The following is a 144,179-nucleotide window of genomic DNA, read 5'->3' on the forward strand; positions in this document are numbered from 1 at the left end:
ATCTGCTCCAGTAATTTCCCTACCACTGATGTAAGGCTCACCGGCCTGTAATTACCTGGATTATTCTTGCTACCCTTCTTAAATAAAGGAACAACATTGACTATTCTCCAATCCTCTGGGACCTCCCCTATAGTAAGAAGTCTCACAACACCAGGTTTAAGTCCAACCAGTTTATTTGATAGTAATCCCACAAGCTTTCGGAAACGGTGTTCCTTCGTCAGGTGTGTGGAAGGTTCTGGTTGGAGAAAGGCTTATAAAGACACACACAGTTTACAGAATACTGATTAGAATGCAAGCCTTTGCAGCTAACCTGCTATTCAAGTCTTAAAGATGCAGACAATGTGAGTGGAGATAGCATCGGCACAAGTTAAAGAGATGTGCATTGTCTCCAGACAGGACAATAAGTGAGATTTTTACAACTGGGATCTGGGATTCATGTCGCACCATCTGTAACACCCATGACTTGTCTGGGCTTGTAAAATCTCACTTACTGTCCTGTCTGGAGACAATACACATCTCTTTAACCTGTGCCGATGCTATCTCCACTCACATTGTCTGCATCTTTAAGACTTGAATAGCAGGTTAGCTGCAAAGATTTGCATTCTAATCAGTATTCTGTAAACTGTGTGTGTCTTTATAAGCCTTTCTCCAACCAGAACCTTCCACACACCTGACGAAGGAACACTGTTTCCGAAAGCTTGTGGGATTACTATCAAATAAACTGGTTGGACTTAAACCTGGTGTTGTGAGACTTCTTACTGTGTTTACCCCAGTCCAACGCCGGCATCTCTACATCATGACCTCCCCTACAACCGGTGAGTATATAAAGATTTCTTTCAAGCCCCAGCAATTTCCTCCCTTGCCTCTCTCAGTATTTTGGGGTATATCCCATCAAGGTCTGGGGACTTGTCTACCTTAATGTTTCTTAAGTACCCCAATACCTCCTCCTTTTTGATCTCAATATGACTCAAACTATCTACACATCCTTTTCCAGACTCATCATCCCCCAAGTCCTTGTCTTTGGTGAATACTGATGCAAAGTATTCATTTAATAGCTTGCCCATTTCCTCTGGCTTTACGCATAGATTCCCTCCCTTGTCATTGAGTGGGCCAACCCTCTCCCTGGCTAACAACTTGCTCTTTATATATGTATAAAAAGTCTTGGAATTTTCCTTAATCTGCTGGCCAATGATTTTTCATGACCCCTTTTAACTCTCCTTACTTTCTACTTTCCTTGTATTCCACACTTGCTCCGTGTGTTCCCGGCCCTCTAGTTTTGACAAATGCTTCCTTTTTCTCTTTAAGAACATAAGAAATAGGAGCAGGAGTAGGCCATCTAGCCCTTCGAGCCTGCCCCGCCATTCAATAAGATCATGGCTGATCTGTCGTGGCTCAGTTCCACTTTCCCGCCCTCTCCCCATAACCCTTAATCCCCTCGCTTATCAAAAACCCATCAACCCGTGTCTTAAAAATATTTAGCGAGGTAGCCTCCACCACTTCAACGGGCAGAGAATTCCAGAGATTCACCACCCTTTGAGTGAAGAAGTTCCTCCTCAACTCTGTTCTAAACCGCCCCCCTTTTATCTTGAGGCTGTGCCCCCTAGTCCTACTGTCTTTTTTGAGTGGGAAGAGTCTCTCCACCTCTACCCTATCCATCCCATTCATCATCTTATACGTCTCAATGAGATCTCCCCTCATTCTTCTAAACTCTAACGAGTACAAGCCTAGTTTATTCAGCTTCTCCTCATAGCTCAACCCCCTCAACTCCGGAATCAGCCTAGTAAACCTCCTCTGCACTCCCTCCAAGGCCAAAATATCCTTGCGTAAGTGCGGCGACCAAAACTGCACACAGTACTCCAGCTGCGGCCTCACCAGTGCCCTATACAGCTGCAGCAAGACCTCCCTACTTTTATATTCAATCCCCCTCGCTATGAAGACCAGCATCCCATTCGTCTTCCTGACCACCTGCTGCACCTGCAAGCTGGGTTTTTGCGACTCATGCACAAGGACCCCGAGGTCCCTCTGCACCGTCGCATGCTGCAGTTTTTCGCCATGTAAGTAATAGTCCTTCCTACCATTATTCCTACCAAAGTGGACATCCTCACATTTGCCAACATTAAATTCCATTTGCCAGTTCCTGGCCCATTTGCCCAGCCTATCTAGATCCTTCTGCAGACTCTCCACACCCTCCGCACAATTTGCCGTTCCACCAATCTTGGTGTCATCAGCAAATTTCGACACCATACACTCGGTTCCCTCCTCCAGATCATCTATATAAATGGTAAATAGCTGAGGCCCCAGCACCGACCCCTGGGGCACTCCACTAGTCACCAACCGCCAATCCGAATAGCACCCATTGACCCCCACTCTCTGCCTCCTATTTGACAGCCAATCCTCTATCTACACTAACACCCTACCCCCAGCTCCATGCCCCCTGACCTTCTGTAATAACCTCTTGTGAGGCAACTTGTCAAACGCCTTCTGAAAATCAAGAAACACCACATCCACCGGCTCTCCTCTATCCACCGCCCTAGACACATCCTCATAGAACTCCAATAAATTCGTCAGACACGACTTCCCCTTAACGAAACCGTGCTGCGTCTGCTCTACCAAACAATTCTCCTCAAGATGCCTCGCTATTTTCTCCTTGATCACAGATTCTAACATTTTTCCTACAACAGACGTTAAACTAACCGGCCTATAATTCCCTGCCTTTTGCCTGCCACCCTTCTTAAACAACGGCGTAACATTAGCCGTTTTCCAATCTTCCAGCACTTCCCCGGAATCCAGTGACATTTGGAAAATAACCACCAAGGCATCCACTATCACCTCCGCCATTTCTTTCAGAACCCTTGGGTGCATTCCATCCAGTCCTGGGGACTTGTCCACAGTCAGTCCCTCCAGTCTGTCGAGCACTGCCTCTCTAGTAACAATAATGTCATTCAGGCCCTCCATTCCTACCATCTCTTCATCGCTAACACCCGGCAAATTATTCATGTCCTCCTCCGTGAAGACCAAAACAAAAAAGTTATTCAGGGCCTCAGCCATCTCCCCATCCCCTACCACTAAGTCCCCCATCTCATCCTCTAAGGGTCCAACGTTCACCCTAGCCAGCCTCTTCCTTTTTATGTATTTATAAAAACTCTTGCTATCCTTTTTTATATTAAGCGCTAGCCCAGCTTCATAGTTTCTCCTACCCTTCTTTATCAACTTCCTTGTCATTCTTTGTTGACATTTAAACCTCTCCCAATCCTCTTTTTGCCCATTACTCTTAGCTACTCTAAACGCCTCCACTTTTAATTTAACACTTTCCTTCACCTCCTTCGTTTGACTAAGCTCACAATATCTCTCGTTATCCAAGGTTCCCAAAACTTGCCATACTTATCCTTCATCCTTTCAGGAACGTGCTGGTCCTGAATCCCTATCAACTTAAACTTGAAAGCCTCCCACATGCCAGATGTTGATTTGCGAACATCTGCCCCTAACCTACATTCTTCAGTTCCTGCCTAATATTGTTGTAATTGGCCCTCCCCCAGTTTAGCACCTTAACTTGAGGACTACACTTTTCCTTATCCATCAGTACCTTAAAGCTTACTGAATCCATCAGTACCTTAAAGCTTAGTGAGGGACTCCCACAGTGTTTCAGGTGATTTTACTTGTGGGAAGTGTGTTAGATTGCAGTTTCTGGAGGAGCGTGTAAAGGAGCTGGAAGGGGAATTAGAGGAGCTCCGTATAATTCGGGAAGTGGAGGCGGACATAGAAAGGAGTTATAAGGAGATAGTCACTCCTAGGAATAAGTCTTGGGTCACTGCCAGGAAGAGGGGCAAAAAGCAGTTGGGGGGACAATCCCCTGGGGCTGTTCCCCTCCAAAATAGGTTCTCGGTCCTGGAGGCTACAGTTGAGGAGAAATCAACTGGGGATAGCCAAAGGGAGCAGGTCTCTGGGGGTGAGCCTATTGGCAAGCCTCAGGTGGTTAGGGGTAAGAGATTGGGCCTCGTGATTGGGGACTCCACAGTTATGGGGACGGATAGGAGAGTTGGAGGTAAGGGTAGGGACTCTGGGCTGGTGTGTTGCCTACCAGGGGCTGGGGTCCAGGATGTATCGGACAGAGTATTCAGGACTCTTAGGGGAGAGGGAGATCAACCCCAAGTTATAGTTCATGTGGGGACACATGACATAGGGAGATTAAGGGAAGGGGATATTAAGCAAAGATTTATGGAGTTGGGGTGGAAACTAAAGGCGAAGTCAGAAAGAGTAGTTATATCTGGACTCTTGCCTGTGCCACGGGATAGTTTAGAGAGGAATAGGGAGAGGGAAAGTTTGAACTCGTGGCTGAGGGGATGGTGCAGGAGGGAGGGGTTCAGGTACTTGAGCAATTGGGGCTCATTCTGGGGAAGGTGGGACCTCTATAAGAGGGATGGTCTACACCTGAACCAGAGGGGAATCAATATCCTGGGGGGTAAATTTGCAAAAGCGATGCAGGAAGGTTTAAACTGATTCGGAGGGGGGGAGGGATAGTGAGGAAAGGGGGTGAAAGTGAGGGGGGCATAGTTGGGGAATGCAAGGCACGGCATAGTGGGGGTGGGGCGGAGCAGGGTTTGAAATGCGTGTACTTTAATGCGAGGAGTATTCGCAATAAAGTGGATGAACTTGCAGCGTGGATCAGTACCTGGGACTTTGATGTTGTGGCCATTTCTGAGACATGGATAGAGCAGGGTCAGGAATGGATGTTGCAGGTTCCGGGGTACAAATGCTTTAGTCGGAGTAGAGAAGAAGGTAGAAGGGGGGGTGGGGTAGCATTGCTAGTCAAGGACTGTATCACAGTGTCGGAGAGAAAGTTTGATGAGGACTTGTCAGTTGAGGTAGTATGGGCGGAGATTAGAAATAGGAGAGGAGAGGTCACCCTGTTGGGAGTCTTTTATAGACCTCCTAAAAGTTCTAGAGAGGTTGAGGAAAGGATTGCGGAGACAATCCTGGTTAGGAGTGAAAGTAATAGGGTAATTGTTATGGGGGACTTTAACTTTACGAATATTGATTGGAGTTGCTATAGTTCTAGCTCGCTAGAGGGGTCAGTGTTTGTACAAAGCGTGCAGGAAGGTTTTTTGTCTCAGTATGTAGACAGGCCAACTAGAGGTGAGGCTATATTGGATTTGGTGCTGGGAAATGAGCCAGACCAGGTGCTAGACTTGGAAGTTGGTGTGCATTTTGGTGATAGTGACCACAATTCGGTTACGTTCACCTTAGTGATGGGAAGAGATAGGCATGAACCTCGGGTCAGCAATTTTAGCTGGGGTAAGGGCGATTATGAGGCTATCAGGAGTGAATTAGGAAGCATGGATTGGATTAGGGGATTACAGGGACTGGGAACGTCTGAAATGTGGAGTTTTTTCAAGGAGCAGCTACTGCGAGTCCTTGATAGGTATGTCCCTGTCAGGCATGGTGGATTTGGTAGATCTAGGGAACCGTGGTGCACTAAAAGAGTTGAGTCGATGGTTAAAAAGAAAAAGGAGGCTTATGTTCGGATGAGATTGGAGGGCTCAGATAGTGCACTAGAAAGCTTTAGATTGGCTAGGAGGGAGTTGAAGAGTGAGTTGAGAAGGGCTAAAAGAGGACATGAGAAGACTTTGGCTGATAGGATTAAGGAGAATCCTAAGGCGTTCTATAAGTATGTCAAGAACAGAAGGTTGGTCAGGGCAAGATTAGGGCCAGTTATAGACAGCAGGGGGAAGTTGTGTGTGGAACCGAAGGAGATTGGAGAAGTATTGAACCAATATTTCTCTTCGGTGTTCACGCAGGGGGACATGAATATAGCTGAGGAGGACATTGGGTTGCAGGGGTGTAAAATAGACAGTATTACGGTTGATAAAGAGGATGTGCTGGAAATTCTTGAGGGGCTGAAAATAGATAAGTCCCCTGGTCCGGATGGGATCTACCCTAGGATTCTCTGGGAGGCTAGAGAGGTGATTGCAGAGCCTCTGGCTCAGATCTTCAGGTCGTCATTGGTCTCTGGTGTAGTCCCGGAGGATTGGAGGATAGCGAATGTTGTCCCATTGTTTAAGAAGGGGAACAGAGACTTTGCCGGGAATTATAGACCGGTGAGTCTTACTTCTGTTGTGGGCAAGGTTTTAGAAAAAATTATTAGGGATAGGATTTATAGTTATTTGGAGTGTAATGAATTGATTAGAAATAGTCAGCATGGTTTTGTAGCAGGTAGGTCGTGCCTTACTAACCTTATTGAGTTTTTTGAGAAGGTGACCAAAGAGGTGGATGGGGGTAAGGCAGTTGACGTGGTATACATGGATTTTAGTAAGGCGTTCGATAAGGTTCACCATGGTAGGCTTCTGCAGAAAATGCAGATGTATGGGATTGTGGGTAATCTAGGAAGTTGGATCAGGAATTGGCTATCAGATAGGAGACAGAGGGTGGTGGTGGATGGTAAATATTCATCATGGAGTGCAGTTACGAGTGGTGTGCCTCAGGGATCTGTTTTGGGGCCACTGTTGTTTGTAATTTTTATTAATGATCTGGATGAGGGTATAGTTGGGTGGATTAGTAAATTTGCTGATGACACCAAAGTTGGAGGTGTGGTAGATTGTGAGGAAGGGTGTCATAGTCTGCAGGGAGACTTAGATAGGTTGCAGAGCTGGGCCGAGAGGTGGCGGATGGAATTTAATGCGGAGAAGTGTGAGGTAATTCACTTTGGTAGGAGCAACAGATGTGTCGAGTATAGGGCTAACGGGAGGACTTTGAATAGTGTGGATGAACAGAGGGATCTAGGTGTGTGTGTACATAGATCCCTGAAAGTTGGGAATCAAGTAGATAAGGTTGTCAAGAAGGCATACGGTGTCTTGGCGTTTATTGGTAGGGGGATTGAATTTAGGAGTCGCAGTGTAATGTTGCAACTGTACACTACTCTAGTGCGGCCGCACTTGGAGTACTGTGTGCAGTTCTGGTCCCCGCATTACAAGAAGGATGTGGAGGCGTTGGAGAGGGTGCAGAGGAGGTTTACTAGGATGTTGCCTGGTATGGTGGGGAGGTCCTATGAGGAGAGACTGAGGGATCTAGGGTTGTTTTCGTTGGAAAGAAGGCGGCTAAGAGGGGATCTTATTGAAACATATAAGATGATTAGAGGTTTAGATAGGGTGGATAGTGATAGCCTTTTTCCTCGGATGGAGAAAGCTAGCACGAGGGGGCATGGCTTTAAATTAAGGGGGGGTAGCTACAGGACGGATGTCAGGGGTAGGTTCTTTACCCAGCGGGTGGTGAGGGATTGGAATGCCCTGCCTGCTGCAGTTGTAAATGCGTCTAGTTTGGGGGCGTTTAAGAGATCTCTGGATAGGTTTATGGACGAAAAGGGATTGGTATAGGCTAGTGGGTCATTGTTTTTGTAACTGGTCGGCGCAACATCGTGGGCCGAAGGGCCTGTTCTGCGCTGTAATGTTCTATGTTCTATGTTCTATGTTCTATGAATTGTGGTCACCATTCCCGAGTTACTCCCCTACTGAAACATCGACCACCTGGCCACGCTCATTTCCCAATACCAGGTCCAGTACGGCCCTTTCCTTAATTGGACTATCTACATATTGTTTCAGGAAGCTCTCCTGGATGCTCCTTACAAACTCTGCCCCATCCACACCCCTGGCACTAAGTGAGTCCCAGTCAATACATCCCGATTTCTCTCCATATTCCTTGATCCCTTTAAGCACAAGGGCCACATCCAGCTCCCTCTTGAACATGGTAGAATCGGGTACAATTTTGTTTTAAAAACATTTAGACAGCTACATGGGTAAGATGGTATAGAGGAATATGGGCCAAATACGGACAATTGGGACTGACTCAGTGGTTAAAAAAAAGGTGGTATGGTCAAGTTGGGCCAAAGGGCCTGTTTCCATGCTGCAAACCACTATGGCTCTATGTAAAGTTTATTTATTAGTTACAAGTACCTTTACACCACAATGAAGTTACTGTGACAATCTCCTAGTCACCACACTACCCCCCGCCTGTTTGGGTACACTGAGGAAGAATTTAGCATGGCCAGTGCACGTAACCCACACGTAGAATCATAGAACCCTAGGACCCGACAGTACAGAAAGAGGCCCTTCGGCCCATCGAGTCTGCACCGAAGGCCTACCCCCCCCCCCCCCCCCATATCCCTACGCGTTACGCCCACTAATCCCTCCAACCTATGCATCCCTGGGCGGCACGAAGGGGCAGTTTCTTAGCACGGCCAATCAACCAAACCCCGCACATCTTTTGGACCGTGGGAGGAAACCGGAGCGCCCAGAGGAAAACCCACGTAGACGCGGGGAGGACGCACAGACGGCGACCCGAGCCGGGAAGCCAAACCCGGGTCCCCGGCAGCGGCTCTAACCCCCTGCGCCGCCCCGAGAGCTTTCCGCGGGTAGGTAGGGAATTCACGACGTGGATGCGCCGGGGTTGGGCTGGGGTAAACGCAGTAAAAAGTCTTGACCACCTGGTGTCACGATGTGGGTGTGCCGGCGTTGGACTGGGGTAAACACAGTAAAAAGACTGACAACACCAGGTTTTAGTCCAACCGATTTATTTGATAATAGACTCACAAGCTTTCGGGGTTAGCCCCGAAAGCCACCTGACGAAGGGGCTCACCCCGAAAGCTTGTGAGTCTATTATCAAATAAATAGGTTGGACTAAAACCTGGCGTTGTCAGACTTTTTACTGTGTCAACCTGGTGTTGCCAGACTTTTTACTGTGTCAACCTGGTGTTGCCAGACTTTTTACTGGTGGGGAAATTCCACGGGGTTGGCAGCTCTGAGTGAAGGAGTTCTTCCTCATCTCGGTCGGGAAGGAGAGAACAGAGGGCAAATATTTGATTCTAAAGGTCTGTTTCCTTTTTTTAAGAATAAAGCGTTTGCTCCACCCAGGTTTGCGCTGGGCGGATTGCAGGGATGGGTGAGCGGTCAGCCTTGTGAGTGGAGTGTGTATGGGGGTGTTGAAGCAGCGATTGCCCGCTTGGAGCGCAGTTGGAGCGGAGCGGGCGAGGCAGCGCTGAGCCGAGCAAGAGGCGCTTGGCTGTGGCCCGGGGACTCGCCGCACACTCACTCCCCTTCCCTTCCCCTCTGGTCCAGCGTAGTGGAGGGGTGGAGGGGGGGGGTCGGTGCGGCTCAGCAATGAGAGGCAGCGCGATGTTGCGGAACGGTGAGTTAATCAGTGTCTCGTGTGCGCTGGGGAAAGGTGTGGGGAGCTGCTGTTTACGAGAAGCCAGTATTGTCTGTCTGTTCTGTCTGTGTGTGAGTGATCTGTAGTTGTAAATCAGTAATCTCTAAACTGTCTGTGCTTTATATGCTCTGTCTGAGGCCAGAACTCTCCATTCACCTGACGAAGGGGCTAACCCCGAAAGCTTGTGAGTATATTATCAAATAAATAGGTTGGACTAAAACCTGGTGTTGTCAGGCTTTTTACTGTGTGTGTGTGTGAGTGACAGGCTCAGGGCACCAGTAAACCCAGCCCCGGCAGCACACGCAGGCAGGAGGCATGGCAGAGTGTGTGGGAGGATTCAGCCCTGTGCCCAATCACTGCCCCCTCTCCCAGCGGGGGCGGGCCCCCCCGCGTTTGCCATTGAAAAGGGAATCATTACGTTGAGAAGCAGAGAAGGTTTTACCCAGTGGGAGAGGGGGTGGTGTTGTTGCTGCTGCATCCATTTTGACCAAGACACAGCTACTACTGTCCATTGTGAAGTGCTTACCCAGGTGAGGATCTTTTTTTTTCTCTCTAACTTGGGTGGCACAGCGCCAGGGACCCGGGTTGGATCCCCGGCTCGGGTCACTGTCTGTGTGGAGACTGCACATTCTCCCCGTGTCTGCGTGGGTTTCCTCTGGGTGCTCCGATTTCCTCCCGCAGTCCAAAGATGTGCGGATTAGCTGCGTTTGGCCATGCTAAATTGTCCCCTAGTACCAGGGGGAATTAACAGGGTGGATACCTGGGGATAGGGCCTGGGTGGGATTGTGGTCAGTGCAGAATCAATGGGCTGAATGGCCTCCTTCTGCACTGTATGGATTCAGTGGGATGAATTTTCCAGTTCCGCCCACTGTGCTAAAGACTTCAGGCAGGATTTTCCGGTTTTGGGGCGAGCTGGAAAATCCCACCCTTTGATTCTGGTTAGCACTGCTGTCTCACAGCACCAGGGACCCAGGTTCAATTTCCCAACTTGGGTCACTGTGTGGAATTTGCATGTTCTCCCCATGTCTGTTTAGGTTTCCTCTGGGTGCTCTGTTTTTTTGTTCCCACAGTTCGAAAGACATGCTGCTAAGGGTGCATTGGCCATGCTAAATTCAGTGTCAGTGCACTTGTGATACTAGTAAATTAACTTTAAACAAATAGTTTGTCTGTTAGCAAGACATAGATGGGGTGCAATGCCTCATCTTGTCATTTTGGATCTTGTTCGTCTCCCTGGCAGGAACCATGAATTGGATTAGACTGGATTTTGAATTTGGTTTTTGGAGCAAGCAGGGAATGGATTCAGGATCACCTGGTCCACTCTGAGTATGGTAACTTTAAGGAAGCAGTAAAAGTTTTAAAACATTAAAAGGGAAAGTAAAGTTCCCACCGTGCCAGATGACCACAAGCCAACGGATGGTGATTTTGACCTGAGGATCACCACATCTCAGGCGAGGGGCAAAGTTGAGTTGCCTCAATGAATAAAAGGTAAAGTTGCCATAGTCCCAGATGACCATAGGTTGCTTTCCCTGTTGAGATGGGGTTTTTGGTTTATTCATTGAATGCTCCCCAGCATTTATTGCCCCTCCCTAGTTTACCTGAGGGCAGTTGAGAGTCAATTGATGTGGCTGTGGAGTCACATGTAGACCAGACCAGGTAAAAACAGCAGATTTCCTTCCCTAAAGGGCGTGAGTGAACCTAAGAGGTTGTTCTGACAATCAGCAATGGTCATCAGCAGATTCTTAATTCCATATTTTCTTTTTATTGAATTCAAATTCCACCATCTGCTGTGGTAGGATTTGAACCCAGGTCCCCAGAACATTAGCTGAGTTTCTGGCTTAATAAATCTAGCGATAATACCACTAGGCCATTGCCTCCCCTAAGGGTCATCATTTATTCATGAATGATCCTTAATGAAACAATAAATAAGCTCAGCTGGTACAGGGATTGAACCCATGTCGTTAACATCGTTCTACATCACAAGTCAGCCATCCAACCAACTGAGTTAACCAGCCCCGTTTTCAATGCCTCCTCATTACGTGTACAGAAGGTTCAAAGACCTGCTCCTGGTGCTTGTATATTTAGAGTCATAGAGGTCAACAGCATGGAAACAGGCCCTTTGGCCCAACTTGTCCATGCTGTCCTTTATTTTTTAATCACTAAACTAGTCCTGGTTGCCCAAAACAACTGCTGTACAGGGACCTTTGTCACGGCAGGAGATTCCCAAGAGGACAGCTGATCTGTTTTCGAGGCCTCCTCAAAGCATCCCTGAGGAGAAAGGAACATCCCTACCAACTTATCAGAGCCCCTAGCTTGTGACTGGCCACTTGAGAAGGCACCAAGCTCATTGAGAGACTTCATCACCAGAACTTTGGGGGTGTGGAGGCAATGGCCTAGTGGTATTATCACTAGTATTAATCCAGAAACTCACCTAATGTTCCGGGGACCTGGGTTCAAATCCCAGCACAGCATTTGGCCCATATCCCTCTATGCTTACCTGAGTCATGTAACTGTCCAAATGCTTTTTAAAAAGACAAAATTGTACCCACCTCTACTACTGCCTCTGGCAGCTCGTTCCAGACACTCGCCACCCTCTGTGTGAAAAGATTGCCCCTCTGGACCCTTTTGTATCTCTCACTTTAAACCTACGCCCTCTAGTTTTAGGCTCCCCTAGTATTGGGAAAAGTGGTTGACTGCCTAGCTGACCTGTGCCCGTCATTATTTGAATAATGGATTTCAATGTCGGTAATTTTGGAAGTTGTGCGTTTTGGTCGAACGTATGAAGAGGTGTACTCCTCAGAAAATGAGTGGTGGGAGGTGGTTTTGAGGGGTCACGGGGGTCGTCCTTCCTCCTCCTTAGACAGTCCTTCGATGATTTGCTTTCGGTCTGGCTTCTGATTTGGCTGAGATTAGTCCAGTGCGCAGACTGTACACGGTGTCACATGCAGGGCAGGTGATGTTTGAAGGGCTGTGGGCCCATCATGTCAGCGTCTGTACGTCTGCCTTTGAACAATTCCTTTTTTTTTTGTTCATTTTGCGGGACATGGGCGTCGCTGACTGGCCAACATTTATTGCCCGTGAGCTGAGGGGCTTGCCAGGCCATTTCACAGGGCAGTTAGGAGTCACTGTGCCACCTTGCTGCCCCACAACCCGATCTCGCAATGAAAGCTAACGTAACTCCACTATTCAATATTCATCTGCAATCTTTAGGCATTGATGTGGTAAGACACAAAGTGAAAGATAGTTTGAATTAGCACACGAGCTAAACTACTTTTCCTGGGTGGCACGGTGCCAGGGACCCGGATTCGAATCCCGCCCGTGTGCAGTTTGCACGTTCTCCCTGCATCAGGAAATGAGGGGTGGAGAGGTGGTTGTGGGCACTTATGGGGGTCCTTTCTCCTCCTTAGACAGTCAAAAGGGTGATTTGCTTCCAGTCTGGTTTAATGGTTTCTAAGATGGTTGAGAATAGTCCAGTGTGCAGACACTGCCATGTGCATGTGGCAAGTGGTGTTTGAAGGGCTGTGTAGATGGGTTTATATTGAGGTTTGTGCGTTCCCTTCAACTTCACTTTTGCACCTTTCCACTCACAGAATTGTTATGGTGCAGAAGGGGAGGCCATTTGGCCCATCATGCCTGTGTCTGCGTATCTGCCTCTTAGCAATTTTTTTTATATATGTATTCATTTGTGGGACATGGGTGTTGCTGGCTGGCTGGCATTTATTGCCCATCCCTTAATTGCCCTTGACCTGAGTGTCTTTCCAGGCCATTTCAGAGGGCAGTTGAAAACCAACCACGTTGCTGTGGTTCTGGAGTCACATGTAGGCCTGGGTAAATGTGTGGGGTTACTGGGATGGACCCTGGGTGCGATTGTTGTTGGTGTAGGCTTGATGGGCCGAATGGTCTCTTTCTGCACTGTAGGGGTTAAAGCGCCGAGAAAATAACAGCACAGGAACAGGCCCTTCGGCCCTCCAAGCCTGCAGTGACCATGCAGCCCAACTGAACTAAAACCCCCTCCCTTTCGGGGACCATATCGCTCTATTCCCATCCTATTTGGCACAGTGGTTAGCACTGCTGCCTCACAGTGCCAGAGGCCTGCGTTCGATTCCCAGCTTGGGTCACTGTCTGTGTGGAGCCTGCACGTTCTCCCCGTGTCTGCGTGGGTTTCTTCTGGGTGCTCTGGTTTCCTCCCACACTCTGGTTAGGTGCGTTGACCCAAACAGGTGCCAGAGTGTGACAACTAGGGGAATTTCACAATAACTTCATTGCAGTGTTAATGTAAGCCTCACTTGTGACTAATAAATAAACTTTACCTCAACTTTATTTGTCAAGACGCCTCTTAAAAGTCACTATCATAGTCACTATTGGGTTCTATGATTCTTTCAGATACCATTTCCTCAGAAAAAGCCACCTTTTTAGCTGAGATGAAGTGTCAGTTCAAGCCTGAGATGGGGTGCAATGCCTCATCTTATCAGCTTGGATCTTATTTGCCTCTCTTGTGGGGCCCATAAATTGGATTCAATTGGAATTTAGTCTTTTGGATGGAATAAATATCTGAAACAAAAAAATTTTTAAAAGGGAAGGAACTTGCATTTATATAGCACCTGACACACCCTTGGGACATCCCAATGTATTTTGCATCTGTTGAAACACGTCTGAGAGGTGAACTGGAGGGGGGGGGTGGTGGGATGGTGGGAAATATTGCCATAAACACGCTATGTGACAATGCATGAATGCTCAGTGACGAGCGAACCAGAGTTAATGTTTTAGATCAATGACCCATTGTCAGAAACAGTAACTAAAAGTCGTTAACCTGAGACAATTTAACTCTGCTTCTCTCCGCACTGACGCGCTGACTATCCCAGATTTTTCACTTTTTATTTCAGATTCCTGGCATCACATCGCTAATCTGTCTTTGTGAAGTTAAATGAGGTGTGACAACAAGCCAGCGCATTAGTGGAATGCACTACTTTTTAAAAGTAGTCATAGACTAGAATCACTACAGTGCAAAAGGAGGCCATTCGACCCATTGAATCTGACTACAATCCCACCCAAGCCCTACTCCCATAACCCCACACATTTACCCTGCTAATCCCCCTGGCACTAGGGTCAATTTAGCATGGCCAATGCACCTAACCTGCACATCTTTGGACTGTGGGAGGAAACCCATGCAGGGAAGAATGTGCAGACTCCACACAGATGGTGACCCAAGCCGGGAATCGAACCCTGGCACTGTGAGCCTAACCACTGTGCCCCAGTGGTGCAAAGGGACATTACCACACATAGATAGAGTTCAATGAATTATGATGGGAGGAATGGCCTGGACGTGTGAGGCTGAATGCCCTGCTTCAGGCGTGACTGAGGCTTATCATGTCATCTGAAAGATCGCACCTCCAGTAATGCAGCACTCCTTCAGTTTGATAATGAAATGCTAACCTAGATTCCTAGAGTGCCTCTAGTTGAACCAATTGTTCACCAATATTCTGCAACTCAGCCAAGGTTCAAATTGAAATACCAGCATTCAAATTACGTCAAAAGACTCGGAACATCTTATACAAACATGTCGGCAACTCGTGTGTTCATGAAATGCATAGAACCATAGAACACTACAGCACAGAAAAGGCCCTTTGGCCCTTCTTGGCTGTGCCGAACCATTCTTCTGCCTAGTCCCACTGACCTGCACCTGGACCATATCCCTCCACCCCCCTCCCATCCATGTACCTGTCCAAGTTTTTCTTAAATGTTAAAAGTGAGCCTGCATTTACCACTTCATCTGGCAGCTCGTTCCACACTCCCACCACTCTCTGTGTGAAGAAGCCCCTCCCCCCAGTATACCCTTTAAACTGCCCCTTCACCCTTAACCCATGTCCTCTAGTTTGTTTCTCCCCTAGCCTCAGTGGAAAAAGCCTGCTTGCATTCACTCTATCTATACCCATCATAATTTTTTTACACCTCTATCAAATCTCCCCTCATTCTTCTACGCTCCAGGGAATAAAGTCCTAACCTATTCAACCTTTCTCTGTAACTCAGTTTCTCAAGTCCCAGCAACGTCCTTGTAAATCTTCTCTGCACTCTTTCAACCTTATTGATATCCTTCCTGTAATTAGGTGACCAAAACTGCACACACTGCTCTAAACTTGGCCTCACCAATGTCTTATACAGCCTCACCATAACATTCCAACTCTTATACTCAATACTTTGATTTATAAAGGCCAGTGTTCCAAAAGTACTCTTTACGACCCTATCCACCTGTGATGCCACTTTTAGGGAATTATGTATCTGTATTCGCAGATCCCTCTGTTCTACTACACTCTTCAGTGTCCTACCATTTACCTTGTATGTTCTACCTTGGTTTGTCCTTCCAAAGTGCAATACCTCACATTTGTCTGCATTAAACCCCATCTGCCACTTTTCAGCCCATTTTTCTAGCTGGTCCAAATCCCTCTGCAAGCTTTGAAAACCTTCCTCACTGTCTACTACACGTCCAATCTTTGTATCATCAGCAAATTTGCTGATCCAATTTACCACATTACCATCCAGATCATTGATAAAGATGACAAACAACACTGAACCCTTTCGCGCATCACTAGTCCCGGCCTCCACTCAGAGAAGCAATCCTCCACTGCCACTCACTGGCTTCTTCCATTGAGCCAATGTCTAATCCAATTTACTACCTCTCCATGTATACCTAGCGACTGAACCTTCCTAACTAACCTCCCTTGCGGGACCTTGTCAAAGGCCTTACTAAAGTCCGTGTCGGCCACATCCACTGCCTTCCCTTCATTCGCTTTCCTGGTAACCTCCTCGAAAAACTCCGATGGTCAAATATGACCTACCACGCACAAAGCCATGTTGACTCTCCCTAATAAGTCCCTGTCCATCCAAGTATTTGTAGATCCTATCTCTTAGTACTCCTTCCAATAATTTACCTACTACTGACATCAAGATTACTGGCCTATAATTTCCCGGATTACTTTTTGAACCTTTTTTAAACAACGGAACAACATGAGCTACCCTCCAATCATCCAGCACCTCACCCGTGGGTACCAACATTTTAAATATATCTGCCAGGGCCCCTGCAATTTCAACACTAAGTCTCCTTCAGGGTCCGACGGCATACCCTGTCTGATCCTGGGGATTTAACTCCCCTGATTTGCCTCAAGACTGCAAGCACCTCCTCCCCTTTAATCTGTATAGGTTCCATGACCTCCTACTTGTTTGTCTTATTTCCGTAAACTCCATGCCAGTTTCCTTAGTAAATACGGATGCAAGAAACGCATTTAATATCTCCCCCATTTCTTTTGGGTCCATACAAAGCCGACCACTTTGATCTTCAAGAAGATCAATTTTATCCCTTGCGATCCTTTTGCTCTTAATATACTTGTAAAAGCTCTTCGGATTATCCTTCACCGTAACTGCCAAAGCAACCTCATAGTCTTCTTTTCGCCTTCCTGATTTCCTTCTTAAGTAGTTTCTTGCACTTTTTATAGAGGGGATTAAGGGTTATGGGGAGAGGGCGGGAATGTGGAACTGAGCCACGACAGATCAGCCATGATCTTATTGAATGGTGGGGCAGGCTCGAAGGGCTAGATGGCCTACTCCTGCTCCTATTTCTTATGTTCTTATGTTCTCAAGCATCTTATTTGTTCCTTGTTGCCGATACATGTCTTACATTTCTCTCTTATCAGATGTGCAATATCCCTCGAGAACCAAGGTTCCTTATTCTTATTCACTTTGCTATTAATCCTGACGGGAACATACAAACTCTGTACTCTCAAAATTTCTCTTTTGAAGACCTCCCACTTACCAATCACATCCTTGCCAGAGAACAGCCTGTCCCAATCCACACTTTTTAGATCCTTTCTCATTTCTTTAAATTTGGCCTTTTCCCAGTTTAGAACCTCAACCAGAGGACCAGATCTATCTTTATCCAAGATCAAGTTGAAACTATTGGCGTTATGATCACTGGGACCAAAGTGTTCCCCTACGTACACTTCCATCACTTGCCCTAACTCATTTCCTAATAGGAGATATAATATTGCATCCTGTCTAGTTGGTACCTCTATATATTGATTCAGAAAATTTTCCTGAACACATTTTACAAACCCCACCCCGTTCTAGACCTTTAACGGTATGGGAGTCCCAATCTGTATGTGGAAAATTAAAATTCCCTACTATCACAACTTTATGTTTCCGGCAGTTGGCTGCTATTTCTCTGCGGATTTGCTCCTCCAATTCTCGCTGACTATTGGGTGGTCTATCATATAACCCCATTAATGTGGTCATACCTTTCCTGTTACTCGGCTCCACCCATATGGCCTGGGTAGATAAACACTCTAATCTGTCCTGCCTGAGCACTGCTGCAACATTATCCCTGACTAGCAATGCCACCCCCCCTCCCCACCTTCATCCCTCTGCCTCTATCACATCTGAAACATTGGAACCCAGGAACATTGCGCTGCCAGTCCTGCCCCTCCTGTAGCCAAGTTTCACTAATGGCTATAATGTCATAATTCCATGCGTCAATCCATGTCCTCAACTCGTCTGCCCTCCCCACAATACTCCTAGCATTGAAATAGACACACCTCAGTAGATTATTACAACCACACAGAACCCTTCTGTTTGTGATTTTACATGAACTATCATCATTTATTTTCACCTCCGCTCCACTATCTGCTCTGGCACTCTGGTTCCCACCCCCCCTGCAAATCTATTTAAACGCCCCCCAATAACACTAGCAAACCTCCCTGCAAGTATATTGGTCCCCTTGTAGTTCAGGTGTAACCCGTCTCTCTTGTACAGGTCCCACCTGCCCCAGAAGAGGTCCCAATGATCTAGAAATCTGAAACCCTGCCCCCTACACCACTTCCTCAGCCGTATGTCCATCTGCCTGAGCATCCCACTCTTACCCTCACTGGCACAGGTAGCAATTCTGAGATTACTACCCTTGGCGGAGAGAGTTCGAGGACCTCAGATCAGACGTGTCAACCCACTGAATTTAAATGCGTAATGTATAAAATTTTCATTAAACCATAGAATCCCTACAGTGCAAGGGTCGTGTTTTCAGGATCCTTAAGGGGCAAGGGGAATCAGTCACAAGTCCTAGTGCATATCGGTACCAATGACATAGGTTTGGAGAAGGGATGGGGATTTAAAACAGGAATTTCGGGAGCTAGGATGGAAGCTGAGAGCCAGGACAAAGCATGTTGTCATCTCTGGTTTGTTGCCGGTGCCCCGTGCTAGCAAGTTGAGGAACAGGGAGAGAGTGCAGATTAACACGTAGCTGCAGGGATGGTGTAGGAGAGAGGGTTTTATTTACATTGATAATTGGAGCACGTTCTGGGGAAGGTGGGACCTGTACAAACAGGATGGTTTGCACCTGAACCAGAGAGGCACCGATAACCTGGGAGGGAAACTTGCTAGGGCTCTTCAGTTGGGTGGGGGGGGGGTTAAACTAATTTGTCAGGGGGATGGGAAAATGGACCGTAGTCCAAAAGCCAGTGTTGAGGGTCGTGAGGTACTGAGGAGGGTATCAAGGTCGCAGGGGTGCACAGGCAGACAGGATGGTGGGTTGAAGTGTATCTACTTCAATGCAAGGAGCATCTGGAATAAGGTAGGTGAACCTGGAGCGTGGATTGGTACTTGGGACTATGATGTTGTGGCCCTTGTGGAGACATGGTTAGAACAGGGACAGGAATGGTTGTTGGCAGTTCCAGGGTACAGATGTTTCAGTAAGAGTAGGGAAGGCAGTAAAAGAGGCAGAGGAGTAACATTGTTAATCAAGGACAGTTTAACGGCTGCTGAAAGGCATTTCGAGGGCGATCTGCCGACTGAGGTAATATGGGCTGAAATTAGAAATAGGAAAGGAGTGGTCACATTGTTAGGAGTTTTCTATAGGCCCCCAAATAGTAATAGAGATATGGAGGAGGAAATGGCAAAGCAGATTATGGATAGGCGTGGAGGTCACAGGGCAGTTATCATGGGTGACTTTAACTTTCCAAATATTGATTGGAACCTTTATAAGTTGAACACTTTGGATGGGGCACTTTTTGTACAGTGTGTGCAGGAGGGTTTCCTGACACAATATGTGGATAAGCCGACAAGAGTTGGGGCCACATTGGACTTGGTAATGAATCAGGCCAAGTGTTAGATTTGTTTGTGGGAGAGCACTTTGGAAATAATGACCACAATTCGGTGTCCTTCATTATTGCAATGGAGCGGGATAGGGTCACATGGCAGGGTATGGTTTATAATTGGGGCAGGGGTAATTATGACACCATTAGGCAAGAATTAGGGAGCTTAAGTTGAGAACAGAAACTGTCAGGTATGGGCACAAACGAAAAGTGGAGCTTGTTCAAGGAACAAATATTGCGTGTCCTTGATAGGTATGTCCCTGTCAGGCAGGGAGGAAATGGCCAAGTGTAGGAACCATGGTTCACAAAGGAGGTTCAATGTCTTGTCAAGAGGAAAAAGGAAGCGTATGTAAGGATGAAAAATCAAGGTTCCGTCGGGTCGTTTGACGGTTACAAGGTAGCTAGGAATGAGTTTAAAAAAAGGGCTTAGGAGAACTAGGAGGGGGCATGAGAAGTCCTTGGCGGGTCGGATAAAGGAAAACCCCAAGGCTTTTTACTCTTTTATGTGAGAAATAAAAGAATGACCAGGGTGAGGTTAGGGCCTGTCAAGGATAGTAGTGGGAACTTGCGCATAGAGTTAGAAGAGATAGATGAGGCATTGAATGAATACTTTTCTTCAGTGTTCACTAAGGAGAGGGGTCATGTTTTTGAGGATGAGTGTGTGATGCAGGCTGATAGGGTGGAGGAGGTAGAGGTTCTGAGGGAAGACGTATTAGCAATTTTGAAAAACCCAACGGTTGACAAGTCCCCTGGGCCAGATGGGATACGTCCCAGGATACTTTGGGAGGCAAGGGATGAGATTGCGGAGCCTTTAGCTTTGATCTTTGGGTCCTCACTGTCCACGGGGATTGTGCCAGAAGACTGGAAAGTGGCGAATGTTGTTCCTGTCTTCAAGAAAGGAAATAGGAATGTCCCTGGTAATTACTGGCCAGTTAGTCTTACTTCAGTGGTTGATAAGTTAATGGAAAGGGTCCTGAGGGATAGGATTTATGACCATTTGGAAAGATGCAGTTTAATCCAGGATAGTCAGTGCAGTTCCATGCGGAGTAAGTCTTGCCTCACAAATTTGATTGAATTCTTTGAGGAGGTAACTAAGTGTGTAGACGAAGGTAGAGCAGTTGATGTCGTATACATGGATTTTAGTAAGGCGTTTGATAAGGTTCCCTATGGTAAGCTCATGAAGAAAGTAAGGAGGTGTGGGATAGAAGGAAATTTGGCTGATTGGATAAATAACTGGCTGTCTCATCGAAGGCAGAGGGTGGTGGTGGTGGTGGAGAGAAAATTTTCAGACAGGAAGCCAGTTACCAGCAGTGTACCACAGGGATCAGTGCTGGGTCCTCTGCTATTTGTGATTTTTATCAATGACATGGAAGAGGGGGCTAATGAGTGAGTTAGTAAATTTGCTGATGACACCAAGATTGGTGGAGTAGTGGATGAGGTGGAGGGCTGTTGTAGGCAGCAAAGAGACATTGATAGGATGGACCGAAAAGTGGCAGATGGAGTTTAACCTTGATAAGCGCGAGGTGATTCACTTTGGTAGGACAAACTTGAATGCGGATTACAGAGTCAACGGCAGGGTTCTAAGGAATGTGGAGGAACAGAGGGATCTTGGAGTTCATATCCACAGATCTCTGAAGGTTGCTACTCAAGTGGATAGAGCCGTGAAGAAGGCTTATATTGTGTTAGCGTTTACTAACAGTGGGTTTGGGTTTAAGAATCGTGGGGTTGTGCTGCAATTGTACCGGACCTTGGTGAGACCACATTTGGAATATTGTGTTCAGTTCTGGTCACCTCTCTATAAGAAGGATATGGAAGCATTGGAGAGAGTGCAGAGGATATTTAGTAGGATGATGCCTGGTTTGGAGGGTAGGTCTTATGAGGAGAGGTTGAGGAAACTGGGCCTTTTCTCTTTAGAGCGGAGGAGAATGAGAGGCGACTTAATAGTGGTTTATAAGGTGATGAGGGGGATAGATAGAGTGGATGCGCAGAGACTATTTCCTCGGATGGATGTATCTGTTACTAGGGGGCATAACTATAAGGTTCATGGTGGGGGATATAGGAGGGATATCCGAGGTAGATTCTTTACAGAGAGAGTGGTTGGGGTGTGGAATGCACTGCCTGCTGTGATAGTGGAGTCAGACACTTTAGGAACTTTCAAGTGGTTATTGGATAGGCACATGGAGCACTCCAGAGTTATAGGGAGTGGAATAGCTTGATCTTGGGTTTGGACGCAGCTTGGCACGACATCAAGGGCCGAAGGGCCTGTACTGTGCTGTACTGTTCTATGTTCCATGTTCAAGTTCTATGCATAGGAGAGCCCATTTGGCCAGTCAAGTCTGCACTAGTTCCCTGAAAGAACATCTTAGCCAAACCCACCTCCACACCCTATCCCTGTAATCCTGCGTATTTGGAAACACAGTGGTTAGCGCTGCTGCCTCACAGTGCCAGTGACCCGGGTTCGATTCCCAGCCTTGGGTCACTGTCTGTGTGGAGTTTGCATGTTCTCCCCATATCTGCGTGGGTTTCCTCCGGGTGCTCCAGTTTCCTCCCCCGGTCTAAAGATATGCTGGTTAGGTGCATTGGTCATGCTAAATTGTCCCTTAGTTTCCTGGGATGTGTAGGTTAGAGGGACTAACAGGGTAGATGTGTGGGGTTGTAGGGATAGGACCTGGGGTGGGATTGTTGTCGGTGCAGACTTGATGGGCTGAATGGCCTCCTTCTGCACAGTAATGTTTCTAGGATTTACCATTTATGATCTGGAGGAGGGAACCGAGTGTATGGTGTCGAAATTTGCTGATGACACCAAGATTGGTGGAACGGCTAATTGTGTGGAGGGTGTGGAGAGTCTGCAGAAGGATCTAGATAGGCTGGGCGAATGGGCCAGGAAATGGCAAATGGAATTTAATGTTGGCAAGTGCGAGGTGGTCCACTTTGGTAGGAATAATGGTAGGAAGGACTATTACTTACGTGGAGAAAAACTGCAGCAGGTGACGGTGCAGAGGGACCTCGGGGTCCTTGTGCATGAGTCGCAAAAACCCAGCTTGCAGGTGCAGCAGGTGGTCAGGAAGGCGAATGGGATGCTGGCCTTCATAGCGAGGGGGATTGAATATAAAAGTAGGGAGGTCTTGCTGCAGCTGTATAGGGCACTGGTGAGGCCGCAGCTGGAGTACTATGTGCAGTTTTGGTCGCCGCACTTACGCAAGGATATTTTGGCCTTGGAGGGAGTGCAGAGGAGGTTTACTAGGCTAATTCCGGAGTTGAGGGGGTTGAGCTATGAGGAGACGCTGAATAAACTAGGCTTGTACTTGTTAGAGTTTAGAAGAATGAGGGGAGATCTCATTGAGACGTATAAGATGATGAATGGGATGGATAGGATAGAGGTGGAGAGACTCTTCCCGCTCAGAAAGGACAGTAGGACTAGAGGGCACAGCCTCAGGACAAAGGGGGGGCGGTTTAGAACGGAGTTGAGGAGGAATTTCTTCACTCAAAGGGTGGTGAATCTCTGGAATTCTCTGCCCGTTGAGGTGGTGGAGGCTGCCTTGCTAAATATTTTTAAGACGCGGGTTGATGGGTTTTTGATGAGAGAGGGGATTAAGGGTTATGGGGAGAGGGCGGGAAAGTGGAACTGAGCCACGACAGATCAGCCATGATCTTATTGAATGGCGGGGCAGGCTCGAAGGGCTGGATGGCCTACTCCTGCTCCTATTTCTTATGTTCTTATGTTCTTATTACCATGGCTAATCTCCCTAACCTCCACATCTTTAAACTGTCTTGCTGTTGTTTCCCATGTGTTAAAAATATATCATTCTTTCTTACAGGCATCATGAATTATGCCCGATATATCAATGCAGTCAGTGCAGCACGGAAACCATCACCAATTCGAGAGCTGAGTGAGTAAAGGAACAAATCTGTCTCTACCAGTCATGTTCTACTCTATTTCCACATAGAGAAAAGAAAATTACAGCGCAGAAACAGGCCCTTCGGCCCTCCAAGGCTGCACCAACCATGCTGCCCAATTTAACTAAAACCACCTACCCTTCCAGGGACCACATCCCTCTATTCCCATCCTAATCATGTATTTGTCAAATGCCCCTTAAAAGTCACTACAGTATCCACTTCCCCTACCTCCTCCGGCAATGAGTTCCAGGCACCCGCCACCCTCTGTGTAAAAAATCTGCCTTGTATATCTCCTTTAAACCTTGCCTCTCGCACCTTAAACCTGTGCCCCCTAATAATTGACTCTTCCACCCTGGGAAAAAGCTTCTGACTATCCACTCTGCCAATGCCCCTCATAATCTTGTAGACTTCTATCAGGTCTCCACTCAACCTCCATCGTTCCAGTGAGAACAAACCAAGTTTCTCCAACCTCTCATGATAGGTGATGCCCTCCATACCAGGCAACATCCTGGAAAATCTTTTCTGTATCCTCTCCAAAGCCCCCACATCTTTCTGGTAGTGTGGCAGCCAGAATTGAACAATATATTCCAAGTGCAGCCTAACTAAGGTTCTATAAAGCTGCAACATGTCTTGCCAATTTTTAAACTCAGTGCCCTGGCCAATGAAGGCAAGCATGCCATATGCCTTCTTGACTACCTTCTCCACCTGCATTGCCATTTTCAGTGACCTGTGTACCTGTATACCCAGATCCCTTTGCCTATCAATACTCTTAAGGGTTTTGCCGTTTACTATATATTTCCTATCTGTATTAGACCTTCCAAAATGTATTAGCTCACATTTGTCTGGATTAAACTCCATCTGCCACCTCTCCGCCAGGTCTCCAACTGATCTACTTCCTGATGATCCTCATTGCTATTTGCAAATTCACCAACTTTTGTGTCATGCACAAACTTATTAATCAATCCAGTCACATTTTCCTCCAAATCATTTATATATATGTATATATATATATACTACAAACAGCAAAGGTCCCAGTACTGATCCCTGAGGAACGCCACTTGTCACAACCCTCCGTTCAGAAACGCACCCTTCCACTGCGGCCTTCTGCCTTCTTTGACCAAGCCAGTTTTGTATCCACGTAGCCAGCTCACCTCTGATCCCATACGACTTCACCTTCTACACCAATCTGCCATGAGGGACCTTGTCAAAGGCCTTATTGAAATCCATGTAGACAACATCCACAGCCCTACCCTCTTCAATCATCTTCCTCACTTCCTCAAAAAACTCGATCAAGTTAGTGAGACACGACCTCCCCTTCACAAAGCCATGTTGCCTCTCACTAAAACGTCCACCTATTAGGGTTAGGTTGACTGGCCATGCTAAGAAATTGCCCCTTAGTGTCCAGGGTAGCGGAGGTTAGAGGGGTCAGTGGGTATAATATGTAGGGCCTGGGTGGGATTGTGTTCGGTGCAGACTCGATGGGCCGAAGGGCCTCTTTCTGCACTGTAGGGTTCTATGATTCTATTTCCAAGTGGTAATAAATCCTGTCTTGTAGAATCCTCTCCAATAATTTCCCAACCACTGGTGTTAGGTTCACCGGCCTGTAATTATCTGGATTTTACTCTGCCTTCCTTAAACAATGGAACAACACTGGCTATTCTCCAATCCTCTGGGACCTCCCCTGTAAAACAGGAAGTAATCTCATAACACGAGCTTAAAGTCCAACCTGGTTGGTAGGTACAGAAAGTAATCTCACAACACAAGCTTAAAGTCCAATCTGGTTGGACTCTAAGCTGGTGTTGTGAGATTTCTTTCTGTTTTACCCCATCCAACACCGGCATCTCCACATCACGACCTCCCCTGTAGCCAGTGAGGATACAAAGATTTCTCTCAAGGCCCCAGTAATTTTCCTCCCTTGCCCCTCTCAGTATTCTGGGGTATATCCCATCAGGCCCTGGAGACTTGTTGACCTTTATGTTTCTCAAGAACCCGAATACCACCTCCTTTTTGATATCAACGTGACTCAAACTATCTACACACTCTTTCCCAGACTCCTCATCCATCAAGTCCTTCTCATTGGTGAATACTGACACAAAGTACTCGTTTAACACCTCGCCTATTTCCTCTGGCTCCACACATAGATTCCCTCCCTCATCCTTGAGTGGGCCAACCCTGTCCTTGGCTAAAAGCCTTGGGATTTTCATTATTCCTGTTGTGACCTCTTTTAGCCCCCCTTACTCCTTGCTTAATTTCTTTCTCCTTTCAGTTTTAGTCCTTGGAATCCTTAACATGCAGGAGGCCATTGAGGCTGCACTGAGAACAATCCCACCTAGGCCCCATCCCCAACATCCCACATATTTGTCCCACTAAACCCCCTAACCTGCACATCCCAGGACACTAAGGGTCAATTTAGCATAAGAACATAAGAAATAGGAGCAGTAGGCCATCTAGCCCCTCGAGCCTGCCCCGCCACTCAGTAAGATCATGGCTGATCTGTCGTGGCTCAGTTCCACATTCCCGCCCTCTCCCCATAACCCTTAATCCCCTCTCTTATCAAAAACCCATCAACCCGCGTCTTAAAAATATTTAGCGAGGTAGCCTCCACCACTTCAACGGGCAGAGAATTCCAGAGATTCACCACCCTTTGAGTGAAGAAGTTCCTCCTCAACTCCGTTCTAAACCGCCCCCCCTTTATCCTGAGGCTGTGCCCTCTAGTCCTACTGTCCTTTCTGAGTGGGAAGAATCTCTCCACCTCTATCCTATCCATCCCATTCATCATCTTATACGTCTCAATGAGATCTCCCCTCATTCTTCTAAACTCTAACGAGTACAAGCCTAGTTTATTCAGCCTCTCCTCATAGTTCAACCCCCTCAACTCCGGAATCAGCCTAGTAAACCTCTTCTGCACTCCCTCCAAGGCTAAAATATCCTTGCGTAAGTGCAGCGACCAAAACTGCACAGAGTACTCCAGCTGCGGCCTCACCAATGCCCTATACAGCTGCAGCAAGACCTCCCTACTTTTATATTCAATCCCCCTCGCTATGAAGGCCAGCATCCCATTCGCCTCCCTGACCACCTGCTGCACCTGCAGGCTGGGTTTTTGCGACTCATGCACAAGGACCCTGAGGTCCCTCTGCACCGTCGCATGCTGCAGTTTTTCGCCATGTAAGTAATAGTCCTTCCTACCAGTATTCCTACCAAAGTGGACAACCTCACATTTGCCAACATTAAATTCCATTTGCCATTTCCTGGCCCATTCGTCCAGCCTATCTAGATCCTTCTGCAGACTCTCCACACCCTCCGCACAACTTGCCGTTCCACCAATCTTGGTGTCATCAGCAAATTTCGACACCATACACTCGGTTCCCTCCTCCAGATCATCTATATAAATGGTGAATGCATGGCCAATGCGCCTGACTAGCACGCCTTTCAGATTGTGGTCAGAAATGGGGCTGTTCACTGACGATTGCACCATTTACAACTCCTCTGTTGCCCATCGTCTAACGCAACAAAAACTGGACAGTATCCAGGCATGGGCTGACAATTGACGAATAATGTTCACACCACACCAATACCAGGCAATGACCATTACCAACAAGAGAGAATCTAACCATTTGATTAATTAGTGTCACAAGTATCGGGAAACAGTGACAAATATTGTTTCTTGCGCCCTGTCAAGACAAAGCATACTATTGATAGATTACATAGGGGAGAAGGAAAGGAGAGAGAGCAGAATATTGTGCTACAGTCATCGCTAGGGTGTAGAGAAAGATCAACTTAATGCAAGGTAGGTCCATTCAAAAGTCTGACAGCAGCAGGGAAGAAGCTGTTCTTGAGTCGGTTGTTACGTGTCCTCAGACTTTGTGTCTTTTTCCCAGCAGAAGAAGTTGGCAGAGAGTTTGCCTGGGGTGTGTGGGGTCCTTGATTATGCTGACTGCTTTGTCAAGGCAGCGGGAAGTGTAGACAGTTTCAGTGGGTGGGAGGCTGAGGTTTGCGTGATGGAGTGAGGTTCGCTCACAACCTTTTGTAGTTTCTTGCGGTCTTTGGACAGAGTAGGAGCCATGCCAAGCTATGAAACATCCAGAAGGAATGCTTTCTGTGGTGCGTCTGTAAAAGTTCGCGAGAGTCATAGCAGACATGCCGAATTTCCTTAGCCCCCTGAGAAAGCAGCGGTGTTAGCGAGCCTTCTTAACTATAGCGTGTGGCTATGGGAGCGGGTCAGAGACCAGGTATTCTACAGACAAGGCAGCCCACTTGATTCATGCCATCTAGAAGCTTCAACACCCACTCCAGATGCACAGTGGCAGCAGTGCATGCCATCTACAAGACGCACTGCAGCAACTCCCAAAGCGCCTTTCAACAGCACCTTCCAAACCTGCAACCTGCAGCACCCAGAGAGGTGATGGCAGCAGACCCAGACACACCATCTCCTGCAAGTCCCCCTCCAAGCTTCTCACCATCCTGATTTGGAATGATATCCCATTCCTTGATATTACAGACCACATGCTCTAACACTAAATCATTGGCAGACATCACACCCTACCCCCACCCACCCCATCCTATGCACCTCATCTGCTCCCTGCAGGGCAGTGCCAAGGAAGGCAGAAGTTACAGGGGAGCAAGACAGGACAGTGGGACCAATTGAATAGCTCTTTCAAAGAGCTTGTATAAGCATCGTGGGCTGAACGGCCTAATTGTGTGCTCTGCCAGTAATTTGATTTCATGCAATGTATGAAATGTGTCCACAGCTGCCTGGGATATAGAATTCCAAAGATTCAGAGCTCTCCGAGGGAAGGAATTTCCCCTTGGCTTGGTCCTCATTGTGCTTACTGGTTCACTTTTTAATTCATATATAGGCGTCAAAGGCAAGACCAGCATTTATTGCCCCTGAGAACCAACCACATTGCTGTGGATCTGAAGTCTCCTGTAGGCCCAGCCAGCTACCGATGGCAGATTTCCTTCCCTAAAGGGATATTAGTGAATGTTACTTCTGAATAGCAATCAGTAATAGTTACATGGGTCAACTTCACTGAAGCAAGCATTCAATGTGGGTGGCACGGTGGCACACAGAGGGTTGTTAGCCTGTGAGCACCGGTTCGATCCCCAGCTTGGGTCGCTGTCCGCGTGGAATCTGCACATTCTTCCCATGTCGGTGTGGGTTTCCTCCGGGTGCTGTCGCACGGTCTGAAAGGCGTGCTGGTTAGCTGCATTGGCCATGCTAAATTCTACCCTCCCCCCACCCTCCACGGTGTACCTAATGTGAGCCCAACCAGTGACACTAATAAATAAACTTGAACAGATTTTTGAAGCTCATTAACTGGATTTAACGTTGACCAGCGGCCGAGGTGGTTCTTGAACCCATAACCACAGAACATTAACTTGGGCCTTGGGTTTCATGTGATTTGTACCACTCTGCTCAGCAATGATTCACAGATCACCAGATAAACATTAATAGCAGAGAGAATTTGGAGAAGCTTGACTTTTGTACGGTGAGTTTAACTCACCTGCCCCCAGATCTATAAGTGAAATAATAAGTCCCATAAAGAGTGTGAATGTTCTGTGGGCGACAAGGTGCCTCTCAGTGCCAAGGACCGGGTCTAATTCCCGGCTCGGGTCGCTGTCTGTGCGGAGTTTGCACATCCTCCTCGTGTCTGTGTGGGTTTCCTCTGGCTGCTCCGGTTTCCTCCCGCAGTCCAAAGATGTGCGGGGTTAGGTTGATAAGCCATGCTAAATTGCCACTTAGCGTCAGAGGGACTGGCTAGGGTAAATAAGTGGGGCCATGGGGATCGGGGCTGGGTGGGATTGTGATCAGTGCAGACTCGATGACCCGAAAGGCCTCCTTCTGCACCGTGGGGATTCTATAATCCATTCGGTGCCGGCACATCTTTGTTTTCCGACAAGTGGCAGCATTCTCTCAAATGATACTTAACACAAGGCAAAGTCACCACAGTCCCAGCTGAGCGTAGGCTGTTCTCCCCTCTGATGGGGACAGCTGACTGGTGGTGATTTAATCTGAGGGTCAGCACACCTCAGGCAAGGGGCAAGGTTGAGAAGGCAGAGCCTTCGTGTGAAACCTCAGCTGGGGCGGGAGTTGAACCTGCGCTGCTGCCATTATTCTGCATCACAAATCAGCCATCCATTTCCAACTGATTGACATCAGCCGGATCCTCTAGATCAGAACATAGAACACAAACAGGCCCTTCAGCCCACAAGTTGCGCCGATCATATCCATACCTACCAGGCCATAGAACTATCTGTAACCCCCAATCCCATTAGATCCCATATACTCATCCAGAAGTCTCTTAAAAGACCCCAGCGAGTTCGCCTCTACCACCACCGACGGCAGCCGATTCCACTCACTCACCACCCCCTGAGTGAAAAACTTACCCCTAACATCTCCTCTGTACCTGCTCCCCAGCACCTTAAACCTGTGTCCTCTCGTAGTGACCATTCCAGCCCTGGGAAATAGCCTCCGAGAATCCACCCTATCTATTCCTCTCAACATTTTATAAACCTAATAAATCAGAGATCAATAAACTGAAGCCTGGCAAACCAATCATTTGGAGAGCTTAGTCATTTGAATCACTCGAAGGCTAATAGTGGAATTAAATTAGATTTGATCTGATTTCATTTATTATTGTTACATGTGTTTCTTACGTGCTGTACAAAGCATACTGTTCATAGAGAAGGAAAGGAGAGAGTGCAGAGTGTAGTGTTACAGTCATAGCTAAGGTGTAGAGAAAGATCAATTTAATGCGAGGCAGGTCCATTCAAAAGTCTGACAGCAGCAGGGAAGAAGCTGTTCTTGAGTTGCTCGGTGCGTGACCTCAGACTTTTGTATATTTTTCCCCGGTGGAAGAATGTCTGGCAGTGCGTGGGGGTCCTTAATTACGCTGGCTGCTTTTCCGAGGCAGCGGGAAGTCTAGACGGGGTCAGTGGATGGGAGGCTGGTTTGAGCGACGGACTGGGCTACACTCACGACCTTCTGTCATTTCTTGCTGTCTTGGACAGAGCAGGAGCCAGACCAATGTGCGATACAACCAGAGAGGACGCTTCCTGTGGTGCACCTGTAAAAGTTGGTGAGAGTCGGAGCTGACCTGCCAAATTTCCTTCACCTTCTGAGAAAGTACTTACGTTATTGTAGTTGGTAGCAGCTCATTTTGTGGGCAGGACTCTCTGGCCTCTCTGCGGTGTTGTTCCCAGGGCGGGAAGCAACAGAGGCTGGATCTTCTGGCCTCGCTGCTGTCAATGGAATTTCCTTAACTTATAGGAGCATCGTTTCGATCAGAACTCTGTTTCTCTCCTGAGGTTATCATAGAATCATAGAACCCTGCAATGCAGAAAGAGGCCCTTCAGCCCATCGAGTCTGCACCGAACACAATCCCACCCAGGCCCTACCCCCAATATCCCCACATGTTATACCCACTAATCCCTCTAACCTACACAGCCCTGGACACTAAGGGGCAATTTCTTAGCATGGCCAATCAACCTAACCTGCACATCTTTGGACTGTGGGAGAAAACCAGAGCACCCGGAGGAAACTTACACAAACACAAGGAGAATGTGCAAACCCCACACAGACAGTGACCCAAGCCAGGAATTGAACCCAGGACCCTGCCGCTGTGAAGCAGCAGTGCTAACCACTGGGCTACCATGCCGCCCTAAATAAAGTTTATTAGTCACAAGTAAGGCTTGCATTAACACTGCAATGAGATTACAGTGAAACTCCCCTAGTTGCCACAATCCGGTGCCTCGTTGGGTCGATGCACCTAACCAGCACGTCTTTCAGAATGTGGGAGGAAACCGGAGCACCCGGAGGAAACCCAAGCAGGCACGGGGAGAACGTGCAAACCCCAAACAGACAGTGACCCAAACCGGGAATCGAACCCGGGTTCCTAGCACTGTAAAGCGGCAGTGCTAACCACTGCGCTTCTGTTTTCCTTTCTGATTTCCAGCATCCGAAGTGATTTGATTTAATTAAAAATGAGGGAATAGCTTAAAAATAGGACGGAGATGAGGGGGAATTTCTTCTGCCAGGGCTGTGGAATTCTTTTCCCCAGAGAGCAGACTCTTGATTGTCGAGGGTTATGGTGGTGGGGGGGGTGGTGGTGGTGTTGGGTGGTCAGGAAAGTGGAGTTAAGGCTGCATTCAAACTAGTCATCATCTCCTTGAGTGGCAGAGTAGGCTCGATGGGCCAAATGGCCTCCTCCTACTAAATAAAAGCAAATTACTGCGGATGCTGGAATCCGAAACCAAAAGAGTAAAACTTCGACAAAGGATCGTCTGGACGTGAAACATAGAATATTCCAGCGCAGTACAGGCCCTTCGGCCCTCGATGTTGCGCCGACCAGTGGAACCAATCTAATGACCCTCTAACCTAAACTGTTCCAATGTTATCCATATGCCTATCCACTGACCATTTGAACGCCCTTAAAGTTGACGAGTCCACAACTGCTGCAGGCAGGGCATTCCACACCCTTACTACCCTCTGAGTAAAGAACCTACCTCTGACATCCGTCCTATAATTACCACCCCTTAATTTAAAGCTATGTCCCCTCATGTTAGCCGTCACCATCCGAGGAAAAAGGCTCTCACTGTCTACCCTATCTAACCCTCTGATCATCTTGTATGCCTCAATTAGGTCACCTCATAACCTTCTTCTCTCTAACAAAAATAACCTCAAGTCCCTCAGCCTTTCCTCATCAGACCTTCCCACCATACCAGGCAACATCCTGGTAAACCTCCTCTGCACCCTTTCCAACGCTTCCAAGTCTTTCTTGTTATGCGGCGACCAGAAACACCAGCTCTTTTCTCTCCTTACAGATGCTGCCAGACCTGCTGAGGTTTTCCAGCGTTTTGGCCTCTTCCTATTCCCGGTTTCGTGTAATCTTATTACGAGCTCATTACGACAAACACCCAATCTTGAGCCCCAGTAATGACTCATTGCAGCGTTATGGTTAATTGATCGAGACATCCCTAGACTTGCGACTACTCCAGTCAAACCAGTTTAACACGTGGATGGGCACAGTGACGTTTATTTGGTTTAAAAATCAGCAGACTCTTTAACTGAAGTCCTCCTGTACCTACCCCTCCCCCACCCTCCCCGGCCAGATCTTCTGCTCCTGCCGACAGTGACCACGGGCGGTGGAGTTTGCACATTCTCCCCATGTCTATGGGGGGGGTTTCCTCCGGGTTCTCCTGTTTCCTCCCACACTCCAAAGATGCCCGGTTTAGACTGATTGGCCGTGATAAATTTCCCCTTAGTGTCGGGGGAGATTAGCAGAGTAATGAAGGTTCCAGGAATGGGGTCTGGGTTGGATTGTGGACAGTACAGACTCGATGAGCTGAATGGCCTTCTTCTGTACTGTAAGGACTCTATGTTTCCTTGCTGCCGGATGGTGGGTCGTACACAACCCCTTAGCCCACCGGTCAATGGCAGATTACCAAAAGATATGGCAGGGCAAGGGGGTGAAAAATCCCACCCGTTGTCTTTTAGTTAATTAATCACGAGAGTTTCACTGAACAGTTTATGTATTAGTGTCACTAGTGGGCCTACATTACGCTGCAATGAGGTTACTGTGAAAATCCCCTAGTCACCACACTCCGGCGCCTGTTCAGGTGCACTAAGGGAGAATTTAGCATGGCCAGTGCACCCTAGTAAAAAGTCTGACAACACCAGGTTTTAGTCCAACCTATTTATTTGATAATATACTCACAAGCTTTCGGGGTTAGCCCCTTCGTCAGGTGAATGGGACGAAGGGGCTAACCCCGAAAGCTTGTGAGTCCATTATCAAATAAATAGGTTGGACTAAAACCTGGTGTTGTCAGACTTTTTACTGTGTTTACGCCAGTCCAACGTCGGCATACCCACATCAGTGCACCCTAGCCAGCACGTTTTTGGATTGTGGGAGGAAACCAGAGCACCCGGAGGAAACCCATGCCGACACGGAGAGAACATGCAGACTCTGCACAGACAGTGACCCAATTGAACTCAGGTCCCTGGCACCGTGAGGCAGTAGTGCCAACCACTGTGCCGCCCCCATGAACAGGGTTCATAGATCAATGTAAGTCCGCCTAACCTTGCTTTTCTCGGCTCCTGACTTCGCAGTTGTGACCCAGGTGTTTCTGCTTCTTTCCAGCTGAGCTGTTGCTAAAGAGCCCCAAAACCATGATCTCTTTGGCCTCTGGAATGCCAAACCCCAACATGTTCCCCTTTGAGAAGGCCAGCTTCACCATCAAGGGTGGCCTGAAGATAACCTTTGGTCCAGATATAATGAACAGGGCACTGCAGTATTCTACTTCATCAGGGTAATGTGAAATTTACTTATCACCTTTTCTTACTGAATTCCTCCCCCGTGGCTATAATGAGAGGCGCAGAATTTAAATTCAGGTTATATATATATATTCAGTTGATTCCGGGGATGAAAGGGTTGACGTGTGAGGAGAGATTAAACAATTTGTTAAGTTCGTTTATTAGTGTCACAAGTAGGCTCGCATCAACACTGCAGTGAAGTTACTGTGAAAATCCCCTCGTCGCCACACTCCGGCGCCTGCTCGGGTTCGCCGAGGGAGAACTTAGTACGGCCAATCCACCTAACCAGCGCGTCTTTCAGACTGTGGGAGGGAACCAGAGCACTCGGAGGAAACCCACGTAGACACGGGGAGAGGCTTATACTGGCTGGAATTTAGAAAGGTGAAAGGGATCTAATCGAGGTATACAAACTGCTAAAAGGGAATGATCGAGTAAATGTTGACCAAATGTTCCCTGTAATGGGGCAATCTAGAACAAGAGGTCACAGGTATAGGCTGAGAGGCAGTGGATGTAATATTGAGATGAGAAGGAGCTACTTTTTGCAGAGGGTGGTGAGTTTGTGGGACTCGCTGCCCCGTAGCACGCTGGAGTCGGAATCACTGAATGGTTTCAAGAGTAACTTCATTGCAATGTTAATGTAAGCCTACTTGTGATACGAATAAGTAAACTTAAAAAGGATATATCCCTAATAAGTAAAAGGGATACGGGGAACAGGTAGGGAGGTGGATTTGAGAGCAGGGAGGGATCAACCATGATCTGATTGAATGGCGGAGCAGGATCAAAGGGCTGGATTTGCAAACTTCTACTCCTGTGTTCCTAAAAAAAAAGACTGGTGTCAGTCAAAGTGACCATGAAGCTGTTGGATTGTCCTCAAAACTCTACTGGTTCATTTAAGGTCCCTTTAAGGGAAAGAAAAACCTGCAATTGTAACCAATGTTTCCTCAAATATTCATTTCATAGAAGCTCTATAGTGCAAAGGAGGCCATTCAGCCCACCAAGACTGTACTAACAACAATCTCAGCCAGGCCCAATTCCCTGTAACCCCACGTATTTACCCTGTCAATCTCCCCGACACTAATGGACAAGTCAGCTTGGCCAATCCGCCTAACCTGCACATCTTTGGAGTGTGGGAGGAAACTGGAGCACCCGGAGGAAACCCACGCAGACACGGGGAGAATGTGCAGTCTCCACACAGACAGTGACCCAAGCCGGGTCCCTGGCTCTGTGAGAAGGCAGTGCAAACCACTGTGCCACCCACAGCCCATTGCTCACAGGCCATTTCTGGCCCTTTTTAAGATTGTCGTGTTGCTTGTGTGTGGCCTGTTGGCCACCTGCATTCCTGTGTAGGTTGTATACAACCCGAACAAGGCAGTGGATTGAGCAACACATCAAATGGCATCGGTGCATGAGAGCCTAGCTAAACCTTTGAAGGATACAATCTTTACCAAGCTCTATGCAGTCACCCCATACAATTGCAACTAAGTGTCCCTGTTCTTAAATGACAACCCCTTTGCAACAAAGGCCAAAACGCTATTTGCCGCCTTAATGACGTGTCGGAGCTGCCCGCCAGCTTTCAGGTCAGCTCATCTGATTGGCAACGATACCACCAGATTCAGTAGCCGCTGCTGGGACTGCATCAACGTCCCACAGAGCAAAGTGCTGGGAGGCCAACCAACAGGTAAGCCTGCGGATGTGTTGGCCAGGCGAGCAGGCACCAGGATTGGGGGGGAGGGAGAGAGAGAGAGTGAGAGAGATGAGGGAGTGGGGTGAGAGTTGGGTTGTGAGGTCTTTGGGGCAAGGTGTGGCTTCAACAGCCACAGGCTAAGGATTGCAGCTGGGCAGGAAGTGACTCTGAGGGGGTGAGGGTGGTGGGCTGCCCTGCGGGTGGACTACCCTAAGGGTGGGCTACCCTGAGCCTTGCCTGCCCTGTGGTTGGGTTGCCCTGCGGGTGGACTACCCTAAGGGTGGGCTACCCTGAGCCTTGCCTGCCCTGTGGTTGGGTTGCCCTGTGTAAGATTGCTGGCCACCGGTGTATCATTTTGTGTGATTCTGTCATTCATGGTCTCTGTTAATGAGCAGTGAAAGATCCTCCACATGTCTCTTATCATTAATGAATCAGTATTGAGGCAGTAGGAATAGGTGGCTTTGAAAGCTGGGAAAATGCAATTTCAACGTCAAGTCATCAATTGCAGAGAAGTTACACCAGGCCCAGATTCTATTTTTGATGAGGAAGATGAATTTCACGACTTACTTTATTCACCTCACATCTGAGCCGCGATCCTTCAGAACGGCCGCAGATAGAACATTACAGCGCAGTACAGGCCCTTCGGCCCTCGATGTTGCGCCGACCAGTGGAACCAATCTAATGACCCTTTAACCTAAACTATTCCAATGTTATCCATATGCCAATCCACTGACCATTTGAATGCCCTTAAAAAGAACAAAGAACAACCCAGCACTGGAAACAGGCCCTTCAGCCCAACGAGCCCACGCCGCCGCATCACCCTACACCTACCCTGCCCTGTGTGTATGTGAATGGAACCCCTAATGAATAATGTTGGCGAGTCCACAACTGCTGCAGGCAGGGCATTCCACGCCCTTACTACCCTCTGAGTAAAGAGCCTACCTCTGACATCCGTCCTATAATTACCACCCCTTACTTTAAAGCTATGTCCCCTCGTGTTAGCCGTCACCATCCGAGGAAAAAGGCTCTCACTGTCCACCCTATCTAACCCTCTGATCATCTTGTTTGCCTCAATTAGGTCACCTAGTAACCTTCTTCTCTCTAATGAAAACAACCTCAAGTCCCTCAGCCTTTCCTCATAAGACCTTCCCACCATACCAGGCAACATCCTGGTAAACCTCCTCTGCACCCTTTCCAACGCTTCCACATCTTTCTTATAATGCGGCGACCAGAACTGTACGCAATACTCCAAGTGCGGCCACACCAGAGTTTTGTACAGTTGCAACATGACCTCACGGCTCTGAAATTCAATCCCTCTACCAATAAAAGCTAAAGATAGATCTCCAAAGTGGTGATCAGGTGTCACTTTGTGTGTTGCAGACTTCCAGAGTTGATCTCCTGGCTGAAGGACCTGCAAAAATGCATTCACAATCCTCCAACCATCAACTACAGCCCTCAGCAAGGACAGATGGCCCTGTGTATCACCAACGGCAGTCAGGACGGACTCAGTAAGGTGAGGAGGGGGCGGATTGAACCAATCACCACACCTCATCCAGCAGCCCCCTCTGGCTGGGAGGCGGTGGCATCCTGGTATTATCGCTAGACTATTAATCCAGAAACTCAGCGAAAGTTCTGGGGACCCGGGTTTGAATCCCACCACAGCAAATAGTGGAATTTGAATTCAATTTTTAAAAAAATCTGGAATTAAGAATCTACAGATGGCCATGAAACTATTGTCGATTGTGGCAAAAGCTCATCTGGGTTCACTCATGTCCTTGAGGGATGGAAATCTGCCGTCCTTACCCGGTCTGGCCTACATGTGACTCCAGAGCCACAGCAATGTGGTTGACTCTCAACTGCACTCAGAGATGGTGAATCAATGCTGGCCAGCCAGTGACACCCATATCCTATGAATGAATGTAAAAATACACCAGATTACACAGGCATTGTTGGAAGAGGCTTTTACTCTATGAAAACTGAAAGGTGGCTTACTAACAAGTAACAAATGCAAAGTGATCTATAAAAAAAAAGTTTTTCTGTGTAATTTCAGGCAGGTTCTTCATTTCTGCCTGCAGATTAAAGATATTTTAGGGGCGGTAGATGCCATTTTACGTTAGGGCAAATCATAAAATCCCTGCAGTGCAGAAATAGGCCATTTGGCCCGTTGAGGGCACTCCAACCCTCACCATGCCCACGGGTCATGCCAGGTCTCAAATGCACCAATGGACACTATGGTTTTCCTCGGAGCTCGTGGCCACGAACATAGGCTGGGAAGAGGGGCAGACAGTACTCCTTGACCATCCGCTTCTTGGACCTCTGACCAGTCACCTCGACCAGGCCCGAGAGCAGGCCCTGCATGCAGGTCTCCCGCCCCACTGTCCCTCATCATCCTCTGCATTTCTAATGTTCTCTAATGTGGTATGGGAGCCGTGGGGATGGGGACAGGTTGGGGGGAGCGGGGGTTGGTGCTGAAATAGGTCAGGAAGAATGGAATGGAGGTGGCGTCGGAAGGAGGAGTAGGGCGGGGGAATGGGGACAATATAAAAGGGGTCGAAGGAATTGGATGAGATGGACGGAATGGCACCAGATCAGAGTTTAATGGAAAACTGATGCAATAGCGAAACCAATTTCTCCACAATAGCTTTGTGGGTCTCTGCGAGTGTGAGATATTCCCTACTAACTTCACTGTGTGGGACTCTGAAGAAACCACTTTGCCCCACCCCCAACCCCCAGCCCTCCAGCCTCATAGAATAAATCTCTGCTGATTCTCCTGACCTCTGGTGAAAGCCAGGTCATTGAGTGTCTTTAAGACAGGGATAGATGGGTTCTTGATTAATAAGGGGATCAAGGGTTATTGGAAAAAGAGAATGGGGATGAGAAAACTATCAGCCATGATTGAATGGAAGAGCAGACTCGATGGGCCGAGTGGCCTAATTCTGCTCCTTTGTCTAATGATCTTTGCTGTTAGCTCTGAGGAAGGGTCATCCTAACTCGAGACGTTGACTCTGTTCTCTCCCCACAGGTGCGGTCAGACCTGCTGAGGTTTTCCAGCATTTTCTGTTTTTGGTTCAGATTCCAGCATTATTTTGCTTTGACCTTTGCCCAGTTATCCTCCAAGGCTACCGAGTGATTACCAATAGCGATACGTGGCACTTGGGGCATGCGTATTCTCGAACCTGTGGTTTAAACAATGGATTTCTCTCTTCCAGATATTTGAGATGCTCATCAGTCCTGGTGACACCGTTCTTCTAGACACTCCAACATACCCGGGAACAATAATCATGGTAAAGTTTGCTGAGAGTTTGCTTGGAAAAAGACTGTTCCATGTCTCCGCCTGTTCCGAAAGGCCATTCCAATTTTCGTTTCATGGATCAAAGCCACATTAGACCTGCACAAACCGTGTGGCAGTGGTAGCTTTCCCGACTTTCCCGACACTGAGTCCAAGCCCACCCCTGGGACTCGAATCCAAAAGTCTCGGCTGACACCTGAGCAAGCGAATGCTCCACAGTCAGATGTGAAACCTTCTGAGTGAGACACCAAAGCAATGCTCCCTCTGCCTTCCCAGGTAAACATAAAAGATCCCACTGCGCTATTCAGAGAAGCACGGGGTTGCTCTGCCCACAGAGTTGCCCTGGTCAATATTTATCCCCACAGCAAACATCCCTATAAACAGGCAATTTATCAAGTCATCATATAATTACTTATGGGATCTTGCTGTGCATAAATGAGCTGCCATCTTTCCCTGTATTATGACACTTCAGACTACACTTCGAACATACTTCATTGGCTCGATATCCTAATTTGGAAGTGCCTCGCTCGCTCGCTTAGTCATTTGCTTGCAAGCTCTCTCTGCTTGATTTAATTTATTATTGTCACATGTATTCGTATCCTGTGAAAAGTATTATTTCTTGTCCACTATACAGTCAAAGCATACCGTTCATAGAGAAGGAAACGAGGGAGTGCAGAATGTAGTGTTACAGTCATAGCTAGGGTATAGAGAAAGATCAACTGAACACGAGGTAAGTCCATTCAAAAGTCCGACAGCAGCAGGGAAGAAGCTGTTCTTGAGTCAGTTGGTACATGACCTCAGACTTTTGTATCTTTTTCCCAGTGGAAGAGAGAATGTCTGAGCGTGGGGTCCTTGATTACGCTGGCTGCTTTTCCGAGGCACCGGGAAGTGTAGACAGAGTCAATGGATGGGAGACTTGTTTGCGTGATGGGCTGGGCTTCATTCATGACCTTTTGTAGTTCCTTGCGGTCTTGGGCAGAGCAGGAGCCCATACCAAGCTGTGATACAACCAGAAAGAATGTTTTCTATGGTGCATCTGTAAAAGTTGGTGAGAGTCGTAGTGAACATGCCAAATTTCCTTCGTCTCCTGAGAAAGTGGAGGCATTGGTGGGCTTTCCTAACCATAGTGTCGGCATGGAGGGATCAGGACAGGTTGTTGGTGATCTGGACATCTGAAAAACTTGAAGCTCTTGACCATTTCTACTTCACCTCGCTCTACTTATTCCCACATTTTCCTGTTTCCTCGTGCTCGTGTTGCACACACTCACCCCCTCGTTTTTGTAATGATTTCAACGGGACACATGAGGTTTGGGCTCTTGTAGTAGGAACTCCCTGATTGGACAGGCAATCGTGACCCCAATCAGAGAGCTCATCCTCCAAGAGCCCAACCTCTTGGGACCCGTTGAAGTCACTACAGAAACGAGGGAGTGCCTCCCCCAGTACATTAAAATGGGAGTGTCGATTCCTCTGGTGCTCCGGATTCTGACTTTGTACCTGAAGCACCCTCGGGGTGGAATAACTAAAGGGAATCTGGTGAAGCGATAATGGCCTCTGAGGGGTTACTTCACTTTCCCTTCTTGAGTGTTGAGTCCACCCTTACCTCCCTGGCACTCGCGCAACCACAGTTCCCAGTACAGTCCCTGAATATCAGAACTTTGACCGGTTCATCTCCCATTCACTCCAACGCCCACCATAGAGTCAAAGAGGTTTATAGCATAGCAACAGGCCCTTCAGCCCAACTTGTCAATGCCGCCCTTTTTTTAAACCCCTAAGCTAATCCCAATTGCCTGCATTTGGCCCATATCCTTCCATATCCATCGTACCCATGTAACTACCTAAATGCTTTTTAAAAGATAAAATTGTACCTGCCTCTACTACTGCCTCTGGCAGCTTGTTCCAGACATTCACCACCCTCTGTGTGAAAAAATTGCCCCTCTGGGCACTTTTGTATCTCTTCCCTCTCACCTTAAGCCTATGCCCTCTAGTTTTAGACTCCCCTACCTTTGGGAAAAGATATTGACTGTCTAGCTGATCTATACGCCTCATTATTTTATAGACCAGTATTTTCCTACCCTAGAAGTTAGGGAAGCTGTAACACCACATTTGCTGAAATCACCAAACTGCAGAGCTACAGGATTGAATTGAGTTGAGGAACCATCACTCTTACTAATGGAAGCACAGGGAGTGCCCCCTAGTTCAGCAAAAGATTTCTTTGACACTAGTGGCCTCCAATGGCAGGGAATGCAATGGCTGACTGGTAAATATACTGGGGCGGCACAGTGGTTAGCACTGCTGCCTCATAGCGCCAGTGACCCAGGTTCGACTCCTGGCTTGGGTCACTGTGCAGAGTCTGCACATTCTCCCCGTGTCTGCGTGGGTTTCCTCCGGGTGCTCCGGTTTCCTCCCACAGTCCAAAGATGTGCGGGTTAGGTTGATTGGCCATGCTAAAGAAATTGCCCCTTAGTGTCCTAAGATGCTTAGGTTAGAGGGATTAGCGGGTAAAATACGTAGGGGTGTGGGGGTAGGGCCCGAGTGGGATTGTGTTCGGCGCAGACTCGATGGGCCGAAGGGCCTCTTTCTGCCCTGTAGGGTTCTATGATTCTGTGTCTGTGTGGGTTTCCTCCGGGTGCTCTGGTTTCCTCCCACAGTCTGAAAGACATGCTGGTTAGTACATTGGCCATGCTAAATTCTCTCTGTGTACCCGAACAGGCGCCAGAGTGTGGCAACTCGGAGATTTTCACATTGCAGTGTTACTTGTGACACTAATAAATAAACTTCAAAAATTATTAACTTTGGTCATTCCCTCTTCCATCCAGTTAAAATACCGTTCAGTATGGATTAATCATCAGTGACTGACCTTTTTTGTTTTGGTACAGCTCCAGCCGCTGGGTTGCAAGATCCTCAGCATCTCGAGTGATCAGCACGGACTCATCCCACAATCCCTGTCAGACGTCCTTTCAAAGTGGAAGCCAGAGGATGCAAAGAACCCGCGCTCTGACATCCCAAAGGTCCTGTACACGATTCCGAATGGTGGAAACCCAACCGGAGCCTCCATGACTACTGAGCGGAAGAAGGAGGTCTACCAGGTACGCGGCAAGCAGAATATTTCATCGATGGTGGCAAGACCAAGGAACGGGAATAGGCCATTCGGCCCCTCGAGCCTGCTCAGCCATTCAGTGGGATCGTGGCCGATCCGACATCCCTCAAGTCCACTTTCCTACCCTTTCCCTGTAACCCTTGATTCCCATACTGATCAGAAACCTATCTCAGCCTTAAATAAACACAGTGTCTCTGCCCCCTCTGCTCTCGATGGCAAGGAGTTCCAAAGACACTCAACCCTCTGAGAGAAGAAATCCTGCCTCACCTCAGTCGTAAACTGGCGCCCCCTTTATTCAGAGTCTCGCCCCTGGTCCGATGGGGAGAAACGTCCCCTCAGCATTGACCCTGTCAGTCCTTCAAGAATTCTATATGTTTCAATGCTTTGGAGATACTTTGGGTACGTTTTTCACTCAGAGGGTGGTGAGTGAGTGGAATCGGCTGCCGTTGGTGGTGGTGGAGGTGAACTCGTTGGGGTCTCTTAAGAGACGTCTGGATGAGTACACGGGATTTAATGGGATGGAGAGTTATAGATAGGCCTGGTAGGTATGGATATGTTTGGCACAACTTGTGGGCCGAAGGGCCTGTTTGTGCTGTGGTGTTCCATGTTCTAGTCTCTTGGAGGCTTAATCACATGACCATTCCCAGCACCAACAGGCGCCTGAAGAAAATTCCCATTATTGTTCCTGTGAATGGTGCATAGGAAATAAGGAAGTAAAGACATTTTAATTTGCATTCAACCAGTTTTGCTCAGAGGTATTCACGCATCAACTTTCATGTCTCTCCATAGCCGTGCTCTTTCTATCTCTCAGTTCCAGCTCTGCAACCTTACACAATATCTCCTCTAATTCTGGAGCATATCCAATTTTATTCACTTCAGTATTGGCAACCATGCCTTCAGCTGTCGGGCTCTAAGCTATTGAAATCGGTTCCTCTCTCTATCCTCCTTTCAGACAATCCTTTAAAACCTATCTTTGTAACCGAGTCTTTGGTCAACTGCTCTAATATCTCCCTCTGTGGCTTTGTGTCTGTAATATATGGAAGTGGTTGCATGGCTGCTTTAAGAGCTTGTCATGTGATTTGATGGCCTAGTGGTATTATCGCTTGACTATTAATGACTCCTGGCCATTTAGGAGAAGTCTGCCAACCAGATTTCTATCCATCTCAATACGTTATTCTCAATCCCTTGCCTTTATTGTTGGCACCCAGGTTGTTAAGAAGGCGTACGGTGTGTTAGCTTTTATTGGTAGAGGGATTGAATTTTGGAGCCGTGAGATCATGTTACAACTGTACAAAACTCTGGTGCGGCCGCACTTGGAGTATTGCGTACAGTTCTGGTCGCCGCATTATAAGAAGGATGTGGAGGCATTGGAAAGGGTGCAGAGGAGGTTTACCAGGATGTTGCCTGGTATGGTGGGAAGGTCTTATGAGGAAAGGCTGAGGGACTTGAGGTTATTTTCGTTAGAGAGAAGAAGGTTAAGAGGTGACCTGATTGAGGCATACAAGATGATCAGAGGGTTAGATAGGGTGGACAGTGAGAGCCTTTTACCTCGGATGGTGATGGCTAACACGAGGGGACATAGCTTTAAATTAAGGGGTGGTAATTATAGGACGGATGTCAGAGGTAGGTTCTTCACTCAGAGGGTAGTAAGGGTGTGGAATGCCCTGCCTGCAGCAGTTGTGGACTCGCCAACTTTAAGGGCATTCAAATGGTCAGTGGATAGGCATATGGATAATATTGGAATAGTTTAGGTTAGAGGGTCATTGGATTGGTTCCACTGGTCAGCGCAACATCGAGGGCCGAAGGGCCTGTACTGCGCTGTGATGTTCTATGTTCTCTATGTTTATTTCTACACGCTAATCTCTTATTTGGGACTTTGTCTAAAACCTTCTTAAAGTCCAAATAAACCCCATCCACTAGCTTCCCCTCATCAACTCTACTCTTTACATTCCTGAAGAATTCCAATAGATCTGTTGAGAATGATTTCCCTTTCATAAATCCATGCTGACTCTATCTGATTCTACAATTGGTTTTCAAATGCTCTGCTATCAAATCTTTCATAATGGACTCTAACTTTTTCCCCACTATCAACATTGGGCTGACTGGTCTGTAATTCCTCACTTTCTCTCTGCCTCCCTTTTTAAATTGTAGGATTATGTTAACTATCCTCCAAACAGTTACATAGAACATCGGGTAGCACAGTGGCACTGTGGTTAGCACTGCTGTTTCGCAGCTCCAGGGGCCTGGATTCGATTCCCGGCTTGGGTCACTGTCTGTGTGGAGTTTGCACATTCTCCTCATGTCTGCTTGGGTTTCCTCTGGGTGCTCCAGTTTCCTCCCACAGTCCAAAGATGTGCGGTTAGGTTGATTGGCCATGCTAAGAAATTGTCCCTTAGTGTCCAGGGATGTGTAGGTTAGAGGGATTAGTGGGTATAATATGTAGGGATATGGGGGTAGGGTCTGGATGGGATTGTGTTCGGTGCAGACTCGATGGGCCGAAGGGCCTCTTTCTGCACTGTAGGGTTCTGTGATTCTATGATTTTCTGGGATAAGTACCTTGTTCTGGAATAAGGACCTTTTCATTTGACCCTGATTTCTGTTGGGTAAGGATATCCAGAGAAATGGACCAAAAGGTGGGTGGATAGGCCATTATCAAAGTGAAAGAGTGGTGGGCTGAATGGCTATTTGCTATTTACCTGCGTGCTATTTACTTGATGCAAAACTATTCTGGAGACAGCAACCATTAAAAAAAAAGGAGCAGTGAACAGAATTAAAGGGGCTAATTTAATCTGGTGTTAATGTGCCCAGGGAAAATTCTTCAGTGTGTTTGTAAGCAGCCATTAATTTGTTTAACAGCATGTGAAAAGATTTTGTGATATGTAACCAGAGGAAATTAAACCCTAAAATCTGGCAAAGAAATAAACAGTTAACAACTTTTAAGGCCTTACCTTTATGCCACTACCCCCAGCACCTTCCATAGTCCTGCTATTAACACTTGCTCTGAGTCATGCTCCACACATCTTTAAGAAGTCTCACAGCACCAGGTTAAAGTCCAGCAGGTTTATTTGGAATCACGAGCTTTCGGAGTGCTGCTCCTTCGTCAGATGAGTGGAGAGTCGGTTTCACAAACACGGCATATGTAGACAAAGACACAGTTGCAAGGCAATGGTTATGATAATGCGAGTCTTTTCAGGTAATCAAGTATTTACAGGTACAGATAATGCGAGTGGAGGGAGAGAGATAATCACAGGTTATCTTTAACTGTGACTATTCCTCTCTCCACTTGCATTGCCTGTACCTGTAAAGACTTGATTGCCTGAAAAGACTCACATTCCAACCATTATCTTCCAGTTGTGCCTTTTTGATTTGATTTATTATTGTCGCATGTATTAGCATACAGTGAAAAGTATTGTTTCTTGCGCGCTATGCAAAGTATACTGTTCGTAGAGAATGAAACGAGAGAGTGCAGAATGTAGTGGTACAGTCATAGCTAGGGTTTAGAGAAGGGTCAACTTAATGCGAGATAGGTCCATTCAAGAGTCTGATGGCAGCAGGGAAGAAGCTGTTCTTGAATCGGTTTGTATGTGACCTCAGACTTTTGTATATTTTTCCTGATGGAAGAAGGTGGAAGAGAGAATGTCTGGGTTGTGTGGGCCCTTAATTATGCTGGCTGCTTTTCCAAGGCAGCGGGAAGTGTAGACAGAGTCAGTGGATGGGAGGCTGATTTGCAGGATGGATTGGGCTACATTCACGACCTCTTATAGTTCCTTGCGGTCTTGGACAGAGCAGGAGCCATGCCAATATGTCATACAAGCAGAAAGAATGTTTTCTGTGGGTGCATCTGTAGGAGTTGGTGAGTTGCCAAATTTCCTTAGTCTTCTGAGAAAGTAGAGGCTTTGATGGGCTTTCCTAACTACAGTGTTGGCATGGGGGACCAGGACAGGTAGTTGATGATCTAGACACCTAAAAACTTGAAGCTCTTGACCCTTTCTATTTTGTCCCCCGTTGATGTAGACAGGGGCATGTTGTCCACTACACCTCCTGAAATCGATGACAATCTCCTTCATTATGTTGACATTGAGGGAGAGATTATTGTTGCCACACCAGTTCACCACAGTCTCTATCTCATTCCTATACTGTGTCTCATCATTGTTTGAGATCTGACCCACTATGGTGGTGTCGTCAGCAAACTTGAAAATCAAGTTGGAAGGGAATTTGGCCGCACAGTCACAGGTGTGTATGGAGTATAGTAGGGAGCTGAGAACACAGCCTTGTGGGGCACTGGTGTTGAGGATGATCATGGAGGATGTATTGTTGCCCTATCCTTACTGATTGTGGCCTGTGGGTTAGGAAGTTCAGGATCCAGTCACAGAGGGAAGTGCCAAGACCCAGGCTGTAGAGTTTGGAGATGAGTTTCGTGATGTTGAAGGCTGAGCTGTAGTTAATAAGTAGGAGTCTGATGTAGACATCCTTGTTATCTGGGTGTTCCAGGGTTAAGTGCAGGCTTCTGCTGTGGACCTGTTGCAGTGATTAGCAAACTGTACTGGATCTGGGCAGTCCAGGAGCTGGAATTGATTCGTGCCATGCCTAACCTTTCGAAGCACTTCATAATGATGGATGTCAGAGCCACCGGCCGATAGTCATTGCTTGGCCTTTCTTAGGTACCGGGATGATGGTCATCTTCTTGAAGCAGATAGGGACCTCAGGTTGTTGTAAGGAGAGGTTGAAGATGTCTGCGATATCCCCTGCCAGTTGGTCCATGCAGGATCTGAGTGCACATCCCGGGTACCCCAACCAGGCCTGTTGCTTTCCATGGGTTGACCTTCAAGAAAGCTGCTCAGACATCATAGTGACCCCTGGTACAGGTTCATCCAGGGTGGAGGACATGCTCTTGCTCAAAACGGGCATAAAATACATTGAGATCAGAGAGGGATGCGTTGAAGCCGACGATTTTACATACCTTCATCTTGTAGCCTGTTATACCTTGCAGACTTTGCCATAGTCAGCGGGGTTCTGCACCTTTGTCTATATATGCCATGTTTGTGAAACCTACCTGTCCACTCACCTGATGAAGGAGCAGTGCTCCGAAAGCTCGGTGAATCCAAATAAACCTGTTGGACTTTAACCTGGCGTTGTGAGGTTTCTTACTATGCCCAGTCCAGTCCAACGCCAGCATCTCCACACCATGGCTACACATCTTCCCTTAGCTCCTGCCTATCACTGACTTTCTATTCTGCCACCACCTCTTATGCAGTTTAAAATCCTTCACATTTCTCCCCCTCTAACTCTGAAGAAGAATCATACAGACTCAAAACATTAAGGGGTCACCAAGACACGAGGAATTTCTTCTCTAAAAAAGATACAAATGTCCGAGGACCAACTCAAGAGCAGCTTTTTCCTGCTGCCATCAGACTTTGAATGGACCCACCTTGCATTAAGTTAGTCTTTCTCTACACCCTAACTATGGCTGTAACACTACATTTTGCACCCTCTCCTTTCCTTCTCTATGAACGGTATACCTTGCCTGTTTAGCGGACAAGAAACAATACTTTTCACTGTATATACTACATGTGGCAATACTGAATCAAATCAAAATGAATTCAAATTCCATCATCCGTGGTGGCCAGGTCCCAGGACGTTTGCAGAGTTTCAGGATCAATATTTAGTAATAATACCACAAAGTCATCACCTCCCTGGTAGGGCGATATGAAGAATTTGGGGGTAAAGCCGGGAAGTGGAGTTGAGGATTTTCACATCAGATCGTCATAATCTCATTGAATGGCACAGCAGACTCGATGGGCTGAATGGCCTACTTCTGTTCCTGTGTCTTATGAGTCACAAAACTTTGGTGTTCAGATACTGCTCGTAATCAGGAGGGCTAATGGAATGCTAACTTTGATTGCGATGAGAATTGAACATTAAGTGAGGACGTTATGCTTGAGTTACGATGTGGAGATGCCAGCGTTGGACTGGGGTAAACACAGTAAGAAGTCTCACAACACCAGGTTAAAGTCCAGCCAGTTTGTTTGATAGTAATCCCACAAGCTTTCGGGGTTTGCCCCTTCGTCAGGTGAGTGGAGAGTTCTGGTACCAAGTTAAAGTCCAATCCGTTCACTATCTGTAACCCCCACGACTTGCCTGAACTTGTGAAATCTCACTTATTGTCCTGTCTGGAGACAATACACATCTCTGTAACCTGTGCCTGATGCTATCTCCACTCACATTGTCTGCATCTTTAAGACTTGAATAGCAGGTTGGCTGTAAAGACTCGCATTCTAATCAGTAATCTGTAAACTGTCTGTGCCTTTTATATGCTCATGTTTGAGACCAGAACTCTCCACTCACCTGACGAAGAGACAAACCCTGAAAGCTTGTGGGTTTACTGTCAAATAAACTGGTTGGACTTTAACCTGGTGTTGTCAGACTTCTTACTATGCTTGAGTTACGCAGGACATTGGTGAGACCACATCTCAAATACTTTGTGCAGTTTCTGTCTCCTTATTTGAGGAAGGATGTGAATGCATTGGATTCGGTTCAGAGAAGGTGAACTAGGCTGATAGCTGGAATCAGTGGGTTGTCTTTTAGGACTGAGATGAGGAGAGTTTATTCCTCTGAAGGCTGTGCTGCTTTGGAACTCTGTGCCACAGAAGGCAGTGGAAGCGGAGAACTGATTATTTCTGAGGCGAGGGAATCAAATGTTACGGGGGGAGATGGGAATGTGGAACTAGAAACTCAAGCAGACCAGTCATGTTCTCATTGGATAGCAGAGCAGGCTCGAGGGGCTGAATGGCCTACTTACTTCTGCTTCTATTTTGTACGTTTGAATTACTGACTTTGCCCAGTTGGTGGAGCTCTTGAACCTCTCTCTCCACCTCCGGGTCCTTTTTCCTGATCTCTCTGCTCTTACTTTCTATGCTTTTGTGACTGACTTCTGCGTCCAAAGAAAGGTTATCTTTGACAGGTTTCAGAGCCAGTTTACTGTTGTTACCCTCAATTCCAGGGGCTGCTCTTGCTGCCACATGATAGGAAGGATGTGATTGCACTGGAGAGGGGATTCACCAGGATGCTGGACCATTTCAGCTGTGAAGAGAGGGTCTGATTAGTCTGGGGTTGACCTCCTCAGAGCAGAGAAGACCGAGGGGGGGAAACCTCATTGAGGTGTACAAAATTATGAGGGACACAGATAGAGTGGACCTTTTTCCCCTTAGTAATCATTCTCTACACCTCCATTCATAAGAACATAAGAAATAGGAGCAGGAGTAGGCCATCCAGCCCCTCGAGCCTGCCCCGCCATTCAATAAGATCATGGCTGATCTGTCGTGGCTCAGTTCCACTTTCCCGCCCTCTCCCCATAACCTTTAATCCCCTCGCCTATCAAAAACCTATCAACCCACGTCTTAAATATATCTAGCGAGGCAGCCTCCACCACTTCAACGGGCAGAGAATTCCAGAGATTCACCACCCTTTGAGTGAAGAAGTTCCTCCTCAACTCCGATCTAAACTGCACCCCCCTTATCTTGAGGCTGTGCCCTCTAGTCCTACTGTCCTTTCTGAGCGGGAAGAGCCTCTCCACCTCTATCCTATCCATCTCATTCATCATCTTATACGTCTCAATGAGATCTCCCCTCATTCTTCTAAACTCTAATGAGTACAAGCCTAGTTTATTCAGCCTCTCCTCATAGCTCAACCCCCTCAACTCCAGTATCAGCCTAGTAAACCTCCTCTGCACTTCCTCCAAGGCCAAAATATCCTTGCATAAGTGCGGTGGCCAAAACTGCACACAATACTCCAGCTGCGGCCTCACCAGTGCCCTGTACAGTTGCAGCAAGACCTCCCTACTTTTATATTCAATCCCCCTCGCTATGAAGGCCAGCATTCCCCACCTCTCCCCTGAATAGAGGCTCAGCCATCTTTCTCCCATGTATCACATTACCCCAGCGGTCTGAGCCTATTCTCACACTCAACAAATTCCCTTTTAACTTCACTCACTTCCTCAAAATAAAAGGTGTTGCTGTGGGTGCCTGCATGAGTTTGAACGATATTCCTTGTGGGATGTGTAGAATATCCCGTAGTCCCTCCTTGGGTCTCCTCTCTCTCCTCAGTTCCCAATGCTTGGAAAACTGTCATAGGGTCATAGGCTGGAATGTTACGGCCATTCACACCAGCGGGATTTTCCCATCGAGTCGTATAGCACAGTAGAAGACCCTTCGGCCCATCATAGCTGTGCCGGCCATCAAGCACCTATCTTTTCTATTCCCATTTTTTCAGCACTTGGTCCATAGCCTTGTATGCTGTAGCATTTCAAGTACCTCATCCAAATGCTTTTTAAATGCTGTGAGGGTTTCCGCCTCTCCCACCCTTTCAGGCAGTGAGTCCCAGATTCCCACCACCCTCTGGGTGGGAAAAAAACTTTCTTCAAATTCCCTCTAAATCTCCTGCCCCTTGATGTCCCCCGGTTATTGGCCCCTCTACTAAGGGGAAAAGTTTCTCCCTCTCCACTCTATCTGTGTCCTTCGTAATTTTGTAAACCTCAATGAGGTTCCCCCCCTCGGCCTTCTCTGCTCTGAGGAGAACAACCCCAGATTAATCAGCCTCTCTTCATAGCTGTAACACTCCAGCATCCTGGTGAATCCCCTCTACACCCTGTCCAGTGCAATCACATCCTTCCTATAATGTGGCAGCCAGAGCAGCTAAGGATTTTATAAAACTCCATTGCAGCCTCCCTGCTCTTATATTCTATGCCTCGGCTAATAAAGGCAAATATCCCTTGTTCCTTCTTAACCATTTTATCTAGCTTATGTACCATTGCCTCACCCCTTTGCTTGGTTGATGACCATCTCTCCCCTTCTCGTTGATGTCATCTATATGGATTTCAGTAAGGCGTTTGACAAAGTCCCTCATGGTAGGCTGGTAGAAAAGGTTAAGGCGCATGGGATACGGGGTCAGGTAGCTAGGTGGATTGAGAACTGGCTGGGTAATAGGAGACAGAGGGTAGTTGTGGAGGGGACCTTTTCGGGCTGGAGGCCAGTGACCAGTGGTGTGCCGCAGGGCTCAGTACTGGGACCTCTCCTCTTTGTAGTCTACATAAATGACTTGGAAGAGAGCGTAGGTGGTGTGATCAGCAAGTTTGTGGATGACACCAAGATGGCAGGGTTGGCGGGTACTGAAGTGGATTGTCAGGTGATACAATAGGATATAGATAGGTTGGTGCATTGGGCAGATAGGTGGCAGATGGAATTTAATCCTGACAAATGCGAGGTGATGCATTTTGGAAGGAATAATGCAGAGAGGAGCTATGTGATAAAAGGTATACCGATTAGGAGTATAGAAATACAGAGGGACCTGGGAGTGCAGGTTCACAAATCCATGAAGGTTGCAACACAAGTGGAGAAGGTTGTTAGGAAGGCTTATGGAATGCTAGCCTTTATAGGAAGGGGTATAGAGCATAAAAGCTGCCGGCTAATGCTTCAGTTGTGTAGAACGTTGGTTAGACCGCATTTGGAGTACTGCGTCCAGTTCTGGTCACCTTACTACCGGAAGGACGTGGAGTCTCTGGAGAGGGTGCAGAGGAGGTTTACCAGGATGTTGCCTGGCATGGAGGGGCTGGGTTACGAGGAAAGGTTGGAGAAACTGGGACTTTTTTCCTTGGAAAGACGGAGATTGAGGGGGGACATGATAGAGGTATATAAGATACTGAAGGGAATAGACAGGGTCAATAGTGAGAGACTGCTCCCTAGACTGGGTACAAATACGAGAGGTCATGATTTAAGGGTGAGGGGGGAGAGGTATAATTTGGATGTGAGAGGAAGGTTCTTTACGCAGAGAGTTGTGGGGGTATGGAACGCGCTACCGAGTAGGGTGGTGGAGGCGGGAACGTTGGACTCGTTTAAGGTTCAGTTAGATAGGCACATGAGTGAAACGAGGATGGAGGGTTATGATAGGGGTTATTAGATAAGGGTTAGAACCTCGGGAGACACCGGAAAGGCAGGCTTGTGATTAACGTTTTTGTCTTTTATTCCTCAGGTGGAGGTCCACCTCGTTGTCAAACGAGGGGCATGCACACAGTGGGTCGTACGTGAGCTACTCTTGGAGGTTCCGGGAGTGGCCTAGTACTTCGTGTCGGTGTGTGTGCTTGATCCTGGACCGGTAGACGGGCGCCGCAACAGCTCGGTGACTAGCACTGCTAGCTGTGCAGATACATGGATTTGGGCCTGTGTCTGTGGGAGTTTGCACATTCTCCCTGTGGTTGCGTGGGTTTCCTCCGGGCGCTCCGGTTTCCTCCCACACCCCAAAGATGTGCTCTTAGGCTGATTGGTTTTACCAAATTGACACTATTCTCCCCTGAATCTGGCTAAGTCAGGGGTTCCATTTGTAGACACGCAGGGTAGAATAGGTGTAGGGTGATGCGGCGGCACGGGCTCGTTGGGCCGAAGGGCCTGTTTCCCGTGCTCTTTGTTCTTTGTTCAGTGTGTCAATCAACTGTTGCCTCACAGCGTCAGGGACTCACAATCGATTCCCGGCCTGGGTCACTGCCTGTGCGGAGTCTGCAAGTTCTCCCTGTGTCTGCGTGGGGTTTCCTCCGGGCGCTCCGGTTTCTTCCCATAGTCTGAAAGACGTGCTGGTTAGGTGCACTGGTCATCACGGGCCAGTGTACCTAACCAGCGCATCTTTCGGGCTGTGGGAGGAAACTGGAGCACCCAGAAGAAACCCATGCGGGCACAGGGAGAATGTGCAGACTCTGTACAGACAGTGGCTCAAGCTGGAAATCAAACCTGGGAACCGTAGGCAGCAGTGTTAACCACTGTGCCGCCTGTGAACCCTTTTGAAAGAAGTTGTCAGGGTTCTCTACCTCTCTGAAAGCCATGCTGGTATCTTCTAGCCAGCCACAAACTGGTTAAACCATTGGCAGCACAGTGGCACAGAGGTTAGCAGTGTTACCTCACAGAGCCAGGGACCTGGGGTTCGATTCCCAGCCTGGATTCCACATACTCTCCCAAGCTCATTCACTCTTCCACACACTCCACTGCAACACTTTCTCTCCCCCCAGCCTTGCTGTGCCTTTGCCTCCCACTCATCACTTACCTAGTCCCCTCCGCGCGCTCACTGCCACCAGGGTTCACTGCTTCTCCAATCGGAGACCCTTTCTCTCCCTCAATCTGTCAGCAGCAAATGTGGGAAAGGAACGGCTGGTGTTTGAGGGAGCAATGCACTTGCAGTAACTAGAACTTCCCTTATTTTGAATACCCAGGGGCCACAGAAAGAGGTAGGGGTGTGTACCGACCACCTGATGTAAGCCCTGCACCACTTAGGTCCCATTTCCTCTGCTTTTGGACAGCAGCTGTTCACCAGCTCGAGGAGAAAGTGGCTGCCCTTGGTAACAAGGCAGCATTTGACTGAATGTGGCACCAAAGAGCCCTCGCAAAACTGGAGTCAAAGGGAATCGGGGGAACTCTCCACTGGTTGGAGTCATAAGAACATAAGAACATAAGAAATAGGAGCAGAAGTAGGCCAACTAGCCCTTCGAGCCTGCCCCGCCATTCAATAAGATCATGGCGGATGTGTCGTGGCTCAGTTCCACTTTCCCGCCCTCTCCCCATAACCCTTAATCCCCTCTCTTATCAAAAACCCATCAACCCGCGTCTTAAAAATATTTAGCGAGGCAGCCTCCACCACTTCAACGGGCAGAGAATTCCAGAGATTCACCACCCTTTGAGTGAAGAAGTTCCTCCTCAACTCCGTTCTAAACCGCTCCCCCTTTATCTTGAGGCTGTGCCCCCTAGTGCTACTGTCCTTTCTGAGCGGGAAGAGTCTCTCCACCTCTATCCTATCCATCCCATTCATCATCTTATACGTCTCAATGAGATCTCCCCTCATTCTTCTAAACTCTAACGAGTACAAGCCTAGTTTATTCAGCCTCTCCTCATAGTTCAACCCCCTCAACTCCGGCATCAGCCTAGTAAACCTCCTCTGCACTCCCTCCAAGGCCAAAATATCCTTGCGTAAGTACGGCGCCCAAAACTGCACACAGTACTCCAGCTGCGGCCTCACCAATGCCCTATACAGCTGCAGCAAGCACAAAGGGAGATGTTTGTGTTGCTTGGACATCAATCATCTCAGCTCCTGACCATCACTGTGGGGGTTCCTCAGGGTAGTATCTCAGGCCCAACCACCTTTAGCTGCTTCATCAATGACCTTCCTCCCGTCATAAGGTCAGAAATGAGGATGTTCACCGTTGGGTAAAATCTGAATTCTTGTAGATTGAAATTGTCATAAAACTAGAAGAACAATTTGCCCTCAAGAGTTTTTAACATTAGGAAAATGAGAACAGCCACTGTATAAATTCAACATATACTTTTTATTTTCACAGATTGCCAGAAAATACAATTTACTGATAATTGAAGATGATCCTTATTACTTTCTGCAGTTTGAAAAGGTAAAAGAAAATATTTACTTTTATATATTGTTTTCCATAAAGTTGGCGCGGTGCACTGGTTAGTGCTGCTGCCTCATCGCGCCAGGAACCCAGGTTCGATTCTGGCCTCGGGTGACCGTCAGTGTGCACATTCTCCCAGTGTCTGCGTGGGTTTCCTCCGGGTGCTCCAGTTTCCTCCCACAGTCTAAAGGTGTGCAGGTTAGGTGAATTGGCCATGCTAAAATTATTCCTTAGTGTCAGGGGGATTGGCAGAGTAAATACTGGGATCGGGCATGGGTGGGATTGTTGTTGGTGCAGACTCGATGGGGAGGATTTCAGACTCGCTTAACCCAAAACTGAAAAATCCTGCCTGAGGTCAATGGACCTTCCCATTGTCCGCCCCTTGCCTGCTCCAATTCTTGTAGCGGGCAGGGCGATAGAATTCCAGTGAATATGCCAGATGGCCTCCTTATGAACATTCTCAGGGCTACTTCCAATGGACTATAAATAGGGATTCTGTGGTAATCCCAGGACATTCCTGGGGGTTTTCATAGAATTCCTTCAGCAGAAGGAGACCATTGAGACCATTTGGCCCATCAAGTCTACACCGACAACAATCCCACCCAGGCCTATTCCCGTAACCCCACATTTTTACCCTGCTAATCCCCTGTTATGGCCTGTTTTCTTTGGAAGTGTAGTCACCGTTGTAATGCAGGAAACACAGTAGCAGACCCCCAAACATAGCAACCTGATGTTGATTAAGGACCTGAACATTTCCCCTTCTCTTCAGGATAGTGCTATGAGATCTTTTGTATCCACCTGGATCCTTTAGATCTATTGTGGATGTACCTACACCTCAGGGACTGCAGCACTTCGAGAAGGTGGCTCACCACCACCTTCTCAAGGACACATAGGTATGGGCAGTAAATGCTGGACTAGCCCGCAACATTCACATCCCATGAACATTTTCTTTAAGAGAAGGCAGAGAGGTTCTCAATTTGAAGCCTCATCTAAAGAAAAGTATCTCTGACAGATGGGGACATCTTTCGGACCAAATCTTTGGTTGTGGGACCCAATGTCTCCTTCAGTAGCAAGATGCTATAATTTATATGATGAGGCTTCCTTGATGTAGAAATAGCTAGGCCCTTGTTATTATGTTCCTGCAATGACCAGGAACATAGAAAGTAGGAGCAGGTGTAGGCCATTCAGCCCCTTGAGCCTGCTTTGCTATTCAACTAGATCATAAGAAATCACAAGAACTGGGAGCAGGAGTAAGCCATTCAGCCCCTTGCGCCTGCTGCGCCTCTAATATGGTCATGGCTGATCTTATCTCGGCCTCCACTTTGCTGCCTGTTCACTGTTGTCCTTCAAACCTTTATTAATTAAAAGTCTTAAACTTATCTTCTACCTCATTCCTGCCTTATCCCCCATCCCTTTTTAGCTTCAATATGTAGAAATCTATCAATTTCTGGAGGATTGCTGAACTAAAAGATGATGGAAAGGTCTCCATCTGATCCTTCTTCCCCTCGATAAATAGCTGGAATACTAAGGAGAATTAAAATGAATTCTGGAGAGCTGTGGCATACCTTTTTGCTTGGCCCAGAAAAAGTGAATGAAACTTCAAGATTTCACATGACAAGGAAACTCTTGATTTGATTATGATTTGATTTATTATTGTCACATATATTAGTATACAGCAAAAAGTATTGTTTCTTGCATGCTATACACACAAAGCATACCGTATATAGAGAAGAAAAGGAGAGGGTGCAGAATGTAATGTTACACAGTCATAGCTAGGGTGTAGAGAAAGATTAACTTACTGCAAGGTAAGTCCACTCGGAAGTCTGATATCAGCAGGGAAGAAGCTGTGTATGTTGAGTTGGGGGAGCAAGGGAATGTAAAGAAGTAAAACTGAGTTCATAATATAGATTGTTAAATTAATAATGCTTTCTAAGAATCATAGAATCTGTATAGTGCATAAAGAGATCATTTGGCCCATAGATCTGCACCAACTCTCCAGCAGAGCATCTTCCACTGGCCCTGTCCCCATAACCTCATGTATGTCCCCACTAATCCCCCTCATCTACACCTTGGGATGCTAAGAAGTAACTTAGCATGGCCAGTGCACCAAACCAGCACGTCTTTCAGATCGTGGGAGGAAACCGGAGCACCCGGAGGAACCCCACGCAGACAAGTCGGGGGGAGCATGCCAACTCCACACAGACAGTGATCCAAGGCCAGAATTGAATCTGGGTCCCTGGTGCTGTGAGGCAGTAGTGCTAACCACTGTGCCACCCTATGTACAAGAGCACCATGGAATCTTTTCTGTGTCCACATGGGAGCTTAGGCAAATCCTTGGTTTAACAGTTCATTTGAAAGACAGTAGCTGAAAAGTGGGTGTGCCAGCCTGTATATCAGTGCTGATATTTCAGGATCCTGAACCTGCAGCTACCTGACTGGTGAAGAGTCAGCGCTACCCACTTCCCACAGCTGAGATGCCATGATGGGCATTCATTTTGTTCTGAACGGCTGATTATGACTCCGTTGTGTTTTTCATTTGACTTTCAGCCTTGGGCTCCCTCGTTTCTTTCTTTGGATGTCGATGGTCGGGTAATCAGGACAGATTCCTTCTCCAAGATCTTGTCTTCCGGGTAAGGATGTTGTCTCTCTTTTGTACTGCTGTTAGTGAAGGTTGGGGGCATGGGGTTGGCACAGTGGTCAATACTGCTGCCTCCCAGCGCCAGGGAGTCGGGTCCGAGTCCCAGCCTGGGTAACTGTCTGTGCGGAGTCTGCACGTTCTCCTTGTGGGTTTCCTCCCACAGCCCAAAGATGTGCAAAGTAGGTGAATTGGCCATGCTAAATTGCCCCTAAGTGTGCCTGAACAGGCACCGGAGTGTGGCAACCAGAGATTTTCACAGTAACACCATTGCAATGTGAATTAAGCCTACTTGTGACTAATAAATAAATAACTAATAATAACTTTACTGTGGTTGCCTGTCTTAAGGTGCCCATCTGTTGTGTGCCAATCATCCAGAAACATCACCACTGTGTGCCCAGCCAAAAGAAGCTTCTGATAACAGCCAGTGGATTTTCGTGATTTGCAAAAGAAGCAAATGTGATATGAGGAAAAAGCTTTTTGACACAGTGAGTGGTTGAGGTCTAGAATGCACTGCCTGGAAGTGCCTGAAGGCAGAATCACAGAACACTGCAGTGCCTTTGGCCTATCAAGTCTGCATCAACACACAGGGAAGGCCCTGACTTGCCCAGAACTTGGCTCGTAGCTTTCAATGTTAAGACATGCTAAATACTCGAGCCTCAATCTAAAAGCATTAGATGCTTTTGTGCGTGGGGAAAAGGCAAGAGAATGGCACTAAGTCACGATGCTCAGTTGGAAAGAGGACATGATGGGCTGAATGGCCTCCTTATGCATCATAGCAACTCTGTGACGCTGAGTGAGTTTTTCCAGCCACACTTCCCTAAAAATCCCACCTGACCTTTCTCTGGTCCATTACATCTCCCCCCACCAGCTCCCCCACCGCGCTATGATTCCCATGCCAAATGGAATGGGAAAATTCACCCCCTTATATGTGGGAAGGAAAGGAACATTCATAAAAATAATCAGGCCGTTCTGTGTTTTAATAGGCTGAGAATAGGATTCGTCACTGGTCCTAAGCCACTCATAGACCAAGTGGTTTTACACATGCAGGTTTCCACAATGCACGTCAGTTCCTTCACACAGGTAAGCTTGTTCCTAATTAATATCAAATTTAAGTTGTGATTTGATTTATTATTGTCACATGTATTAGTATACAGTGAAAAGTATTGTTTCTTGCACGCTATACAGACAAAGTATGCTGTACATAGAGAAGGAAAGGAGAGAGTGCAGAATGTAGTGTTACAGTCATAGCTAGGGTGTAGAGAAAGACCAACTTAATGCAAGGTAAGTCCATTCAAAAGTCTGATGGCAGCAGCAGGGAAGAAGTTGTTCTTGAATTGGTTGGTACGTGATCTCAGAATTTTATATCTCCTTTCCAACGGAAGAAGGTGGAAGAGTGTATATCCAGGGCGCATGGGATCCTTAATTATGCTGGCTGTTTATCCCCGAGGCAGCGAGAATTATAGACGGAGCCAATGGATGGGAGGCTGGTTTGCGTGATGAATTTGACTACATTAATGACCCTTTGTCATTTCTTGCGGTCTTGGGCAGAGCAGGAGCCATACCAAGCTGTGATACAGGGGAAGGATGCTTTCTATGGTACATCAGTACATGCCACCCGTTGAAAGAGAATCAGCACTTAGATGACTCAAACACTTCTGTGCCAATGTGCCCACCCACCGCCTTCCACCTCACTGAAAGCTTGCGAGCCACACCGCAAGGGTTTTCTTCTCCTGTTCCCTGCATGGGTAAGGAGAGGGTGGAGATAGGGAGATATCGTGATCCCCATTTAACACCCTGCTGCCCAATTAAATTCCACCCCCCCCCCTCCCCCCCCTCACCCAACCTTGCGCACGGTGCTAAATTCACCAATGCGGAGGGCACTAAATCATTAAACTCCACCTTGGGAAATTTTTCTCCAACCCTTCATGGTAGCCCAAGTGATCTTCAGGAGATTACAGTAACAAGTATCATCAGCATTATCCCCCACCCTACCCCAACCAAACTTCTCACCCACCCAGAATTCAAAGTCTGTCTCAGTAATGGTGGCCATGAACCTTTCATCGCCTGTAAAAACCCATCTGGTTCCTGTAGGGAAGGAAATCTGCCATCCTTACCTGGTCTGGCCTACGTGTGACTGCAGAGCTACAGCAATGTGACTGGCTCTTAATGGCCTCTGAAATAGCCCAGCGAAGCATTCGGTTCAAGGGCAGAACTTGTCGACTCCACACAGACATTGACCCAAGCCGGGAATCGAACTGTGGTCGCCGGCACTGTGAGGCAGCACTGCTAACCATTGTGCCACCATGCTTCCCTATTGTGAAGTCTTAGTCTTCGTCGTCTTATCTAAGGAAAGATATACTGGCATTGAGGGCAGAAAGAAATCCCAGCCACCTGACGAAGGGACAGCCTGTTCCGAAAGCTTGCGGCATTTGCTACAAATAAACTTGGCGGACTTTAAGCTGGTGTAGTGGGATTTCTTTCTGTCTTATCCCAGTCCAACTCCGGCATCTCCACATCATTGAAGGCAGTCCAGAGAAGATTCATGAAGTTGATCCCAGATAGGAAGGGCTTGAGTAGGTTAGGCCTGTACTCACTGCAGTTCGGGAGAATAAGAAATGACCTTATTTTTTTAAAATTCCATTCTTAAAGTTACAAAGCCAGCGCTCAGAATGGAGCGGCCAAACCCAAATCCATGCCTTGCTTACTCCAAAAACCAAATTCAAAATCCAGTTGAATCCAATTTGAGGTCCCCATAAGAGAGGTAAACGAGTTCCAAGCTGACAGGATCAGGCATTGAACCCCATCTTGGGCTCAGTCTGACGCTTGATCTCAGCCCAAAAGCCAAGCTGGGAGATTTGCCACTTATGGATGCTGTTTACATAGAATCCTACAGTATAAAAGGAGGCCATTCTGCCCATCAATTCTGCACTGACCACAATCCCACCCAGGCCCTATCCCCATAACCCCATGCATAGACCCTAGCAGGCAATTTAGCATGGCCAATCCACCCAACCTGCACACCTCCGGGCTGGGGAAACCCACACAGATGCGGGAAAAATGACATTAGGGACACTCAGGGGGTGATGCTGAGAGGCTGTTTCCCCTTGTGGAAGAGTCCCAGAGGGCATAATCTCAAACTCAGGGGTCGCCCATTTCAGACAGAGATGAGGAGGAATTTTTTCTCTGAGGGTAGTGAATGCATGGAATTCTTTACCGTAGAGGCTATGTTCAAGGCTGACATAGACAGATTTTTAATCAGTAAGGGAATCAAGGAGATAGGCCGGGAAAATGGAGTTGAGGACTATCGCAGCAGATCACACTTGTCTGGAGTTTGCACATTCTCCCCATGTCTGCATGGGTTTCCTCCAGCTGCTCCAGTTTTCTCCCAAGTCCAAAGATGTGCAGGTTAGGTTGATTGGTCATGCCAAATTGACCCTAGTGTTGTGGGGGGGGGTTAGCAAGGTAAATATGTGAGATTACGGGAATAAGGCTTGGGTGGGATTCTGGTTGGTACAGACTCAGTGGGTCGAATGGCCTCCTTCCGTACTGTCCTGTGATCGGTCATGATCTCGTTGAATGGCGGAATAGACACCACAGGCCCAATGGCCAAGTTCTGCCCCTACATCTTATGGTGGTACAGGTGATGAACGTGGTGATTGTCAGCTCGAAGGGCCAGAAACGGGATGATTTACGTGGCTACAAGAAGTGGACGCAGAAATGTTGCTGGATTTTTATTCGAACCTGATGGACAGGCTCGAGTAAAAAGACTCTGCCGTATCGAAAGTGGAAGGAAGCAAGGAATCGATCGCCTCAGAAGATAAATTAGTATCTCAGCCTGATGCTGCAAACCGTAGATTGGATTGTCATTGACAAATTGCTTAGCTAAATAATCAATTGATTAAAATGATTGGTTGGTTTGAGTGATGAATAACCAGTCTGCCATGAACACATAATCTGATTTGACAGACCATTTAACCGCCCCATCAAACAATTCGTTCCTTCATATTAAATAAGGTGCTTGATCATTTTCACATCACATCATCTTATCTCAAATGTTTATTGTGAACATTCCTCCCCCTGCTGATTTTAATTAGAATAAACGTTTGCAACAATTACTCAAATTATTAACCCATGTTTAGAAAATGAGATGTTACATAGAAGCAGGAGGAGGCCATTTGGCCCTTCGAGCCTGCTCCGCCATTCATCACGATTATGGCTGAATGTCCAACTCACTAGCCTAATCCTGCTTTCTCCCCATAATCTTTGATCCCGTTCATCCCAACTGCTATATCCAGCCGCCTCTTGAATACATTCAGTGTTTTGGCATCAATTAATTCCTGTGGTAATGAATTCCACAGGCTCACCACTCTTTGGATGAAGAAATATCTCCTTATCTCCGTCCTAAATGGTCTACCCTGAATCCTCAGGCTCTGAGCCCTGGTTCTGGATTCCCCCACCATCGGGAACATCCTCCATCTACCATGTTCTTCCATTACCATTCACACAATCTCTGTGAAAGTAAAGGGTCAGCGGCACAGTGGGTAGCACTGCCGACTCACAACGCCAGAGACCCAGGTTCAATTCCCAGCTTGGGTCACTGTCTATGTGGAATTTGCATGTTCTCTCTGTGTCTGTGTGGGTTTCCTCTGGGTGCTCTGGTTTCCTCCCAAAGTCCAAAAGATGTGCTGGCTAGGTGCATTGACCATACGAAATTTTCCCTCCGTGTACCCAAACAGGTGCCAGAGTGTGGTGACTAGGGGATTTTCACAAGAACTTCATTGCAGTGTTAATGTAGTTGTGAGACTAATAAATAAACTTAAGCTCAACTACTCTACAAAGATATTTCATTGGCTGTAAAGTATTCTCCTGGCCATGAAAGATGCGATCTAAATCTTTTAAAATTTCTTTTAGTTCTTGATCTGTGGTGAGCTTGGGGATATTTATCCGTTCTGCCCCTGTGTCAATAGTCTTTTTGGGTTGTGTAAGGGAACTTGACTCAAACTCCACCATTCTTTTCCGTCCTGGTTACTAGACCCCTTTCTGCCTTTCTCAGCTTGTTTCATTAGTTACTGGGACTTGCACAGTCTGATCTTTACTTCAACGGTTTGTTTTTCATTGCTGACTTTGACTTTACCCTGAAGTAGACATGAGGGGCGGCACAGTGGCACAGTTAGCACTGCTGCCTCACAGCACCAGGGACGCAGGTTCAATTCCAGCCTCGGGTGACTGCCTGCATGTAACCTGCGCGTTCTCTCAGTGTCTGCGAGGGTTTCCTCCAGGTGCTCCAGTTTCCTCCCAAGATGTGTTGTGGATTGGCCATGGGAAATTGCCCCTTAGTGTCAGGGAGACTAGCTAGGATAAACACATGGCGTTACGGAGATAGGGCCTGGGTGGGATTGCTGTAGGTGTGGGCTCAATGGACCGAATGGCCTCCTTCTGCACTGTAGTGATTCTGTGATTGAGGCTGAGGTAGACTTGAGGATAAAATGAGGGAATTGTGCAGCATGATGTTTGTTGAATTTGTAAAATAAGATATAAGCGTAGGATTGCATGGTGGCACAGTGGTTAGCACTGCTGCCTCACGATGCCAGGGATCTGGGTTTGATCCCTGGCTTGGGTCACTGTCTGTCTGGAGTCTGCACATTCTCCCCGTGTCTGTGTGGGTTTCCTCCGGGTGCTCCGGTTTCCTTCCTCAGTCTGAAAGACGTGCTGGTTAGGTGCATTGGCCATGCTAAATTCTCCCTCAGTGTATCCAAACAGGCACCGGAGAGTGGTGACCAGGGGATTTTCACAGTAACTTCATTGCGGTGTTAATGTAAGCCTTGCTTGTGACATTAATAAATAAACTTTTAAACTTTTCTCGTTCCAATAATATTGACACATCGCTATGACTAGACCTGTCCTGTAACAGTTGAATTGGTGGGAAGATTTGGAAAATTTCCAGAGTCCATGTGTGAAGGTCAAACACTTAAATCAGTTTTCTCAAAGAATTAGATGCCCAGGCTGAAGGATTGATTTTTCACAATCATATCAGGTCTTGTTATCAACACCCGCCTTCTCCACCAGACGTACAACAGCACCTATCTATATGGCACCTTTCAAATAATACAGGATCCCAAGGCAATTTCACAGGGGCATTACAGAACGTGATATAGAATCATAGAATCCTACCGTGCAGAAGGAGGCCATTCGGCCCATCAAGTTTGCACCCACCACAATCCCACCCAGACCCAACTCTGTAGCCCTATGCATTTACCCAAGCTAGTCCCCTTGACGCTAAGGGGCAATTTAGCACCAAGCCGTATAAAGAGAGGCAAAGGTTGGTCAAAGAGGGAGGTCTGAAGAAGTGGGAAGGAAAGAGAGGGAGAGAGATACAGGGAACTCAGAGCCTGGGCTACCAAAGGTACAGCCAGCCATGGCAAGGTTACTGAAATTGGGCAATGCTCAGGAAGTCAGTATTAAAGGAACACGGATACCTCGGGGGATTGTGGGACTGGAAGAGATTCGGAGCTCGGGGAGGGTTGAGGTCAGGCAAGAACTTGGGGAAAAAGAAGGATGAAAATGATGAAACCAGGAGCCAGTGTCGGTCAACGAGTGCAACGGTGAGAGGGTTGAATGAGAACTTGTTATGATACCAGCAGCAGAGATTTGGGATGGCCTCCAGTTTGTAGAGGATGTAGGAGGTTAGCCACGAGTGCACTGGGGTAGTGGAGTCTAGAAGGAGCTAAAGTGCAGATGAGGGCTTCAGCAGCAGATGAGGTGGGTTTGGAGATGGGTGATGGATTGGCCATGCTAAATCGCCCATCAGTGTCAGGGGTACTAGCTAGGGTAAATGCTTGCAGTTATGGGGATAGGGCCTGTGTGAGATTGCGGCCAGTGCAGACTTGATGGGCCGAATGGCCTCCTTCTGCATTGCAGGATTCTGTAATCATCATCCATAGCAGCAAATCTCCCAACTTGGCCTTTTGACTAAGATCAGGCATCAGCAAGCCGAAAATGGGATGCAATGCCTTATCTTCTCAGGTTGGAGTTGGAATTAGGGTGGCACAGTGGTTAGCACTGCTGCCTCTCAGCACCAGAAACCTGGGTTTGACTCCCTGCTTGGGTCACAGCCTGTGTGGAGTTTGCACATTTCCTCCAGTTCCCTCCCTCAGTCTGAAAGATGTGCTGGTTCGATGGATTGGCCGTGCTAAATTCTCCCTTGGTGTACCCGAACAGGCACCAGAATGTGGCAACTAGGGGATTTTCACAGTAACTTCATTGCTGTGTTAGTGTAAGCCTGCTTGTGACACTAATAAATACATTTTACTTTAGCTGGTCTTCATGGAATGTGGCTGGTATCTCATCTCAGGGTCAAATACAATACCAATGTTGAATTGCTTCCACTCAAGTCATCCTGACTAGATTTACTAGGATGCTTCCGGGACTTGATGGTTTGAGTTACAAGGAGAGGCTGGATAGACTGGGACTCTTCCCTGGAGCTTAGGAGGCTGTGGGGTGATCTTCTGGAGGTCTATAAAATAATGAGGGGCGCAGATCATCTAAATATTCAATATCCTTTCCCAAAGGTAGGGGAGTCTAAGTAGAGGGCAGAGGTTTAAGATGAGAGGGGAGAGATACGAAAGTGCCCAGAGGGTGGTGAGTGTCTGGAACGAGCTGCCAGAGGTAGCAGTAGAGGCAGGTACAATCTTGTCTTTTAAAAAGCATTTAGATAGTTACATGGGTCGGATGGGTATAGAGGGATATGGGCCAAATGCGGATAATTGGGACTAGCTTAGTCGTTAAAGGTAAAGGGCAGCATGGACATGTTGGGCCGAAGGGCCTGTTTCCATGCTGTAAACCCCTATGACTCTACTGTTGTCGCCAATGAAAAAAACAGCTGGCAGGTTATGCGGTTCCATTCTCGGGCTTGCCCCTGCTCCAGTGGGAGGGTGCCATGGTTGGCACAGACCAGTTGGCTATGCTATGTTGCTCTATGACCCCCATCCTCACTGGCCTATCACCCCCCTCACTCAGACACGCTGTCCATTGGCCGTACTTTATTGGGAAACATTAACAGGGGAATCTGGCAGGCGAGTGTGCAATCAGTCACCTCCCAAGGGAGGTGGGATAGTAAAGCTGACATCAGTTTACTGTTGCAGAACGAAGTCAAACACACTAGGCGCTATCTTACTGACCGTTCACACACCACACTCCCACTGCAGAGAGGTCAGAGAATTTAGCGCCCCACCAAATCTCCTATCACTGCAGCGGGGTGGGTAAATCCAACTGGTCTGAACGGCCGTAACATTCCAGGCGTTGGGTGGGATTTACTGGCCAATTTTCTATTGCTCTGCCATTGCCCCAAGACTGGAAAGTCCCAGCCAAAGTCAACTGACCTTGGCGTGGTCTGCCCACTCTGGCTGCTACCATTCCCGTGGTGGGCAGGAGGGGAAACTTCCAGTCCATTTGGGCGGCACGGTGACACAGTGGTTAGCACTGCTGCCTCACAGTGCCAGGGACCTGGGTTCAGTTCCTGGCTTGGGTCACTGTCTGTGCGGAGTCTGCACCTTCTCCTCATGTCTGCGCGAGTTTCCTCCGGGTGCTCCGGTTTCCTCCCATAGTCCAAAGATGTGCGGGTTAGGGGGATTGGCCATGCTAAGTGTTGGCCCTTAGTGTTGGGGGAATTAGCAGGCTAAATATGTGGGGTTGTAGGGACAGGGCCTGGGTGTGTTTGTGGTCAGTGTGGTTGATGGGCCGAATGGCCGCCTTCTGCACTGTAGGGATTCTATGATAATTCTAGGTGTTTCTGCTTAGTTAAGTGTGACAGAGTGTGTACAATTAATCTATGCTCCATTTCTAGCTCATGGTTCTGCAGTTACTTCAGCAGTGGGGACAGGATGGCTTCCTGAAGCATGTTGACAGGTAAGAATGACAGCGTTAACATTTACCCTTTTGTCTCTCTAAGTGATTGGATACGATCAGTGAATTCGCCAGGGCTCTATATTTCATTCCGCTTTCTTCCAGCTTCAAAAAGGCAAAAGAAACATTCATTTTTCGAACCGAGAAGGTTGAGAGAATATCTGATGGAGGTTTTCAGAATCATGAATAGTTTTGGTAGAATTAATCAGAAGAAACTGATTCCACTGACAGAGGGATTGGTAACCAGGGGACACAGATCGATGCTGGTTTATCGTTAGTCGGTGCGAGTTATCAATTACACTTGAGACTCCAGAATGAATAGTTAGTCTGAGATTTGTTTTCAAGCAAAGATGAGGGAGATTTTTTTTTGAAGGAATAGTTGAATGAGGAGCTGAGTGAGTGTGCGCGAGTGTGTGTTTGCATGTGTGTGAATATGTTGTGAGTGGTTGTGTGTTGCATGTGCGTTGTTTGCATGTTGTGTGTGTTGCACGTGTGTTTGTGTGTGTTACATATTTTGCATGTATGTGTGTTCTGTGTGTGTTCATGTGTGTTTGTGTGTGGTTGTGAATATGTTGTATGTTTGTTTGCATATGTTGTGTGTGCTGTAGAATAATTTGAGTGTTATTTTCGTGAGAATTTAAAAGAATACCCAACATGTTACTGAGTGATTTGAACGGTTCCTTTTGTTTTATTGTTTGACAACAGAGTGATAGAGTTTTATGCCAAGCAGCGAGATGCCATGCAGTTGTCTGCCGAAAGGTGGCTGAAAGGTAAAACCTGCAAAGTTACACGCCCACCCTGCGAAATATCACGAGCGTTGATACAACTCCGTTAATGTCTAAAGCACCCCACGGCGCTCCGGAAAGAATTCAGAGTTACGTCTGAACGATCGCTGTCGCCTTAACTGGTTCGTCCGACCCCAAACCCCAGGAGGGCGGGATGACTGGGACGTGGGTGAGGGGGGCTTCACGCTACTGAAAGGGGCACCGACACTTGAACATCAATGAAACCAGAATTAGTCGGATATCTCCATCAAATTAAATCAGGTTTAAGGTGCTGGGGAGCAAGTACAGAGGAGATGTTAGGGGTAAGTTTTTCACTCAGAGGGTGGTGAGTGAGTGGAATCGGCTGCCATCAGTGGTGGTGGAGGCGAACTCGCTGGGGTCTTTTAAAAGACTTCTGGATGAGTAAATGGGATCTAATGGGATTGGGGGTTACAGATAGTTCTATGGCTTGGTAGGTATAGATGTGATCAGCGCAACTTGTGGGCCGAAGGGCCTGTTTGTGCTACAGTGTTCTATGTTCTACGTTAAATTCGAATTTGGTTGTGAATGTCGATGGTGAACTGCTGTCCCTTGCACCAGGGAAATCGGCTGGTGTACACATAGGCACTACATGATCCCACTTCAGGGAAACATAAGTCTGAGCCTAACCGTGAAAGGGGGCAGGGGGTGGCGGGGAGTGGGGGGGAGGAGGTGGCAGTAATTGGGTCCAAAGAACCACCTCGACTGCCGGCTGACCGCAACGTGACCAGCCCAGGACACTGTGACTCTACACCGTACTCCAGGTGTGGTCAGTCCTGTCCAGCTGCAGCAAAAAGTCCTTACTTTTTTATATTTAATCCCCCTTGCAAGAAACACCAACCTTCCATTCACCTTTCTAAATCAGGACACCCGTTGTACCACCAAGTTGTGCAATCTCTCTCTCTCTCTCTCTGTGTAAATAACATACTGCATTTCCATTCTTACTGCCAAAGTGGACAAATCCGCCACGTAATTTTCCCACATAATGCTCCATCTGCAATAATCTTATTAAATGGCCGGGCAGTCTCGAAGGACTGAATGGCCTACTCGTGTTCCGATATCTTAAGGTTTTATGGTCGAAATTTTTTGCCCAGTCATCCAACCCTTTAGAAACATAGAAAAACTACAGCACAATACAGGCCCTTCAGCCCACTAAGTTGTGCTGAACATGTCCCTACCTTAGAGGTTACTAGGCTTACCTATAACCCTCTATCTTACTAAGTTTACAGATGCTTTACCTCCTCTTGACAACTCGCCTATCTTGGTATTATCAGCAAATCCCTTCATCCAAGTTATTGGACACTCCAGCACTGATCCAAATGATCCTCCCCTAGTTATGACTTGCCAACCTGAGAAAGATCCATTTATGCCTATTCTTGCTTCCTGTTAGTTAACCAATCCTTTATCCAAACTAACATGTTATCCTATTGTACCATATGCTTTTGTCTGGAATCATAGAGTCCCACAGTGCAGAAGATTTGACCCATCAAGTCTGCACTGACCACAATCCCATCCAGGCTCTATCCCCTGAGCCCCATGCATTTACCCTAGCTAGTCCCCCTGACACTAAGGGGCAATTTAGCATGGCCAATCCACCTAACCCACACATCTTTGGACTGTGGGAGGAAACCAGAGCACCCGGAGGAAACCCACACAGACATGGGGAGAATGTGCAAACTCCGTACAGACAGTGACCCAAGCTGGGAATCAAACCCAGATCCCTGGTGCTGTGAAGCAGCAGTGCTAACCACTGTGCCACCGTGCTGCCTAGTAATATTTGATGTGGTACCTGAGGAAATGTGTTTTGCAAATCTAAGGACACCACATCTTCTGATCCCCCTTTATCCACCTCGCATGCTACCACCTCAAGGATCTCGAAGAGTATCTTGAAGGAGGAGGCAGAGAGATGTATGGAGGGAATTTCAGAATCTTGACTTGACTCAGTCGTGGAGTGATTAAAATTAGGGAACTCAAGAGGCCAGTATGAGAGAAAAGCCAATGACTGGGGATGTTGTGGGGCTGGGGAGATGGAGAGAAGCAAGATCATGGAAGGAACATAAGAACATAAGAAATAGGAGCAGGAGTAGGCCATCTAGCCCTTCGAGCCTGCCCCGCCATTCAATAAGATCATGGCTGATCTGTTGTGGCTCAGTTCCACTTTCCCGCCCTCTCCCCATAACCCTTAATCCCCTCTCTTATCAAGAACCCATCAACCTGCTTCTTAAAAATATTTAGCGAGGCAGCCTCCACCACTTCAACGGGCAGAGAATTCCAGAGATTCACCACCCTTTGAGTGAAGAAGTTCCTCCTCAACTCCGTTCTAAACCGCCTCCCCTTTATCTTGAGGCTGTGCCCCCTAGTCCTACTGTCTTTTTTGAGCGGGAAGAGTCTCTCCACCTCTATCCTATCCATCCCATTCATCATCTTATACGTCTCAATGAGATCTCCCCTCATTCTTCTAAACTCTAACGAGTACAAGCCTAGTTTATTCAGCCTCTCCTCATAGAGTTGAGAACAGGATGAGAATTTTAGCCGGGAGTCAGTATAGGGTCAGAGAGCACAGGGATGAGGACAGGTGAAGGGACGGGTTCTACAGATAGGAGGGCCAGTCAGATCGCCGGAGTCTGTGATGATGAGCTGGCAGTCCCATGGGGAAGGCGTGTGCTGCCGATGTAGGGAATGAGACAGCGAGAGCTTAAATAAACACCAAGTCACTTACCATTTTGCGGACTCTGTTACTGTCAGCGATCGGGCCTCAGAACTCATCGGATTAGGCCATGGTCACAGGCAAAAGTAAAGTCCCGCACATTTATTGTCAAATCTAAGTCTGCACCCCACAGCTGCCATTGCAACCTCAGAGCTCACGAGCCTTATTGCTCACCCCAGGATCGTAATCCAGAGTTTAGGAAACCCTGTTTTAAATGCTGTCTGATTTCTTGTTTTTCACTGAATCCCCACGTTGCAAAAGGAAGCCATTCAGCCCACTGAGTCTGCACTGAGTCTCCAGCAATGCATCTTACCCATTTTGATTTGATTTGGTTTATTCTTGTCAAAATGTATTAGCAAACAGTATTGTTACTTGCGCACTTTACAGATTGAACATACCGTTCATAGAGAAGGAAACGAGAGAGTGCGGAATGTAGTATTACAGTTATAGCTAGGGTTCAGAAAAAGATCAACTTAATGCAGGGTGAGTCCATTCAAAAGCCTGATGGCAGCAGAGAAGAAGCTGCTCTTGTGTCGGTTGGTAAGTGACCTCAGACTTTTGTATCTTTTTCCCAATGGAGGAGAGAATGTCAGGGGTGTGCGGGGTCCTTAATTATGCTGGCTGCTTTGCCGAGGTGGTGGGAAGTGTAGGCAGAGTCAATGGTTGGGAGGCTGGTTTTAGGTTACACCCTGGTTTTAGGTTTGGTGCTGGTTTACCCAGGCCCTATCCCCGTGACCCCTCGTACTTATTCCGCTAATTCACCTATCTATCCTTCGCGGGGCAATTTAACATGGCCAGTCCACCTAACCTGCACATCTTTGCAGTGTGGGTGCACACACGTGAGACGGACAGGAACAGAAGGAAATGCTGATGGGGGGGTGGAGGGGCGAGGTGATAAGGGGGTGGGCGGAGGCTCATGTGGAGCATAAACACTGGGACGGAATTATTGGGTGAGCGGATCTGCTACTGCACTGTAAATTATACAGAATTCTATGTTTACCCATTGCTCAGATCTTTTTGAGCCGCTGAGAATATATAGATCATAGAACCCTACAGTGCAGAAAGAGGCCCTTCGGCCCATCGAGTCTGCACTGACCACAATCCCACCCAGGCCCGACCCCCATATCCCTACATATTTTACCCACTAACCTAAGCATCCCGGGACACTAAGGGGAAATTTTAACATGGCCAATCAACCTAACCTGCACATCTTTGGACTGTGGGAGGAAACCAGAGCACCCGGAGGAAACCCACGCAGACACGAGGAGAATGTGCAGACTCCACACAGACAGTGACCCGAGCCGGGAATCGAACCCAGGACCCTGGAGCTGTGAAGCTGCAGTGCTAGCCACTGTGCTACCGTGCCGCCCCATGGACCTGTTTCTGTCTTCGTCCTGAACAACCCTTTTCCTTCCATTCTGAACACTGACCCGATCAAATGAACACCAGACAAAGTCTATAACTTGGATTATTGGACTGCGGAAATAGGCAGTAACTAAAAACAGAAACCAGCTGCTATTTAAACAGGGATAATTTCCAGTCTGCTGGCTTCCCTCTAATCTTCTGGAGACGAGAATGATGGGAATTAGTAACAGGCAAATCTGGAATGAATTTACAATTTCCACATCTCCACGTCCACCTCAGGGTTGGCGGTTTCAGCAGACTGAACCTTCAGGGTACTTATTAACGAGGGGTGGGATTCCTCCTTTCAAATGATAGGGTTCCCCCTCCATAGTGATGGCCTCACAGCAGCAACAACCCTCAATTCTTAATGGTTCTTCTGTTCTCCAGAAGTCGCCTTTATCTAGCCAATGATACCCACATCCCACAAATGAATAACTAAAAAAAAGTACCCTACAAATGTGGTGGCATAGTGGTGTTGTCACTGGACAAGTAACCCCAGAGTAATATGCTGGAGAGATGGTTCAAATCCTACCACGGCAGATGATAAAATTTGAATTCCGTAACAATCTATATGGACACTGTAGTTAAGAAAGCCCACCAACGCCTCTACTTTCTCAGGAGCTTAATGAAATTTGCCATGGCGGCTACAAAGTTCACCAACTTCTACAGATGCACCACAGAAAGTATTCCTTCTGATTGTATCACAGCTTGGTATGGCTCCTGCTCTGCCCAAGATCACAAGGAACTACAAAGGGTTGTGAACGTAGCCCAATCCTTCACACAAATCAGTCATAGAGGTTTACAGCATGGAGCAGGCCCTTCGGCCCAACTTGTCCATGCTGCCCTTTTTTTTAAAACCCTAAGCTAATCCCAATCCATTGACTCTGCCTACACTTCCAGCTGCCTCAGAAAAGCAGTCAGCAAAATCTAGGACGCCACACACCCTGGACATACTCTCTTCCACCAGGAAAAAGATGCAAAAGTCTGAGGTTGTAGAGTCATAGAGGTTTACAGCATGGAAACAGGCCCTTCGGCCCAACTTATTCATGCTGCCCTTTTTTTTAAACCCCTAAGCTAATCCTAATTGCCTACATTTGGCCCATATCCCTCTATACTAATGCCACTGTCTAAATGCTTTTTAAAAGACAAAATTGTACCCGCCTCCACTACTACCTCTGGCAGCTTGTTCCAAACACTCACCAACCTCACCTGTGTAGAAAAAATTGCCCCTCTGGGCACTTTTATATCTCTTCCCTCTCACCTTAAACCTATGCCCTCTACTCTGAGACTCCCCTACCTTTAGGAAAAGATATTGACTATCTAACTGATCTGTGCCCCTCATTATTTTATAGACCTCTATAAGATCATCCCTCATCCTTCTACGCTCCAGAGAAAAAAGTCCCAGTCTATCCAACCTCTCCTGATAACTCAAACCATCCAGTCCTGGTAGCATCCTAGTAAATCTTTTCTGCACTCTTTCTAGTTTAATTATATCCTCTCTATAATAGGGTGACCAAAATTGTATACAGTATTCCAAGTGTGGCCTTACCAATATCTTATACAACTTCAATAAGATGTCCCAACTCCTGTATTCAGTGTTCTGACTAATGAAACCGAGCATGCCGAATGCCTTCTTCACCGCTCTGTCCACCTGTGACTCCACTTTCAAAGAGCTATGAACCTGTACCCCTAGATCTCTTTGTTCTGTAACTCTCCCCAGCGCCCTACCATTAACTGAGTAAGTCCTGCCCTGGTTCAGTCTACCAAAATGCATCATCTTGCATTTATCTAAATTGAACTCCATCTGCCATTCATCAACCCATTGGCCCAATTGATCAAGATCCCGTTGCAATCGGAGATAACTCTCTTCACTGTCCACCATGCCACCAATCTTGGTGTCATCTGCAAACTTACTGACCATGCCTCCTATATTCTCATCCAAATCATTAATATAAATGACAAATAACAGTGGACCCAACACTGATCCCTGAGGCACACCCCTGGTCATATACCAACCAACTCAAGAACAGCTTCTTCCCTGCTGCCATCAGACTTTTGAGTAGACCTGCCCTAAATCGCACTAAGTTGATTTTCTCGACACCCTAGCTATGACTGTAGTACTACATTCTGCACCCTCTCCTTTCCTTCTCCCCTATGTACTGTATGAATTGTATGCTTTGCCTGTATTGTGCGCAAGAAACAATACTTTTCACTGTATCCCTATACATGTGGCAATAAGTCAAATCAAATCAAAAACCTGCAATTAAAAGTCGACAAAATGGTGGAATTTGAATTCAATTTTTAAAAATTTGGGAATAGGAATTTACTGATGACCATGAAACCATCGCTGATTTGTTGGAAAAACCCATTTGGTTCACTAATGTCCTTTAGGGAAGGAAATCTGCCGTCCTCACCTGGTCTGGCCTACATGTGACTCCAGAGCCATAGTAATGTGGTTGACTCTTAAATGCCCTCTGAAGCACCCAGCAAGCCACTCAGTTCAAAGGCAATTACGGATGGGGTTATAAATGCTATCTAAGCCAAGTTCGTTTGAATGAATATAAAAAAATGAATAGGTGTTTGATTTGATTTATTGTTGTGACATGTATTAACATACAGTGAAAAGTATTGTTTCTGGCACGCTATACAGTTTAAAAAGAAACATTCATAGTGAAGGAAATGAGAGAGTGCAGAACGTAGTGTTACAGTCATAGCTAGGGTGTAGAGAAAGATCAACTTAATGTGAGGTTGGTCCATTCAAAAGTCTAAAAGCAGAAGAGAAGCTGTTCTTGAGTCGGTTGGTATGTGATCTCAGACTTTTGTATCTTTCTCCCAATGGAAGAAGGTGGAAGAGAGAATGTCCGGGGTGCGTGGGATCCTTAATTATGCTGGCTGTTTTGCCGAGGCAGCAGGAAGTGCAGACAGAGTCAGTGGATGGGAGGCTGGTTTGCACGATGAATTGGGCTACATTCACGACCTTTTGTAGTTCCTTGCAGTTTTGGGCAGAGCAGGAGCCATACCAAGCTGTGATACAACCAGAAAGAATACAAAGCTGAGGCCTTGAATAAGTTTTTTGCTTCGGTCTTCATGGAGGAGGATGCAAATAATTTGCCGGGTGTTAACGATGGAAAGATGGTAGGAGTGGAGGGCCTGAATGAGATCATTGTTACTAGAGAGATAGTGCTAGACAGACTAGAGGGACTGATGGTGGACGAGTCCCCAGGACCGGATGGAATGCATCCGAGGGTTCTGAAGGACATGGCGGAGGTGATAGTGGATGCCTTGGTGATTATTTTCCAAACCTCGCTGGATTCCGGGGAAGTGCCGGAAGATTGGAAAACGGCTAATGTTACGCCGCTGATTAAAAAGGGTGCCAGGCAAGAGGCAGGGAATTATAGGCCGGTTAGTTTAACGTCTGTTGTAGGAAAAATGCTTGAATCCGTCATCAAAGAAGAAATAGCGAGGCATCTTGAGAAGAATTGTTTGACAGAGCAGATGCAGCACGGTTTCGTTAAGGGGAAGTTGTGTTTGACGAATTTATTGGAATTCTATGAGGATGTGTCTAGGGCGGTGGATAGAGGAGAGCCGGTGGATGTGGTGTTTCTCGATTTTCAGAAGGCGTTTGATAAGGTGCCTCACAAAAGGTTGTTACAGAAGGTTAGGGGGACGTGGAGTTAGGGGTAAGGTGTTAGCGTGGATAGGGGATTGGCTGTCAAATAGGAGGCAGAGAGTGGGGGTCGATGGGTGCTATTCGGATTGGCGGATGGTGACTAGTGGAGTGCCCCAGGGATCGGTGCTGGGGCCTCAGCTATTTACCATTTATATAGATGATCTGGAGGAGGGAACCGTGTGTATGGTGTCGAAATTTGCTGATGACACAAAGATAATTGGAACAGCAAATTGTGCGGAGGGTGTAGAAAGTCTGCAGAGGGATCTAGATAGGCTGAGCGAGTGGGCGAGGACCTGGCAGATGGAATACAATGTTGGCAAGTGTGAGGTTATCCACTTTGATAGAAATAATAGTAGGAAGGACTACTACTTGCAGGGCGAAAAGCTGCAGCATGCTACGGTGCAGAGGGACCTGGGGGTCCTTGTGCATGAGTCGCAAAAACCCAGCCTACAGGTGCAGCAGGTGGTGAGGAAGGCGAATGGGATGCTGGCCTTCATAGCGAGGGGGATTGAATATAAAAGTAGGGAGGTCTTGCTGCAACTGTACAGGGCACTGGTGAGGCCGCAGCTAGAGTACTGTGTGCAGTTTTGGTCGCCGTACTTGCGCAAGGATATTTTGGCCTTGGAGGGAGTGCAGAGGAGGTTCACTAGGCTGATACCGGAGTTGAGGGGGTTGAGCTATGAAGAGAGGCTGAATAGACTGGGCTTGTACTTGTTAGAGTTAAGGATGAGGGGGGATCTTATTGAGACGTATAAGATGATGAAAGGGATGGATAAGTTAGAGGTGGAGAGGTTCTTCCCGCTCAGAAAGGACAGCAGGACTAGAGGGCACAGCCTCAAGATAAAGGGGGGGGCGGTTTAGAACAGAGTTGAGGAGGAACTTCTTCACTCAAAGGGTGGTGAATCTCTGGAATTCTCTGCCTGCTGAAGTGGTGGAGGCTGCCTCGCTAAATATATTTAAGACGCGGGTAGATAGATTTCGAATAGACAGGGGAATTAAGGGTTATGGGGAGAAAGCAGGAAAGTGGAACTGATCCACTTCAGATCAGCCATGATCTTATTGAATGGCGGGGCAGGCTCAAAGGGATAGATGGCCTACTCCTGCTCCTATTTCTTATGTTCTTATGTCTCACGTAGCCAATGAAGCACCTTTCTCATTTGAAGGGATGGCATTATCGAAAAGAAGGATAACGCAGAAGCCAGTTTTCACACAGCAAGATCCCACAAACAACAATCTAACACATTCAGCTGCTAATCGACAAAGTTAAGATATCGGAACAGGAACTCCAACGTATGTTGTGAGGCCTGACAAGACTTCAAAAGTTTTACTATTTTGGCATTAGTGTGAGGGTAAGGTGTTTCACTCCAGGTGTGATTCTATTGACACACTACGACGCTTTTATCAAAACAAACCTTATCTTGACAACACAGTTTAACTAAAATAAATGAAATATCTTAACTGTTAGCAATTGGAATACTTTAACACAACAAGATATAATTCTTAACTGCTTATCTATCTCTATTAGTTCCAGTTGAAGCAATATTCCTCATAGACTTAAGCTCCTCTTCAAAACTAGTTGGCAAACAACGCAGGCTTACGAGAGGGGATCTTATTGAAACTTATAGGATGCTGAGAGCCTGGATAGAGTAGATGTGGAGAAGATGTTTCCACTTGTAGGAGAAAACTAGAACCAGAAGGCACAACCTCAGGCTAAAGGGACGATCCTTTAAAACAGAGATGAGGAGGAATTTCTTCAGCCAGAGAGTGGTGAACCTGTGGAACTCTTTGCCACAGAAGACTGTGAAGGCCAGGTCATTGAGTGTCTTTAAGACAAAGGTGTATAGGTTCTTGATTAATAAGGGGATCAGGGGTTACGGGGAAAAGGCAGGAGAATGGGGATGAGAAAAATATCAGCCATGACTGAACACTGGAGCAGACTCGATGGGCCGAGTGGCCTAATTCTGCTCCTGTGTCTTATGTCTTCTGGTTTTACATGATTTTCACTAGCTAACAGTCCTAGAGCCTTTGACCATCTCTGGAAAGAAAGTAACACCTGTCTTAGAACATAGAACACTACAGCACAAACAGGGCCCTTCGGCCCACAAGTTGCGCCGATCATATCCATACCTACCAGGCCATAGAACTATCTATAACTCCCAATCTCATTAAATCCCATTTACTCATCCAGACGTCTTTTAAAAGACCCCAGCAAGTTTGCCTCTACCACCACCAACGGCAGCCGATTCCACTCACTCACCATCCTCTGAGTGAAAAACTTACCCCTGACATCTCCTCTGTACTTGTTTCCCAGCACCTTAAACCTGTGTCCTCTCGTAGCGACCATTTCAGCCCTAGGAAATAGCCTCCAAGAATCCACCCGATCTATACCTCTCAACATTTCATAAACCTCTATCAGGTCGCCTCTCAACCTTCGTCTCTCCAGGGAGAAGAGACCTAGCTCCCTCAACCTATCTTAATAAGGCATGCCTCCCAATCCAGGCAACATCCTTGTAAATTTCCCCTGCACCCTCTCAATAGCTTCCACATCCTTCCTGTAGTGGGGCAACCAGAACTGCACACAGTACTCCAAGTGGGGTCTGACAAGAGTCTTATAAAGTTGCAGCATTCTCTCCCAACTCTGAAACTCAATCCCTCGATTAATGAAGGCCAGTACACCATACGCCTTCTTGACCACATCCTCCACCTGCGAGGCCAATTTAAGAGTCCTACGGACCCAGACCCCAAGGTCCTTCTGCTCCTCAACACAGCTAAGAGTCCTACCCTTGATATTGTACTTCTTCATCCCATTGGACCTGCCAAAATGGACCATTACACAGCCACTATTCTGACAGCCTAAACAGTAGCCTCCATAGAGAGACAGGAAGATACCTCTTGCTCCTTCCAGGACCAGGCAGCAACTGACTGTTTCAAAAATCAAAGAGAACCATGTCTTTTCCCTGCTAGCTTAACTCCACCCATTCACATGACTGTGCCTCTGTTAATCATCCAAATCAAAATACAACAGTGATAAATCAAAATGGACAAAAATGCATCAACTCCGATTATCTTAAATTAATTATTCTCCTGTATTTTCAGTTTGGAGCAGTCTGGTGCAGACAAATTGGCACTGTGTAATCCTGAGCTGAATTTTAAGCATACCCCTTACAAGAAACGTGATTAAAAATACATTTCTTAAAGGCACAGTACCGTCACACCAGGAAGCAGATATGTCTTTGGCAACACAAGGACATCCCAAGCTGAATCCCAGCCCTGAAACACTTTTGAAGACTGCTTTTGAGTAAAGAAGAAGCACAGCCAATGAGCCAATTACCATCCCATCAGCCTACTCTCCAAATCACTAAAGTGATGAAAGGTGCCATTAACAGCGCTATCAAGCGGCAATTACTCAGCAATAACCTGCTCACGGACGCTCAGTTTGGGTCCTGCCGGGGTCACTCAGCTCCTGACCTCATTACCGCCTTGGTTCAAACACTGAAGAGCTGAATGCCAGAGGCGCAGGGAGAGTGGCTGCCCTTGGAATTGAGGCAGTTTTATAATATGTGTTTTTGGTTAATATTTCATGAACACTTCCCCCAAAACCCTTGCTCCTTTGTGTTCCAGGTCTAGTTGAATGGCACGTCCCCACTGCTGGTATGTTCTTCTGGTTGAAACTAAAGGGAATCCCAGACACTCATCAACTAATCACGAAGAAGGCCGTGCAAAAAGAGGTAATGGCTTGAATGACGAAAGCAACTCGGGGAGGCGATGGCCTCGTGGCATTATCGCTAGACCATTAATCCAGAAACTCAGCTAATGTTCTGGGGACGTGGGTTCAAATCCTGCCACGGCAAGTGGTGGAATTTGAATTCAATAAAAATTTTCAGGCATTAAGAACCGACTGATGACTGTCTGTAAAACCGTCGTCAGGAAAACCCATCTGGGTCACTAATGTCCTCAAGGGAAGGCAATCTGTCATCCTTACCAGGTCTGGTTTACATGTGACTCCAGAGCCACAGCAATGTGGTTGACTCTCAACTGCCCTCCAAGGGCAACTAAGGATGGGCAATAAATGCTGGCCTAGCCAGCGATATCCATATCTCACAAATGAATTTAAAAAAACTAATTACAATCTGGACAGAAACTTTTATTGGTTTCTTCATTTTTCTCCTCCGTTTCAGCTGCTTCTCTTCATCATTCCACCTGATTCTTCACTCTCTCTCTCTCTCTCTCTCTGTCTTCATCACTCTGCCCTCTTCACAGTCTCTCTCTGTCTCTGTCTCTCTCTGTCCCCCCCCCCCATCACTCCGTCCCCCTCCATTCTCCCTCTCCTTCTCACCGCTGTTCACTCCTCTACATCCTTGCCTTCATTTTTGTTCTCCAGCTTCGTCTTCATCCTCACTTCCTTCCTTCGCCCTTTCCACCCCTTCGTCCTAGGCTGGAGGCCCAAGGCTCCTCCCCTGAGTTGGGCCTCCGTCAGGCACCCAGAGGCAGGCGGCCCCTATTGAAGAGACCTTGCTTAGTGTAGATCCAGCAGGAGGAGGAGGGTTGGCAGAGGCTGACAGTAATGCTGCAGAGGCAAGAAGAACACATCCAAAACTCTGCCTACAACCAAACCCAGCCCCAATCCCAGCTCCATTTAAAGGTGCGCCTGGGGGAAAATGAAGATAAATGGGCTGTTTTTTTTACTAAAGTGCCAAAAAAATCTAGATAAGGTGCATGCTAACAGACTTCCAGAAGCAGCCCTTAGAGTGTCACTCAGCCCCCCATTGGCATACCCAGGGGGTGAACGTTTGTGTAAAATGATTGTGAGGAATGTCTAAATATTGCCCATTCCTTCAGGAGTATTGGACTTGGAATATAGTTCCAAGAAGTTCAAACCTTTTTTTGATTTGATTTATTATCGTCACAGGTATTAGCATATTTTGGCCTTGGAGGGAGTGCAGAGGAGGTTTACTAGGCTGATACTGGAGTTGAGGGGGTTGAGCTATGAGGAGAGGCTGAATAAACTAGGCTTGTACTCGTTAGAGTTTAGAAGAATGAGGGGAGATCTCATTGAGACGTATAAGATGATGAATGGGATGGATAGGATAGAGGTGGAGAGACTCTTCCCGCTCAGAAAGGACAGTAGGACTAGGGGGCACAGCCTCAAGATAAAGGGGGGGCGGTTTAGAATGGAGTTGAGGAGGAACTTCTTCACTCAAAGGGTGGTGAATCTCTGGAATTCTCTGCCCGTTGAAGTGGTGGAGGCTGCCTCGCTAAATATTTTTAAGACGCGGGTTGATGGGTTTTTGATAAGAGAGGGGATTAAGGGTTATGGGGAGAAAGCGGGAAAGTGGAACTGAGCCACGACAGATCAGCCATGATCTTATTGAATGGCGGGGCAGGCTCGAAGGGCTAGATGGCCTACTCCTGCTCCTATTTCTTATGTTCTTATACAGTGAAAAGTATTGTTTTTTGCACGCTATACAGACAGAGCATACATTTCATAGAGAAGGAAATGAGAGGGTGCAGAATGTTTTGTTACAGCCATAGCTAGGGTGTAGAGAAAGATCAACTTAATGCGAGGTAGGTCCATTCGAAAGTCTGACAGCAGCAGGGAAGAAGCTGTTCTTGAGTCGGTTGGTACATGACCTGAGACTTCTGTATTTTTTTCCTGATGGAAGAAAGTATAAGAGAGAATGTCTGTCTGGGGTGCGTGGGGTCCTTAATTATGCTGGCTGCTTTGCCAAGGCAGCAGAAAGTGTAGACAGAATCAGTGGCTGGGAGGCTGGTTTGGGTGATGGACTGGGCTACATTCACGATCTTTTGTAGTTCCTTGCGGTCTTGGTCAGAGCAGGAGCCCATACCAAGCTGTGATACAACCAGAAAGAATGCTTTCTATGGTGTATCTGTAAAAGTTGGTGAGAGTCGTAGCTGACGTGCCAAAAAACATGCCTGAAAAAGCCTTGTGATGAGGACCAATTTCTATTCCAGCTAACCGCCAGTTTCATGTGAGAGGCATGTCTACTGGAAATCTAATAGTTGCTGAATTTCCTGCCAGTGTTTAACCATAAAGGTTCCTGTTAAAATGTCTCATTGTATTGTTCCTACCTTCAGACTTAGTTTATCTATTTCTGAAAGGCCTGTGTGCCCTCATGTGTTTACTCTGCAAAGATTCTATGGACAAAAGAGAGGGCCCGAAGAGAGGCCCCGCAATATGGAGGGGGCAGTGTGGGGGGCCATATTTCCCCGAGAATCTTCCTGCTACTCTCCCCAACATGCCCTCAATTATACAAGGGGCAGCTGAGGCCGATGCCACCCCACCCCACCAGTTGAAGCCCTAAATGGCTAATTATTGACCACTTTAATTATTGGCCACTTCTCACCTAACTTCAATTAGTAGCGGGAAGAATTCAGAGGAAGCAGGAGGCCCGACAGGTCATCCTGCTCAGGTTGTGTAGGGACCTCACTCATTGAGTCCTCTATCTCATTGGGCACTCTCCCCACTCCCCTCCAAGATCTGCCACCCAGTTGGAGGCTCCCTCCCCGCTCCCGTCTCCCCATCAAGACCTCCAATCCCACACTCCCGGGCCTCTCCGCCCCTGCTGGTGGTAAATTTCCCCGAACCTGCCTGCTTCTGGGACCTGGAAACCGGGGGGATGGCACATCACCCCCGTCCTGGCCACTGCCACCGCTAGCCAGCCAAATTGGCTATCAGCTGACCAGGTCAGGACACCCACCCAATCGAAGGGCAGAAGCCCCCCCCCATCTGGCCGTGACTACCATCAACACCGCAAACTGCCGGTTCCAAGTGGAGAGCATCTCCAAAAAGATCACGCATATCGACACAGACATCAAGTTTCTACAAAGATGCGAGAAAGCAGACAAGATGCCGAGAGGACTACAATTCATGCTCCAGGGAGCATTAAACAGCAGCGGGACTGCTGGGCCTGCCAAGGATGTGTCCCCCACCAACTCTTAATGGGGTACCTCACCATTCAAAACCTCCTGCCTCATGCATTTAGGACCATAGAAATTAGCAGCAGAGGGAGGCAAATTTGGCTGTTCGAACCTGCTCCGCCATTCAATCAGATCGTGGCTGATCTCTTCCTGGCCTCAAATCCACCTCCCCACCTGTTCCCCATATCCCTTTATCTCTTTTTTTTAAATCAGAAATATATCAATCTCCCTCTCGATGCCGTTCAACAATTTAGACCCCACCGTGGTATGGGACAGCGAGTTCCACGGATTCACCACCCTCTGCGAGATGCAGTTCCTCCTCATCTCAGTATTAAATCTACCATCTCTCAACCTATACCTCTTGTTTGAGATTGCCCTGTAAGAGGAAACTTACGCTCTGCCCCAGACCGCAAGGAACTACAAAAGATCGTGAATGTAGCCCAATCCATCACACAAACCAGCCTCCCATCCACTGACTCTGTCTACACTTCCCATTTGGTCTCCATTTACTCTATCAATCCCTTTTCAAATTTGTATATACCTCGATCAGATCCCCTCTCATCCTTCTAAAGATTAAATTATAGAATCCCTATAGTGCAGAAAGAGGCCATTCGGCCCATCGAGTCTGCACTGACCACAATCCAACTAGGTCCTGTCCCTATAACCCCATGTATCTACCCTACCCCTGACACTAAGAGGCAATTTAACACGGCCAATCTACCTAACCCGCACATCTTTGAACTGTGGGAGGAAACCGGAGCACCCGGAGGAAACCCACGCAGACACGGGGAGAACATGCAGACTCCTCACAGACAGTGACTCGAGGCTGGAATCAAACCCGGGTCCCTGGCGCTGTAAGGCAGCAGTGCTAACCACTGTGCCACCATGCCATCCTGGAAATCCTGCCCCAGTCAGCTGTGCAGACACATGGATTTGGGCCGGTGTCTGTAGGAGTTTGCGCATTCTCCCCGTGATTGCGTGGGTTTTCTCCGGGTGCTCCGGTTTCCTCCCACACCCCAAAGATGTGCTGTTAGGCTGATTGGAGGTAATAAATTGGCCCTAAATTAGTTTTCCCTCAATGTGGAATGCCATAAGCATCGATAAGGGTCATGGGTGGAGGGGGGACTGGTAATGTTAAAATGGCGGCGCGGGCTCGTTGGGCCAAAGGGCCTGTTTCCCGGGCTGTTTTTGTTCTTGTTTTGTTCTTTGTATAGCCATTATGACTGGCTAGCGGTGACAGTGTCCAGGACTGGGATGATATGCAAAAAGTTAATTTTTTTCTCCGCCCCCTCAGTCCCCACTTTTTCATCTTTGTCCAGGTTTGAAGATCTAGTTAGCGGTATTTTGAGTGTGCTGGAAGTTAGCCCTAGCTAACCGTGCGTACGTCTGTCTCTCCGCAGGTGCTGTTCGTTCCTGGGAATGCGTTCATGGCTAACAACTCAATTCCTTCTCCCTATGTCCGTGCTGCCTTTTCCCTTTCTACGCCCGAACAAATGGATCTGGTAAATGCTTCCATCATTCACTGAGCGATTAATGCCCTTGCAGTGATAACACCAGAACTGAGAGGGTTGTTCGATTTTTTTTTTTGTTTGTTTGTTTTGATTTGGTTCGATTTAATTTGTTATTGTCACACGTATTAACACACAGCGAAAAATATTGTTTCTTGCGCGCTACACAGACAAAGCATACCGTTCATAGAGAAGGAAAGGGGAGAGTGCAGTGTCAAGTCATAGCTAGGGCGTGGAGAAAGATCAACTTAATTCAAGGTACCAAGGGGATGGTGGTAACTCACTGTTATCTAGAGCAGTTGAGGCGAATATAAAGACAAAGGACTTGCATTTATATAGCACCTTTCATGACCACAGGGCTTCCCGAAGCAGGTTGCAGCCAATGAAGTATGTTTGAAGTGTAGCCACCGTTATTGTGTGGAAACTATTATCAGCAGAATGTGTTTGAAGTACAATAGTTATCAAATTTCCCATCACGGTTCAACCATCAAATACCTCACTACGTTGCTCCCAGCTTCAAATTTAATTTCAAAATGGCTGGCCACAATTTTTATGGTTCCCTGCCAACCAGGGGAATGCGGGTGGGAGGCATAGAATTTGCCAGAGGGTCTTCCTGCTGCCGTCCAACCCACCCCCAACATGTCCACAATTATACATTACATTGGGCAGCCGAGGCCTCAGGCACCCCCGCCGCCCTTCCCCCATTGAGGCCTTACCAGGCTGATTATTGGCCATTTAAGGGCTGTCTCCCACCTTCTCAGGGTGGCACAGTGGTTAGTACTGCTGCCTCATAATGCCAGGGACCTGGGTTCAATTCCATTTGTGCGGAGTTTGCATATTCTCCCTATGTCTGCATGGATTTCCTCCAGGTGCTCCCATTTCCTCCCACAGTCCAAAGGTGTGTAGGTTAAGTGGATTCGCCATAGTAAATTGTTCCTTAGTGTCAGGGGGACCAGTTAGGGTAACTGAATGGGGTTGTGGGGATAGGGCCTGGGTAGACGGTGGTCAGTGCAGACTTGATGGGTCAAATGGACGCATTCTGCACTGTAGGATTCTATGACTCTATACAAAAGCATATTGGTATAACATGTTAGTTTGGATGAAGGATTGGCTAGCTAACAGGAAGCAAGGATCAGAATAAGTGGACCTTTCTCAGGTTGGCAAGCCATAACCAGTGGAGGTCCACACGGATCAGTGCTGGAGTGTCTAATAATTTACAATAATCTACATGCTGGTTAGGTGCATTGGCCATGCTAAATTCTCCCTCAGTATGTTCGAACAGGTACTGGAGTGTGACGACTCGGGGATTTTCACAGTAAATTCACTGCGACGTTAATGTAAGCCTACTTGTGACACTGATAAATAAACTTTAAGACTAGTCTCCAATTTTTCACACAGCAAGTTCCCACAATGTGACAATGACAATGTCAGTAGCGAAGTAATCCTTTCCAGGGCAAACATGCCAAGCATGCCAATCAAGCAAAGGTGACATTGCTGGCTTTGGCATGACTACAGGATGATGAATGGCTGTATCCCCAAGGATACGTTATACAGGGCGGCAGCCCGTGCTAAGAGTCCAAAGTTCCAATTCAAGGGCGTTGACAAGAAAGCCTCAACATCAATCCTGAAACATGGAAGACCCTGACTGGCGATCGAGAGAATTGGCGATGCCAGCTGTGTGCTGGAATTTGCCACTGCCAGGATGTGGTTTCAGAAGCTGCAAAGCGGACGCCAGCCAGGGACCACATCGTATGTGGCATTCGTGGCCAATTTCAATTGGCTTACTCACCATCCAAACAAGGTGGCCCAGTGGTTAGCACTGCTGCCTCACAGCACCAGAGACCCGGGTTCAATTCCAGCCTCGGGTCACTGTCTGTGTGGAGTTTGCACATTCACCCCATGCCTGCGTGAGTTCCCTCCGGGTGCTCCGGTTTCCTCCCACAGTCCAAAGATGTGCGGGTTGAATGAATTGGCCGTGCTAAATTGGCTCTTAGTGACACAAGATATGCAAGATGTGGATTAGCCAATGTAAATGCTAATTTACATTGGGGTTGGGGATGGGGTGGAAGGGAAGGCCTGGGTGGGGTCCTCTTTTGGAGAGTAGGCACAGGCTTTGGTTTTGCACTTTAGGGGTTCTATGGTTCATTCTGGTCAGGAAATCAGGGTTGATTCCCCTGCTGCCCTTGAACAGAGTAAGGAGTTTCACAACACCAGTCCTACAGGTTTATTTGGGAACACAAGCCACGAGCTTTCGGAGCAGGTTTGATTACCTGTAAAGACTCGCATTCCAACCATTATTTTGTACGTTGAGTTTGTGTCTTTATACACCCTGTTTGTGAACAGAAATTCCACTCACCTGTTGAAGGGGCAGCACTCCGAAAGCTAGTGGCTTGTGCTACCAAATAAACCTGTTGGACTTTAACCTGATGTTGCGAGACTTCTTACTCTGTTTACCCCAGTCCAACACTGGCATCTCCACATCTTGAATAGAGTACCATGGAATCTCATACATCCACCTGAGAGGGCAGGGTCTGGACTTAGTGTCTTCTCTGAGTGACAGCACCTCCCAGCACTCACTCACTACTGCACTCAAGAAGTTTCAGCTTTGATTTCTTTCACACTGAAATCCTAAAGTGGTTTTGAATTTCCAGACGCAGAAGTAAGAGAATATGCAGATTTACTGATGGGTTAGATTTGATTTGATTTATTATTGTCGCATGCATTAGTATACAGTGAAAAGTATTGTTCCTGTGCGCTATACAGACAAAGCATACCGTTCATAGAGAAGAAAAGGAGTGCAGAACGTAGTGTTACAGTCATAGCTAGGGTGTAGAGAAAGATCAACTTAATGCAAGGTAGGTCCATTCAAAAGTCTGACAGCAGCAGGGAAGAAGCTGTTCTTGAGTCGGTTGTTCGTGACCTCGGACTTTTGCATCTTTTTCCCGACAGAAGAAGGTGGAAGAGAGAATGTCCAGGGTGCATGGTGTACTTACTTATGTTGGCTGTTTTGCCAAGGCAGTGGGAAGCATAGACAGAGTCAATGGATGGGAGGATGGTTTGCTTGATGGATTGGGCTACATTCATGACCTTTCGTAGTTCCTTGCGGTCTTGGGCAGAGCAGGAGCCCATACCAAGCTGTGATACAACCAGAAAGAACACTTTCTGTGGTGCGTCTGTAAATGCTGGTGAAAGTTGTAGCTAACATGCCAAATTTTAGAGGATCCGCGCGTGGAGCATAAACCGGTTGGGCCAAATGGCCTATTTCTATGCCCCGTGAAACGGAACAGGAGCATGGGCACCAGATCCTGACACAAGGGTATGAAAGTAGGACGGTGAGAGACCAGAGAGCACACTGTCATCCCAAAAACTGATGGAATGAGCCTCTTTCAATGGTGTTTTTCATCTTCCTTCCAGGGTTTTGAAAGACTGGCTACACTTATCAAAGAAACTGTGTAGAACCACTGACTGGATAGGATACGCACAAGATTGATCATTTTGCCAACTGAATCAACAATTAATATCCTCTTCACTTCCAAATGATTTTATTAACTGAGTTGCATTGTATGTTCTTGCTTAACTGTCCCAAGTTAAGCCATAAGTAAAGGCCTTAATAAAAAAAAGCAAGTTTATCAAATTATGCCCTTTGTTTCGTAATGTCTCTCCATTTCCTTCCCGTCAATGAAACACTTCACATTTCTCTACATCAAATTCCATCTGCCACTTTGATTTGATTTATTATTGTCACATGTCAAGATAAAGGGGGGGCGGTTTAGAATGGAGTTGAGGAGGAACTTCTTCACTCAAAGGGTGGTGAATCTCTGGAATTCTCTGCCCGTTGAAGTGGTGGAGGCTGCCTCGCTCAATATTTTTAAGACGCGGGTTGATGGGTTTTTGATAAGAGAGGGGATTAAGGGTTATGGGGAGAGGGCGGGAATGTGGAACTGAGCCACGACAGATCAGCCATGATCTTATTGAATGGCGGGGCAGGCTCGAAGGGCTAGATGGCCTACTCCTGCTCCTATTTCTTATGTTCTTATTATGTTCTTATGTATTAGTATACAGTAAGAAGTATTGTTTCTTGCGCACAATACAGACAGAGCATACCATTCATAGAGAAGGAAACAAGAGAGTGCAGAACGTAGTGTTACTGTCATAGCTAGGGTGTAGAGAAAGATCAACTTAATGTGAGGTAGGTCCATTCAAAAGCCTGACAGCAGCAGGGAAGAAGCTGTTCTTGAGTCGGTTGATACGTGACCTCAGGCTTTTGTATCTTTTTCCTGATGGAAGAAGGTGGAAGGGAGAATGTCCGGGGTGTGTGGGGTCCTTGATTATGTTGGCTACTTTTCTGAGGCAGTGGGGAATGTAGACAGAGTCAATGGATGGGAGACTGACTTGCGTGGTAAACTGGGCTTCATTCACATACCATTCATAGAGAAGGAAAGGAGAGGGTACAGAATGTAGTTTAGAAGTGTAAAAATAAAGTTTTAGAAGCATAGAACGAGGGTAGATGATAGAATTTGAATGTACACTGGGCACAGCTTGCAAGAAGTCACCTTGCTCCAGCGCCAACTGGGTTTATCACCCATCCCACAAATCCTGGCCAAAGTTTCCAGCCATTCCCACTGACAGGATCTTCCAATCCCGCTGGCAGCAACGCCCCACCATGAGTACCCCAGCAGCTGAGTGTGAGAACAACAGGAAAACCCCTTGACAGCGGCAAGACGGGAAGACCACACAATCGACCAATGGCGGTTCGCCTTTTGCCAGCTCAAATACCGCCGTGGGAAGGGATGGGGGTGTGGAGTAGGTGGACCGTGGGGGAGGAGAGGTGGACGGCGGGAATGGAGATGTGGGGCTATCCTCCTCACAGCTCATGATGTTTGAAAATTTTGGAATTGTGCGCCAAAATCTTGGTAATTAATATAGTCCGAAAGATGTGCGGTAGCACAGTGGTTAGCACTGCTGCTTCACAGCTCCAGGGACCTGGGTTCGATTCCGGGCTCGGGTCACTGTCTGTGTGGAGTTTGCACATTCTCCTCGGGTCTGCGTGGGTTTCCTCTGGGTGCTCCGGTTTCTTCCCACAGTCCAAAGATGTGCGGGTTAGGTTGATTGGCCATTGTAAAGTTGCCCCTTAGTGTCCTAAGATGCTTAAATTAGAGGGATTAGCGGGTAAAATATGTAGGGATATGGGGGTAGGGCCTGGGTGGGATTGTGTTCGGTGCAGACTCGATGGGCCGAAGGGCCTCTTTCTGCAGCGGAGGGTTCTATGATTCTATGTGCTAGTTAGGTGCATCGGCCAATGCTAGATTCTCCCTCAGTGTAACCCAAACAGGTGCCGGAGAATGATGACTAGGGGATTTTCACAGTAACTTCATTGCAGTGTTAATGCAAGCCTACTTGTTGCGCAAATTAATAAATAAATAAATACATTAGTGGGGGGGTGCCTAGTGCCAACTCTTGGCAGCTCAAGTGTCAAGCTTTCTTCAGTCTGACAAACAACCGTTCATCATTACTCTCTGTTTCCAGCCACTCAGGAAGGTTCTTCTCCATATTGCTGTAATTTTGCTTGCAATCTGTTGTCAGCATCTTATCAAATGCCTTTTGGAAACCCATATGCCACACTTTAAAAATCAATGTGTTGCTTAACTGGGAGTCAGTGTGAGAGCCCAGAAGTGGGCCTCGCTTCCAGTTTGGAGCAGGAAGCAAGATTTTTTTTTAATTTCAAAAATATACTTTATTTATAAATACTCTGAAATAAGCCTTTACAAAACAGCATTTCCAATAATTACAAACAGTGCAAAAAAAAAGTCATATTTACAATACGGCGATCTGTTCCCAAGACATTACATTTCTTCAACAAACTGTGTACATTCCTCACGTTTCACTGGGTGCTGTTTTTACAGAGTTGCACACAGTTACGCAGTCTGAGGGGTTTTTTTTACAGTTACTGGCCCCTCGGGACTGCCTTGGATGAAAGGCTTTACACAGTGGCCTTTCCCCATTGAGCCTTTGCAGTGGGCGTCCCAAGCTTGAGAGCATCCCTCAGCACGTAGCCCCGGACCTTGGAATGTGCCAGTCTGCAACACTCGGCCGAGGGCAATTCTTTGCACTGGAAGATCAACAATTTCAGGGGGACCAAAGTGCGTCCTTCTCTGAGCTGATGACCCTCCAAGTTGATATTTGTCTCGGTGCGTGTCCCTGGAAACAGCCCGTAGAGCACAGAGCCCTGTGTCACCAAGCTGCTCAGGACGAATCTCGACAAATACCACCACATCTCACTCCAGACCTTCTTGGCAAAGGCACCTTCCACAAGGAGGTGTGTGACCGTCTCGTCGCCCTCGCAGCAGCTCCGAGGGCAGCGTGCGGTGGTGTTGAGACTGCGAGCGTGCAAGAAGGATCTGACGGGGAGCGCCCTACTCACCACCAACCAAGCCCGGTCTTGGTGCTTGTTTGTAAGTTCTGGAGATGAGGCATTTTGCCAGATGACACTGACAGTCTGCTCAGGGAGCCATCTGACAAGATTCACCATCTCCTTTCCCTTCAGGGCCTTGAGGACATTATGCGCTGACCACTGCTTTATCACCATGTGGTCAAAGGTGTGTTTCTGGAAAAATTTCTCCGCAAAGAATAGGTGATGCGGTACAGTCCAACTACTTGGAGCGGCAGTGTGGCCAGACCCATCCTTTGCAACACTTGTGACAGTAGACCCTCAAAAACTAGTGGCACTTGCTGTTAGTGTTCCAAGAATCTACGCACAGCTTGATGCAAACACACACAAAGGCAACCATCAGGATGAGGGAGGCATTGGGAACATTTTTCCTTCCATTCTCCAGAGATTTATGCAGCGCTTCCCTCCAGACACGATCCATCTTAGAACTCCAGATAAATTTGAAGATGGCCTGGGTGACTGCTACTGCGCAGGATTTGGGGATGGACCAGACCTGTGCTACGTACAACAAAATGGACAGGACCTCACACCAGATGACCAGGTTTTTGCCAGTAATAGAGAGGGAGCATTGCTCCCACAAGCCCAATTTCTGCCTTACTTTGGCAATGCACTCTTCCCAGTTTTTAGCACACACTCCCACCGCTCCAAACCATATCCCTTAAGGTAACTCGCCCTGATGGTGAAGGGGACACTGGATCTGTCAGCCCAGCTCCCGAAGACTATAGCTTTGGTCTTGCCCAGTTGACTTTGGCTCCTGAGGCCAGCTCGAACTGCTCACAGACTTGGAGGAAGACGACAGGTCTGAGCAGATAAAAGGCACGTCCGCCATGTAGAAAGAGGCTTTGAGCTGTAAGCATCCGCTGCTGAGTATGGTAACCCCTTTAATAAAAAACAAAGAACAAAAACAGCCCGGGAAACAGGCCCTTCGGCCCAACGAGCCCGCGCCGCCATCTCAACAAAGCATTTTCCTACACCTACCTTGCCCCGTGTGTATGCAAATGGTGCCCCTATTGTAACCAGATTCAGGGGAGAATAGTGTAGGGTCAATTTGGTACACCAATCAGCCTAAGAGCACATCTTTGGGGTGTGGGAGGAAACCGGAGCACCCGGAGGAAACCCACACAACCACAGGGAGAATGCGCAAACTCCCACAGACACTGGCCCAAATCCATGTATCTGCACAGCTAGCAGTGATAGTCACTGAGCTGTTGTGGTGCCCATCTGCTGGTCCAGGTTTAAGCACACACAACGACGCAAAGTACTAGGCCACTCTCGAAACATCCAAGAGCAGCCCACGTACGACCCACCGTGTGCATGCCCCTCGTTTGACAACAAGGTGGACCGACACACCTGCGGATTAAAAGCGACAAAACATTAACATGTAGTATTACATTTCCAGTATCGTCCCGAGGCTCTGACCCTTTTTAAAATGGCCTCCTATAACCCTCCATCCCCATTTCACTCATGCGCCTATCTAAGTAAACCTTAAACAAGTCCAGCTTGCCTGCCTCCACCACCTTACTTGGTAGCGCATTCTATACCCCCACGACCCTCTGTGTGAAAAACCTCCCTCTAGTATCTAAATTGTACTTCTCCCCCCTCACCCTTAGCTCATGACCCCTCGTGATATTTGTCTCCAATCTAGGAAAAAGCCTGCCACTGTTGACTCTATCTATACCCTTCATTATTTTATACACCTCTATCAGATACCCCCTTAATCTCCGTCTTTCTAAGGAGAAGAGCCCCAGTTTACCTAATCTTTCCTCATAACCCAGTCCTTCCATATCAGGCAGCATTCTGGTAAACCTCCTCTGCACTCTCTCCAGGGTCTCCACGTCCTTCCGGTAGTTTGGTGACCAGAACTGGACGCAGTACTCCAAATGCAGCCTAACCAACGTTCTGTACAACTGAAGCATTAGACACCAGCTCTTATACTCTATACCCCTTCCTATAAAGGCCAGCATTCCATAAGCTTTCTTTGCACCTTCTCCACCTGGGTTGCCACCTTCAGAGACTTGTGCACTTGCACTCCCAGGTCCCTCTGCGTTGCTATACTCTTAATTGGTCTACCTTTTATCATGTAACATCTCCCTGCATTATTCCTTCGAAAATGCATCACCTCGCATTTGTCAGGATTAAATTCCATCTGCCATCTATCTGCCCAGTATACCAGCCTATCTACCTGCCTTGTACATCTCCTTTAAACCTTGCCCCTCGCACCTTAAACCTGTGCACCCTAGTAATTGACTTTTCCACCGTGGGAAAAAGCTTCTGACTATCCACTCTGTCCACTCTCTCTCATAATCTTGTCAACTTCTTTGCGGTCATCCCTCAACCTCTGTCGTTTCAATGAGAACAAATCAAGTTTCTCCAATCTCTCCTCATAACTAATGCCCTCCATGCCAGGCAACATCCTGGTAAATCTTTTCTGTACCCTCTCCAAAGCCTCCACATCCTTCTGCTAATGTGGCAGCCAGAATTGAACATTATATTCCAAGTGCAGCCTAACTAAGGTTCTATAAAGCTGCAACGTAACTTACCAATTTTTAAACTCAATGCCCCGGCCAATGAAGGCAAGCATGCCATATGCCTTCTTGACTACCTTCTCCACCTGCATTGCCATTTTCAGTGACTTGTGTATCTGTGCATCCAAATCCCTTAGCTTATCAATGCTCATAAGGGTTCTGCCATTTACTGCATAAGCAGATTTACGTTAACACTACAATTAAGTTATTGTGAAAATCCCCTCGTCGAAATACTCTGGCACCTGTTCGGGTACACTGAGGAAGAATTTAGCATGGGCAATCCATCTCCCCAGCACACCTTTCAAACTGTGGGAGGAAAGTGGTGCATGTGGAGGAAAGCCCCACAAACATGGGGAAATGTGCAGACTCCACGCAGATAGTAACCCAAGCCGGGATTCGAACCCAGGTCCGGGTTTGGAGGTCCCAAAGCACTTTGCATTCAGTGAAGCATTTTGCAAAGTCGTGACCTTGGAGAGAAACACAGCTCAGCTGATGCCTGACACATTTTGTCAGAGCTGCTGTGTGTATTTGCTGCCTATATATATTTCGCACACTGGAGGGATTTTCGGTTTTTAACTTTGCCAGAGCTTGTGACTGCCAATCATTTCACGGGGTGATCCCTTAATCGGTTTATTTTTCCTTCAGCCCCACATAACTGGCTCAAAATCCTGAGCCTCTTGTGACACATTTCAAGCTAAGTTTTTTTTTTAACTGTGATACATTTCACCTTTCAGGGTGAGATATTCTGGCAGTGCTCGCCCCAAAACAGGGAAATCTCGCCCGTGGTCAATGGACCTTTTACATGGTCCGCCACCCACCCACAATAATCCCCCTAGCAGGCGGGACAGGAAACTTCCCTCCTCAGTGTCTGTGAATGGGGCTGCAGCTCACTTTGAACTGAAAATAATCTCACGTCAGAGGAGTGCACGGAGACTGTCTGGCTGACAGAACTTACACTCCATTTAATTTGCAGCCAGCCTTGTGATTCTGTCAGCATAATTACTACTTAAAATTCTTTCTTAGCAAGAATATGTCTCAGGAAAGGTGCAAGTCAGTGGTCCATTAAACTACCATTGACAAAACTCACCGCGCAGACTGTAATGGTTCAAGACGAGGACCTGCCCTGGAATTAAGAATCTACTGATGACCACGAAACCATTGATTTCATTTGATTTGATTTATTATTGTTACACGTCTTAGTACATAGTGAAAAAGTATTGTTTCTTGCATGCTTTACAGGCAAAGAATACCATTCATAGAGTACATAGGAGGGAAGGATATGAGTGGGTGCAGATTGTGGTGTTACAGTCATAGCTAGGGTGTAGAGAAAGATCAACTTAATGCGAGGTAATCCACTGAAATAAAGCCTGAGTAGGTGAGGATGGATTCGCTGTTGCTTTATGTTCACAGTGGGGGATTTCTCTTATTATACTCCAGCGCAGGCTCAATATCAATGCCTTGGTACAGTTTCCCAGGTAGAGAAGGCCAACTCGTGTCTCTGCTTAAGATCATTCTTAGCTAGAGTTTTTACCCTCCTTTGACCAAGATATTTCTGCCTGTCTGACCATAAAATGCCTTATTAGAACTCTTATCAGTGACCTTATCCCTGTCATGTGATCAGAACATCTCTTTGTGTTGCCCTCATTGATAGTTACTGGTGATTAGGCCGTTGTCTGACAATGGAGCCCAGGTACGGTGGCACAATGGTTGGCACTGCTACCTCACAGCCCCAGGGACCTGGGTTCAATTCCTGTCTTGCATCACTGATGGTGTGGAGTCTGCATATTCTCCCTGCGCCTGCGTAGATTTCCTCCGGGTGCTCTGGCTTCCTCCCAAAGACGAGCTGGTTAGATGCATTGGCCATGCTAAATTCTCCCTCAGTGTTACCCAAAGAGGCACCAGAGTGTGGTGACGAGGGGATTTTCATAGTAAATTCATTGCAGTGTTAATGTAAACCTACTTGTGACACCAATAAATAAACTTTTTTAAAAACTAGTACCCCTCGCTTACATACCACCTTAATAATACTACTTTTCACGCTAACTCTTCTTGAGGATTTCCAGGTTGGAGTCACAAAGGCTGCAGCAATTTTGCAAACCCTGTCTTTTCAGTTAAGCATAGAAGCCTACAGTGCAGAAAGAGGCCCTTCGGCCCATCGAGTCTGCACCGAACACAATCCCACCCAGGCGCTACTCCCGTATATTATACCCACTATTCCCTCTAACCTACGCATCCCTGGATACGAAGGGGCAATTTCTTAAGCATGGCCAATCAACCTAACCCCACACATCTTTGGACTGTGGGAGGAAACCCACGCAGACACGAGGAGAATGTGCAAACTCCACACAGACAGTGACCCGAGCCGGGAATTGAACTCAGGACCCTGGAGCTATGAAGCAGCGGTGCTAACCACTGTGCTACCGTGCCACTCTTAACTTGAGGAAAAGCAGGAAGAGTCATTTACAGGCCCTTATATCAGCATTTACAGAGCTGACATTTCGAGTCCAGATGGTCCTTTGTTAAAGCTTTGACAAAGGGTCTTCTGGACCCGAAACATCAGTTCTTTTCTCTCTTGACAGATGCTGCCAGACCTGCTGAGGTTTTCTAGTATTTTTTCTTTTGGTTTCAGATTCCAACATCTGCAGTAATTTGCTTTTATCCCACTTGGAAAAACCCATCTGGTTCACTAATGTCCCTTAGGGAAGGAAATCTGCTGTCCTTACCTGGTCTGGCCTACATGTGACTCCAGAGCCACAGCAATGTGGTTGACCCTCAACTGCACTTGGGCAACTAGGGATGGGCAATAAATGCTGGCCAGCCGATGGCGCCCCCATTTCCCATGAACGAATAAAAAAAAGATACAGTTAACAGCGCTGCTTCTAAATCAAAATCGCGCCTAGCCCACGGATCATTTGGTTTAGTGGTGGGGAAATCATTTTAATTCACCGTGGACAAATGGGTGGCATGTTAGCATAATGGTTAGCACTGCTGCTTCACAGCTCCGGGGACCTGGGTTCGATTCCCAGCTTGGGTCACTGTCTGTGTGGAGTTTGCACATTCTCCTCGTGTCTGCGTGGGTTTGCTCTGGTTTCCTCCCACAGTCCAAAGATGTGCGGGTTAGGTTGATTGGCCATGCTAAAATTGCCCCTTAGTGTCCTGAGAGGTGTAAGTTAGTGGGTAAAATATGTTGGGATATGGGGGTAGGGCCTGGGTGGGATTGTGGTTGGTGCGGACTCAATGGGTTAAAAGGCCTCTCTCTGTACTGTAGGGGTTTCTATGATTTCCTTCCATGCGAACACAATAGTACATGTTAGAGAGGGTTCATGCCCTCATTGCGTGCCTACAGATCTCTTGAGTGGCAGCAGCTTGTTGGTCTGATTCAAGTTGCTATTAATAACTTATTCGTGCAACACAGAGTGAAGTAATATTGGAGGCCAGTAATCAAACCTTCCTATAAATAGCATCAATCTCTCTTTCTCTGCAATCAGCAGGTCCCTTTCCAGTTTCAGTCGACATGAATGGATGGGGTTTAATGCTGTTACACAAACAGGATGTACATAAACAAAGAGAGGAGAAGATATATTACTGCCTCATTGCCCCAGGACTGTACAGTTGCTGGACTGCCCATCTATTTGCCGGAACATTCTTCACATATCTGTAGAATTTTTGAAGGCTGTCAAGTTGAAAGCATTTGGACAATGAACCGTTTTTCTTTTCTCAGCTGCCTCGCACACCAGCATCAAGCACTCTCAATGCACCCATGTGACTAACTGTAATAACTCCAGCAGCCGGCTGTAAAGGGACAGCGCTTTATTGCACAAGGTAAAGTAAAGCAAAAACCACAAGCCTGTGGCGAACATACAAACAGGTCCCAACCGGGACAGTACAATAATGGACCCACTCAGGGGCCTGCTTTATACAGTACTCGGTAAATGAGCTCCCCGTGGTAATGTAATTACCAATCGCCAGGGAGATTGTATTCTACGAGTCCTGCAGGATGGCGATCAGTAATTCCCCCATACAAGCCCTGGGGGTTATCACACAAATCCATAGCCAATCCATCTAACCTATACATCTTGGACTCTAAGGGGCAATCCACCTAACCTACATATTTTTGACTCCAAGTGGCAATTTAGCATGGCCAATCCACCTAACCTGCACATCTTTGGACACCAAGGGACAATTTAGCATGGCCAATCCACCTAACCTGCACATCTTTGGACACCAAGGGACAATTTAGCATGACCAATCCACCTAACCTGCACACCTTTGCTCACCAAGGGGAAAATTAGCATGACCAATCCACCTAACCTGCACATCTTTGGACACCAAGGGACAATTTAGCATGACCAATCCACCTAACCTGCACATCTTTGGACACCAAGGGACAATTTAGCATGACCAATCCACCTAACCTGCACATCTTTGGACACCAAGGGACAATTTAGCATGACCAATCCACCTAACCTGCACACCTTTGGACACCAAGGAGCAATTTAGCGCATCCAATCCAACTAACCTGCACATCTTTAGACTGTGGGAGGAAACCAGCGCACCCAGAGAAAACCCACGCAGACACATGGAGAGCATGCAGACTCCGCACAGACGGTAACCCAAGAAGGGAATCAAACCTGGGTCCCTGGTGCTGTGAGGCAGCAGTGCTAACCACAGTGCCATTGTGTCACCCATTGCCTTTTTTGTCTGAGGTCTTTAGTTGCCTCTGAACCTTTTTTGAGAGCTGCCCTCGAGCTGGGGTTGTATCTAATACTCCTGCCTATAGCTGTGGGTTTCTTTTTGTCCTTGATGCTTCATGTGTACTGGCAGCATTGCCACTTTAAGACTCTGTAGTAGTAATTTTTTCCCCCCACTCAGGCTGTAGTTGCTATGATACAGTAAGCTTCCCTTTGCAGCTGTATCTTGCAACAAACATATGACTGCAGATACTGAGTGTTCCAAGCTGTTTCATTTCTGTTTACACTTAAAGCTGCAGCACTGCTTTCTGCTGACAGTCATCGCTTTCAGCTTTTGAACTTTTTTTTAAATGCAGCAACTCATTACCTTTAACCCACGTGCCTTCTTTTTAAATTTGAAGCCACGGCAATATTACTAAATGCTAATATTACTGCTGGTTGCTGCCATCATCTCTTACTACGATTATTACCACTAGCTATGAAAATAAATGCTAGCTTTCTGCTCCTCATAAGGGTGGCACAGTGGTTAGCACTGCTGCCTCACAGCGCCAGGGATCCGGGTTCGATTCCCAGCTTGGGTCACTGTCTATGCAGAGTCTACACATTCTCCTCGTGCCTGCGTGGGTTTCCTCTGGGTGCTCCAGTTTCCTCCCACAGTCCACAAATTATGCAGGTTAGGTGGACTGGCCATGCTAAATTCTCCCTCGGTGTACCCAAAGTGTAAGTCTCACAACACCATGACTCCACTCATCTGATGAAGGAACAGTGCTCCAAAAGCTTGTGGTACCAAATAAACCTGTTATAGAGGTTTACAGCATGGAAACAGGTCCTTTGGCCCAACTTGTCCATGCCGTCCTTATTTTATTTCAACCCCTAAGCTAATCCCAATTGCCCACATTTGGCCCATATCCCTCTATACCCATCGTACCCATGTAACTATCTAAGTGTTTTTTAAAAGATAAAATTGTACCCGCCTCTACTACTACCTCTGGCAGCTTGTTCCAGACACTCACCACCCTCTGTGTGAAAAAATTGCCCCTCTGGACACTTCTGTATCTCTCTCCTCTCACCTTAAACCTATGCCCTCTAGTTTTCGACTCCCCTATCTTTGGGAAAAGATATTGACTATCTACCTTGTCTATGGCCCTCATTATTTTATGGACCTCTGTGCTGGACTTGAACCTGGTGTTGTGAGACTTCTTACTGTGCCCAGCTCAGTCCAATGCTGGCATCGCCACATCATTGCACCCAAACAGGCACCGGAGTGTGGCGACTGGGGGATTTTCACAGTAATTTCATTTCAGTGTTAATGTGAGCCCAGTTGTGACACTAATAAATAAACTTAAAAAACTTACTATTACTTCTAACCAGCATTATTAATGACGAACAATCTTCATTGTAACAATTCTTGGACTCACTCAAGTCAATATCAAAAAATCCAGGAAATTTTCCATTTAAAAAAAATCCCAGGATATCTCAAAACACTTCACAAAAATTTTCTTTCATTCTTTCACGTGTCATGAGTGTTGCTGGCTAGGCTGCCATTTTATTGCCCATCCCTAATTGCCCTGAAGGAGGTGGTGGTGAGCCGCCTTCTTCAACCTGCTGCAGTCCCTGTGATGTAGGTACACCCGCAGCGCTGTTAGGGAGGGAATTCCAAGAGTTTGACCCAGCGACACTGAAGGAACGGCGATATATTTCCAAGTCAGGATGGGTGAGTGACGGGGAGGGAAACTTCTCCTCATGCTGGTGTTCCCCATGTGTCTGCTGCCCTTGTCCTCCGAGGTGGTAGTGGTCATGAGTTTGGAAGGTGCTGTTGAAAGAGACACGGGGAGAACGTGCAAACTCCATACAGAATTGAACCCGGGTCCCTGGCACCATGAGGCAGCAGTGTGCCATCGTGCCACTCTCCTCGCAAATGGCGTGACAGAATCTTTTATATCCACTTTGAGAACGCAGACAGGCCTGGATTTAGTGTCTCATTTGAAAAATGGCATCTCCAACAAAGCAGCTCTCCCTTAGTGGAGTGCCCACCTGGATTATACACAGTAGGCAGTCTCACAATACCAGGTTAAAGTCTAACAGGTTTACTTGGTAGCGCTGCTCCTTCATCAGGTGAGGGGCATGATCACTCATCTGACGAAGAGAGAATGCTCGAAAAGCTCGTGCTACCAAATACATTTGAAGTGTAGTCACTGCTTCAATGTTGGAAATGCATAAGCCAATTGGTACAAAGCAAGATCTCACAAACATTGATTGAAATCCTGACCAAATAATCTGCTTTTATCGAATAAAGTCATAGAAACATAGAAACTGAAAGTAGGAGTAGGCCATTCTGCCCTTCGATCCTGGCTCCACCATTCAATATGATCACTGCTGATCTTCAATCTCAAAGCCATATTCCCGCTTTGTCCCCAGGCCCTTTGAAAATCTAAAAGAATATCTATTTCTTTCTTGAATACCTTCAGTGGCTTGGCTCCTGTAGTGGAGAATCCCATAGGTCCATCACCCTCTGAGTGAAGAAACTTTCCCTCAGCTCAGTTCCCAATGGTCTACCCCCTATCCTGAGACTGTGTCCCCTGGTTCCAGATTCCCCATCCAAGGAAAACATCCTCCCTGCTGTGCGTCTAGCCCCGTTAGAGTTTTATACACTTCAATCAGAACTTCTGTCTAAACTCGAATGAATACAGGCCCAGTCGAACCAATCTCTTCTCATAGGACAGTCCCACCAACCCCAGTATCAGCCTAGTTAATAGTTACAGCGTAGAAGGAGGCCCTTCGGCCCATCAGGTCTGTACATACATTAAGTAAGGGATAGATATTGGCCATTTGTATTTTATTCATTCATGGGACATGGGCTAGCTAGGCTAGCATTTATTTCCCATCCCTAATTACCCATGAGAAGGTGGTGGTGAACTGTCTTCTTGGTCTGCTACAGTCCACGGGGGAGAGGTTTACTGCTGTCATAGAATCACAGAATCTACAGTGCAGAAGGAGGCCATTTGGCCTATCCAGTCTGCACAAACAGCAATCCCATCGAGGCCCTATCACCGTAATCCCACATATTTACACTGCTTGTCCCCCTGACATTAAGGGGCAATTTATCATGGCCAATAACCTAATCCGGACTGTGGGGGGAAACTGGAGTGCCTGGAGGAAACCCATGCAGACATGGGGAGAACATGCAAACTCCATACAGGCAGTCACATGAGGCCGAAATCGAACCCGGGTCCCTGGCGCCGTGAGGCAGCCGTGTGCCACTCTCTCTTTACAAGTGGCATGACAGAATCTTTTACACCCACTTTGAGAAGGCAGACTGGCCTGGGTTTATGGTCTCGTTTGAAAAATGGCATCTCCGACAAAGCAGCTCTCCCTCAGTGGAGTGCCCACCTGGATTATACACAGTAGGCAGTCTCACAGGTTAAAGTCTAACAGGTTTATTTGGTAACGCTGCTCCTTCATCAGGTGAGGGGCATGATCACTCATCTGACGAAGGGGCAATGCTCAGAAAGCTCGTGCTACCAAAAAAATCTGTTGGACTTTAACCTGGTGTTGTGAGACTTCTTACTGTGCTTACCCCAGTCCAATGCTGGGATCCCCACATCCTCCTGGATTACGTGCTTGAGTATCTGGAGTGGGACTTGAACCCATGATCTTTTGGCGAGAGTTGTATGTTTATTGATGTCTCCTTTTTACACCCACAAGGATTCAGTCCACCTTGTTGGCCAACAAGGGGTATACACGCAGTGGGTCGTGCGAGGGCTGCTCTTGGATGTTGCTCCGAGAGTTGACTAGTGCTTCACGTCGTTAGTGTACGCTTATTCTGGACCAATTGATGGACAACACGACAGCTCAGTGACTATCACTGTTTGCTGTACAGTTACAGGGACCCGGGTCGGATCTCTGGCTTGGGTCAATGCCTGTGGGAGTTCGCACATTCTCCCCGTGCTTGCCTGGGTTTTCTCTGGGTGCTCCGGTTTCCTCCCACACCCCAAAAGCATGCTTTTAGGCTGATTGGTGTCAATAAATTGTCCTTAAATTGGATCTCCCTTAATCTGGTGCACATATAATTCTCTAAATTTGCACCCCTTTATTGTGGAGTCCACTAGATGTAGACAAAAATCATAGATAGAAGAAGGACTTGAATGAGGCACTCACTGAGTGTTAAAATGGGCGGTGCGGGCTTGTTGGGCCGAAGGGCCTGTTTCCTGTGCTGTGTTGTTCTTTGTTCTTTGAGTGTTAGTGACCAAGCCAAGGCTGACACCTCTACATGGTGCTGAACAACCAGATATTTAATTTTCTCTGTTGTCTTCCTGAATGCAATCATTAACTCACTAAGTGTAAATACACAGAAGCAAGTAAAGGTATCAATACTTTAAAACCTTTTATTGGGAAATAAGAGTCTTCAGATGAATTATTCGGCAGGGGGAGGTGCTAACTACACTTAGAGGGACGAGATGTGACACAGTCTCCAGCTGTCACCACACAAGATCGTTTTAATTTTTAATCACAAACGATCAATGTACATGAGGAAGATTTATCAAGGTACGTCAACACATCCATCGAGACACCTCTCTAACCTAAAGTCTGCACTATGTGCTAACCACTCCTTGTGAGAAGAAAGTCTTTCCCCTCGTCACTGCAAAGTCCCATCCATCTGAAATGACCCGCCGTTGCCGCACCAATGTTTAGAACCCGATACTGTTCAATACTCCCACATCCAAACTCACACCAAACTCTGTTCCACCCTGCACCCACCTCCCCCCACTCACCCCCGCTCCCCACCCTCTACACCCCCATCACCCTGTGCTCACAGAGTCACTTTGGCACCTCAGCCAACAACTCCTCAACTTTAAAATCATCATCCTCATTTTCAACTCCCACCTTGGCCTCGAGATCCTCTGAGATCACGGCACTCTTCCAATTCAGGCCTCTTCCGCATCCCTGACTCACCACTGGTGGTCGTGCCATCACTTGCCGGGGCCTGACGATCTAGAACACCATCTCCCACATTTCTCCTCCTTCATGACGCACAATAAAAGCTAACTTTTTGACCAAGATTTGGTCAACTTTCGCGTCATGTCCCTATGTGGCTTGATATTAATTTTTGCTTGATAACTGTCCAGTGAATTGTTACCCAGTGATAACATGCTGCGTAAGGGTCAATCGTCCAGCTGTCCCGGTATAAACAGAAAGCAGGTCGGGATAGTGGGGGATCATGTGTGGCCCAGGGCCTGGCCCAAGTGGTGATGTAATGAAGATTCTTTACTTTGTGAAGATAGTTCTTTTATTGTGTGCTACTGGAGCACCCTTACTGCTGGATAAACGTGAAGGTTGGGATTTTATGGCCTTGCTCGAGTGAGACAGGAGATTCCCACCCAAGGTCAATGGTCATTGTCCACCCTTCGCCGCTCCGAATCCATGACAGGCGAGACAATAGAGTTTCAGCTGAAGTGTCTCGGAACATTTTACTATGTTAAAGTCATTGGGCGGGATTTTACAGCCTTGCTTGGGGGAGACAGTAAGATCCCACCCAAAACCAACGGAGATTTACATTGTGGGACCCTCGCCCACACCAATTCCAGGGCAGGCAAGGTGGTAAAGTTCAGGTCATTATGAATATACAAATAGTTGGCATCAGTTTAGGATTTGCCAATAACTTTACAAATAGTGCTTCTCTTTGTGGATCTCATTGAATAAATTGAAGACAGATGTTGATCGATTTTTGGATACTAAGGGAATTAAGAGATAAAGTTTAAAGTTTATTTATTAGTGTCACATGTAGGTTTACATTAACACCGCAATGAAGTTACTATGAAAATCCCCTAGTCGCCACACTCCGGCACCTGTTCGGGTACACTGAGAGAGAATTTAGCACGGCCAATGCACCTAACCAGCACATCTCTCGGACTGTGGGAGGAAACTAGAGCACATAGAGGAGACACGGAGAGAACGTGCAGACTCTACACAGACAATGACCCAAGCCGGGAATCGGAGCCGGGTACCTGGCGCTGTGATGGAGCAGTGATAACCACTGTGCTATAATACCAATATGGGACAGTGGAGTTCTCCCCCTATACGACTCAACGTCAAATTTGGGCTGGTTATGTTTCTGTGAAGGACGCTGTAAGTTAAACGTGCTATGTAAATGCAGATTGTTGTTGTTTTATCCATGTCACGCCCAATGTCGTTCCCTCCCTGCCTGCTAGCGTGGTAGTCAGGGGCTTGTACATAGCTCATACCACAGCTGGTCTTTACCGAATATGAAAATGTGTGGCGTTACGGAGGATTACACAACATACCTGTTGGATGGAGAGCTTTGCCAGTCTCAGCTGAGAACAACAAGCTGAGAAGCAGTGAGCTGGCAATGTGTAATATTAGCTTTTAAAATAAATTGGTTTATAATCCCAGGCATCAGTATATTCATCCAGCTTTCTGAACTCTTTGATCCACAAGCTACATCTAAGCTCCATGATGACAGTCTAATAAGGAAAAGTGATTTTAAAGCAAGGATTGGATATCCCTTGGTGCTAAAGGGATCACGGGATGTGGGGGGGAGGCAGGATCAGGATACTGAATTTGGTGATCAGCCGTGATCATAATGAGTGGTGGGTCAGGCTCGAAGGGCTGAATGGTCTACTCCCGCTTTTATTTTCTCTGTTTCACCATGGGCAGCACAATGGTTCGTACTGCTGCCTCAGAGCACCAGGCAGCTAGGTTCAATTCCCAGCTTGAGCCACTGTCTGTGTGGAGTTTGCACATTCTCCCCGTCTCTGCGTGGGTTTCCTCCGGGTGCACCAGTTTCTTCCCACAGTCCAAACAACATGCTGGTTAGGTGCATTGGCAGTGTTAAATTCTCCCTCAGTGTACCCGTACAGGTGCCAGGGTGTGGTGACAAGGGGGTTTTTACAGTACCTTCATTGCAGCTCATGTATGCTTACTTCTGATGAATAAATAAACTTTAAACGTTTATGTCCTTTCCTGTGGCTTAAATGTGAAGATGAAGAGATATGGTCATTGAAAGGGCAAGGTCATGTTTCACCAACTTGACTGAGTTTTTTGAAGAGGTGACAAAGATAATTGATGCGGGAAGAGCTGTGGATGTAGTTTATATGGACTTTAGTAAGGCACTTGACAAGGTCCCACATGGCAGGCTGGTACAAAAACATGGGATTTGGGGTGGGCTCGCTAGATGTATACAGAACTGATGTGGAGATGCCGGCTTTGGATTGGGGTAAACACAGTAAGAAGTCTCACAACACCAGGTTAAAGCCCAATGGTTTTATTTGGTAGCACAAGCCACTAGCTTTTGAAGTGGAAGGAGTTCCGCACACATGAGGACGGCCTCAACCGGGATCCTGGGGGTTCATGTCACACTATCTGTAACTACCACAACTTGCCTGGACTTGCAAAATCTCACTAACTGTCCTGGCTGGAGACAATACACATCTCTTTAACCTGTGCTTAACCCTCTCTCCACTCACACTGTCTGTACCTTTAAGACTTGATTACCTGTAAAGACTCGCATTCCAGCCATTATTTTGTAAATTGAGTTTGTGTCTTTATACGCCCTGTTTGTGAACAGAACTCCCACTCACCTGATGAAGGAGCAGTGCTCCGAAAGCTAATGGTTTGTGCTACCAAATAAACCTGTTGGACTTTAACCTGGTGTTGTGAGGCTCCCTACGTTGGTTATAAAAGACAGAGAGTAGCGGTGAAAGGGTGTTTTTCAGAATTGATATATCCGCAGGGATCAGTGCTGGGGCCTCTGTTGGTTGGAGTTTATATAAATGATCTGGAGGAAAATGTGGGTGGTCTGATTAGGAAGATTGGAGACTTGGGCACAGAAATGGCAGATGGAATTTAATCCAGACAAATGCAAGGTGATGCATTTTGGAGAATCAAATTTAGGAGTGAATTATACTGTAAATGGCATAACCCTTGGGAACTTTCACAATACAGAGGGATCTGGGCGTGCAGGTTCACAGTCCCCTAAAAGTGTTAACACAATGGCCAAGGTAATTAAGGCAGCCTATGGCATGCTTGCCTACATCAGCGGGGGCATTGAGTACAAGAGTTGGGAAATCATGTTGCAGCTTTATAAAACCTTAGGTTAGGCTGCATTTGGAGTATTATGTGCAGTTCTGGTCACCACACTACCAGAAGCTTTGGAGAGAATTGAAAGGTCCGCCAGGATGTTGCCTGGTCTCTATGACTTTGAGGAGAGGTTGAATAAACTAGGATTGTTTTCACTGGAAAGACGGAGGCTGAGGGGAGACCTGATAGAGGTCTACAAAACTATGAGAAGCATAGACAGGGTGGATGGTCAGAGGCTTTTCCCCAGGGTGGGAATTATAAGGGGGCACAGGTTCAAGGCGAGGGGGGGAAAGTTTAAGGGGGATGTGTGGGGGGAGGTTTTTCATGCAGAGAGTGGCGGGTGCCTGGAACGTGCTGCCAGAAGAGGAAGCAGGCACATTAGCAACATTTAAGAGGATGGGTACATGGATAGGGAGAGAATAGAGGGAAATGGACTGAGTAAGGGCAGGATCCTTTTAATATAATTGGCACAGGTTCGGAGGGCCGAAGGGCCTGTTCCTGTGCAGGACTTTTCCTTGTTCTTTGTTTGTATTAACTTCTTTTCTCAGGGACTGAGACTATAACACCAGCAGTGGCCACCGAGGAATCTAGCGCTACTAGGACTACATAGCAACCAGACATCTGATTGGCCAGCAGTTGCCTAAGGAAGGACTTCCTCCTCAGGTTGCCGGGGGGGGTGGTTGGCAGAAGCCAATTAAAGTCTCGTCATCAAATGGCTGTGGGGCAAATTGGTAAGGACACGTCCCTGGTCAACTCTTCAGGTAGTGAGTGCAGACGAGATCGAAATGTCTGATGCACGTCTACCCAATTGGGGCTGAACTCAGGCACTCCTAAGACTCCGAGCAGGAGTCAGACTCTGGAATCCTGAAGATCAGGAAGTATTTTGAAGAAGCCCCCTTTTGTATACGGTCTACTGAGGGATCTTCATATACATATGGGACATTTAGGCCTAAACTGAAGCAATGTCATAGAGTAACTGTACAGGTAGTTGTACATGGACGTTGGAACACAATGGTGCTGTAAGGTAAGGTATTGTATAGCAGAATGGGTTTTTCCCACAGGAACAATGTTACAATTGTGGATTCATTGCTGGACCAAGGTCACAAAATCACTCAGGTGTTAAATGCTCTCAACGCTTGCCCTGTTAAGTTGCTGAGGCAACTGTTGTTGCCTGCACGCCTCAACACAAGTTCCTCGGTTAGTGTGGGCGAGATAATGAAGCCATTTAACCACTGTCAGCTGTCGGTTTAACCTTCTGCCTCTTGATTTAATTTGATTTATTATTGTCACATGTGTTAGTATACAGTGAAAAATATTGTTTCTTACACACTGTACAGACAAAGCACACCATTCACAAAATACATAGGGGAGAAGGGAAGGAGAGAGTGCAGAATGTAGTGTTACAGTCGTAGCTAGGGTGTAGAGAAAGATCAACTTAATGCAAGGTAAGTCCATTCAAAAGTCTGATGGCAGCAGGGAAGAAGCTGTTTTTGAGTTGGTTGGTACGTGCCCTCGGATTTATGCATACTTTTCCCCACGGAAGAAGGTGGAAGAGTGTCTGTAAGTCTGAGCACATATTAAATACAGCATAAGCATATGAATGCATCAAAATCACCACGGTTCTGCTAAAAAAAAATTAACAGAATAAAACACTTGTGTTGGATGTGCTGGCCTTGGAAAGGGTCCAGGGGAGATTCACAAGAATGATCCTTGGAATGAAGAGCTTCTCATCTAAGGAACGGTTGAGGACTCTGGGTCTGTACTGGCTAGAGTTAGAAGGTTGAGGGAGGAATATTATTGAAACTTACAGAATACTGCGAGGCCTGGATAGAGTGGACTTGCAGAGGATGTTTCCACTAGTAGGAAAAACTAGAACCAGAGGGCACAACCTCAGGCTAAAGGGGTGATCCTTTACAACAGAGATAAGGAGGCATTTCTTCAGCCAGAGAGTGGTGAATCTGTGGAACTCTTTGCCACAGAAGGCTGTGGAGATCAGGTCATTGAGTGTCATTAAGATAGGGATAGATAGGTTCTTGATTAATAAGGGGATCAGGGTTACGGGGAAAAGACAGGAGAATGGGGATGAGAAACATATAAGCCATGAGTGAATGGCGGAGCAGACTCAATGGGCCTATCGGCTTAATTCGGCTCCAATGTCTTACGGTCTTATGGTCTCCAGCCAAATAAAGATAGATCAACTTGTCTCATCATACAGATGGGTGGCACAGAACATCAATGTGCATGTACGAGCTGGTGTGGCACTGTAAAGTCGAAACCATTGTTGTAAAGTCGAGATGGAATGTCAATTCATCAACATTGCAAATGGTGTTTGGCATAACTCAAATGTCGTGAAGTCGAGGACCGTCTATACCTCCCGCAGGAATAGAGTGTGCACAACCTGGATTCCAATTACAGCTGCCAGAATCCTAAAAAAGAACAAGTCATTTTATTGGCAAATTCCCTTACAATTTGGGCAAATTGAAATATCCTACTTGTATACCCTGAACACATTTCTGAGATTCAAGCATTTTATTACAGGAATTGCTGCACAGATAATGTCAATGTCCATCTAGTCCATCTTCTACATCCCGATAGTTTAAAGTTTATTTATTACAAGTTGGCTCACATTAGCACTGCAATGAAGTTACTGTGAAAATCCCCTATTGCCACACTCTGGCGCCTGTTCGGGTACACTGAGGGGGAATTTAGCATGGCCAATGCACCCTAACCAGCACGTCTTTCAGGCTGTGAGGGGAAACTGGAGCGCTTGAAGGAAGCCCACGCAGACATGGGGAGAATGTGCAGACTCCACACAGACAGTGACCCAAGGTCGGAATTGAACCCAGGTCCCTGGCGCTGTGGGGCAACAGTGCTAACCACTGTGCCACCATGCTGTTACATGATGCAGCAATCAATCTCCTTCTAATAGCCGACGGTAGTTTCTGGCATGAGATCCCAAATAACAGAGTACTTTGAGAACCTTAGGTCCTCCCAAGAATCCTACACTCGCCACCCATCATGTCTCAGGTTACTTATACACTATATTCCCAAAATGATATTGTCTGAAAGAGATCAATCTAAGCATCATTTGAATGAATCGATACAAAGTGCTTCCATCATCTCCTGGGAGAGCCTGGTCGAGAGATTGTCCACTCACTCACTGATATATTGTTGCCGTAAATTAGTTTATCCACAATCACTAATGCTATTGCCCATTTCATTGGTCCATCTAATTTCCGCATGGTCCCTGACTGCCCCATTCTATCAGAACTAATTCTGCTCAGTATGTATCCTGCTTTATTTCCCTAAAGGAAAATTACAGCCTTCTCTTAATCATAATTAATGCTCTCTTTGTAATGGATCCACAGACTCCTGCATGTATGTTCAAAGCACTACGGCGCCTTATTCTGAGTATCCTCGTCATAGGATTGACTTTCTCGCATGCACACACAGCCAACATTGTCCGAATGCCAGTACAAATGATCATTGGTATTTGGTGTGCTGGTATGTGTTGCTGGCATCGCACCATCCCTTCATCACATGTCTGCAACTATGCACTTTTATCTAAGCTTACTGCCATTTAGGTCTATCCGATGTAATGTTACTTTGATGTGACGTTCTTGCTGTTGCACTAGAATCATAGAATCCCTACAGTGCAGAAGGAGGCCATTCAGCCCATCAAGTCTGCAACGATGCTTCTTTCTATCTTACCCAAATCCTATCCCCGTAGCCCCACATATTTACCCTACTAATCCCCCAAACCTACACATTTGATTTGGTTTGATTTATTATTGTCACATGTATTGGTATATAGCGAAAAGTATTATTTCTTGGGACTCTAAGGGGCAATTTAGCACAACCAATCTATCTAACCCGCACATCTTTCGACCGTGGGAGGAAACCGGAGCACCCAGAGGAAACCCACATGCAAACTCCACACAGGCAGTCATCTGAGGCCAGAATCGAACCTGGGTCCCTGGCACTGTGAGGCAGCAGTGTCACCCACTGATTTTGATGTGGTTGGGTAAGTAACCGTTAAGTTGCCACTTGGGTAAGGAATCAGAGAGTGAGGGGGAGTGGGGAGAGAGGAAAGAAATTGGAAGGAGAGGCAGGAGGATAAAGAGAAGACACAAAGAACATATATCCCTTTTCACAACCTGAGGACATCACAGAGCACTTCCCAGCCAATGAAGTTCTTTTTGAGGTGAAATCATTGACATAGTGTAGGAAAACACACGACAGCTCAGTGACTATCACTGTTTGCTGTGCAGACACATGGATTTGGGCCGGTGTCTGTGGGAGTTTGCGCATTCTCCCCGTGCTTGCGTGGGTTTTCTCCGGGTGCTTCGGTTTCCTCCCACACCCCAAAGATGTGCTGTTAGGCTGATTGGAGGTAATAAATTGTTCCTAAATTAGTTTTCCCTCAATGTGGAATGCCATAAACAATAGATAAGGGTCATGGGTGGAGAGGGGGACTGGTAATGTTAAAATGGCGGCGCGGGCTCGTTGGGCCGAAGGGCCTGTTTCCCGGGCTGTTTTTGTTCTTTGTTCTTTGTATCCAATGTGCACCTAGTAAGGTCCCATAAACTGACAATGTCATAATGACCAGACGAATTTTACAGCACAGAAAGAGACCCTTCGGCCCATCATGTCTGCACCAGCTCCCAGAAGACCAACCCAGCTAGTCCCATTCTCCAGCTCTACCTGCCACTAAATTCATCACTTTCAAATATGTATCCAGCTCTCTTTAGAAACCTCTTGTGGAATCTGCCTCTACCACTCTCCCAGGTAGCGCATTCCAAATCCCAACAACTCTCCGAGGAAAGAAGTTTCTCCTCATCTCACTCCAAGCTCTCTTGCTGACCATCTCATCACTGACGTACTACCAAAAGGAAACAGAAAATATCCCCCTTACCCTGTCAAAATTGTTCAACATTCTGAACACTTCAATAAGGCCACCTTTTTAATCATCTTTGCTCCAAGGTGAAGAAGCCCAATTTCTCTCATCTCTCCTTGTATCTAAAATTCCTCATTCCTGGTATCATTCTAGTAAATCTCCTTTGCACTCTGTCTAAGGCTTTAACATCCCTCCTTAAGTAAGGTGCCCAGAGCTGAACACAATGCTCCAAAAGTGGTTTTGAATATTTTATGTTTTAATGTATGTTTTTAATTATGTTGGTTGAGGGATAAATATTGATCAGGGCACCAGGGAGAACTCCACAGGAACTGATTTACAGGAGACTGAATTTATATTGAGAAGTGTGTCTTCTGATGACTGGGTAATGTACATGGCAATGCAAAGGAGATACCAGGGATTAAATCTGAGAAAATTACTTGCACTGTGACTAATTCTTCTGACCTACAAGGTGGAATGTAAAAATAATAAACAGACAAATGTTCTGAAGCTTAAAGAAATTCTATTTATAAAGGATGAAAGCTAATGAGAAAGGAGAAGCAGTGGCATAATTGTAATAACACTGGCCTAGTAATTGAAAAGCCCAGATTAATATCCTGTGTGCGAGTCATTCAAATCCCACACTGTTAGTGGAATCTGAATTGAAAAGCCTGTCTTTGTAATGGTGACATTGCCATTTAAGGGGAAAAAAACTCCATCTGGCTCACAAATGTCCTTTAGGGAAAGAAATCTGCCGTCCTCACCTGGTCTGGCCTACATGGGAACATCACCTCCTGTAAGTTCGCCTCCAAGCCACTCACCATCCTGACTTGGAAATATATCCTTTGCAGCCACTGGGTCAAAATCCTGGAAGTCTGTCCCTAACATAGAACATAGAACATTACAGAGTAGTACAGGCCCTTTGGCCCTCAATGTTGCGTCAACCAGTGGAACCAATCTAATGACCCTCTAACCTAAACTATTCCAATGTTATCCATATGCCTATCCACTGACCATTTGAACGCCCTTAAAGTTGGCGAGTCCACAACTGCTGCAGGCAGGGCATTCCACGCCCTTACTACCCTCTGAGTAAAAAACCTACCTCTGACATCCGTCCTATAATTACCACCCCCTAATTTAAAGCTATGTCCCCTCGTGTTAGCCATCACCATCCGAGGAAAAAGGCTCTCACTGTCCACCCTATCTAACCCTCTGATCATCTTGTATGCCTCACGGCATTGTGGATCAACACACATCACATAGACTGCAGCGATTCAAGATGGCAGCTCACCACCACCTTCTCAAGGGATTCTAGGAATCTCAAGGGCATCTAGGCCAGCGAGCGATGCCCGTGTCCACCAATGAAATTTTAAAAAGTGCCCCTGTGAAATTGCCTAGCAAGCCACCTGGTTGAAGGGCAATTAGGGTTGGTCCTTTTGGTTAAGATCAAGGATTAAATCAACCCCAAGATAACTTACGATGCCTTATCTTGTCAGCTTGGAGCTTGTTTGTCTTTCTTATGTTCTTATGTTATGTTCTTGTACAGATCTTGAATTGGATTCAATTTGAATTTGATATTTGGAGCAAGCAAGGAATGGATTCAGGGTTTACCCGGTCCAGTCTAAGCATTGGCTTTTTAACTTTAAGAACAGAGTAAAAATTTTAAAATTTTTAAAAATTAGGGATGGACAACAAATGCTATCAGTGATGCCCACACCCCATGCGATAACAAATTTTTTAAAAAACTACTAAATAAAATAGAACAGATTGTGTCAGGGAAATCACTGGGGTCGGGTATATTCGTATAATCTTTCACACTTCTCGACCTACATAACGGTGAGCCTTTTAAATAATTCAGGAAAACATGACGCTGCTATTTCCAGTGTGGCAAAACTTGACTTGTCAGCAAGATCTTGGCAACGAGAACAACTGTTGGGTCCATATTGATTGAATAATTAGTTTGAATTCGTGCTGTAATTAAAACAGAGCAGCACAAGATAACATGAATCGCAGGCACTGTGAAAGCAGTGTCTCTGTGCTGGCGCGGGGATGAGCCTCACTCCTGCAAGTCAAGGCAAGGAGTGGCTGAAGCCCAACAAACAAACCAGTTTAGTAAGGTAGGGTAAAAGGGAAGGATAAGGGAACCTTAGAATCACAGAGTCTATAGTGCAGAAGGAGGCCATTTGGCCCATCAACCTTGCACTGTCAACAATCCCACCCAGGCCCTATCCCCATACCTTTACCTGCTAGTCCCACTGCCACTAAGGAGCAATTTAGCGTGACCAATCAGCCTAACCAGTACATAGCACACCAGGATCCCCAGATCACTCCGTACTTCAGTGACCTGCAATGTCCCTCTATTTAAATACAACATTGCTTCCTGCTAAAGTGGACAAGTTCACATTTTCCCAAATAATACTCCATCTGCTAAATTTTTGCACACTCACTTAACCTGTCCATATCCCTTTGCAGAATCTTTGCCTCCTGATGACAATTTACTGTCCTACATATCTTGGTGTCTTCTGCAAATTTAGCTACTGTACGTTTGATCCTTTTATCCAAGTCATTGATATAATTTGTGAGTAGTTAAGGGACCAGCGCTAATCCCTGTTGCACTCCACTGTTTATAACTGGCCCCCCCCAAAAATCCATCACACAAACCAGCCTCCCATCCATCGACTCTGTCTACACTTCCCACTGCCTCAGCGAAGCAGCCAGCATAATTGAGGACCACACGCACCCGGACATTCTCTCTTCTACCTTCTTCCATTGGGAAAATGATACAAAAGTCTGAACTCACATACTAACCGGCGCAAGAACAGTTTCTTCCCTGCTGCTGTCAGACTTTTGAATGGACCTACCTTGCATTAAGTTGGTCTTTCTGTATACCCTAGCTATGACTGTAACACTACATTCTGCACTCTCTCCTTTACGCAAGGATATTTTGGCCTTGGAGGGAGTGCAGAGGAGGTTTACTAGGCTGATGCCGGAGTTGAGGGGGTTGAGCTATGAGGAGAGGCTGAATAAACTAGGCTTGTACTCGTTAGAGTTTAGAAGAATGAGGGGAGATCTCATTGAGACATATAAGATGATGAATGGGATGGATAGGATAGAGGTGGGGGGACTCTTCCCGCTCAGAAAGGACAGTAGGACTAGGGGGTACAGCCTCAAGATAAAGGGGGGGGCGGTTTAGAACAGAGTTGAGGAAGAACTTCTTCACTCAAAGGGTGGTGAATCTCTGGAATTCTCTGCCCGTTGAAGTGGTGGAGGCTGCCTCGCTAAATATTTTTAAGACGTGGGTTGATGGGTTTTTGATGAGAGAGGGGATTAAGGGTTATGGGGAGAGGGCGGGAATGTGGAACTGAGCCACGACACATCAGCCATGATCTTATTGAATGGCGGGGCAGGCTCGAAGGGCCAGATGGCCTACTCCTCCTATTTCTTATGTTCTTATGTTCTTTCCTTCTCGATGAACGGTATGTTTTGTCTGTATAGCTCACAAGAAACTATACTTTTCACTATATGTTAATACATGTGACAATAATAAATCAAGTCAAAAATCAAATCAAAAAGACCCACTTACCCCCTACTCTCTGCTTCCTGTTAGCTAACCATTCCTTTATCCACGCTAGCATATTACTCTCCACACCATGAGTCTTAATTTGTGTGATAATCTTATGGTTCCTTTTGAATACCATTTGCTACAGGTTTTTCTTTATTCACCTCACCTCCTACTTCCTTGGAGAACTCTTATAAATTAGTTGAACATGATTTCCCTTTCTGAAAACGATCTTGGTTCTACCTGATGCAATTACGATTTTCTACATATCCTGCTATAACCTCCTTAATAATGGATTCCAGCAATTTACCTACAGCAGAGTTAAGGCTAATTGCCCTGGAGTTTCCTGCTTTTTGTCTCTCTCCTTTCTCGAATAATTGCTATTTTCCAAACTGCTGGGGGCTTGTGAAAATTTTAGAAGATTATAACCAATGCCTTTATTATGTCTGCAGATATTTCTTCCAAGGATGCAGTCAATCATTTGCCTGGATGGGTGCAGTTTCAACAACACTTGGGAAGCTTGACACCATCCAGGACAAAGCAGCTCACTTGATTTGCACTCTATCCACAAACATCCACTCCCTCCACCATCAACATTCAGTAGCAGCAGTGTACAATATCTACAAGATGCGCTGCGGAAATTCATTAAAGATCCTTAGACAGCATCTTCCAAACCCATCACCACTTCCATCTGGAAGGACAAGAGCAGCAGATACCTGGGAACACCTCCACCTGCTAGCTCCCCTCCAAGCCACTCACCATCCCGATTTGGAAATACATCATCGTTCCTTCGCGGTCACTGGGTCAAAATCCTGGAATTCCTCCCTAACGGCATTGTGGGTCAAGCCACACCAGGTGGACTGCAGTGATTCAAGAAGATGGCTCACCACCACCTTCTCAAGAGCAACTCGGGATGGGCGATAAGTGCTAGCCAGCCAGCGATGCCCATGTTCTACAAATGAATAACAAAAATAATCAGGTCTTGGGGACTTATCTGCCTTTAGGCCTGATAGTTTCCCAGCATCTTTCCTTCAGGGATGGATATTATTTTAAACTCCTCCCTTTTCAACTATCTTTGGGAAGTTTTCGAGGTCTTCAATGGTAACGACAAACACAAGATGCCAATTCAACACTTCCTTTTGTTCTTTTATTAACTTCTTTGCCCCACTCTCTCTCGAGAGAGAACACTATCTTTGGTTACTGTTGTTTAAATACTTGCAGCAACTCTTGGCATCAGTTTTTATATTTCTGGATAGCTTTCTTTCATACTCTAATTTCTCCCTTTTATTTTGGGGGTTCCTAAAATCTGCTCAACCTCCTGGCCTGCCACCAATCTCCATTGATTTGGACAACTTTTTCTTTCATAGAAACATAGAAGGTAGAAGTGGGGGAGGCCATTTGGCCCTTCGAGCCTGCTCCGTCATTCATCACAATTATGACTGATTGTCCAACTCAATAGCCTAATCCTGTTCTCTCCCCATAATCTTTGATTCCATTCGCCCCAAGTGCTATCTCCAGCTGCCTCTTGAACACATCCTGTGGAAGTAGTTGAAATTCCACAGGATTACCACTCTTCGGGTGAAAAAACATCTCCTCATCTCCATCCTAAATGGTCTACCCCATTATCCTCAGGCTGTGACCCCTGGATCTGGACTCCCCCACCATCGGGAATATCCTCCCTGCATCTATCCTGTCTAGTCCTGTTAGAATTTTATAAGTTTCTATGAGATCCCCTCTCATTCATCTGAATTCCAGCGAAAATGATCCTAACCTAGTCAATCTCCCCTCATACATCAGTCCTGCTGTCCCCAGAATGACCCTGGTAAACCTTTGCTGCACTTCTTTGAGAGCAAGAACATCCTTCCTCAGAAAAGGAAACCAAAATTGCACACAATTGTCAATGTGTGGTCTCACCAAGGCCCTGTACAATTGCAACAACACAGTTTCAATTTGAAGCTATCCTTAATTCTGGAATGGATAGAGCAACCTTCTCAGCGAGGCTTTCTTTCTCACCGAGATACATCTTTGCTGAGAGTTATTAAATATCTCCTTAAAAGTCTGCCACTGCATCTCTACTGTCCTACCTTGTAACTTAATTTCCTAATTTAGTCAACACTGCCCTCATATCATTATGCTTCCTTAATTTTGGTCTAAAACATTAGTCTTAGACCCATGCATCTCACCCTCAAACTGACTGTGAAATTCCATCATGTTATGAGTGCTGTGGCCAATAGTCCCTTTTACTGTGAGGTCATTGATCAATCCTGTCTTATTTCACATGACCAGATGATGTTGCTTGTACCTGATGCTGCAAGGACTTGTGGGCCTGAGTTATAGGGAGAGGTTGGCCAGGGCTAGAACTTTATTCCTGGGAAGATAGGAGAATGAGGGGTGACCCTATTGAGTGTGATATATATATGATATAGATTGTATGATATATATTTTATTGTATAAAATCATGAGTGGCAGAGATAGGATGAATACACGTAGGCCAGAATTTGATAGTAAACTCAAACTTTCGGGGTTTGCCCCTTCGTCAGGTCTCCACATCATTTCACATTAGCAGCACTAGAATAGCCTGCTACCTAATAGATGTTATAACATACTGATCTAAGAAACTGCCCCAAATATATGCTATAAACTTACTTCCCGGGCTATCTTTGCCAAGCTGATTTGTCCAAGCTACACTTTGATTAAAATCAACCTTAATTATTATGGTCCTATTCTCCCATCTCCCGTTTATTTCTCCTCATACACTCTGTACTACAGCGTAGCCATAGTTACGGGACTAATCCCATAGGTGACCTCTTACATTTCCCATTTATTATCTCTCCGCAAACTAATTCTACATCTTGCTCTTTCAAACTAAGGTCATCTCTCACCACTGATCTGAAAATGTGATCTGAAAAATAAGTTCTCAGCAATCATTCAGTTGAAGGTCATAAAAATCAGATTACACAGTGCAGCCAGATCAATTGTTCCTGTTAAATATGATGTTTCTTACCAAACAATCAATTGTTTCTCTCCAGCAGGAAAGAGGCAAGGAAACATTTCTTAGAAACTTAAATTCTTATATAGATAAAAAATAATGGAGACTTGGTCAGACAGGCTTGAATGAAAAGAGAAGTGTGTCCCTGAAACTTCTCATCTCGCACTCATCAGAACAAACACAAGAATGCCAAATTTCAAACAATCACAACAGTTCATATTATTGGGAAAAAAAATCATACACTATAAATAAAAGGAACTTGTCAAGCTTTGCATTTTTTTTTTAATTAGCCAGAAGATTGGGGGGCCTAGTGTTCCCCATTACTTTCTCTGTGGCATCAACTTGGCCATGGTAAGAAGTCTTACAACACCAGGTTAAAGTCCAACAGGTTTATTTGGTAGCAAATGTCACTAGATTTCGGAGCGCTGCTCCTTCGTCAGGTAGCTCACTGTTGGACTTTAACCTGGTGTTGTGAGACTTCTTACTGTGTTTACCCTAGTCCAACGCCAGCATCTCCACATCATCAACTTGGCCAATCAGAGTTGATTTACCAACTTTCTCCGACAGGTACAAATTGTTGCACTCATTCAAAATTTGACATTCTTGCGTTTGTTCTGAATTGTACCGGACTAAAAGCTTCAACAACCAGTCTCTGCTTGCAGCAATATTTTATATTCATTCATGGGATATGGGTGTCTAGGGCTGGGTCAGCATTTATTGCCCATCCCTGAAGGCAGTTAAGAGTCAGCCATATTGCAGTGGACCTGGAGTCGCATGAAGTAGGCCAGACTGGGTAAGGGTGGCAGATTGTCTTCACCAAAGGATATTAGTGAACCAGATAGGCTTTTAGGGCAATCAACAATGGCTTCATCGTCATTATGAAACTTTTAATTCCAGATTTTTACTGAATTCAAATTTCACCATTGGCCAGGACATTATTCTGGACCTCTGGATTGTGAATATTCATGATAAAAATAAATTAGTGCCAACAACTGAGTATGGGAGAAGTGCTCCTGCAAATGTGAACAGTTTGGAAGCTAAAGATTTCTGTCATAGAGGTTTACAGCTTGGAAACAGGCCCTTTGGCCCAAATTGTCCACCCCATCTTTTTTTTAACCACTATGCTAGTCCCAGTTGCCCACATTTGGCCCATATCCTTCTCGACCCATCTTACCCATCTAACTGTCTAAATGCTTTTTAAAAGGCAAAATTTTACTCGCCTCTACTATTACATCTGGCAGCTTGTTCCAGACATTCACCACCCTCTGTGTGAAAAAAATTGCCATTCTAGACTGTTTTGTATCTCTCCCCTCTCACCTCAAATCTATGTCCTCTAATTTTAGACTCCCCTCCCTTTGGGAAAAGATGTTGACTATCTAGCTGATCTGTGCCCCTCATTATTTTATAGACCTCTATAAGATCACCCCTCAGCCTCCTACGCTCCAGAGGAAAAAAGGCCTCCTACGCTCCAGCCTCTCCTCATAACTCAAATGATCAGGTCCCAGTTGCATCCTAGTAACATGATTCCAGGTTTGAGGAATTTCAGTTATGGATGTGAATTAGAGTGCCAGGCACTGTTTTACTTACAGCATCTGGTTTACCGGCTTGTCGAGGACACTGTCATGCTGAGTGATGCCTTCCAGGACAGTGTTGCTGGAATCAGCCTCAAGTACAGAGTGGATGGGAAGATCTTCAACCTGAGGAGACTTCAAGCTATTACCAAAGTGAAGGAGACTGTTCTGAGAGATTTCTTCTTTGCCGATGACTGTGCCCTGTATACTGGCTCAGAGCCAGAGATGCAAGTCAGTATGGACAAATTTTCCACGACTTGTGACAACTTTGGACTCACCATCAACATTAAAAAGACCGAAGTCATGCACCAGCCTGCTCCTCACGCACCGTACACAGAACCCATAATCACAATCAAAGGGCAGAAACTACAGCCAGTGGACCAGTTCACTTATCTTGGCAGCATCCTCTCCCAAGCAGTGACTATTGATGCAGAAGTTAACTGCAGAATAGCAAAGGCAAGTTCTGCTTTTGATAGACTGTGCTCCGCTGTATGGGAACGTCGAGGACTCAGTCCAGCAACAAAACTGAACGTCTACAGCGCTGTGGTACTCACTACCCTCCTGTATGCCTGTGAAACATGGACTGTGTATCGAAGGCATGCAAGACAGCTCAATCATTTCCACATGACTTGTCTTCGCAGAATATTATGCATCCGATGGCAAGACAAAGTACCAGACACTGAAGTTCTCTCTAGGGCAAGTCTACCATCAGTCCACACACTGCTGATGAGAGCACAGACCTGGTGGGCAGGTCACGTCATCCGTATGTCAGACGAGCGCATACCCAAGCAGCTGCTTTTTGGGGAACTCTCTGCTGGAAGACAGTCGCATGGAGGGCAGAGGAAATGTTTCAAAGACACACTCAAAGCCTCCCTGAAGTCGCTGGGCACAGACACGACCACCTGGGAAAGACTGGCACAAAACCATCCCACCTGACGTTGCCTCGTCCACAAAGCTCACGAAGCAAGGTGTATTGCTGAAGCACAACTTAAGCGTGAGCTGCGCAAGCCCAGAGCCACCAGCACAACAACTACAGTGTCTACACAAGTCTGTCCAATATGTGCCAGGACATTCTGTGCCCAAATCGGCCTGATCAGTCATCTTCAGACATACCACAACCAGCCTCAAAATGGCTAACGGTGTCGACGATGGACGAACAACAACTTACAGCAGTGAAGGATAAGAGGAGAACATAAGAACATAAGAAATAGGAGCAGGAGTAGGCCATCTAGCCCTTCGAGCCTGCCCCGCCATTCAATAAGATCATGGCTGATCTGTTGTGGCTCAGTTCCACTTTCCCGCCCTCTCCCCATAACCCTTAATCCCCTCTCTTATCAAAAACCCATCAACCCGCGTCTTAAAAATATTTAGCGAGGCAGCCTCCACCACTTCAACGGGCAGAGAATTCCAGAGATTCACCACCCTTTGAGTGAAGAAGTTCCTCCTCAACTCCGTTCTAAACCGCCCCCCCTTTATCTTGAGGCTGTGCCCCCTAGTCCTACTGTCTTTTTTGAGCGGGAAGAGTCTCTCCACCTCTATCCTATCCATCCCATTCATCATCTTATACGTCTCAATGAGATCTCCCCTCATTCTTCTAAACTCTAACGAGTACAAGCCTAATCTATTCAGCCTCTCCTCATAGCTCAACCCCCTCAACTCCGGTATCAGCCTAGTAAACCTCCTCTGCACTCCCTCCAAGGCCAAAATATCTTTGCGCAGGTTTGATAATAGGAGATGTTTGAAATTGTGAAGTGTTTATGTCGAGTGAATAGAGAGAAAATGGTACCAGTGGCTGAAGGGACAATAACCAGACAGTATATGACAATTGGCAAACATACCAGGTATGAGAAAAGTCTTTTTTGCATGACAATTGGTTAAGATTTTGAATGAACCTACCTTGCACTAAGCTGATCTTTCTCTACACCCTCACTATGACAGTAACACTACATTCTGCACCCTCTCCTCTTCTTCTCTATGAACGGTATGCTTTGTCTGTTTAGCACGCAAGAAACAAAACTTTTCACTGTACGCTAATACATGTGACAATAATAAATCAGATCAAAAGATTTGGAGTGCACTGCTGGAGAGGAACGCAGATTCAATTGTATCTTTCAAAAGGGAATTAGATAAAAGATTGGAAGAAAGACTTGTGATTTTCACAACCAGGTTATGGCCCAAAGCACTTTACAGCACATTAAGTGCTTTTGAAGTGTACTCACCTTTTCAATGTAGGAAGTGGCGTAATTAAATTGTCATTGGACTATCAATCCAGAGACCCAGAATAATGCTCTGGGGACGCAGGTTCAAGTCTCTCCATGGCAGATGTAATTCAATAAAAATCTGGAATTAAAAATCTGACAATGGCCATGAAACCATTGTCAATTGTTGGAAAAATCCATCTGGTTCACTAATGTCCTTCAGGGAAGGAAATCTGCCGTCTTTACCTGGTCTGCCCTACATGTGACTCTAGGTCTACAGCAATGTGGTTGATTCTTGAATGCCCTCAGGATTAACAACAACTGCTGGCCCAGCTAGCGACGGGCACATCCCATGAACAATTAAACATAGAACATAGAACTCTACAGTGCAGAAAGAGGCCCTTCGGCCCATTGAGTCTGCACCGAACACAATCCCACATGGGCCCCTACCCCCACATGCCTACGTATATACATAAAGAAGAAACAACCAATTTACAAACGTAAATTCCCACTAACAACAATGTGACATTGAGCAGGCAGTCTGCTGTTGTGATGTTAATTGATGGATAAATACTGGCCAAGGGCCTGAGGTAGACTTCCCCTGATATTGTTCTGGGACTTTTTACAGCCACCCAATGGGGCTTCCGTTTAACATCTCAGTCGGGAATACTTGAAGAAAGTTGCGGGGATATAGGGGCAGGGCCATGGAGTGGACTAACTGGATTGGTCTTTGAAAGAGCTATTGCAGAACTGGTGGGCTGAATGGCCTCCTGTTGTGTTATACAGAGACGCAATCCTATCAAAACAAAGTCATCATTAAATGCAGATTAGATTACTTGACGTATGGGTGGCATAGTGGCAGAGTAGTTAGCACTGCACAGCGCCAGGGCCCGGGTTCCATTCCCAGCTTGGGGCCCTGTCTGTGTGGAGTTTGCACATTCTCCCCATGTCTGTGTGGGCTTCCCCTGGGTACTCCAGTTTCCTTCCACATTCTGAAAGACGTGCTGGTTAAGTGCATTGACCCAAACAGGCACCATAGTGTGACGGCTGGGGGGGCAATTTCACAGTAACCTCATTGCAGTGTTAATGTAAGCCTTACTTGTGACTAATACATAAACTTTACTTTAAGTCTGGATTTCATGTGATTGTGATAAGTATACTTTCTTTCATAGGATCCCTAGAGTGGAGAAAGAGGCCATTCGGCCCATTGAGTCACCATCAATTCCGCATGTTATCCAGGCCTGACACATCCCTGAAACGATCCACATGCCCCCCCCATCCACCACATCTCCGAATTCCCAAATCCACTGTGAGATGCTAAGGATTAATTTAGCACGGCCAATCCACCCAACCTGCACATCTTTGAACCGTGGGAGGAAACAGTAGCATCCTGAGGAAGCCCACGCAGGCACGGGGAGAACATGCAAACTCCACACTGACAGTCACCCAAGTCCAGAATCGAACCCGGTTCCCAGAGCTGTGAGGTGCTGATCATCGTGCTGCCCAAATACATCTGCCTGTGCAGGTACATATACACATCTGCAATAGAGTGACTCCAAATATTCTTTCCATTTCTATTCCCATCCAAGTAGTTTCTGCCCTTGGTTATGAATACCACACTGGAGCAATCAATAAGCATTTTGTGCTCCTTCTCCCAATGAACCGTGTACTGTCCTCCAGTGAGATACTGGTTCCTGATAAAGATAGAGATTAAGTGCTCATGGTTCATTATCCACTGAAAATGCACAATGCGTTGTTGTGTTTTGTCTAACTAGACGTTCGTGTATTCAGTTCAATCAAAAGTGCTGGTAGTGCAGGGCATTCTGTGCACAGAATACTGTGAGCACCATGTGAATTCTCCCTCACCCTGAGAGAAGGGTGCTGGGGAGGGGGTTAACATTAGACCCAAACATTTTGCCAGCCCATGGTGACATCTTCACCAATATTGAAGTTGTTTGAGGTTAGAATTAGAGAACAATACAACATAAAGGGAGGCCATTTGGCCCATCATGCCTGTGCCAAGCCCTTGAAGGAGCTAAGTTAGAACCTGCAATGAACTTGATTTGATTTGAATCATTATTCTCACATGTATTAGCATATAGTGAAAAGTATTGCTCTTGCGTGCTATACAGACGAAGCAAACCATTCATAGGAAAGGAAAGGAGAGAATGCAGAACGTAGCATTACAGTTAAAAGCTAGGGTGTAGAGAAAGGTTGACTCAATGTAAGGTAGATAGATTCAAAAATCTGATGGCAGCAGGGAATGACCCAGCTGTATGTGATCTCAGACTTTTGTATCTTTCTCCCAACAGAAGAAGGTGGAAGAGAGTATGTCAGGGGTGTGTGGGGTCCTTAATTATGCTGGTTGCTTTGCTGAGGCAGCGGGAAGTGTAGATGGATGGAAAGCTGGTTTGCGTGATGGACTAGGTTTTGTTCACGATCCTTTGCGGTTTCTTACGGTCTTGGACAGAGCAGGAGCCATACCGAGCTGTGATACAACCAGAAAGAATGCTTTCTATGGTGCATCTGTATAAGTTGGTGAGAGTCGTAATTGACATGCCAATTTTCCTCAGTCTTCTAAGAAAGTAGAGGTATTGGTGGGCTTTCTTAACTATAGTATTGGCATGGGGGGAACCAGGAAGGTTGTTAGTAATCTGGAAACATAAAAACTTGAAGCTCTCGACCATTTCTACTTCATCCCCATTGACAGGGACATGGTCTCAATTATGCTTCCAGAAGCTGATGACTATCTCCTTTGTTTTGTTGACATTGAGGGAGAGATTATAGTCATCGCACCAGTTCACCAGATTCTTCATCTCATCCCTGAGATAGACCCAGAACTGAGAACTGACCTAGAGATAAGAGTGGAACCTACTCAGTTGGAGAAAACATGGTTACATGGCCCCTTCAAGGGGACATTCCATTGCAGGCCCTGAGATTGGAGAGGATGCATGGGAAACTGAGCCAATCGGGAGCATGGGTGCATACCCTAGGGTGGGGAAGAACCTCAGTTGGAGCCAGGGAGGAGAAGAGAGTAGACATGTGTAGTAGTTCTGTCATACCTTTATCTTGCAAATACAATACTGATAATAATTTTGTTCATTGTTGAAGCCACGAGTCGCCCTCAGTGTTAATACAGAAAAATAAATGCCATGGAGTTGCCTCCTGTATTAACTGGTATCACAATCTAAGTATTTGTAAATTTGAAGGGGTGATAAAATAGGCTAGTTTCTCCAACCTTTCCCAAACTGGGATTCTCCAGTCCCGCTGCAGTGAATGGAGTTGGGCTGAGTGTCAAATTCTTTATTTCGCTGGCAGCGATGGCTAACGTACCTTATCATAAAATCATAGAAACCCTACGGTGTAGAAGGAGGCCATTCAGCCCATTGAGTCTGTACCAACTCTCCGACAGAGCATCTTCCCCAGGCTCACCTCCCTGCTCCACAATACTGCAAATGAGATTTGGAAGAATTATAAGAACACTTGAACCTGAGATTGGAGAGGATGCATGGGAAACTGAGCCAATCGGGAGCATGAGTGCATATCCTAGGGTGGGGAAGAACCTCAGTTGGAGCCAGGGAGGAGAAGGGAGTAGACAGAGATGGGGTAGTAATAACGGAGTAATAGTGATAATGTAGTAATAATAATGATGCACATGTATGGGAGTGGTAACAATGTAAGACAAGAAATAAACTATTATAACTCCAAATTCATTGGATAAAGCTTTGGAGTGGGAGTAGTCCAAGAAACGTATAGGGTTAATGGGGGATTGAAAACAATATCACCCATACAGTGGTGTAAGAAGGCACATGACCCAGACTCTGGGATCAATGTGGTTGAGTGGAGGCAAATAAAGACCTAAGCGTGGAGATTGCTCCTTACTTGTACCCTTTGCTTTCCTTCTGCAAACAGTTTTAGTTGTTAATGAAGACTTATAGTTAACCTACAGAAGAGTGTGAAGGCTTCTTTAAGACATATTCCAAGCATTCGGAATAAGGTAGATGAACTGACAACACCAATCGAGGTAAATGGATATGATCTCATAGCAATTATGGAGGCATGGTTAAGAGATCAAAACTGGGAACTTAATATCCAGGGATATTTGAGCTTTCAGAAAGGCATGAGGGAAGGAAAAGGTGGTGGCGTAGTAATGTTAATAAGAGATGAAATGAGGACAGTTCTGGAGAGATGATCGAGGCTCACATGATGTCCGGGGGGTGGTGGGAGGGGAAGATAAAAAGCAGCAAAGGCAAGAAGGCATTGCTTGGAGTAGTGAATAGACCCCAAACAGTTGTGGTGGTGTCAATTAGTGATTGCTGCTACTTCACCTCAAACATAGAAAGATTTAGCTCACCCTTGCAGGTTTGCACTCTGAAAAGCTGAACATCCAAGGAATATTCAATGAAGTCAGCTGCTGCAGTAAAATTCTCTGCCTTCAGCTTCCAGCCCTTTTTTCTGGAGCCTTTTCTGGAGGTTTTCTGTGTTTAAGGGGGGAGGTCATTCACGTCAGGAAGCTTTGTTGAAATTTTTCTTAGTTTTCTTTTTAGTATTTCAGTGAGGTTGTGGGGTTTTGATCCCTACCACCATCCCTCCCCACCCCGCCCCACCCACTGCCACCACGTTGGAAGGGTGTTGGCTGCAGTCTAACATTAACCCTGTATGTGCCAGGCCCTTATACTCCAGCCCTTAACAAAAAAAATCCCACTCATGGACACCGTTTCCAACCCTGGGATATCTGGAAAAGTCAAGGATACATGCGGTAGAAAACCACCAGCCAAAGACAACCAGTCTGAGGAGTGCTTGGGTAAGGAATAAAATAGATACTTGTCGAGTGGAGGAAATGGTCCAGAACTGTCCTCAAGGGTATCATCAGAGAGTCATCATAGAGTCCCACAGTGCAGAAGGCCATTCAGCCCATCGAGTCTGCACCAACCACAATCCCACCCGGGCCCTATTCTCATCACCCCTTGCGTTTACCCTAGTTAGTCCTCCTGACACAAAGGGGCAATTTAGCATGGCCAATCCACCTAATTCACACATCTTTGGGCTGCAGGAGGAAACCGGAACACCTCCCCATGCAGACACGGGGAGAATGTGCCAACTCCACACAAACAGTGATCGAAATTGGGAAATTGAGAAACCCGAGTTCCTGGCATTGTGAGGCAGCAGTGCTGACCACTGTGCCACCGTGCTGTCCAGTGGGTGTAATTGTGAGTATCAGTGGGTGTATTTGTGACTTTGAGTGACAATGTCAAGTGGACAATATCAGTTTAGTAGCAATTCAAGGTCAACGGAAATTAAAAATCATGAGAGATAGATAACGGGTGGCTGGACTCATCTCATTCCAAGTCAGTACTAACCCTGAAAATCACATCAATTATTTAGACTGCACAGAGATTCCTACTCCTTGGGAAGATCTCCACATCATTTTCCGAAATTTGAGACAAGGACGACTGATCTGATGTAGGTGCCAGGTCCAACAGGAAGACAGGTGAGCATCACTCTATCAATGATGGCCTCCAAAGCTGAGCTTTAGCTTTATAGGGGAGCATCCAGCACCTAATGGATATATCACAGCAATGACAGGTACAATTCACATTGAGTGCTTCACAACAGGGGCGCAATAATTCTCCAGAAAATAAGAAGTGTCATGATACTCCAGCGTATAGTTTAAGCAAGCTCACTGCCTGAAATCTCAGATGAACATTGAGACATTTTTTTATTCATTCATGGGACTTGGGCCTCACTGGCTGGCCAGCATTTATTGCCCATCCCTAGCTGCCTGAGAGCAGTTGAGTCACTGGTAGGCCAGATCGGGTAAGGACGGCAGATTTAAAAAGTAAAGTTTATTTATTATAGTCACAAGTAAGGCTTACATTAACACTGCAATGAAGTTACTGTGAAATTCCCTTAGTTGCCACGTTCCGGCGCCTGTTCGAGTCAATGCACCTAACCGGCATATCTTTCGGACTGTGGGAGGAAACCCACGCAGACATGGGGAGAACGAGACTCCACGCAGACAGTGACCCAAGCCAGGAATCAAACCCAGGTTCCTGCCGCTGTGAAGCACCTGTGCTAGCCACTGTGCTACCGTGTCTCCCTTCCTTCCCTAAAGGACATTAGTGAACCAGATGGGTTTTCCTGACAACAGACAATAGTTTCACGGTCATCAGCAGATTCTTAATTCTGGATTTTTTTTATCAAATTCAAATTCCACCATCTGCCGTGGCAGGATTCGAACCTGAGCCCCCAGAACATTAGCTGAGTTCCTGGATTAATAATCTAGTGATAATACCACGAGGGCACTGCTTTCCGCACAATTCCACAATGCTATATTGGAAAAGTAGTGAGCATTCTCCACAGTCTCCTGGCCAACATTTAGCCTTTAGCCAACATCTCTCATTAAGAGGTATATGATGCAGACAAAGGTGAGGCAATGGCCTCATGGTATTATCGTTAGACTATTAATCCAGAATTTAGTTAATGTTCTGGGGACCTGGGATCAATTCCCGCCCCTGCAGATGATGGAGTTCAATAAAAAAAATCTGGAATTTAGAATTTAATGATGACCATGAAACCATTGTCGATTGCCAGAAAAAAGAATCTGGTCCTTTAAGGAAAGAAATCTGCTGTCCTTACCTGGTCTAGCCTACATGTAACTCTACAGTCACAGCAATGTGGCTGCCCTCTGTGATCCAGGAAGCTATTCAGTTCACGGGCAACTGGGGAAAGGCAGACACTGTTTCCCGTTTACATCATTTAGACTCCCTTCCCTTTGGAGAGATGTCTAAGTGACTTCTAAAACTAGAGGGCATGGGTTTAAGGTGAGAGGGAAGAGATACAAAAGAGTCCAGAGGGGCACTTTTTTGACGCAGAGAGTGTCTTTTACGAGCTGCCAGAGGTATTAGTAGAAGCGGGTACAATTTTGTCTTTTAAAAAGTGTTTTAGACGTGGGTAAGATGGGCATAGAGGGATATGGGCAATTGGGACAAGTTTAGCAGTTTTAAAAAGGGGCGGCATGGACAAGTTGGGCTGAAGGGCCTGTTTCCATGCTGTAAACCTCTATGACTCTATGAATCTTTAACTGCTTGATTTGCACATTTCATTTTTCCCAGAGCAAATTGTAAGCCTGAAGCGGGCAGACACAGTGAAAATTTTCTAAGAGATTGATAAAGCTAGCTAGAAATATAACAACAGAAAGTATGTAAAAAGATATTTTAGAAAGCAAAAAGTTAACAAAGTGAGTCTTGGGAATTAATAATGGAAAATCAGGAGGGGAAAGGTGAATTGAACAGGTATTTTGCGTCAGTCTTCACTATAGAGGATTGAAGTAACATCCTAAAAATAGCTGTAAATCGGGAAATGGAACAGAGGGAGGAACTTGGCAAAAATACAACCAGTGAAATGGTACTGAGCAACTTGGAGCTGCAACCAAACAAGAACTCAGATCCTGATGCAGGTCATGTTAGGCTGTTAAAAGGAATGGCTGTCGAGATAGTTAATGCATTCCTTTTAGATTTCCAAAATTCCCCAAATTAGGGCAGGCTTCCATTAGATTGGAAAATAGCGAATGTGCCTCCTTTATTCAGAAAGGGAGGGAGACAAAAAGCAGGATATTATAGGCCTAAACAGTTTGCCTAACATAGAATCCTACAGTGCAGAAGGAGGCCATTCAGCCCATTGAATCTACACCGACCACAATCCCACCCAGGCCCTATCCCCATAACCCTATGTATTTACCCTGGCTAGTCCCCCTGACACTAAGGGGCAATTTAGCATGGCCTATTCATCTAACCTGCACATCTTTGGACTATGGGAAGAAACCAGAGCACCTGGAGGAAACCCACACAGATATGGGGAGAATGTGCAAACTCCACGCAGGCAGTGACCCAAGCTGGGAATTGAACCCATGTCCCTGGCGCTGTGAGGCAGCAGTGCTAACCACTGTGCCAGCGTGCAGCCTTATCTCATGTATTATAAGCTTTCATTGAAGATGTTATGATTAGGCACTTGGAAACAAGGTAATCAGGCAGATATGCATGGTTTCATGACATGGTGGTAGTATTGCTGGACTAGTGCTCCAGAGGTCCATGCTTTAGGGAAACAGGTTCAAGTCCCATCACGGCAGCTGCTGGAATGTGTTGTTTTCTGTTAATTTAATTGCAACCAGCTTTCGATTCATTGCGAGCGATGCCTTGTATTTTGGAAAATTGCTGTCTGGGACGGATTTTGAAAGATGGGAATACTAAGTATTCATTATTTGTCAACATGAGCCAACCCCTGTCAATCACATTTTGTATAACTTGGACCGAAAAAGCATTATTGCACCTGGTTTACACACCTGACTGTGAATGGCTTTCTACACAATTTCTCAGTGTCACAAGTAAGGCTTACGTTAACATTGCAATGAAGTTACTGTGAAAATCCTCTAGTTGCCACACTCTGGCACCTGTTTGGGTACACCGAGGAAGAATTTAGCATTGGCCAATGCATCTAACCAGCACATCTTTCAGACTGTGGGAGGAAACCCACGCGGAGACAGGGTTGAAAAACAATTAATAAAATGTAGAATTGAAAGTCCATCTCAGTAATGGTGACTACAAACCTTTCATCAATCGTTGTAAAAACCCATCTGGTTCACTCATGTCCTTTAGGGAAGGAAATCTGCCATCCTTACCTGGTCTGGCCTATATGTGACTCCAGAGCCACAGCAAAGTGATTGGCTCTTAATGGCCTCTGAAATAGCCCAGTGAGGCATTCAGTTCGAGGGCAATTAGATATGAGCAACAAATGTCAACTTTACCAGCAATACCTGCATCCCATGAAAAATGATGAGAAACCATGTTCAACCAATTTATTGGAGCTCTATGAAAAAGTATCAGGCGATGTGGATAAAGGGGAACTGGTGGATGTACTGTACTTCGATTTCCAGAAGGCATTTGACAAGCTGCCACCGCATCAAAGGTTACTGAGAAAACTGAAAACTCATGGTGTAGGAGGTGACATATTGGCATGGATATTGATTGGCTAGCTAACAGGAATCAGTTGGCATAAAAGGGTCTTTTTCTGGTTGGCAGGATATGATAAGTGGTGTGCCACAGGGATTAGCGCTGGAGCCTCAACCTTTTACAATTTATATAAATGACTTGGATGGAAAAACTGAAGATATGGTTGTTAAAACTGCTGATGACACAAAGACAAATTGGATAGTAAATTGTGAAGAAAGCATAAGGAGACTATAAAGGATTGTATGTAAATTAAGTGAGTGGGCAAAAATCTGGCAAATAGAGTATAATGCGGGCAAATGTGAAATCATCCATTTTGGCAGGAAGAATAAAACAAAGCTTATTATCTAAATGGTGAGAGATTGCAGAGCTCTGGAATGCAGAGGGATCTGGGTATCCTAGTGCATGAAGCACAAATGATTAGTACACAGGTACAGTATGTAATTTGGAAAGCTAATAGAATGTTGTTGTTTACTTTGAGGGGAATCAAATACAAAAGTAGGAAAGTTAAGCTTGAATTATGATTGTAGGGCATTAGTGAGACCACATCTGGAATATTGTGTACAATATTGGTCTCCTTATTTAAGGAAGAGTACAAAAGCATTGGAAGCAGTTCAGAGCATGTTTACTAGATGAATACCAGGAATGGATGGGTTGTGTTATGAGGAACCACTGGACAGGCTGGGTTTGCATCCATTGAAGTCTAGCAGAAGATGTGACTTGGTCAAAACCTTTGAGATCCTGAGAGGTGTTGACAGGATGAATGTGAAGAGGATGTTCCCTTGAGTGGGTATATATATACAACCAGGGGCCATTGTTTAAAAATAAAGGCTCACTTTTCAAGACAGAGATAAGGATAATCTTCTTCTCTCAGATGGTCATGAGACTCTGGATCTCTCTTCCACAAAATCTGATGGAACGAGAGTCTTTGAATATTCTTAAGGCAGAGTTGGATAGATTCTTGATAGGCAATAGGGTGAAAGGTTATTGGGGATAGGGGGAGCATGGAGTTGAGATTAGAAACAGATCAGCCATGATCTTCACAACTGACACAGCAGGCTTGAGGGGCCGAATGGCCTACTCCTGCTCCTAATTCACATGTTCATACTTCCTCAACATCACCTTCGAGTCCCCACGCTCTAACATCTGGATAGACAGGGACAACAGGCACATAGGAACGCCTCCACCTACAAGATCCCCTCTAAGCTACACATCATCCTGACTTGGAAATTTATTGCTATTCCTTCACCTGAGTTTCAATCCAAGAGCTCTTGATGGCACTCAGTGCTTTAGAATAATAGAATCCCTACAGTGCCGAACGAGGCCATTTGGCCTATCGGATCTGCACTGACTTTCTGGCAGGTTATCTCATTCCGCACCCTATCCCCGTAACCCCATATATTTACCTCACTTGTCCCCCTAACCTACACATCTGGGGATACTAATGGGCAATTTAACATGGCCAATGCACCCAACTTGAGCTTCTTTGGACTGTGGGGGGTGGGGAGGAGGAACGGGAGCACCTGGAGGAAACCCACGCAGACACGGGGAGAACGTGCAAACTCCACACAGGTGGTCAGCCGAGGCCAGAATTGAACCTGTGTCCCTGGCGCTGTGAGGCAGCATTGCTAACCACTTTGGATGATGGTTTAACATGTTATAGTCTCGATTATAGAAATGCAAGTTTTTGATGTGGCAGTGCTCCTGTATCGAGAGCCTTGGACATTGACTGATTTCTCAATTCAGGAAACAAACCCCTCCAAGCTGCAGATCCGTCCTCTGTCACTGAGTGTCCTTGCTACAATTTTGCCCCTGTTAAGTTCACTTCAGAAGCACTCTGGCTCAGCCCACACTGAAGCTCATTGTTTGCGGATATAAATGTTTGAGAGTTTGGCCAAGTTTGCTGGCTCTCAATTAATGTAACAGTTCACAATGCACTCTCTGTTCCAAAGCTGCTTCTGTCTTCCAAGATAGTTCGCCTGAACAAAAGGTGCCCTGTGATATTGCTCCTTTTACGGCGAGCACAAAACACACCACGTACAGGGATTTGTGAGAAAAACAAGACAGCACCATCTCACGCAGATACACATACCCAATCCTGCACTGAAGGTTTACGCTGCAGAGAAGCTTACGCTGCCTAGGGAGCAAACAAAGGTAATGTCTAAACAGTGAATACTCTACAGCACTACAGGACAAAAGCTGCCCTTTTCCCAAGTCCCTCATTTCAGAATGGTCACATTTGCATTTTATGCAAATATCTACATTTACAATCCTGACAGAGTAAGTTAAGGAAAACCTTCTCCCAGTTGGTAAAAGTTGACCAGTGGGCACAGATTTAAGTACCCCAAGGGCGAGGGGTGGACAATGGAAAGGTCCGTTCATCTCGGGGGGGGGGGGGGCATTTTACAGTTTCAGAATGAGCGAGGCCATAAAATCCCTCCCAAGATGTTCGAAAGTTTATTAAAAGTTTGTTTATTAATGCCACAAGTTGGCTTACATTAACACTGCAATGAAGCTACTGTGAAAATCCCCTAGTTGCCACACTCCGGCCCCTGTTCGGGTACACTGAGGGAGAATTTAACACGGACAATCCAGTTAAGTTTAAGTTTCTTCATTAATCACAAGTGAGGCTTACATTAACACAGCAATGAAGTTACTGTGAAAATCCCCTAGTCGCCACAGTCTGGTGACTGTTTGGGTCAATGCACCTAACCAGCACATCATTCGGACTGTGGGAGAAAACCGGAGCATCCGGAGGAAACCCATGCAGGCATGGGGAGAACGTGCAAACTCCACACAGACAGTGACCCAAGCTGGGAATTGAACCCAGGCTCCTGGCGCTGTGAAGCAGCAGTGCTAACCCGCTGTGCTACCGTGCCGCACCGAACAAACCAGCACGTCTTTCGGGCTGTGGGAAGAAACCGGAGCATCCGGAGGAAACGCACATAGACACGGGGAGAACGTGCAAACTCCACAAAGGTCCGTGACCCAATCTGGGAATCGAACGCTGGTCCCTGGCGCTGTGAGGCAACAGTGCTACCAAGATTGCCACCATGTCGCCCAATGTCAAAAGAACCAGAGACGTGATAACTTTTACACAACAAGCGATTAGGATTTGGAGAGCGTTGACCAGCAGCATGGTGGAAACAAATTCAACTGCAACTTTCAAGAGGGAATTGAATACATACTTGAAGGACAAGGAGATTAAGTGATATTGGGAAGGAATGGAAAGTGGATTTAACTTTCGAAAAGAGCTGGCAGCGAACCAACAGGCTGAATGGCCTCCTTTTTTGCTATACTGTTTTATGATTCCAGGATTCTTTCGATTGAATATTCTGACCCCCGGGCCTTGTGGCCGCTGTGAATGAAGTTTTGGCTGAGCGCCAAATTCTCCGTTCCCACTGCAGCGGGGCACACGGGACTGGAGGATTCCAGCTGACACCACACTTTGACTGCCCTGCCCATCCTTCTCAAACAAAAATAGTCAAAGAAATGTTTTTTTAAAAGATATTTATTATTGGCTAATGACCTGGACACCAGAGTTCAGCCCCCAGTAATGCACTGGAGATAAATCTTCGTGACCTGGAGTCCTCAGGCCTCACCATCACCTTCTCAAGGACAATTAGAAATGGGCAATAAATGCTGGCCCACGCAGTAAATATTCCCACTCAGACACGGGGAGAACATGCAAACTCCACACAGACAGTGATCCAAGCCGGGACTTGAACCTGAGTCCTTGGCATTGTGAGGCAGCAGTGCTAACCACTGTGCCACCCTCGGGACACCAAACAAACAGACTTTGGTTCAAAACGAACGAAGCTTTATTAATAGTGTGTGATCTTTTCCACGGCCACTTCTTCTTCCCTCTCTGGTTCCTGCACTATGTCGATTACATCGTTTCCGGTACATACATTAACGTAGCATCGCTCCAGTGAGCCAATAGGAATAAATACAAAACACATAACAGGTTGTGAAGCAGACAGCAAATCAATCAAGGGTTGGGAGTGAGAAAAGTGAGTGAAATGATCAAGTAAAGCAGCGAATGGGGTGGTGAGCCAAGTGAGCAAGCATGCAGCTGTCCCACAGTGATGACATCAGCAGCACCACGCACGACCCTGGGACAGAGCGGATGCCAACCTCCCGTTTCAGATGAGCACTGATGACATCAGCAGCACTGACCTTCTGCTCCAATGCAGGAGGCGCAGTGAGAACCTTTTCATATTTGCGCAGTGAATGGTTAGGAGCTAGAACGCTCTTCCTGAGACTATACTGGAGACAGAGTCAGTCGTGGGAGTGGGACTAGCTGAGATGGACTTGCAGGGGGACAGCAGGGAAACGATGGGCCTAATGGCCTCCATTCATGTTATAACCACACAATAGCCTGTACAATGCCATGCCTCAATCTTCATCCTGTTCAAGCCTTCCTGATATAACTTTACATTCTTGATATCACCCACATGAATTGTTTTTGTACGCTCTCGACCGACTCCATGGGTAGAATTTTACGAGATTAATTCTAAGGGCCCGATTTCACCATTGCATTGCTCCCATTTTCGGGCGCAAGAACTTGGTAAATTCGGGCGCGAGGCCATTAACGCGATCCGCGATCGCAGGCGGCCATTTTACCAAGGCCGAAAATGACTACGATCCAAGGCAAACCCAAAACGGGCGCAACAGCGATTTAAATGCATTTGCGTACATTTAAATTGAGTTAATGGGACGGACGCCCAATTTTACCGGTATTTCCTCCTTTACCATCGTGTTCACGTGTCCAGATTTGGCGCGAAACAGATACGCTCGGCAAAGGTCTGTTTCGGGCCCTCCAGCTTCTGAAGAGGTAAATTCAGAGCTTCCAACGGCTCTCTGACTCAGATCAGGTGGTGGGACGAGGGGAGGGAGTCCCAACCATTCTCTGGTTGTGGTGGGGGCGGGGGAAGCCAGATTGTTCTCTGGTGGGAGGGGAGGGAGGATGGACATCCAATCGTTCTCTGGTGAGGGGGTGGAAGCCAGATCTCTGGGTGGGGGTCAGATGGATCTCTGTTGGGGGGGGGGGGTGGGGGGTGGGGGGGGGTGGAGCATGATGTGGAAATGCCGGCGGTGGACTGGGGTAAAAACAGGAAGAAGCTTCACAACGCCAGCTTAAAGTCCAACAGGTTTATTTGTAGCAAATGCCACAAGCTTTTGGAACACGGGCAGGGGAGTCCGCTGCCATTCTATGGGCATCGATGGGGGGGAATGGAGGGGCAGGAGGTCACAATCGGTCGGGGTAGTTGGGGGGGGGCTAGGTAGATAAGGGGGACTCAAAGGGTGGTGAATCTCTGGAATTCTCTGCCCGTTGAAATGGTGGAGGCTGCCTCGCTAAATATTTTTAAGAAGCGGGTTGATGGGTTCTTGATAAGCGAGGGGATTAAGGGTTATGGGGAGAGGGCGGGAAAGTGGAACTGAGCCACGACAGATCAGCCATGATCTTATTGAATGGCGGGGCAGGCTCGAAGGGCTAGATGGCCTACTCCTGCTCCTATTTCTTATGTTCTTATGTTCTTATGACAGTTATATTGTGGGGGTGGGGGGTTGTCTGTGGGGGCCACCGCTCCCACTTTTTGCTCCCGGGCCACTTTATCCACTTTTTGCGGCCCTGGAGCTTGAAAAATGTGCCCCTTCGGGCCCTAAGTATCCAGCTAGTGTGAAAATGGGAGGGTTCCCGATCTGTTTTTGGGTGAGTTTTCACTCCCAACCTTAGATTTTGAAAAAATGGTGTAGACTGTTCCTAGCTGCTGCAGGCAGTGGGCTGGGCTTAATTCACCGGCCAGCCTGTAGAGGGAGCTATGACCTCTGATTCTGCACATGCTCAATAGCAGCAGCAGGGGTCTGACAGAGAGAGGGAGAGCTGTCAGGCCCTGCTACTGCAGGCAGCCTCAACCAGCTCCTCCTCCCCCCAACCGGCAATCGCAGGGGCTGACGGCCAATCACAAACTCCACAATGCATGGGCAACTAGTCCCTGCCCTGCACCTCTCCCACCCCTCCTGCATCGCACAGACCGATCGGGCCCCCATTCCCCCCGATCCGATCATCACGCGGAGTGCTGCCTCTTCATGCCCCACCCCACGGGCCCTACTCTCACAGGCCCCACCCCATAGGTCTCACCCCAATAGGTCAAGCCCCGGCACTGGTCAGTGGGCAGTGTCAAGGTGCCCAATGGGCATTGCCCAGGAGCCAGGCTGGCAATGCCAAGGTGCCAGGCTGGCACTGCCAGGCTGGAACTGCCCAAAGGGCACCTCCCCTTGCCCTTGGTGTCTCTGGGGGGGCCTCAGTGGCCTCTGGTTCCACCAGATGAGACCAACCAGACTGTTCCTCGCTCATGAAGAGCAAATGTTTTCCTCGTCGGAGAGAACCTCTCCCATCGAGGACATAAAACAAGTGAGCCCAGATGATTAAGAGCCGGGTTCATCAATGCTAGTTAAATCAGTATTATAGTGAATTTAGATAATTTATTCAGCCTCTTACTCATTTCCAGTGCGAGGATGACCTCACCGGAAGTCCGCCTCTCACATAAAAATGTTCTTGCACAATTTTATCAGCTTGCTCCGCCTATCACTGGGCGGGATGAGCCAGTTAAATTTCAGCCCATAATTCCACCCAAAGTTCCACCCATAATTCATAGAAATCATAGAATCCTACAGTGCAGAAGAAGGCCATTCAGCCCATCAAGTCTTCACTGACAACAATCCCACCCCAGGCTCTATCCCCACAACTCTGATAGCCCCTCTCAACTGTACATCCTAGGACATTAAGGGACAATTTAGTATGGCCCAACCCACACATTTCTGGACGGTGGGAGGAAACTGGAGCACTCGGAGGAAACCCACGCAGACATGGGGAGAACGTGCAATCCCTTTTATGGATTGCAAAATTTTAAGTTTTATCCCTCTAAAAATAAACCCTGGTGCTCGATTTGTTTTTTTATTTAATGGCTTTGTTAATCAGTGTCACTGATTTTAATGATGAATTTGTACTTCCAGCTTTCTCTGCTCCTTCTTCCCAACTGGGATTCTTGTTTTCTGAGTAATATGTGACCTCTGTATTTTTAGTACCAAAATATGACATTTAACAAAATTAATTTGCCAATTATATGCTCATTCTGCAAGTTTATTAAGGCTTTCATGTAACTTCTTGCGCTCTTTAAGGCTAATGCCTCCCTTCATCTCCCATACCCCGCAACCCTACACTCCCCAATTAAATTTGCTCATTGAGATGATCTGATCATTGACACATTTTCGTTTGTTGAATCTTGCTGTGCATTAATGGGCTGCTGTATTTGAACAAAGAACAAAGAAAATTACAGCACAGGAACAGGCCCTTCGGCCCTCCAAGCCTGCACCGACCATGCTGCCCGACTGAACTAAAACCCCCTACCCTTCTGGGGGCCATATCCCTCTATTCCCATCTCATTCATGTACTTGTCAAGACGCCCCTTAAAAGTCACTACCGTATCCACTTCCCCTACCTCCCCCGGCAACGAGTTCCAGGCACCCACCACTCTCTGTGTAAAAAATCTGCCTTGTACAGCTCTTTTAAAATTTGCCCCTCGCACCTTAAACCTATTCCCCCTAGTAATTGACTCTTCCACCCTGGGAAAAAGCTTCTGACTATCCACTCTGTCCATGCCTCTCATAATCTTGTAGACTTCTATCAGGTCGCCCCTCTACCTCTGTCATTCCAGTGAGAACAAACCAAGTTTCTCCAACCTCTCCTCATAGCTAATGCCCTCCATACCAGGCAACATCCTGGTAAATCTTTTCTGTACTCTCTCCGAAGCCTCCACATCTTTCTGGTAACGTGGCAACCAGAACTGAACACTATATTCCATTTGCTACAATACAGCAGTGATATACTCCAAAGTTACTAACTTGGCTGCAAAGTCTCTTGGAACAAGTTGAGGGCCTACGTGCAAGTTCTTTTTATATATTGTAAGAATTTAAGGGAAAAGCAGTGATATTGTCACTGGAGTAGGAATCCCGAGGCCAGGGTTAGTGCTCTGGATCAAATCCCTCCAGGTCAGCTGATAGAATTTAAATTCCATTAACAAATCTGGATTTGAAGAGCTGGTCTCAGTAAGGGCAAACACGACATCTATCATCAATGGTTCATTCATGTCCTTTAGGGAAGGAAATCTGCCGTCCTTATCTGGCCTGGCCTACATGAGACCCCAGAGCCACAGCAATGTGGTTGAGTCTTAACCACTCTCTGAAATGGCCCAACAAGCCAGTTAGCCCTTTGGGCAGCATGGTGGTGGCCCAGTGGTTAGCACCGCTGTCTCACAGTGCCAGTCAATTTCTGAATTGGGCCACTCTCTGTGCGGAGTCTGCACGTTCTCCCCTGTTTCCTCCGGGTGCTCCAGTTTCATCCCACAGTCGGAATGACTTCTGGTTAGGTGCATCAGCCATGCTAAATTCTCCCTCAGTGTACCCAAACAGGTGACTAGGGGATTTTCACAGCAACTTTATTTCAGTGGTAATATAAGCCATTGGTGATACTAATAAATAAACTAAAGCTCAGTTCAAGGGCAAGTAGGGATGGGTTAACAAGGGATACCCACAGTATATGAAGGAACTTACCTCACACTAAGTTGACTTTTCTCTATACCCTAGCTATGACTGTAACACTACATTCTGCACTCTCTCCTTTCCTTCTCTATGAATGGTATGTCTTGTCTGTATAGTGCACAAGAGACAATACTTTTCACTGTATGTTAATACTTGTGACAATAATAAATCAAATCAAATAAATAATAAATCAAATAAGAATTTTTAAAAATTGGGTTAACATAGAACACTACAGCACAGTACAGGCCCTTTGGCCCTCGATGTTGCACTGATCTGTGAAACCAATCTAAAGCACATCAAACCTACACTATTCCAATATTATCCATATGTTTATCCAATGACCATTTAAATACCCTTAAAGTTGGCGAGTCCACTACTGTTGTAGGCAGGGCATTCCACGCTCTTACTGCTCTCTGAGTAAAGAACCTACCTCTGACATCTGTCCTATATCTATCACCCCTCAATTTAAAGCTATGTCCCCTCGTGCTAGCCATCTCCATCTGAGGAAAAAGGTTCACACAGTCCATCCTATCTAATCCTCTGATCATCTATATGCCTCTATTAGGTCACCTCTTAACCTTCTTCTCTCTAACGAAAACAGCCTCAAGTCCCTCAGCGTTTCCTTATAAGACCTTTCCATCATACCAAGCAACATCCTAGTAAATCACTGAATATATTTAAGTCACGGGTAGATAGGTTTCTGATAGACAAGGGAATTAAGGGTTATGGGGAGAAAGCGGGAAAGTGGAACTGATCCACTTCAGATCAGCCATGATCTTGTTGAATGGCAGGGCAAGCTCGAAGGGCTAGATGGCCTACTCCTGCTCCTATTTCTTATGTTCTTATGTAAATCTCCTCTGCACCCTTTCCAATGTTTCTGCATCCTTCCTAAAATGCGGTGACCAGAACTGGACGCAATACTCCAAGTGCGGCCACACCAGAGTTTTGTACAGTTGCAACATGACCTCATGGCGTTGGAAGCAAAGAAAGTGAAGTCAAGTATTACAAGTTAACTAACCTCTGAGGAGTTACAGTATCAGGTTAGAAGAGATCTCTCCATCAGATGAGTGTTCACCTGTGATACATTGCAATCTTATTCAGGTAATGCTTTGTTATCAAGCACTTTTTAAAAATAGCTGAAAGGGACGTGGTTAGACTGAAGGTTATACGTAGACATCAATGATTAAGTGTTGTGCAGATCTCTGCTGCTGGGCAATGTGATGAGTCATCTTTCCAATGACGCCAGTCAGGGTTGAACAGTGCAGGTTGCAAGATTGTCTAACATTATTCAAATGATTGAATCATTGATTTAACTTGATGGCTGGTGGGACATTTCAGAATCTGAAGCTTGTGATGTACAAGGCCAATTTGGGACTGAATTGCTACACTCGGCTATTCTTCATTCGTGGGACATGGGTATCGCTGGCTGGGCCAGCATTTATTGCCCATCCCTAGTTATCCTTGGAGGGTAATTGAGAGCCAACCACATTGCTGCGGCTCTGGAGTCACACGTAGGCCAGACCAGGTAAGGATGGCAGATTTCCTTCTCTAAAGGACATTAGTGAACCAGATGGGTTTTTCCAACAATCGACAATGGTCATCAGTAGATTCTTAGTTCTAGATATTTTTTATTGAATTCAAATTTCACCATCTGCCATGGTGGGATTCAAACCCGGGTCCCCGGAACATTAGCTGAGTTTCTGGATTAATATTTTCGGGATAAGAACACTAGGCCATCGCCTCCCCTTGTTAGTCCAGAGGACAGCCCTGCATTGTCAAAGACACCTTCTTTTAGACACGAGATTGTTCACCCAAACTCTTAATCCCCCTCTCAGGTGAACCTGAGTTATGAACCATGGCACTGTGTCAAACATGTGAAAACTTGTTGCCACAGAGAGTCACAGAGTCATGGGGGTGGTGAGACTTTCCGGCTGCGTTCGCCCCAAGGCCGGAAAATCCCATCCATGGTCAACAGAACTTTGCACGGAGCGTATCCCACCCGCTACAATTCCAGTGTTGGGCAGGAGGGGAAAATTCTGGTCATAGACTTTTACAGCACAGAAAGAGGCCCTTTGGCCCATTATGTCTGTACAAGCCATCAAGGACCTATCTATTCTAATCCCATTCCCCAGCACTTAGCCATGTATGTTATGGTGTTTCAAACACTTATCTAAATGCTTCTTAAATGTTGTGAGGGTTCTCTCCTCTACCACCCTTTTAGACAGTAAATTCCAGATTCCCACCATTCTTAGATTCTTAGGTATATAGGATTATGAAGGGTATAGATAGAGTAAACAGAGGTAAGCTATTTCCTATGTTAGAGACACACAGTATGAGGGGCCACGGGCTTAAGGTGAGGGGGGAGAGATATAACACAGATATTAGAGGGAGGTTTTTCACACAGAGGGTAGTGGGGGTATGGAATGCTCTGCCAAGCAAGGTGGTGGAGGCAGGCATGCTGGAGTTGTTTAAGAGTAACTTAGACAGGCACATGAGTGGGTTGGAGATGGGAGGATATAGGAGATTGTTTTAAATAAGGGTTATTAGCATTGGGGCATACCTGATAAGGTAAAAGGATATGGTATGATAATAATGTTTTTTCTCTTTTCATTCACAGGTTTTAAGTCGGTCCACCTCATGTCCAACGAGGGGCATACACGCGATGGGTCGTACTTGGGCTGCCCTTGAATGTTCAAGATTGGCCTAGTGCTTCATGTCGTTAGTGTGTGCCTAAACTGGACCAGATACTGGGCAACACAACAGCTCAGTGACTATCGCTGTTTGCTGTGCAGACACATGGATTTGGGCCAGTGTCTGTGGGAGTTTGCGCATTCTCCCTGTGCTTGCGTGGGTTTTCTCCGGGTGCTCTGGTTTCCTCCCACACCCCAGAGATGTGCTATTAGGCTGATTGGAGGTAATAAATTGTCCCCAAATTAGTTTCCCTCAATGTGGAATGCCATAAACAATAGATAAGGGTCATGGGTGGAGGGGGGGACTGGGAGTATTAAAATGGCGGCGCAGGCTCGTTGGGCCGAAGGGCCTGTTTCCCGGGCTGTTTTTGTTCTTTGTTCTTTGGGTGAAAAGGTTTCTCCTTACACCTCCCATAAACCTTCTGCCCCTTACCTTTAGTCTATGTCCCTTTGGTTATTGATCTCTCTATAATTATCCCTTCATAATTTTGTCCACTTTGATCAGGTCCCCCCTCAGCCTTTTCATCTCCAAGGAAAATGCAAAGAGCAAAGAAAAGTACAGCTCAAGACTAGGCCCTTTGGCCCTTCAAACCCGTACTCATCGTGATGCTCTAACTAAACTAAAAGAAACTTTATTCGGTCCATATCCGTCTACTGCCTCCCTATCCATGTACTCATCCAGCTGACTCTTACATGTTGCTAATGTGCCTGCTTCCACCATCTCCTCTGGCACCCACCACACTCTGCATGAAAAATCTCCCCCGCACATCTCCCTGAAACTTTCCCCCTCTCACCTTGACCCTGTGCTCCCTCGTAATCGACACTTCCACCCTGGGAAAAAAACCTCTGACTATCCACCCTGTCTGTGCCTCTCATCATTTTGTCGACCTCTATCAGGTCTCCCCTCAGCCTTTGTCTTTCCAATGAAAGAAATCCTAGTTTATTCAACTTCTCCTCATAGCCAACGCCCTCAAGACCAGGCAACATCCTGATGAACCTTCTTTGCACTCCCTCCAAAGCTTCCATGTCCTCCTGGTTAGGCACAGTAAGTAGTCTCACCACACTAGGTTAAAGCCCAACAGGTTTATTTGGTGACACGAGCTTTCGGAGTGCTGCTCCTTCATCAGGTGAGTCTCGGACTGTGGGAGGAAAGCGGAGCTTCTGGAGGAAACCCATGCAGACACGGGGAGAATGTGCAAACTCTACACAGGCAGTGACCCGAGCCGGGATTCGAACCCGGCTCCCTGACGCTGTGAGGCAGCAGTGCTAACCACCGTGGCACCCTCTTGTCCAAATGCACAGTGCCTACCTCAATCCAACGCCAGCAACTCCACATCCTCCTGGTAGTGTGGCAACCCCAGCCTATCCGGCCTCTCTTCATAGCTGAAACATTCCAGTCCAGGCAACATCCTGGTGAATCTCCTCCGACCCTCTCTCGTGCAATTTTACCCAATAAAGCAATAATACCCTTCAAAAAATGGGTTATTTCATAGTAAAGTACCTCAGCTCGCAAAAGTTGGGTGGCATGGTGGTTAGAACTGCCTCACAGTGCCAGGGATACGGGTTCAAATCCGGCCTCGGATGACGGTGTAGCATTTGCACATTCTCCCCGTGTCTGCGATGGTTTCCTCCAGGTGTTCCGGTTTCCTGCCACACTCCAAAGATGCGCGGGTTAGGTTGATTGGCCATGCTAACATAAGAACATAATACATAAGAAATAGGAGCAGGAGTAGGCCATCCAGCCCCTCGAGCCTGCCCCGCCATTCAATAAGATCATGGCTGATCTGTCGTGGCTCAGTTCCGCTTTCCCGCCCTCTCCCCATAACCCTTAATCCCCTCTCTTATCAAGAACCCATCAACCCGCATCTTAAAAATATTTAGCGAGGCAGCCTCCACCACTTCAACGGGCAGAGAATTCCAGAGATTCACCACCCTTTGAGTGAAGGAGTTCCTCCTCAACTCCGTTCTAAACCGCCCCCCCTTTATCTTGAGGCTGTGCCCCCTAGTCCTACTGTCTTTTTTGAGCGGGAAGAGTCTCTCCATCTCTATCCTATCCATCCCATTCATCATCTTATACGTCTCAATGAGATCTCCCCTCATTCTTCTAAACTCTAACGAGTACAAGCCTAGTTTATTCAGCCTCTCCTCATAGCTCAACCCCCTCAACTCCGGTATCAGCCTAGTAAACCTCCTCTGCACTCCCTCCAAGGCCAAAATATCTTTGCGCAGGTGCGGCGCCCAAAACTGCACACAGTACTAAACTGACTCTAGCGTCAGGGATTAGGAGAGTAAATATATGGGGTTACAGGAATAGGGCCTAGGTGAGATTGTGGCTTGTGCAGACTTGATGGGCCAAATGGCCTCCTTCTGCAATGTGGGGATTTTATGATTAAGTGTATAAATGTCAGTCTTTGGTTTATGGTAAGAAACAAAACATTCCACCATTCATCATCTTCCAATCCTGAAAGTTTTGATGCCGCCGGCCTTGCCCACAACACCCACTTCACAAAAAAACCGAGATTAAAGCTTGAGACTTATTTTTAATGACTGACTCACTTTCCTTGTGACCATGAAGTGCAAAGAGTCAGTTGTGCTGTTGAGTATCAAAATATTTTTTTTAAAAGTAGGAACTCCGAGGAGGAAAAGGGATCACGTTGCCGGGGCCTATATTAGGGTAAGGTTTCAATCCAGGCCTGGCAATGCCCTTCCTCTCTGCCTTAATAGTCAAGTCTTTAAACAAGTTTATTTCCTCCCACCCCCCCCCCCCCCACCTCCCCCACCACCACTCAGCCCCTGCCAATCGTAAACATAGAAGCTTCCTGCGTCTAGTGACGCATGAGGCAGACAAAGCATGTCCTTATATCTCTTTCCATAGCCAGTCCAGATGGTTTTTCCGGGAACAGGTTCCCAGACAGTGGGCAGAGGTTCGAGAGGGATTGGAACTCCGCAGAAAGCGGAGACTCCAACACACATACTGAGGGCCTTAGATGTACTTGTGGAATTCAGAAGAATGACGGGAGGTCTTATATAGAAACATATAAGATTACGAAGGGAATAGATAAGATAGAAGCAGGGAGGTTGTTTCCACTGGTGGGTGAAACTAGAACTAGGGGGCATAGCCTCAAAATAAGGGGGAGCAGATTTAGGACTGAGTTGAGGGGGAACTTCTTCACACAAAGGGTTGTGAATCTGTGGAATTCCCTGCCCAGTGAAGCAGTTGAGGCTACCTCATTAGAATGTTTTTAAGGCGAAGATAGATTTTTGAACAGTAAAGGAATTAAGGGTTATGGTGAGCGGGTGGGTAAGTGGAGCTGAATCCAAACAAAGGTCAGATATCATATTATTGAATGGCGGAGCAGGTACAGTGGGCCAAATGGCCTACTCCTGCTCCCAGTTCTTATATTTTCTTATTGGAAGGATTTGCAAAGTAAATCATAGAATAGAATCCCATCATTGCGGAAGGAGGTCATTCAGCTCATCGGGTCAGCACTGAATCACCGACAGAGCATCTTTACCCAGGCCCAACCCTCCCCTATCCCCAGAACTCTACATAGTTATCCCACTAATTCCCCTAACCTACACATCTTGGGACACTAAGGGGCAACTTAGCATGGCCAACGCACCTAACCCGCACATCTTTGGACTGTGGGAGCAACCGAGGCACCCAGAGGAAACCCATGAAGATTTAAAGAGAGCATGCAGACTCCACACAGACAGTGACCCAAGACTGGAAATGAACTCAGTTTTCCTGGCACTGTGAAGCAGCAGTGCTAACCACTCTGCCACTCTGAAGGGGACCAAGGAGGCTCCCAGGAGGTCAGGTGTGAGGGACGTGTCCCCTGTGCATTTCCACCTTGGCAGTGCCAGCACGGACCCCCTGCCACTGCCCAAGGGGCAAAGTGACAAAGCCCTAGGGGGCATCTTGGCACTGCCCACCAGGAATCGAGCAGTGCCAAGGGGCAGGTCTAGAGGGAGCAGGGCCTACTCCCTAGAGGTGGGGCCCATGTGGGGATCAGTTAAGGTGGAGGGTCCCAAGTGCCACCCTGCAGTCGGAATCATGAGCAGAGGGAGGGAAGTGCTGATCGAGGCTGGCCATCAGGGTGGGGTGAAGGGGGGGAAGGGTGGGGGCGATTGGCCTGTCAAGGGGTGTCAGGTTTTGCGGGGGGGGGGGGGGGGTCGGGGCTACAAGTGGAGTGGGGGGGATCGGGATTGCTGGGGAGTGTGGGGGGTTGGGGGGGGTGGATTGAGGGGGGGGTGCCGAGGGGTGAGGGGAAATCGGAGCTGAGCTGGAGAAGTCCAGGAGG

The 144,179-nt window shown here is 46.7% G+C and overlaps 1 protein-coding gene across 6 annotated transcripts; it reads left to right on the forward strand.

Moving 5' to 3' along the window:
• Positions 1-9,073: 9,073 nt before the first annotated feature.
• aadat (aminoadipate aminotransferase) lies at positions 9,074-86,241 on the forward strand. 6 transcript variants are annotated; one of them, XM_080189473.1, is made up of 15 exons: positions 9,074-9,174; positions 23,141-23,212; positions 30,231-30,298; positions 33,359-33,527; positions 36,596-36,728; positions 38,425-38,499; positions 41,381-41,590; positions 53,969-54,034; positions 56,582-56,664; positions 57,656-57,752; positions 65,515-65,576; positions 66,279-66,343; positions 77,779-77,885; positions 82,497-82,598; positions 86,019-86,241. In XM_080189473.1, the coding sequence occupies exons 3-15, from the start codon at positions 30,247-30,249 to the stop codon at positions 86,058-86,060; spliced, it is 1,263 nt and encodes a 420-aa protein (XP_080045599.1). In that variant the 5' UTR covers positions 9,074-9,174; positions 23,141-23,212; positions 30,231-30,246; the 3' UTR covers positions 86,061-86,241. The 6 variants fall into 6 exon arrangements, with proteins under 6 accessions (XP_080045599.1, XP_080045595.1, XP_080045597.1 ...); XM_080189469.1 differs by having other exon boundaries at positions 30,236-30,298; XM_080189470.1 differs by lacking the exon at positions 9,074-9,174 and adding an exon at positions 9,652-9,725 and having other exon boundaries at positions 30,236-30,298.
• Positions 86,242-144,179: the final 57,938 nt, after the last annotated feature.

The sequence above is a fragment of the Carcharhinus amblyrhynchos genome, chromosome 5, assembly GCF_965287045.1.
Source record: "Carcharhinus amblyrhynchos chromosome 5, sCarAmb.v2.hapA, whole genome shotgun sequence".
In the NCBI taxonomy this organism is placed as follows: domain Eukaryota; kingdom Metazoa; phylum Chordata; class Chondrichthyes; order Carcharhiniformes; family Carcharhinidae; genus Carcharhinus; species Carcharhinus amblyrhynchos.

What these genes read in the sequence shown, in the direction of transcription:
- aadat (XM_080189469.1), top strand. Translation starts at nt 9,147, where the DNA reads ATGAGAGGCAGCGCGATGTTGCGGAACG. An exon ending in TGGTGCACCTGTAAAAGTTG is followed by an intron (nt 30,299 to 33,358) that starts GTGAGAGTCGGA and finishes GCTTCTTTCCAG; the next exon opens with CTGAGCTGTTGCTAAAGAGC. An exon ending in CAGTATTCTACTTCATCAGG is followed by an intron (nt 33,528 to 36,595) that starts GTAATGTGAAAT and finishes TGTGTGTTGCAG; the next exon opens with ACTTCCAGAGTTGATCTCCT.